General features: G+C 35.7%; 5 protein-coding genes across 6 annotated transcripts; 1 reads left to right on the top strand and 4 right to left on the bottom strand.

Annotated features, from left to right (window-relative positions):
- Window positions 1-16,099: 16,099 nt before the first annotated feature.
- On the bottom strand, window positions 16,100-17,332 carry LOC129259928 (gastrin-releasing peptide receptor-like). Its single transcript, XM_054898047.2, has one exon. The coding sequence runs from the start codon at window positions 17,330-17,332 to the stop codon at window positions 16,100-16,102; it is 1,233 nt and encodes a 410-aa protein (XP_054754022.2).
- Window positions 17,333-23,537: 6,205 nt separating this feature from the next.
- On the bottom strand, window positions 23,538-47,522 carry LOC129259927 (allatostatin-A receptor-like). 2 transcript variants are annotated; one of them, XM_064114445.1, is made up of 3 exons: window positions 47,296-47,522; window positions 46,276-46,375; window positions 23,538-27,742 (listed from the first exon to the last, which is right to left on the bottom strand). In XM_064114445.1, exon 3 carries the CDS (start codon window positions 27,377-27,379, stop codon window positions 26,141-26,143), a length of 1,239 nt encoding a protein of 412 aa, XP_063970515.1. In that variant the 5' UTR covers window positions 27,380-27,742; window positions 46,276-46,375; window positions 47,296-47,522; the 3' UTR covers window positions 23,538-26,140. The 2 variants fall into 2 exon arrangements, 1 of the variants encoding a protein (XP_063970515.1); XR_010296704.1 differs by lacking the exons at window positions 23,538-27,742; window positions 46,276-46,375 and adding an exon at window positions 42,473-42,549 and having other exon boundaries at window positions 47,296-47,494.
- Window positions 47,523-66,417: 18,895 nt separating this feature from the next.
- On the bottom strand, window positions 66,418-80,484 carry LOC129260800 (uncharacterized). The gene is made up of 6 exons (XM_054898770.2): window positions 79,875-80,484; window positions 77,879-78,081; window positions 77,400-77,540; window positions 76,053-76,145; window positions 75,408-75,566; window positions 66,418-69,769 (listed from the first exon to the last, which is right to left on the bottom strand). The coding sequence occupies exons 1-6, from the start codon at window positions 79,909-79,911 to the stop codon at window positions 69,623-69,625; spliced, it is 780 nt and encodes a 259-aa protein (XP_054754745.2). The 5' UTR covers window positions 79,912-80,484; the 3' UTR covers window positions 66,418-69,622.
- LOC129260798 (uncharacterized) lies at window positions 79,872-86,690 on the top strand. Its single transcript, XM_054898769.2, has 2 exons — window positions 79,872-80,421; window positions 83,794-86,690. Exons 1-2 carry the CDS (start codon window positions 80,243-80,245, stop codon window positions 85,508-85,510), a joined length of 1,896 nt encoding a protein of 631 aa, XP_054754744.2. The 5' UTR covers window positions 79,872-80,242; the 3' UTR covers window positions 85,511-86,690.
- A 1,855-nt stretch (window positions 86,691-88,545) lies between these two features.
- On the bottom strand, window positions 88,546-114,273 carry LOC129260797 (uncharacterized). The gene is made up of 15 exons (XM_054898768.2): window positions 114,097-114,273; window positions 107,017-107,085; window positions 105,220-105,362; window positions 104,540-104,631; window positions 104,148-104,284; window positions 103,341-103,411; window positions 101,527-101,613; window positions 101,011-101,112; window positions 100,296-100,376; window positions 99,264-99,407; window positions 97,969-98,154; window positions 95,309-95,579; window positions 93,941-94,774; window positions 93,317-93,456; window positions 88,546-92,648 (listed from the first exon to the last, which is right to left on the bottom strand). Exons 1-15 carry the CDS (start codon window positions 114,203-114,205, stop codon window positions 92,499-92,501), a joined length of 2,616 nt encoding a protein of 871 aa, XP_054754743.2. The 5' UTR covers window positions 114,206-114,273; the 3' UTR covers window positions 88,546-92,498.
- Between the last annotated feature and the right edge of the window lie 24,366 nt (window positions 114,274-138,639).

Genomic DNA, 138,639 nt, shown 5'->3' on the forward strand with positions numbered 1-138,639 from the left:
ATTTTGTTTAATTTTCTCCTTTTCATTTATTCAATTTTTATTCCTTCTTTTTTTAATTATTCCAGATTCGGTGTTGGGAGGGAAGAGCATTCAGGTTGAATGATGCCACGAGATCACTTCTCGAAAAATGACGCTTGGGTAGTCTCTGCGGACTTATATAGAATTATATTTTCATGCTTCTTAAAAATAAAACATTCCGCCGTTTCAAATATGACCATCATTACGGTAACATTGTGGAGCGTTGTGGCCCAGTGATAAGTCTTCTGACTTTGAAACAGAGGGTCGTGGGTTCGAATCCCAGCCATGGCGTAATTTCCTTCAGCAAGAAATTTATCCACGTTGTGCTGCACTCGACCCAGGTGAGGTGAATGTGTACCCGGCATGATTGATTCCTCGAATGCATGAGCGCTGAAAAGCAGCTCGAGCTAAAGCTATGGGTAATAATAATAACAACAACGCGCCTCGGAATAGAATATTTCTAGATAGATGGCGCTATAAAAATGTCTATTATAATCATTATTAACATCATAATTGATAATTCTGTCGGTCATTCTTTGTATTGATTTAATTGAAGACAATGATCAGCGCGACAATGCAGCCTGAAGAAGGAGTAGAAGACTGAGGAGTATGTGCAAGTAATCGTGATTTTGCTTTGCTTTGGTAAATGAAGGCCTATTCGAATATTTTAAAACTACATGAAATGTTCTTCATCCTTTTTTTCCAATTCGTGAAACATATTCAGTTCACTTAGGAAATTAACGGCTGGAAGGCAAAGTACACATCGACTTTTTACAGAAAAGAAGAGTGTTTTTTAATTGAAACCTGAAACTCATTATCGTCGCGACGATAATTGAATTTCAGGTTTCCATTAAAAAATGAAACACGAAAACATAAACTTCTGACCAAATGCTTTTAAGTATCGACCAAACTAAAATCTATCATGACTTACAATCACACATCTCCAGACAGACAACCGACCTATATTTATCGCTCATGATTCCAAAGAAGAATATTGATTTTCTAAAATACCATCTCTTTTTTTCTCACTCTCTCACTCTTTTTTAATTCCCCCTCTCTCTCTCGTCATTGCTTTCTTCCTCATTCTCTCTCTTATACCCTAATTTCGAATGTTTGCACGAATGTAATTGATTTATGTTACGCAAGAAAATCATTTAAACGTTATTGAACGGAGATAATATAGTGACATTCACTTCAACTCTATTTTGGCGCAACCAGACATCAATCATACCAATCTGTGTCCAATTATACTCGTGGGCTTCTTACAGAGATTAGCATACAAATATCATCAATTTATGATTTATTTTGACGGCTGTAGCAAAACAAATTTCAACATTAACATTAATGTATGTGGATTCAGCTCCCTAGTCTTTTTTTCTTGGAATCGGATTGAACTTTGTCCTGGTTTTCCCGCTAATATCTTGTTGTTGTTTTTTAATCAGTTCATCAAAAAGAAAAATGTCAAGTGCATGGACAGTGGAAAACTACTTCAAATCACGACTGAATATTGAAAATTAAACAACATGGGTATATTTCTTATGTTTATAACATGAAAGTGTTCACTTCCAAACATGAATTTATGAAAGATATCGCAAATGGTAACGAGTCATAAGCACTGTTAAATCTCAAGGGACTGATATCTAAACGAATGGTCAATGCTTTTTTTAGCATTGGATCTCCGGACAACTGCTGTCAAAAATCAGGCGAAAATGGTTCCATAACTATTTGCGCATACTCTTGCAAATATCATCACCTCGTTGCCACCCTTTCTTGTTATGATTTTGTATTTCTTCGGTTAAAACAATGAAAATATTCATTTATAGATTATAGGGCGGCTGTAGCACTTTAAACTATAGTGAAAGACAAATTAACATAGTAAAATGCCCTCAAAATATTTAAACCAATCACTTACCAACGTTGGGTGATATGCTGTCCACCAAACACCATGGAGCTATCACAAACTAAAATTATCAAACTGAATTCCTTGCACCTTTAAATAAATTTTGGTACCCTATAATGAGATTCTGGATGAAAGGTTAACATCTACTTTAGATTACTCGGACTGAACATGTAAACGAATATTTACACATACATTGTTCTTTCACTTAAAAGCCGTTGACTAATGAAATATGTTAGTCCCATAATCTTTTAAAGTGGATCACCAGGTTCCAGTATCCAATGGGTTATATTTGTTATCTACAAACGCAAAAAATATATTGTGCGAGAATTCAAGATCACCCAACCCTTAGGCCGAGCCTTGGTAATGTTGTGTGTCAAAACATTTAAATCAACAAGTGTGAATTTTCGGTATAGCGGAATCTTAACTAGGTTAATGTGAGATATAATCGAACAACACCAAGATTTCCTTTCCTTTTTTTAATCATTTCCAATTAGGAATTTAATACATCACGTAACATATTAAATACTTGAATAATGTTTATAATTCCTAGATTTTTCTAATTGAGTCTTTGAATGTCTTACTTTGGGTCATAATTGATGAATCAAAGATAACATCATGCTGGTAGACATTGAAAGTGTGTCCTGATGTAAACTGCTCTAAATGATCAGGCTTTGTATTTTGAAACAATTAAGGATATGAAGAAGAGACGCAGAGATAGTGTTAGTTAGTAAGGGATGTGGAGTTTATGAAGGGATTTTCCCTCTAGGAAATGAATTGTTGATATTTGGTCCTTAATGTTCTACCAAGAGACCTTTGCCCATTCTCTGTCAAAAATTTAAAAACTTGAGGGGTAGTTGAGGTACACAAGGGATACTAACTGTCCTGTGGTTGAAAGAAAATCAAGTTGTGGTGAAACCAAATCAGATGATTTTCTTTCCCACGAAGGGTTTGCCAGTAAAATCGTCAATTGAAGTATATATAAGAGAGGTAAAGTTATAGCTGTTATGTCAAATGAACATAGGGCGAGGGCGGAATGCATATCTTAGTCATCATTTTAGACCATCTCTTGAAGGTGTCGTGGGAAGACAATACTTATCTGCAGACACATTCCTCCTTTTTATATCAAAATCGTTTATTTAATTTTGTCACTATAGACGTTTTATGTAACTGAACTTGGTATCCAACTTTTATGAACTCCTTGTTTCTAATTTACAAGTATTTGGTTTGCTTCATTCGTTTAAGCGCGTATAGTTATGCTTTCGCCTTATAGTATACAAATGTGTGTTTTTTCCCCGGTCATTTAAAGCTTACGCAGTACTACTAGATGGGTTTTCCTAATAAGTGCGTCTTCGGAAACATGACACCAGATAACAGACTATAGACCATCGTGTTGACACAGTGTAAGATGGCAAAAACAACAGAACAGATTAATGTTACATCTCCGTTACATATATATAGCTTCTGCTGGCAAGCGTGTGTTTGTATAGCACCAGCATGAAACGGTATCCAGTGTTTGGTTTCTGGTTTCCTATGTAAAATATCGAGATACGATAAGTATTTACAATTGCATGTAACTTTTTATACATCGTTTTCCATAGATTTAGAGTTATGCTTTTTTTTTTGCTACAGGGCCCAGATGTCTCGGGTCAGGGCAAGCAACGTGGTATGCACCTTTGGATGTGGTCTGAAGGTTGCTTCACGCCCGCTTCGGTCTAGCAAGTGGACTCAGGCCGGCTTGACCACTGAACTAGAAATACCCAACCATATTTATGGCCTGGTCCCACTGCACTTACGGAAACAGAGAGGATATAAAACGGAAAATAAACTTGCCATCCGTTGGAATACTATATATCCTATCCGTTGTGTACTCTTTGCATATTACGTGTTTCATAATACTCTATATCCATCGAGCATCTGTCCACTGTTGTTGTGCTCGCCCATTTTGTCCATTATCTGGAGCGGATGAAAACATATGGAGCTACCCCGAAATTTTGCCTGTCCGCTGTATCCGTTATGAATACGTCTTGTGTCTGTTGGCCGGTGGGACAAGGCCTTTACGAACTGAATTATTGTTTATTGTTTATATGAAAAGTCAGGTGACTCGTGTCACGCAAATAGGAGACGTATTGCAGACACACGATTATTGCAGGCCTGTAGACCATTTGTATCAGGGGGTATCATGATCTCGAGGTGTGAATATGAAGATGGTTTCAAAGCCGGCGTTGGAGGCTGCTCAAAAACCCGATGCGTGTAGGAAGAGAGGTTGCAGCACTGGAGGATGGGGGGGGGGGGGGGCACATCCGGCCCATACCCCCCCCCCCCCCTTTGAGAGCCACAATCAAAATTATACCGCTTTTACCTTTGAACGTGAGGACCTTTTTTGGGGGGTGGCTTTTCAAATTTTCCGAGGACGAAATTACCTGCGTATTTAGGTGAAAACCTTTTTTTTGGCTTGTAATTTTTTTATCGGAAAAATGTGCCCCCATATTGGAAGATACTGGATCCGCCCCTGGGTTGCAGATAAAGGTTATCGTATCCTAAGAATGCTTCTATGGTCACATACGAGAAACAGGATGGTAAAAAGTATGAGAGGAATCTATATCCACCCGCTACTTATTGTGAAATGATATATGAATGTGTGATGAAAGGAGCACATTTTCACTTTTATCAATATGCACCTAGAAAGTGAGGGAGAAATGACTTGTTGCGCTTCAGCTAAAACATGTTGTGGAGAAAGAGCGTGATAGAAAAACGAAGGGAAATGTAAAAACAAAGGGGGAATAGGATAACTCGACTATTTTTAATATTTACAATGTAATTTACCATCATATCGTATCTATTCTGAAAGCGTTTGTAAAAGGCAGATTTTTACATAGGTAGGGCTTACGTGTTCAGGGGCAACTACAATGCTATTCAGAAGACGTTTCTTTGCGGTTACAAAGCCTAAGATTTTGTTGTGGTTGGAAATTGCTATCATATTAACCAAATATAAATATTACATGAGTTTATCCGCTAAATCCCCCTGTGAGTCTCCAAACATCATACATTTAAAACCCGCATCCCACGCATAAGGAGGATATAAATATCATGATAAATTATGCAAATCATAAATACTAATCAATTTTTTTAAGAGATATATATCCATATTGATATTCTAATTGGAATTGTTATAGGTAGCAATTAAACCCACATGTCTTAATAGACTATCAGACAATGACAGGTAATTACGTGTACGTCAGGAGATTAGGAGATTTAATATTCCTTCTTTTTTTATCAAGTTATTATGGTATCGATGTGTGTGTGTGTGGGGGGGGGGGTCAGCGGATTGTCTCGCTTGTCGATTTCGCTACTCCAGCCCTCTGTTGGTGGTCTCGCTTATCACGTGTCGACCATGTCGACGGCTCGCTCATTTTCTAAAAAAAGGTTCATTATGCCTTCTCTTGCTTATTTCCTAATATATGATTGCTTAATGCATGATTGCTCCTGTAACATTATTAACTAGAGACAAATTTGTATTTTTTGCATTTTCATGTATTTATTTATTCATTTCTTTCCTGACAATTGTGTGCAAATGTTACAATTTAAAACATTGATTTCCTAATAACACACATGCACATTTTCATGGTATCCAATTCCAACGTTGTAACGTTCCCAATTCTCCTACGTGATATGATTTTTATTACTTGAATTTCGTACAATTTTATGAAAAGTTGCTTTGGAAATCCCCTCATTTTGATATTGAAAATGTGATGAATATAAAATTTTAGAGGCATATAGTACATCATGATTCAAGTTAACAAATTTGAAATAAGATAATTACTTTAAAGTTTATAGGGGTTCTAGTCCGCATTCTCTTGATCGAGAGTATATGTTTCGGAGGGAAAATATTGAACGTTTTGTAAAAGTGATATTTAAGTTTTACCTTGACCGAAAATCATAAAAACAAGTATAAGACCCATGCCGATTGTGAGGGGGCATCTTGGAAGGTGCCCCTCCTCCTTTACTGCACACGTGTTGTCTTTCTTAATTAAACTTCAGTCAGTCTGACGAGCATGGGCTAGTGGTTTCTCGAGTAATATTAGAAGCATCATCGATAATTCCTACCCACCAGGGGACTATAGATCCATTACTGCCATCCTACATGAGATGATAGAGGCAAGATAAGTTTCACCAATTCTTGTATGCTTCAATAAATGCATTCCGATCATAAAATCCTTTCACCTATTTATTAAGACACGAAAAACAAACCACACATGAAACGGGGGAGTTAAGTGCAACTGAAATCGTGCAGATAATACGAAATAACAGAGGTTTCATAGATAATAATAAAGACATTAAAATGATTCGAGTAAGGTACGTTGGTTGCGTTTAAAAGTGTAGGATGGTGGAGGTGAATTTCATGCTCCACTTCTGTTTGAATAATGGTTGTATAAGGAATGACCGCTTGAGTGGAGTGTGATCAATTGTAAACCCTTCGAGTTTAATAAACGGAGATTGACAGTTTAAAATGATATACTTGAAGCCTCATATAATTATGTATTAGCATATGCATTGTCATTTCAATTAATGTGGAAGAGTATGTAGCTACTGTGTATAACATTTGGGGGGGGGGGGATACAGAGGTATGGATGTAATTAACGTGAAAACCTCAATTTCCTTTCCTAAACTATTATATCTATGATTTCTTCTGATTGGTGATATTTTTATGCCATGTATATTTTATATAAAAAAAGCGATGGGATCTAATATATGTTTCACTAATCTTTAATATTTCAATCTAAAAAGAAGGTAATTTCCTAGATGTTAAACAGTTGTATATTTTTTTTTATTGAATTAAGTAAATTCAATGCGAAAATCTAAAATGTTGGTTATATAGAACATAAGGCTATACGTGTTAATTAGCCAGGTTTTCGTGATTATAAAGATGTTATGAATAGGATGACACCAACATGGAAGTGTTATTTCCTGTATCATTCGGGGGAGTTGGCTGAATAGTAATTTATCTGTCAATTTTTAGCAGTGGTTATCGCAGGAGTTGAGAGACATAAAAAAAACTTTCGTCAGATCTTCTGGCTAACTCCGAATTCGAATTCGAAGATTTACTGTGTTTTTTCTTGTTTTTATCTTCTTCTACTACTTCTTCGTGATACCGGTGCTCAGGTTTGCCGACAGTTCATTTCGTCTCCTATGTGAATTGTATTCCAAGTAAAGGTACATTATGGAACATCGTCTTACTCTATAGCTCTAGGATTTCATACTTGTATATCAATCATTCAGGACATTCTCCCTCAATCATCTCCTTAAGAAGTTCAATATCTTGCTTTCAATCTAGAAGATATATAAGAATCTGGGGGTTTATGCAGATTTTTTTTATTATATGAAGTTTAGATGTAGTAATAAAGAAAAATAAAGTACATTAATTTGTCCAGAATTTTTTTTTTTTTACAAAATAAACTTTCAGAATGTAAAATGTAAAGACAATTTTCGAGTCGAAATGAAATATCATTTTATCACAATTGATATTTCATTAGCTTAGTCACGTATAATGTAAAAATGTAACTTTAAAGCATGTGCATTAAATCTATAATGTGAAATTTTGCGTCTAAGATTATTATTGTGAATAATATTTCTCTCCGTCACTCACAGAAAAAATATATCGGTTAACATCTGAACCTATGGTATTGGTTAAAAGAAAATTGCCTTGACAAACAAAAGGACTTTTTTCTTAACTAACAATTGGTAGGTTCATAAATTAACCAATCTGATTGGTTGGTTAAGACTTCTGAGAGTGTTTAAAATTAGTGTAAGCTTTAGATGTTCAATGTGCTAAAATGGAAGGAAAGGAATGTTTATTTGAGGCTTAAAACTTGAGGTGAATAAAGTAAGAAATCAGAAAATGAATAGATTTTCTTACAACCATTTGAATTATCTTCATAACTTCATACGAAAGGAATAGACTTCATACTATAATCTAAACGGTATGCTAAATCGAAAGAAAATAAAGTTTATTTGAATATTTAATCTTGGATATTACTAGACCCTACTATATATGTAGAAAAATGAATAGAGAATGTTTACAACCATTAAAATGTTCTTTTAATTCATTTAATTATTCAAACATAATATCTGTCTTTTTTGTTTTAGAATGAAACAGACTTCATGTTGATGTACATGTGTATACACTGTAAAAAATATTGACAAAATTTTAACCAGCACGAGGGTAATTATGTGTCCAACCAATTTTGGGCAGTACTTTACCCAATGACGGAAGGATATTATCCAGTAAGGTTAAAAAAAGCAGCAATTACTTTAGAATAGGCAAAATTTTCATCACACTTGATAAATAAAAATGTCCAAAAGAAATGCCCAATGTTGGTTGGACACATAATTACCCTCATGGAGCATTTTTACCCAATATTTTTTTTAATAGAGTGTATTTATATCAGCCATAATATTATACGTCTCTCTGCCACGATGAGAGTTGAAAAGAGGTCGAGTTTAAATAAACTTCTAAGGCTTTTAGCATGACGTAGAAAATAAAGATTTTCGCATGTAACATTGAAGTATAGTGAGTATTGCGATGCTCATTCGATCTAAAATCTATACAGACTAAAATGCAGCTTGTGACGGCTGGAAGAAGGCCCTGTTTATACTCGATTTGGATTTCTAGTTTTGCTATGGAGAGAAATTCTTTGTAATCAACATTAAGTAAAAATATTAATAATCTGAGCTTGTTGCCAGTTTAAGTTCATAAATACCTTGTTATCCTTAAACATTTGCGCATAAAACATGTATTTTGTAGCTTCGTGTTCTTTCTTGTTTCTGTTTAAAACCATGAAGTTCTTCTATCATGATCCATTTTGACAATTAAAAATGTAGATATTCCGATCAAAATAAATCGTTACATTAAATTAAATGTAAGTCTTCCATACACACAATGAAATTTATCAATAATGACGAATTTGAGGTGGTTATTTCAAGCCCAAACATACTATGCATATGTACCCTCAATAAGCCCCAAAATAAGAATATTAGTAATCTTTCAAAAATTTTATTTTTGTAAATAAATAAAGACGCACAATAAGTTGCAAGAGTCCCGATTACCAGTGTCTTAAAATAATATGCGTTAATTTTATTATATTACAATTTAATACACTCCAAATAAGGTGATTTAAATAAACATGACGAATGGAGAAAAATGAGATAAGACTGTAACTGAAGATTGTGATCAAAATCTGATAAAGTTAGAACAAGAGAAGTCAATGGAATTTTAAAGTTTCGTTTATATCTCGTCTAACTTTATAAATTGTATTCTTCCCACAATTATCTATGCAAAAATAGAGCTCTGCCTATTTTCTTTATTTTTTCCTCTTTTCTTTCTTCTTTTCGAATTTCAGATTCTTATACTTTAGGTCTAATAGAATGCTTGCATTCTGCATTTCACCTTTTTGTTACTTTTTAGTGTATCTTTTGTAAATATGTATATCTGTACTTTGGTTATTTACTCCAATTTTTTGTTTGCTTGTTCTATGATGTTTTAAAATGATTGCTAATGTAAGTTTTTTAACATTCTGGTGGCCTATGGCCCACAAGATAAGCTTCTTAGTAGGTCACCACGTTTCATTTCCATCTCTTCTCATGGGTGTTACTAATGTTCCATAAAAAGTAGTGCATGTATTATGTATATTATCCTGTAATTATCCTGTAATTATTTACTTTTGTTCTTTGCTATTTACTTGTATCCCAATAATTTACTGTTGTTATTATTGTTGTTTGATATCGGAATTGAAACGAAATAAAGATTCATTCATTCATTCAAAATGTACATCTAGGTCGATGTGCAAATGAACAATTAGATGATGCCATGCACTCTCTGTTTGTTATGTTTTGTTTTAATTGTGTGAAGCATTTGATGTTCCATTTTTTATAATTTTCATGATAATGTTTTCTGGTTTGGCATGGATTGGTTCTATTCATGATTAAAAATACATAAGATATACACAAAATATACAGTGCATGATCAAATGATTATGTAACAATATCTATAAACAAAACATTACAAAGAATGTAATACAAAATATAAAAAAACGTACATATTACAAACACCACACATACAACGGTACACACAAGCACTACACATTCATGAACAAACATACATGCAACTTTCCCTTCTCTCTCTCCCCACGCACCCTCACACACCCATATGCACACAAATATGCATCATTTTGTATTCTATACACATTTCTAACAGAAATTTCACTAAAATGAAATCATTACAAACACATTAATGTAGCTAAAAGCAAATGTTCCGAATCGATTGCAATCAAGGAGCAACACACCTTCTCCATGCAAAATCTCTTCCACTAACATCAATTATTCACATCATCTCCTCCTCTCTTTCTCTCTCTCTCTCTCTCACACACACACACACACCCTTACACACACACATTCTCCCTGAGATACCATAAGTATGTTCGGTTCTTTAATAAACCATTGTTATTTGATCTAATACAAAGTGAAATACGAAATTCGCATGGCTCTCAACGTAACGTCTAGCTAATTAATAAAGATATGCGATATTAATTAATGTATCAATAATGTTGTTTCTAACATGTATCACCGTCAAGGAAATTGGGGACACTTGAAATGAAAATGGATGGTGAAATTAATATTTTTTATTCTAGAATGCGTTGGCACATCAGATGTCAAGCTGAACATCCCTACTTGATAATAACATGTGTAATACAGTGTGAACACAACTGTCACCACATGAAATTGTTGCAGTAGAGTTCCCTTGTGAAATCTTCCACGTAATGAATGTGTGTTCACACTGCTCCACGCTGTGTTCTTTCCAGTAGAATATAGCCTAGTATGAACATGAAGCGAAGCATATATAGGAGAAGAACAAAATTGTTGAATGATATGTATTTGCAAGAAATCAGACTTTCAATCATGTAAATTGTACACATAAATTAATTATGATAACAATGTATACATGCATAAATTTAAATAATTTGATCTTATAAACAAACTCTATTTTATGACATCTCTATTATACACAGACAGCTTGCAGCTTAAATGATTCTTCAATCTTTTTAGTAAATTAAAAAGTAAATGCATTAATAATTTGATAATGATTATCCACCTCCGTGGTGTTGTCTTCAAAAGAATCCCAATAATATAATATTTCAAAATCTGGAACTTGTGGTTTAAAATCCGTAGACTAATCCACTGAGCCCCAGCACCTCTCTGATATTCACACTTTTCTTATTTCTTTGTGAAAACAAAAGACAGGAGGAATTATTAAAGTTCCGTAACCAGATAGGAAGATTTCTTTAGATCAATATAATTCAATAGAAATTCCATGTACTTATTATAAAACCATTGAGTTTTGACAATTTAAAGGTAAAAGAAAGTACTTGCAGCAAACAATTATTTCATGAGAAAGCTTTTAGAGTCAAGGTTAATTACCGTCATATTATCATAGATCTAGATTTGGTACATTGAAATCAACTCTATGTGAAATCATGACATCTGAGCTGAAAACCGATAATTCTGATGATAACTAACACAAAAGGGCATATCTGGGACAGTGTGTGAATATTGATTGGAAAAATACCCGACATTTTATGAAATTCCGTGCTTATTTTGTTCATTTCTGAGCAATTTTCCCCAGAGCTAATTGGCACATATTTTTATTCATACATACAAACACTTGGGTGACATTTCAATGGATTGTCCTCGAACTTATTTTGAGATCTAGTATTTATCTTTAAAGCTCGACCATAAGTTGAGGCTCTTGAATATGAATTCTATATATAGTTTAGAGAAGAAAAAAAGGCAGAGAGAAGTAAGGGGAGGAGGTGGGGGCTCTGTAGCCTCTTGACCATATTTAGGTTACCATGGCTACATATGCAAATGTTCTTGGTTGCGATGTTAGATATGAAACTGACTTAAAGGCAGTATTACATCTCCCGACTTTAATTCGATTTATCCGCATTCCACTTCACTAAATAAATACTAATACGTTGGGCATATCACTGAAAATGAAAATAATCATATCAAATCCATTTCATTAAAATGTCTCTCTATCTCTCTCTCCCTCTTTCTCTCTCTCTTATGTTATGCTTAAGAAATTTATACGATTTCATGATACAATGATACAAGATACAATACAATAATATGCATGCACACAAAAATACATTTTATTCCATCAAAGTAATTGTAATGATATTAAACACATATTGAAACTCGCGTGTAATCTGAATATCCAAATGTTACAATATACATGAATTGAAAACTGCGAATCTAAACACACTGGAATCTCTTTTTACATATCAATGTACAGCTCTAATATCAAGGATGCATATAATGAAATATCTAATATCTTCCAAGAGAAAATATACACGAATAAAATGGAGTGGGTGTTTTCTTTTTCTTTCAAAATTTGTAATTTCTTTAGTGAAAACAATATACTGGTTCTCAATATAGTACGCTTGTTTTCAAAATTCGTTTGCATTTTCGCTTTCTCATAATACTTGGTCTTTGTTATGTTTGCTGTGATGATAGTCGCTCTGAGAACTTTATCGATGTATAGATCTCAGGTAAGGATGGAATAAAATTTGTTTTAAGATAGGATCTTTTCACTTCATTGGAAATCTAGGAAAGGTTTCGCAAACCATCACTAGTCAAGCAGTTGAATACATCATCAATCTAAATTAAAATCATTAATCAAAATTAAATTGAATTTGTCTTAAAACATAGTCCAAAATGTTTATTTAATTCATTCCAGATGTATGAAATCAAACTGAATCAATATTAATCCTCAGGATATTTGTCTCTATTTTTTATAATTTCATTAGCTCTAAACATACCATACAAATGCATGTTAGTAAGACACCCTGCTTTCTGACTGCGTGTGAAACCAATTCTAGGACAGAGAAAAGCACCACAGAACATCATTATAGAAACCCAAACCCTTCAACTGTCTGATCATAATAATTCTTGCTAAATATAAAACAAACATTAATATTCATAAAAAGGAGAAAACCAGACTATATAATAAGGCTTTATTCACACCTGCAAAAGCGACTCCATATCAACAAAAGATATTACGTTATTACTAATGATATAGACCAATCAGTTGATTTGGGGTCGGTTCCATCGGTGTGACTGATCCTTATTTCGCCCTGCTTTAAAAGTATTGATGTTCCTTTCTCTTTCAATCAACTGCGTCTTATTGTAAACAGATTGTGTATCCAGACTGACAATTATTGGAAATACTAATAAACCTTTGAACAATATTTTATTAATAAATTGTCAATCTAGAATATTACTGAGTTAAAATCAATTTTACTTTGTTTATCGGCTTGACTGACCGGACTCGTCAGTTTTCCAGTGACCATGATTCGTCCCTGATCAATGATGAGATAGTGTGTTAACAATTATTCTTGATCCTTTTACACGACAGCGGTACACATGAGGTTACAGTCACTATCAACGTGGATTGTCATTAGGGTAAAAATACATTAAATTACAAGACGACTAATATACCAAACAATACAACACCATTTTAATGACTACTCAATAAAAATGACAATTAAAGCGACAATGTCAATTTTAGAAGCAATTAATGAACACAACGGGGCTGATTATGCTTCGTTTATTGATTTCCTAATGACCACGTAAATCAAATAAATTTTATCAATAACTTCACGTTCATTATACCAGTAAGAATCTAACTATCACGATTTTTTCCCCTCCTGCATATCTTTCCTTCAAACCCTTCAGTAAAACATCCTCCTTTGACTAAAAAGGGCTCTCCACCCTACGAGTAGAGAAAAGGGGGAAAATGTATTTAAGAAAATAAAACCATACCAAACGCTGCAAACACAAACGGAGGCTTCATTAAAAAAGAGGGTTCCATTACATCAGAGTTATCATGGTTACTACCATGGTAACTTTACCATCCGATGGTAATTACCATGATAACAGTGATCAATAGATAAATCAAGGATATCATTCAAGATACTATGGCCTTGTACAATATAACTCTACTGTATATAGGCCTACATGTATTACTTGTAAATGCATTATTCATACAACCATTATCATTATCTCTCTTTTTTTGTGATAAATTACGAAGAGTTTGTGCAAACATGGCCCATGTGCATGGTGACTTTAAAATAAATAAGGTAATACATATATTGTATCGATAATATAGATAAAATTAAAATTGATCCAAGATTCAATATGAAAAATCCTTTGTAAAAGTCAAGTGCTTAAAATGCAATTAAATTAATATTACTGCACTCATTTAATTAGGTTCCATCAATAGACACCCTTTTACAAAGGCAGTGAACTCATTAGTTTTTGGGTCGGAATTAAATTGTCTATTCATCATGAGCCTATTGGTGACTTTGGATGAAAGGAACCTTTGAATTTGTCTAGTTCATTCTTTCGTTTTGAAGACCCAGTAAGTTCATACGATCATATTTTGGGGTTTAATTGTGTCGATGAAAAGCGACCTTTTTGTAGCTTCTGTTGTTTTCACTGCTCATTTTGATTAGAGCGCTACTAAAATAGTATTCACATGTCGCATTCGCACATGTTCAAATTTTTAATAACAAATATACATGTAACAAGAACGAGCATGGGCGGAGATCCCAGGGGGACAAGGGGGGAGGCGTCCCCTTACCCAAAATAGTAGGGGGACACAGTAAATCAAATGTCCCCCTACTATTTTTAGTATTTTATGATGAAAAGAAATACATCATTCAAAATCGAAATAAAACATGTATTTTCGATGAGATGACTTATTTTTTGGGTGATTACCTTTTTTTTGCTTTTCAAATTTTCCAGCCCCCGGTCTCCCTACCTTTGGGGAGAGATTTCTTCCCTTGAAAACGAACGATTATTACCTTCTGCCGTTACGAATGACTATACACATTTCATTACGTTAGAAGGCGTAATGGAGGATATCAACAATTTGTTTTCAAATATTGCACTGATTTTACATGAAATTTTGTTTAACGATACAGACTCAAGATATATACATATTTACATCTTTTAATTTGATTTTATTCATCACCGCATAGTAAACATCCTTTCAATTAGTTTCACCCTACTGAAAAGAACATCAGGAACACACGATGTTTCCTCGTCATGTCTTCTTCTCATGAGCTGTCCATGGATATCTTGTCAATAATACTCTGAAAGTCACAAAGGTCACCTGGTAGGTTAGTCATCATTAAGAGATATATCACTCATCCGTTCTTCAACTTCTAAATAATTGAAGAATCAGATTTCCTCATTTTATCATTCCTTTTAGATTTGGAATACGTCAATCATAAATTGTTTATACCGAAATGTTACATTAAGGTTTTTCACGTTATGCGACTGGATTGGGAGAACCGAGACTTAATAAATTTAATTTCCTTTTCAGTTTTGCGAAAGAAGTTCTCATATCAATGTAATGATTGAATAACAAGCTTCAACATTATAACCTAAATAAATAAAACTATGTTCATTTGTTGTTTCCATACAGTGAGATGTAATACATGAATGCCTTTATGTCTTGTCGGTCTTACAAAATCATTTTCATCTGGGAACATGATTACAGAAATTCAGCTAAACTTAAAATATTTTGCCACGAATATTTAAAACTAGAATTCAATAAGTATAAGCTTAAATTAAAAAACAGCACACATATTATTCCATATCATACATCATGAAAGGTCTATATTACTTACACATTCCATTGGCAATACGTAGATGCTAGTTTGGTACATACAACTACTGTATTCTATTTTACTCTAACATTTATTTTACAAAATGTCAACCATTTTATATGCTATATTCCTATTTGGTCCCTGAACAGTTGCTAAAAATGATATCGCTTGACATTTATGCTTGGTCACATTGTTCTAGACAAAGTAGGGTAGATGGATTGTTGCTATTGGTGACGAATCTTTGAATTCTATTTGTTTTCAGCCAATCAAACTATACAATTTCCGTAGCTTTTAACGTACTTTTGAAAACAAGCTCGATGGAAAATTGCTCTCGGCTATTTCATAAAGGTTGGCAATTTGGCATCACTGACAAGGTGTCAGTTAATGGTAAACTTACAGAAAAACTGAGGATCTCTGTGACATTGACCGGGCCTAAGTCTATTTTACAGTCTTAAAGTTCTTCAGAGGATGCTGCTACCGGTGTCCCCTGATCGTAGCGGCATGATGAGGATCTCCTGTTAAAATGTGACCGGCTTCTGAAGGTACTGGCAGTAAAGAAGGATCCCTTCAATGAGCTAAATGTCTCTGATGGCTTCCAAGCAAATCTTCGATCCCCAAAGCAACAGAAGATATCATTGAACAACTGGTGTCTGAACCGCGTACTCAGAATGTAAAGCGCAACGGGGTTTAAGCAACTCAGCATGTAGATTGGGACATCTTTCCAGCGGAAAAATTCCAGCATGGCGTAGGTCTCGAATATCTCACTGTAATAGAATTGGAACCAGATGCTGAAGAGATAGAAGGGCAACCAAGCGATGAAGAACATCGCAGATAGAACTGTGATGACGATAGCTAGCTTTACTCGTGATCGTACGCGTGGGGTCTGGCGGTTGGTTGGTGAAACCTGTGGGTTTCCTCCGAAGACTGGCTCTCGGACACTCTTGATCAGGGCATAAGCAGTCAACGTATGGGCGCCGATTATCACAGCCAGAGGGATGAGGAAAGCAACCAAGAGACGAAATACTTTGTAAACCTGTGCGACCAGCTGACCATGGTTGATAAACATACACACGTTCACGTCATCGTAGTAGACATACACCTGTGCTGTGTACCAAATAGGAGCTCCCACGAGGAATGCTCCAACCCAAATCATCAGGACAATCTGCCAGGTCGGACCCAGGAAACAGTTTCGAGACATCTTGACGCATCGGCTACTGTCGCGGTTACGCCAAGGCCAGGCAATGGCCAGATATCGCTCAATGGCTAAGGCCATCAGCGAATACACAGTGATGCACCCACTGGCTACCATACTGCTGTGGGCAAACTTGCACATGAACTGACCAAACACCCAATTCCTCTCATATCGGAAATGGTAGTCAATGATGAGAGGCAGATTGACCACAAGACAGAGTAAGTCACCAACGGTGAGGTTGACCACGATGATGTTCGGTGTTGATCGCAAACGTTTATTCTTGAGGACAATGAAGATGATGGAGAGATTAGCTACCACTCCAAAGACCAATACGACAATCATTACAGTAAGCTGAGGCCATGGAACCTTCCTGAAGTGATCTGGAAGAGGAGCTAAGGTCCATTGCTCTGTCCCGTTTGAAGTATTAGTAACCCAGTATTCTTCTATCGAACCATCACTCATCACACTAGTCAGAGGAGTCTCTGAAGACATTCTTCAAAACTCGTATCAATGTGAGGCTAAGAATTGTAGTTTTCAGTCGAATTGTGGCTCTAATCTGGAATGCGTGTAAAAACGATGGTTTTCTCCATCACTGAAAATGTTCCCAAAAAAATTTCCCCGAGGATATCAGAGTTCTGAGTGGTATTTGCTATCTTCTGTAGATCCTCTGATGCAAAATTCAGATGTTGAACTTGTATGTCCAGACTTAACAAACAAATCTGGGTTAAACCACAGAACCAAACTGACAAAAATTACAAGTTCTGTCCCTTTTCATAGTTTGACCATTACCGTGGGCTTTATCAGGGGTGGAGTCTAATAAGTCTTTGTGACGACAACATATATTCAACCAATCACAGGGAACAATCTCACAAGACCATGCAGGCTCATGGGATTGTGTGTGCGAGAATGGCAATTTTATGGGCTCTGAACGCCAATTGATATCATTTAACCTAGATATTATCACACAGAGATATGTGGTCCAATTATTAAATCGTGTTTGGTAAAAGAAAAACTAATAATGATAATAGATCTAAGATATCATTTAGCCCAGATCTCTTCGATAAAGAGTGATTTGGTCCAATTATTAATCAAACCAAACTCATATATGCTTGCAAGAAATGATTTCCAATAATGAAGGAAAACAATGAATAAAAAATGGGTTGTCACCCAAATCAACATTGAAACAAGTATGATTTATGCGAGGAGAATAAACGTGATGTAATTTATATCAACGTAACCAATGCAAAATACGAGATCGTGACTCATTATCGTCTTTATCATGTAAGAAAACACTAATATTTCTATTTTCATTTTGAGAAAATCTTATGTATAAAACCGTTTTGACAGTGCTTTATTTATTATTTTTAGATTTGCTTCATGTCCTATATTGCAGCAATATTTCAGTTCAGTGAAATATAAAAATATGCTATACTCCCATAAGATAATTAGACATTTCAGATATATTCGGTCACCTAATTTGCAGAATATATTGCTTCCGAGACCCATTAATGTCCTCGTATAGGCCTACGTACTAGCAGGCCAAACGAAGGAAGGAAAAGTTAAAGGGATACATCATTATATAGCTCAGTCGGTAGAGCGGGGGTTCGGATTCCGTTGACCCGGGTTCGATTCCCACTTGGTGCGCTAATTCCCTTCGGGTGAGGCATTTATCCTCATAACCAGGTCCCTCGGAGAGGACCTTAAGTCGTCGGTCCTCTGTTTTCTTAGCAATCAGGTAAAACAAATCACTACCACTGTTTTTTCATAATAATGATATAGACATATACAGCGCGTCCCCCAAAAATGTCCCTCTGACAGAGGGCCTAATTAATTTCAAAATGTGGTAGTATTCTCAATTAAATGTACTAGGGTAGAAAGCTCATTTCATAATCTAACTTCTATGAAAAATGTCATTGGTCTCGCTTCAGCGGTTTTGAATATACACTTTGTTACGTAACAGTGGTGCATTTTAGCCCATTCCAAGTTTGCAGCATTATATCTTCATTGTCTATGGCATGTTAACCCCCAATTTTACATCCAGGATCTGAGCATGGACACTTACCTAATCCTGTCCAGACTCTTCAAATCATGCTTAATTGAAAAAATATTGCATTCCTGTTTTCATTACCCTTTTTCTTTACTTAATAAGCTACTGAGGTCAAGTTAAATCAATGTACCCTTTTAAATGAAAAGAGGTCGATTTTTTTCACTGGTAAATTTCGCGAAGTGTAACTTGTTGATTCCCCTTCATTGTTCACCTCATTTTACAGACAGAAAACAGACATGACCTGTTGTCTCCATCATTGTGCATCTCTCATTATCAAACATGAAATGAACTGTCAAATGCAGTTGTCCTTCTGAACATGCTCAATATTGTGATTTGATGAGCCTGTTTAGATCATGGAGATTTCCCTGGTCAGATCAGGGAATTCCCTCATCAGAATGATCAGTGGGAATTGATGATGCTCGAAAATGCAGAACATACAGAACATACAGCAGTGCTGCATGCATGTAAACTTGGAATGGGCTGAAAAGCACCACTGTTACATAATAGACTGTGTATTCAAAACCACTGAAGCGAGACCAAAGAAATGTTTATAGAAGTTAGAACATGAGATGAGCTTCCTATATCTACACATTTAATTGAGAATAATTTTCAAGTTTGGAAGTGATCCAGCCTCGTATCAGAGAGGGACATTTTTTAGGACGCGCTGTATGTAGAGGACATTGACATTATACCAAGGTTTACTTTGCCACCTAATTTCCTGTACTACGTTAGTACACACTTCGTTAGCTTTCCAAATATGTGGCCTCTCAAAATAAGCAATCATAGCTAGCGGAAAAGCTAGTAAACGATGTTAATTTCTGGTAGAAAATTTAAAAAAATGATTGATAAGCATATGATAGTTAAAAATAAAATAACAATCTCCTCATCTGCCGAAATGAAATGACTGTTCATGAGCGGAAATCCCAGGGAGGTCAGGGAGGACGCGTCCCCCTACCCAAAATAGTAGGGGGAGACGATATCAAATTGGAAGATAACCTTCTTATTTATTTATTTTTTTTGCTTGCCAAAATTCTTTTTGTCGAAATGACCTTATATTTGGAGTGATAACCTTTCTCCTTTTTTCTTTTTTTTTGGCTTGTTAAATTTTCCAGCGCCTGGTCCACCCTACCTTTGGGGAGAGTTTTCCGCCCTTGTGACTGTTCAACATTTTGTGACGGCCTTATACATTTCCGTTTCTTGGGCCAACGATGAAATAGAGTAGGACTTTCTCCTAAAAAGAACGCGAAATAGATTTTCTTTTAATTGTTGTTATATTTTATTATGCATTAGGGTTTCTTTATTGGTTTACATGCATCATCTTACGTTACGGTCACAAATAGGGGAAGGCGGGGTAAGTTGAGCATAGGGGCAAGTTCAGCCACCACCCCCAGTCCGATAATGATTGAGTCAGACATTGTGGTGGTGTCATGTATTGATGACCCATTGCATAACCCCTAACCCCACCACATTGTTTTCAACTTTGAAACAAAAAGTACTTTTTAGAGGGAAAATACAAATTTCAACCAAAAAAGTAAAAAAAGGGTGTGAAATAGATAAGTGCTTTTTAAATGCACACGTCTTTCAAATATATTAAAGACATAAGAACAACATTGTTAGTCCAGGTATGGATCTTCATTCTTGTCATAGCTTTTTACATGATGGATGCATAAGAAATGTGTGGATGCTAAATTATCGCATTAAGTAAGGACTGGGGTAAGTTGAGCCAACCAACATGGGGCAAGTTGAGCCATGGTAATTCTTATGGTAATGTATATAAAAAACAAACAAACCATGAAAAGCCATCGATATGCAGGCAGAAAGGAGCAAATTTACATGACTGTTCTTTTCCTTTTAGAGGATGTTGGTATTTATAGAGAATTAGTAAGTGAAAAGACTTTAAATAAAAAAAAATTACATGATGGTTCTTTCCCCATATATTTTGTACATAGTTTTTGTGGCTCAACTTACCCCAGAAGGTGGCTTAACGTACCCCACAGATGGGGCAATTTGAGCCATTTGACATATATTTTTTCAAAGGTGACAGTGACTTTCATTGTGAGGGTAGAAAGATATATATAGGTGAAAAATATTTCAGAAGAATTAAATTTTAAGGCAAGGTACTTATTTCTTCAAGATCATTAATCATATCAATTCTAACATGCAAAAAGCAAAAAGTGTTACAACTTAACCCGCCTTCCCTACCTATCCGATCGGTGTACGAAACGATTTTTATACATAGCAATAAATGTTATGAAATCGTTGGTACAGTGTTCGTAAAGGAATTTGTGATATTAGCATTACTTTGCCGAAGTAAATGATGTTTATGATAGCCAAACCTGGGGAAGTTGGAAATATCGTTCAAACACTTTCATCAGCAGCACTTTGCTGGAACAAGAGTGATCACTGATGGAAATCGTCGTGAATATAGATTTCAGCAACAATGTTCTCCTGACATATAACCATTGATAATAATTCAAATAGATACCGTGGTTTTATCCAGTCATTCAGAATTCAGATTATTGGCTATTACCTTTTACAGGCGCCGCGAAACGGTTTTCAAAGTGGGGGGGGGGGGGGATGACCATACAAAAAATCACAATCCTATGGTAATTTTTACGTTTTTGTACACGGTTTTGGAAAAAAAGTAGAGGGCTGAAGCCCCCCCCCCCATCGTCCCCTCGCTTCCGCGGCCCGTTTTAAACTGTCTTTTAAAAAAAATTTGAATAAGCACAGGTAATCTATATAGATTGCACGAAGCCTATAAATTGTTTAGAATACTTCATTTATTTATTTATTTATTCAAATATTACAAAATAAAGCACTTTTTTACAAGAAATTTGTAAATATAATATTGTATTCACTCATATTGTTTTCTGTGTCGTATGTTTGGTTTCTATCTCTGTCTTGTTTTTAATGCACCTTGAACATTTACTAATGAAGAAACGCAAAATTATTCACGTTATTATTTCATTCCATAGCTTTTAATGAAGTTATGAGACATCATGGACCAGGCATGTGACTCCCAACGCCCAACACTTAGATTCGAGAAGGGTAATGATACAGGTAACATGTGTTACGTAGGGCCCGATCGTAGAACAGTTTTCAAACTTAAGTGGCTACCCTGGATAAAAGAAGTTATTGTTATTGATGTTAGTGCTATTTAGAACTCGTATGGGATGTTAATCGATGGAGATGAGGAAAACATGCAAATAGATAAATAAATAAACCGACGAAGGTTGAATCTGTTTATAAATCATTTGTATTATGTACGTTCGCTGTATGCTTCCTCTCCTGATATTTTCTATGGCGATTTTTTTTTACGGGGGGGGGGGGGCTAGGCCGTGGGGTTTATAAACAATTTATTTCTTAAAGTAAGTGAGTGTTCTTTATTAGAGTGATACCAATATTATTTCGTACTATATAGTTGATTCCTTTTTTCTCTCTCCCCCTTTCTCCCTCTGAACCCTCTTCTCAATTTCTCTTTTCCTTTTCCAAATCCCCAAAATCTATGTCCGCACTTGTTGACGTTTTCCTCTATCAATATTTTATTCATTTCTATAACCCCTATCTATCTTTTCTTTTTAGCTCCCTCCCCAAACAGGAGAATCATTTATCTGGTTGGTTTGAATTTTGTCTTCATCTGCCCTTAAAAGAGAAAATGAATAATGACAAAAAGTTAATTTGAATAAAAAGAGAAAAATTAAAAAGTTTCATATTTAAAATTTCAAGAAAATTAGATGTAAAATAGGAGGTTATGACATTTAAATCATTCCTTTAATACTACATGCACATCAGTCCTGATCTTTAAACCAATGACGTTACACACTCACTGTTTCTTTCGTCTTTTCTTATAAGATTTTTTAAATATTATATTTGCCCCCATTATAACTTGAAAGAAAATTTGGTTCCACCCTGAACGTGTGCAATTAACATTGATGTACCTTATTGTGGATTAAATACAGAGTTTCCCTATTAAATGATATACTGTATAACTCATAAAATAAATTACACAAGAAATAGTGTGTGAGATCATCCTCTCTCTCATTTGCACATCACAGTGTAAAACTGTTCTGTGAAAAATAAGAGGAATTTAGGTTTGGGTGGACTTCTCCTTCAAACAACGTCTTCTCTGTGCAGATCCCACTCTCTCACTATCTCTCTCGACCTTTCTTTCATTTTCTTCATCTCCATTTTACTGTTTCGTTAACTATACTGCCTCTCTATCCGTTCTGTTGTTCTCTTTTCCCTCCTTTTCTCTTTGATCCTCTCCATGCTCTTTTACTTCTCATCGGTGGCAAAAATAGGGGGTCAGAAATGGGGTATGGGGTATTTCTAAAAAGTTCGAGCCAAAATTTTGACTTTCTTAACACAACATAAATCTGAATTTGTTATCATAGAAATAGATTTTGACAAAGTATTTAGAAAATAATATATTCCACCCTATTCCTCTTCCCGTTTCTATTTTTTTTCGATTTTGATCTTGATCTCGATCTTGATCGTTAAAACTTTGGGGGTCCATGGCCGCAGCCTCCCCCCCCCCTCCCATCTGCACACCAATGGTTCTCACTCCCATTTTTTTCCTTTCATACACTAGACAAAAATATCCAACAGTAACCCATGATTTATGTTTATTTGTTATTTATTCATTTAACACACAGCAGAATAGAGCGTCACACTCTAAGATGAAATACTCGAATCAAACACTGACAAAATATATTATCACCTACTAAATTCTTAAAAGTTCATAAAGCGAATTAAGATTTGTCATCATTGCGATCAAAAAGATGGCCATATTTATCATTGAAAAAAGATACGACTATTTTATACATGTACAGTATATATTATATTTTTATAAATCATCTTTCGTACATTGTGTACAATACCAACATTGTTTACAGAATCTGGTGCACGAGAATATTTACATGAAAAGGCATTAATACTACTCTCTTCTGTTTCACACTTTCAAAGACAATCGTAATCAAATATTTACATTATGATATATCTCATCTCTTAATGCTCAATGGTCAAGCAAAGTACTAGTTTCAAGGAATACACGTTCACAAAATATCATGAACATTGTTGAAAAACACATCTATTTCCGCTTTCTTTCACATCTACCTGTTACAATCATCGATGTGATGTAATACGTTCAATTAAATAATCTTCATTAAAACACAACTATAAAAAATATTTCTTAACCACCTTGACCAAGACGAAGACAATCATGTTACGATATGTTACATTCTACCTCCATTTTTGTGTTTTACTCCTCCCGCATAAATAAATTACACTAAAACACCGATATGGCTATGACAACAATCTTGCAGCTATGATTGTAAGTGGAAATGGCGCCAAAACCAATCCATAGCTCGGAAGAGTGATAATTAGAATTGTAGTATCAGGGACAGGACAATCAGCGATTGCGATTGGAAATCCCCCTTTTCCAAAGTAATTATAATTCGCCATTATATTTCCGTATCCCATTTATCAAACACAATCTCAAATCAAGTGATAACACACATACAAACATATGAGTGGCGAGAAAAGAAGTCTTGACAAACATATGAAAGCAAAGTTATAGTTATAAATTATGTGTGCAGATTAACACTTCATTGTACACAAGGTATATTTATACAATCATGGAAAGTAATTGAAAACTGAGTAAGAGAAAAAGGTTCATAAAGATAATTCTTCATGTACGTGATCAATACACGTTCATTATAAGGATTTTACACGAAAGAATTGAACTAGAAAATGTATTGACTATTCATACAAGTTGTTAAACATATTCTTTAGAAAAACTTTTTTTGTCATTGTTCACATGCAGCTAAAGATTTACAGTATATACGGGTTAACTTTTCGAGAAAAAGTATTTATACTGACCTTGAAATTTTCTTTCACGTTCTATCCAAGTTTGATCTCTCACGGCGTAAGACGAAAGTAAGATTTGATTCGGTACAAAAACCTTTTACCTGTTTACACTATTCAAACATTATTGCACTCAATAAGTATATTTGTGTAACATGCCACCTGTGTCCGTAATCTAATCTCGTCATCCACGGTATACAGTTGTGTTGTAACTATCTAGGCTCACCAAAGATTTCATGAATATGGACCTCAACCTTAATTTGGATCAACATAACAGTGATTCACTTTCACATTAATAAACTAAACATTATTCATATTTTCCTTTGGCAAAGCACATTGTCTCGATAGGAACTCCTATCATTGTCACATTCTAATTTCCACCATACCTACACATTAAAAACCATGTTTACATTTTTTATACATCGTTTTTTACCATATGAACCTTACAATAGTTGTTTAAACAATTTCTAGAAGTGTTTAAAATCTTAAACAACAAAGTTTAATTTATGATACTTAATTCTCAATTAATTAAACATGGTTGTTTAAACTATTAAACAACAAATGTAAGGTTCATATAGTAAACGGCGTTGTATAAAACTTTAAACACCGTTTTACTGTGACATGACACACTTTGGAATACATGTCTTTCCACCTCGGCCTAATAACAAGAATTGACAGATCAAAAATAACAACCTTAAACAGAATCATTTCGGTTCGGGCAGTATTTGGTTACTATATAATTTGGTTATTATCTCAGGCTTCTTGGGTTTAATTTTAAACTGGTAATCATGGTCATGATATTATTATATCATCCAAAGGTTGTTGTATGACACCTCAACACCAAAGTAATGATTTCAGTTTGCATGAAATTGGGAGATAAATTACTTAGAAACGCCCAAAGCTGCATCTCATTATCAAAATGTATTTCTTTAATTTTTTTTATTTATTTATTGTTTTTTTTTTTTTGGGGGGGGGGGGCTGATATAGAAATCATATGGCAGATTTACTTAAACCAAACTGACTTTTCAAGATTTTGACGTTCCTTCACTGACATTAGTAATGAATTCCAAACCTATTTTCTGAGAAAAGTGGCAATTACATTTTACATATACACTTTTGGTAGATATTGTTTGTAAACAGTGTAAATGGTATACTGACCGCAATAAAAAAGTAGAATATGAATATGAAAAATTTGACATTATTGCCACCAATCTGAAAGAGGACTGCATTCATGTACCAGGTTTGCTTTTATCGGTTGGGAAGGTAAGAATTATTGATGTTATTTTATAGATCTGTTTCGTGTTGTAACGGATTGCTGTGGATGAGTCTATACATTCCATTCCCAAAAGAACGTATCGACTTGCCTAACTCAATTATATATTATCTTAGAATTTTGTGAGTTCATTTGCATTAGCAAGCATTGGGTCGTGTTTGGATGGGGACGATCTTCTGGCTACGGTTGAACGACCCCGGAAGGTACTCGCCGTCAAGAATGAACTCTTCAAAGAACTAAAGGTTTCTGCTGGTCTCCAGTCAAAATTCTGTTTTGCGATGCAGCAAAATAAATCTTGATAGAGCTGCTCTCTGAACCGAGTACTCAGGACGTATAGCATGATAGGATTTAGACAGCTGAGGAGGTAAATTGGGATGTCTTTCCACGCAAGGAAATTATGCATCGCAATTCCCTCGAAAATATCCTGCGTATAATGGAACTCTACCCACATGCTATATACATAGAACGGGAGCCAAGCGATGAAGAACATCACAGAAAGTATGCTGATGACAATGGCCAACTTGACCCGAGAGCGAACACGAGGTGTGGAACGATTATTGGAACACACTTGTTCAGTTGCTCCTGTCACAGTACCCCGCACACTCTTGAGTAGAGCAAGTGCTGTGAGAGTATGAGCAATGATGATGACGGCGAGCGGGAAAAGGTATGCCACCAGTAAGCGAAATACATCGTAGCCCCGAGCAAAGTGGCCTCCAATATTCAATGGAATACATACACTGTAGTTAAGGAACTGATAGTACAGTACTTCGGCTGTAACCCAAATTGGTGCTCCGACAGTGAACGCTCCTAACCATATCAAGAATACAATTTGCCATGTGGGTCCGCAGAAACAACTTCGAGACATCCTTACGCATCTGCTGCTGTCACGGTTACGCCACGGCCAAGCGATGGCAAGATATCTCTCAATGGCTAATGCCATCAGAGAATACACCGTGATACATCCACTGGTCACCATACTACTATGGGCAAACTTGCACATGAAATCACCGAAGACCCAGTGTCGCTCTCGCCTGATGTGAAAGTCAATGATGAATGGTAGATTGACAATCAAACACAGGAGATCTCCAATTGTCAAGTTCACCACGATGATGTTTGGTGTTGAACGTAGGCGTTTGTTCTTCAGTACGATCCAAATGATGGAGAGATTGGCTACGACACCGAAGATTAATACCAGGATCATGATAGACACCTGAGGCCAGGGAATATTCTTTGATCCGAATGATATATCTGTTACATTGGTTTGGTTTACAGTGACCTCCTTTATGATGATGCTTATAGATGTCTCGCTGATGATCTCAGTCACGTATACAGGTGCTTGTGTTGTCTCCATGTTGTCATATATTTACGAATGCAGCCAATATTTGACATTAGTGATACATTTTACGAACAATGTCCATCTGTCGCCCTACACCAAATCAAACATTCGTCTGTCGTTCATTCCTCGTAGAAAATAATTAAAAAATAGTAATGATCTCTGATTAAGGAGTAAGTCCTTAACGCCGTCGTTCCTCGAACCTGGATGCCTAATCAGCTAATGCACTTTCATACCTGACCTCTTACAAAGCCCACTTCTAAATACCAGGAGATTAATACTTTGTCCTCAAAGTTTTCGAGCTGAATTGGCGATCCTTATGGCATCTAGCTAGCAGTTAGGTTTCAAGCATATCGTTTGGAGTACAGCTCCAACTGGATTCTGCATAGGAATGAAACAAGAAATTAGGAAATGCGTTAGAACTTAGCCAAGTAATTGTGTATACATAAGATAATCTGTTTATTTTTTACTCGAAGCTGCCGTCATTATCAAGCTCGACTCTGATGACAGCGTCCTCTTGCATTCGTTGTTTATTTATTTGTCATGTTGATTCATGTTTTTTTTTTAAATACTATTTTATGCAACAATGGATGGACTATCAATTCACGTTCAATATAAAAGTCGTGGGCAATTCTTATAGAAAGATGCATGTAAGGTTTTTCCTAGTGTAGTTGGGCTATTTTGATGGAATGCTTAATATTTATAATCGAATAAGGAAGCACACCTCTTGGCTTCCCTTCCATCGACCAATATGTGAGAAAAATGAAGATCCACTACTAACAAACACATCATACTGAAAGTGTAAAAACACCATAGTTTAATTTCTGCTTGTAAAGTAGAATTGTTAAGGGAACATAGCGATATGAAAACCAAAACAATTACAAGTGCAAATAATCAGGGAAACTGTTTATGACAGAACTGCATAAATTTGTATCTTCAGACTCTGAGAGGATCTGAGTGGTATAAGCACCGGTAAGTTAAGCCAAGTTGATGTCGGTTCGAATCTTACATTGTAATGTGTTCTATCGCGAAGAAATGAGATTTCATAGGATTCTAGATCCATTTCCGGATTTGAAATACATTTTGAAGTATAATCCATATGTTTTGCGAATAGGAATAATAAATTACCTGTCTTGATAAGCCATCATCTTGAAACCCCATTCATCATTGCATTTATTAGATATGTATTTTAATGTCGTTTCATGATTATGAATCCTTTATCCAGGTCGTGGGATGTGTTTCATAAAAGTAAATGAAACATGACGCAATCCAGGATTTTATTTAATTGCATGATTATCATGAATGTGAGTATCGCATTTCTTTCGCTGGGTCAGCACACAACGTGTAATTTCATCTGTTTTTATGAAGTATTAATTCTTCTACGAAGTTTCCTTATTATTCATAAAAGTTCCTATTTAAATCAATGGAAAAGCACCCTGATTGATAAAAAGATATAATGTTAAACATGTTTATAAAATACTAAGAAGACAGTATCAAATTTATATGTATTCAGATATTTTCTTATGATTTCACTAAATTTCCTCCATACACTTCTACAATTAATGACATGGTTTATTTCTTATACTTGTCACATGAAATCAATGTTGTTATTATTAAGTATCAAGACTAAGCAAGGGATATTGTACTCATCTATTACTAACAGAGAGCAGCTAAAAGGTAGTTCAGTAATGTCATTGCACAACCTAACACTGAAGTCACACCAATGATATCAAACCCAGACCGATAAAACCCATTACGGTATGTCGACTGGCATATCATCGATCGGTCTGTATCGATTTCATTGGTGTGACTCTATCAACACACACGGTCTCACCGATATACGATAATAAGCTATCCAAAATAAAGCAATAGTTAACATCTGTCTCGAATCGGTTTCCCTATTTGACTTTGGTGAGGTATGTTCAATGAATCATCTATGCTAATGTCACACCGACGAAACCAACTCCAAACAGAGGGATGGTTTGCCATTCGAAATAACGTAATATCTTTGATCGGTCGATCTGTGTTCGATTTGGTTGTGACTGTAACATGAACCATGTTTGATTTCCAAACACTCAAGCTCTTCAACAAACATTCACCCAAATTGGTATGGTATCCAGGTGATGCGTAGGGCCTCTAGGTAATACAGTTTTAAAAACCATTCTTTTTTCACCGTTCCTGATATCCTCGTTTCTTCCTTATTTTCAATTCTGGTTACTGAAACTGGAGCTGGCTTTGGGGGATGTTGAAAGGTGGAATTAACCACGGCATACTGCTATGTTTCCGGCACAAGTGTATTGTGTGGTTATTACATCATCATGTACCATGTATGTGGTTTGAAATGTGAAGAACCAAAGCATTGGTAATGGTCCTATTAAAATCTCACCTTTCACTTAATGTAAAGTGATTGTTAAATCTGATGTTCCCATCATGAATATTCCATTCATTCATTGCTCTTTGGTGAATAACATGATGTCTAAAAGTATCTGTTATTTTGTTTTTTTTTGTTATTGAAAAGGGTGTATCTTTTAATAATTCACCTTCTATTTTCTAAAGAAATCTAAGCAGTACTTGGTAAGAAAGATATCGCTCACATCCAGAACGATTTTTTATTTTTTTTACGACGGACCAATCTATGGCCTTTGTATGTATTAATTCATATAACTTCTGGCCAAATCATAAGCATTGGTTCTGTGAATTGCAAAATAATATTTGTCTCGATGGAATCTGCCATTTTTAAATAGGCCTATAGGGTGTTGCAAGACACATTTAATTTTGACGTCATATGCGAGCAGCTTTCCTTCATATCGAATGGTAAAAAATCAATGAAATGTCATTTTCTTAGAAATTTTAAAATGATTTTTATTGTACATTCATTATATCAAATGACAAATCATCTTACACCTGTTCGTAAAAAAAAAATAAGTCGTCACAAACCATTAAAAATTGAAATTTATGAAATTTATGTTACAAAACATATGAGGCAGCTGCTCGTTTATGACGTCACAAATCCAAAATTTAAAATTCGAATAGATTCCTTAATCTTTATTATTCCCCAAACCTTCACCAATATTTGTTATTATTATTATTATTTTTTTTTTACAAAAAAAAATTCCCTTTAAGCTGTTGACAACTGACTTCTGTAATTCCCGTATAGGCTTTGCGCAGGGATCACCTGGTTCCAGTAGGCAATGGGTTATCTGGTAAATTCCAGTGAATTCCAACTTCAAACAAATCTAAACCAATATCTTTAAGTAATAGCTTACGCAAAAATGACAAAATTTTGTATCGGTATTTATATGGCGGCTTATTTTAAGTGCATGTCGCGGATGTAGTAAGTGAGAAGTTCTTTACGTTTCCTCTCGGCAACATCATCACTCATCTGTCAAGAACATAGTCCCGCGTTCATGTAAACAATAATTAAAAAAGGGACGTCTCCATTTCCAAAATCGTAAAAGTGACGCCACCAGATATATCAAGTTGACTGATATGAATTGGTTCAATCTAATGGAACCGGAACAGATTCGTTATAGCAATTATTAGTAAAACTTTGCTATACATTTTCACGTTTGTCAAGCTGGATAAATGAATTGGTTTGTTCTAAAAGGGGGTGTTTGGGTGTATAAATGTTGGGTTTCGTTTGGATTCATCTTAGAAACAGTTTTCGTACAGGATTATAAGTATATAAATGAATTAATAAGACGAAAAGACAAACAAAACGAGTTATGCCGGAGAGACTCCAATCAACAAGGCAGATTATTGATTAAGTCCGTATCTCCATTTACACAGGTATCAGTACTTATCCATCAACTGACCAAGAATCAAATCTAATAATACAATAAACTTCCACAAAAGGGGGTGTTTCATCAGTTTTCTCTTTTAGAAGATCTTCCTTTTCTTTTCATATTTAGGGCCTTTGTTCTGCAGACTACAACAAAATATACATTCATTTTTTTTTATAAATATGTTTTTTTATGTCCAGGAGTATATATGGATCAGCAGTCGATAGCTCGTTAACTCGTCTTAACATAATTCACTTTTCATTAGCTCAGTTTAGGTTTTCCCCCTAACTTCTTTGTTTATGTATTATTATGATTAAAACAGAACAACTTAAACAAAAATATTTGACTTTATATTGATCTGTTTCTTTGATTTTATAAATCTGAAAATCAACCTCATTCTCAAAAATGAATGATTCACCATAAATTTTTTGATTTTTTTGAATTTGTATGTTTAAATCAATCGGGGCGTACAGCACTTTAAAACTTAGTCACAGGTCCATGATTCGAACACTCTAAAAAAATCCAATATTGTGTAAAATGGTAATATGTATGTTTGCTAGGTAAAATGATACCAAATACTTTGTAAATTTTGTGTTGAAAGTTACCCTTTAAACTTGCATTTTGCCCAATATTGGGGAAAACTTACACAGCAAACAGGCATGTTGCATTTATACCCAATATTGGGTAACTTTTACTCAATCTTTTTAGAGTGAACCCTGTGAGATGTTGATGGTGAAAGTCGGTCTCCAGACGTCAATAATCATTTGATCGCTACATTGTCTGTAAAACAAATCACGCACACATCCACACACCCTCAGACTAGCATCCTTTACGCACACACGCACACAATCATGCCCTCTCACAAACACCCACACTCTCTCACACCCACCCTCCCATATACTCTTGCACTAAAATGAACAATATTGTACTACCACTATTCCTGTACATTATCATGTACTTTATCTAAAAATATACAGCAATTAAAATTTACGTGTTAAATGACAAATATTTAGAAAGAATGTTCACAAATCAGTACGTGCAGAAACAAAGAGGACTGTTACCCGATACGTCCTTGAACTTTTTAAATATTAGCTTTAGATACTGGTATATGATGACAATGGCATAAAATGGTATAGAGTATTTTAATAAATGTCGGGTCTGTTTTGTCCTCAGAGATCAACTATATTTCGCCTAATTTCTTGCACTATCCTACATCTAAACTGTAAATAACAACTTGCAATGGCAGACGTAGAATGCGTGGAGTCACAACAACGAAACTGATTCCAACGATCAAATATTATTTCTTAAATGGTTTACCATCGGTCGGTTTGGGGTTGGTTTCATTGATGTAAATGTCGCATCAGCATGGTGGTGCTCAAATTGCATGATGGATAATTTACTTATATTTTAGTGAAAGGTTGATATTTTTTCCATGCAAAAGTCATCACAATAACTATTTTTTTTTCCTTTTTACATGTAGGCCTACTTATAGATAATTTCAGATGTCGGTACTATGGAGGGGTCCCGACTCACGATACTACAGTTTGGGTGATGAGAAGCATTGAAAACCCACGTGATCAGTCTATTATGCACCCATTCCAGATCAGGAAAATATTCTCTGTAAATAGAGTATACGTTTTCGCTAATACTCCAAAAAGCATTGCCTCGTCCTGTTTGGCCAGAAAAATATTTTTGTTTGAATTTTACAATAACGCCATGAAAACCAGAAGTTAATTGTGATTCCCGCATGTACAAAAGGAGTGTTCGTATGGATATAGTTCTGTGAACGACCGGTTTCTTGAGCGTAAAAACATTTCGCCTAAACTCGTGTGTTGAAAAGTAACTTTGAAAAAAAATCATAAAAAATAAGGATGAAATTGGAGGGTCGAATGTTTACTGGCAATGGATAGGATATATATCTAACGGAATCAGATTCACCAACTGAAACAGAAAAATAGCCCTAATTCTCCATGTTCGATGGTCAATCATATTCATACACTTTTTTCACTCAGCTATATCAAATTCAAAATTTTGAATTTTTATTTGAACCGTAAGACCCACATTGATACAGTTTCTCATTCACGGAAGTCTTATCATGCATGTTTACTTAAGTGAGGGAAATGAGACGTAGGTGAAATGGGGTAATTCGGACTAAGGTTACCAAAGTTGGCTAGAATTCAAACGAAAATTGAAATTGAGAACAAAAAAAAGAAAGAGATACGATGCCCTTCGAAATAGAAATGTCAGCGTTTACCATTAGCACTGCAAGAAACTATAGATTCACATATACCCTGATAAACACGATTAAAGCCTAGTTGACAAGCAACACGACACATCAATTGTAATTCGATTGTAGGTCAAAAGTGGTAAGAATCTACGAAATAGGGAAAATCTATTGGGTTTCGTTTCCGTCTAAAAATGTATACAAACTAAGGTTTACAGCAAGAAGTTATAGTTCTAGGTGTTTGGCTATAATGTAGGAGTAAATGTCATTAATGAGTGGGACAGATATCAATTTCTGATATGCAAATAAAGGGGGATTCTGACTCCTTTAATCAAAAAGAAAAACCAACAGAAAAGCCTCTTTGGTTTAACAAGCTCCCACGTCGACCTACCCCCACTGATCCACTGTAGGAGAATCATCTGTCTCACTTTCAATTACTAGAGTGTGAATGGTGCACTTAACTAAAAACCCCAAGACAGATTGGGCATGACTAAGTATTGACACGTCTTTCATTGAAGCGATTCATCTCAATGGAATATTTTATTGAATGGTGATGAAGTGAATTGCTATTTCAGGGCCCATCCGTTAATATGTCATTAAATTGCGTTTTAAGATTTTGAATGGAGTCTAAACCTTTTATTGTTCTATTATTAAATAGCAACTAGTGAAAGGTTCTAAAGAGCCTAAAAAACCAATCACATAATCTTTAAGTGAAGAGAAGTGAATTAACGCGGATTGTGTACATAACTGTTCCAACTAAACGTCGAAATTACATTTCATATTATGATGAATAAAATCAAGGCATGTTGATGATTATCATTGTTGGTAACAAAAGAATTAAAGACAAATTACAGTGGCAACATTGCTCAAAAGTCAATAAAATTCGACGGCCTAATAATTTTTTTTTCGTGTATAATGACATTTGAATTATGTAACATAATATTGAGGTCGATATTATAAAAACGTTAATTACCTCAAAAGAACGTTTGCTCTTGAATATGGGCTTGAGGTAGGGTAAAAAAAAAGTCAATAAGAAAAGGAAGTAAAACAAAATTTAAGAAGAAGAAAAAGAAGAATATCATGTAGAAGAAGAAAAAAAAGTAGTAGAAGAAGAAGAAGAAGAAGGAGAAGAAGAAATAGAAGAAGAAGAAGAAGGGGAAGTAAAAATGAATGGGAACAAGAGGAAAGAACTAGAATGCTTTAACAAAAACCATGCAGTGTCAGAATGGTCTAGAATCGGCAGTCTATCGAAATAATCACACTTAATTCCATCACGTTAAGACACACGATCATCATATCCCCAAACAAATTTTATTTACTTTCTAAAAACATTTAGTACCTCACCTACAGTTAACAATGCAATGTTCCGGACAAACATTACTTTTACATGTGTCATCCTAACAATTATCACGACTATGTTAATATTTTGTAAGCATATAGTGCGTATCAATAAAATGTTTACACTTTTAAAAAGTCCTGGGAATTGAAAAATATATAAGATGGGGCTAATTTTTTAACATAATTATATTCTTGGGTCTGGGTCTCATCTATCAAATAAAAGAAAAAATTGGCAGAATGTTACACTTGAGTCAGCACTGTCCATTTTGTAAATCTGTTTGCGCAGAAATGTTCATTTTCACGCTGTGTCAAGGAATAAAGGCGAAAACAAACTGACCGTGCGGTACATTTCTTTTGCATTTTTAGCCAATTGAAATAAAAACAGATACATTTAAACATTTTTTATTAACTTTGCCGCAAAAATTAACAGTTTAACCCTAAGTAAGCACCACCTTTACCTTTTTTGTGCCAGCTGGATCTGAAGACACAACTGAATGTAAACAAAAGTTTATATCAGACATCTCCAGCATTTTTTCACTAAGTTCTTATCATTTAAAGTGGGTTTACATTTCATTTTTCATTTAATCCTTGTTTCTCCACTCTTTTCTTTTTTCGGCCTCAATATAGATTTTTAATAATTTAAATAATGCAGGACCGCTTGTGGTTATGGCGGTCAAACATGCCTCGGAGGGGTGGGGAATTGGCTATAGACTAATCCTGTAATTGCGTTCAGGATAATGAATATAGAATTAAGTAGCCTGTTTGGCCAGTATATTTTGATCATGACCATGATCAAGGGCTATGTATTTAAAACAGATGTGGATAGACTGCCATTTAGGTTTAAAGGGTAATCCAGGCTTGGCGATCCCTACGTGAGACCGTTGTCCATTCCACGAATTGGCGCCCAAACTGGTCACGTAAGCATAGTAAGAGGAAAATTTCATTATGCTTCTGACCTCAAAGAATGCTTTCTTGGTATTAGGTTACATTATGAAATGGGAATAGATCTTAAATATTGATATACAGGAATGTAAATTACCAATAGTTAGTGGATCACAGATGCAATTGTATGAGTTTAAAGGGAAAAATTACGATTTTAAACATTCATATTTGCTAACTCTACAATTAAGGACATCAACCTTAGGATAACTCCCTCCAGAGTATCATATTAATTGCTAAAAAATATATCAAAGCAGTGACCAGCGACAACTCATCAAAATAATTAGACCGAGAATACTTTTCGATGCGAAGTCTTCAGCCAGCTGTAATTTCTATAAAGCTCTTTGACTCTGTTTAATAATGTTTGTTTTTCATCTTATATGCCTCATTTCCAACAGTGCATAATTATATCTAAACATCATCACACTTTTGAAATAGCGATGACCTATGTTAGATCAAACCATATTTACATTCCAGGGAACATAGTAACAACGCAGAAAAGTCATGCGGAGATTTGGAATAGTGTCGAAAACACAATAATAGTGGACACGATATGAAGCAGTCGTTGAACATGGCAGCGATTAACCAATGACAATGTATTATTATGCTTAGTGACAATGAATATATTTATATCTAACTTAGATCTTGGACACGTTGCATAAAGAGTTTTTATTAAACGCAACTTTAAGAATCAAACGCTTTTACCAAATGATCGTTTCTGATTTCTTTTAGATTCAAGTTGCGCTTTAATACCAATCTTTCTGCAACGTTGCGCAATAATAATTATGATTGGTGGATATCACTCGATCACGTGTTCAATTCGTTTTATCAGAGAGACTGAGCAAGCTTTGTTTGCATATCGAGTACTAAAGTGCAACGTCCTTTTCATTAATTGTTGCATCCCAACATTTTTGTGGTCATGTTTCTGTAGGGCGAGATGAAAACCTCGACACACAAAATTTGACATGGATCGCTGTGGCCCGGACTAATTAGCCGCATTGAAATAAGTGTCGATTGGTCTGGAATCGGTCCAATCTACACTGATTTCATTCCTTGGAATGATTTCCATCAAACCTGGGCTGTGGATATTTTTACATCATGCTCCACTCAGAAATACTATATAAAATTATTGAAATGCCCATATAAAACAGTTTGTGCAGTCATATAGACAAATATTGGACTGGTTTCTATCCATGGTATAGATTTTTAAATCGCATCCTGATTTTCTAGCATGCCGGTGCATAAATACTTTAGTATGTATTTATGTTTTAAAGGACCCCATGGAAGAACAGTGGTATTTTATTAATACCGCTGAAATGAGCCATCCTCCATATGATCTGTACGTTATGTTAAATTGAGCATGTATATATTTTGTTTTTTATATGGAAATAAATACAAACATACAAACAGTATGATTAATACAAATTTGTGGAATTCAGTATTTCCTAATATAATTTGTCTGTTTTAGCTATACCTACAAAACACTGTTCCATCGGGTGTATGATTCCGCTAACTTTTGGGATGAGATGACATTCCTTTTTTATCATTTCTGCCGAATGTACCGATAAAAAGAATAATTGTGCAAAGTTGAAGGGATTTCTTTCCTTCTAGATCTATTGGAACCTTGAGAAAAGGCAGTAACGATATCGGGGTCTTCTCTTTCTTTTAAATTTCAATCTTATTTGGGTATATTTTGAAGACAGAAATCAAGTTAAGGAATTAAACGCTCTAGGTTAGCATCGTCTGTCGATGTGATCAATCTAATGAAGCGTCATCAATGTAAATTTGCTGTCATTGATCACGACAATAACCCCGTGGTGCCGTCATCATTAATCACCTCCTTTGGGCGTGGTGATCACCGATCATGACAGCAGTTATAAAGAATACTTTCACTGCCGAACGCACATTAGATAGATCAGTTCCACCGGTTTCACTCTGATTGATATGGAACCAGAAGACGTCATGAGCAATAGACAATGACACTTTCTAACTGCCCCAGAGACGAGTTCAATACCTCACTAAAACACTAATGTTGTTTTAAGGTAAAGAAAATTGGGCCTCGGAGGTAACTTAGCATTTCGTGCACATACTATCGCTATTCCTTGACTGCAAAACAATGAAGCACAGGATTAAAAGCAGTCTCATCATGCTCGTTTATAGGTTCTCAGAACGTATCGCACTCCCTCAGGAAAACTTAATGTTTAAGAAATGAAACTGAAATGTTTTCATTCAAATGATAGTTTCAAGCAATATAATGTGCCCAATAATATGCTATGGTATAATTTTTCGTTTCTGATTTTCAGAAAGCATTTTCAAGACAAGCAGCACCATTCTTGCAAATCGATTGCACTGGAAGTAATATTGAGACTGATGCTGCACCTAGACGAGCAGCAACAAGGTTACAATTTCTGTTGTATGAATAATTTTGTTTGCTTCATTTAGCACCAATTGAAAAAACTAGATTCCATTCAATAATAATTAATCATCATTGATACAAAGCATTGTTGAATCTTTTATAAAGACTGGGAGAGTCCAATACTATCAAATTTGGAGTATAATTATAAAAAAATAGAATACCGTAATTACGCAAGGTTTACGCAGGAAATACGGCATATATTCAGATAATGCTTGATCTGATAAAAATCTAGAATAAGTCGATTCCAGCATTTAATGTGGGGAAGATCTGCAAATGTATAAACAAAAAATATTTAAAAATCGATGATAGATTGCTTGTGAAATTTGATTAGATAGATGACTTATTTGATTCCAAATATAGCTCCGTGGCAATTTACGTTTAAAACAAAATTATACGGCAATTTTTGAGTGCCATACAAAAATTACTTTGCGATCGATGGATTTCTCACTGATATATGCCTACATTAAAGGTAAAAGTACTCGATACTTTATGAAATAAACCAATCTCTCGCTATAAGATTCCATCGTATTCAGGACATTCAACTCACTTTAAAAAAATTACCATGCTTAATACAGTCACATCAACAAAACCTCTTCCAAACCGACCGATAGCGTGCCATTGGAAATAACGTAATATCTTTTGTAAGTCTAGGGCCGGTTTTTACGACTGTGACTGGGGAATTAGGGGTTTGATACTTACTTTGTAAAAAAAACTTTGTCAAATAATTGGCTTTATTATAAGATTGGAAATCCGCCCCGTCTTATAAAGAGTGCCGATATAACGTCTCGTAACACTATATAGACCAATCGCAGTTTGAGTTTGAATTGAATTGATCGCGAATCTTTTCCACACGTTGCCCTAACCAAATTTCCTGAACACTATTCCTTAGTTATTTATTGCTGCAACTTATTTCATCATAATGGAGACTACACATTTATAAATTGTCTATATTGTTGGCAAGATCTGTATTCTCGAAACTGTGAATTGATGAGCAGAATGATCATTGTGCGTATAGCTATAACTATATTTATTGTAGTGTCGAAATATAAAAAAAAAATCATTTTTGCGGGAGTATTGCAGTCACCTTTATCAGAATCATTCTTCTGCCAGCAGATAGTATGAGTGTAAAAGATTTTGTATACACTATAGCCTGAAGCCCTGAGCAATAATAAATTTGATGTTACGCTCACTCTATAGGATACAGCATGAATACTGTGCGGACTGTGCGAGTAGCACAATTAATTATATTTTTTCTTTAACAAAAAACAATATCAGTTATAATTTAGTCATGTTAGTAGTGAAACTTTCTACAGGCCGTGATTGAAGGAGTACAAACAACCGTTTAATTAGCTAGCCGTAAGAACTTTTACCTCTGAACACTCTAGAGAAGGCATTTGGATTAAAGCTTGGCCCAGATTTCAACCAGACAGCGTGTTTGCGTCATGTAAACGAAAAAACTTTGTTGGAAATTTCGGAGGTAAATAACAGGCGCCAACCTGCGTCATGTATGGGGGGGGGGGGGGGGCACGTCATTTTAAAATAAAGTCGACGGAAAATATACACAGTCAATACTAAATCATAGCAGTCTAGGGTGTAGGCTGGTTAGAGCATGCGGAGGTGCACATCCTGGGGAGGTGGAACTAAAATTTGGAAAATAATTATAATTTAATAGATTTAATCATATTTAATTATATTGATTATATTGATTTAAATTTGACATGCAAGTTAATTTATATTTGAATCACGCATTGAATATGTATATCATTTACTCAATGTTGAATTTCGTTCATGATTTTATTTAATTTGAATTAAGTTATTTTGTAATTATTTGTATTATGTTGAAGAATGAAAAATAAATTGAATTAAATTGAAAGTTTGGAAAATCAGCTGTTGAAAGCAGAAGGGTGCAAATTGCGTTTTGCTTGCAAGTGTCGGAACTCCTCTGCCTCAGCGGGAGGATACACCCCCCTCCCGGCCTACGCCCTTGGCAGTGGCGACAATAATGAAGGCTTGAAAAAAGGAAAATCGAAGTTAAGATACTTTTGTTAAAGTGCATCACCATGATCGCTGACAACCTAGCAATATACATACGGTCAATGTTTTCGCTGAATGTTTAGACGAACTATTTGTAGAGCGCGTCCCCTCAAAATATCCTTCTGACATACGGTTGAATGAATTATAAAATTTAATATTTATTCAATAAAATTTGCAGACCTCGACATCTCATTTTATTTTCTAACTTCTTCTTCGCTTCATTGGTTTTAAACACATTATGTCATGTAACAGTGATGAATTTTAGCACATTCCAAGTTTGCAGCATTATCACTGTAAAAAATATTGAGTCAAATTTTCACCAGCACGTTATTATAATATGTCCAACCAATTGGGGCAGTATTTTACCCAATGTGGGAAGCATATTGTCCAGTAAGGTTATAAAATAAGCAGAAATTACTTCAGAATGGGCAAAATTTTCATCACATTGGATAAAATAAATATGTTTAAAAAATGCCAAATGTTGGTTGAACATATAATTACCCACATGGAGCAATTTTAACCAATATCTTTTAAAGGATTTACATCGTACACGGCGGAAAGTTCATCCGTTCTAAAAGTTTTGTGCAGCTCAAAACTTTTTGCGCGGATGAAATCACTGTAGACGGATGCTCGATAGATAGACCGTATGTAACACGTGTGCAACGAGTACACAACGGATGCGTAGCTTTTTCCAACCGACGGCATGATTTTGTTTCGCTTTACACCCGCTTTGCATCCGTAAGTGCAGTGGGACCACGCCTTAAGGTGCAGGAGTACAATAAGCTGAACAATGCAGGACAAACAACAAGTGCATCGCACTTTGGGACAGTGAACATTACCAGTGGAAACGGACTTTTCTTATTAACCTCACCTTAGTAACTTAATAGCAAAATAATTGAAAATGGTAATGAATACAAGAATGAAGTTTCTGGAATACAAGTGAAACATTAAATCGGGCATGAAACAGGCATGACAAAACCAGAATGGAATTGTTGAAATATCAGGGAAACATTTAATCAGGCATGAAACAGGTACGACCTGTCTCCATCAGTGTGCATTTCCCATGTATAAACTTGGAATAGACTGTCGAGTGCTGGTTACATTTCTTGAACATGTTTAATGCTCTGATTTTAATTGATTCTGAATTAAAGTATTATCCTCGAATTAAATGTGAGTTATGACTAGAATTCTCTGGTCAGATCCTGGATAATCAAAATGGGTTGATAGGCTATAGACAGTGCAAAACATATATCAGTGCTGCATGCAAACTTGGAATGGGCTGAAAAGCACCACTACTAAATGTATTTCGTAATTAGATTGTGTATTCAAAACAGTTGAAGGGAGACCAATGATCTTTTTTTTTTAGATCGAAGTTAGGTCATAAAATGAGCTTTCTAGTTCTGCACATTCAATTCGAGGATAATACTTAATTTCAGAATCAATTCAACCATAATTATGTCAGAGGGATATTTTTACGCTCTACATTGCTTTCAAAAGTATTTTTGAAATGTTAAATGAAGTCCCAGTTTTTCGCGGCATGGATTATATGGATAAAATGAAATTTCAAGGAACTTCACAGAAAACATGATTTGTAGGGCAAAAAAACCCACAGATAACATAACAACAAAGTAACATTAAATCAAACAAATCAGTGCATGAGCAGAAGAAATAAATCATAAATGTTTGAAGTGTCATTTGCGACTGCATAAATTTCACGCCGTCTGCAAGATGAACAAGGAAAATTTACAATTTTACCTGTTTGTAATGGGTAAAAACGGATTTTTCTAAGCTATAATTTGGTATATGCTTTGTTTATGTTAACAAAGTAAAATGACTCTCATTATGAGAACAATGAAGAACTTGCAATTTTGTTTAACGGAAAACATTTGAATTTTCAATGATATAAGGATCTGGAACAACCTGATTGGTGTACAAGGAGAAGCCAAAAATGACACACAAGAATATCATGAAAGATAATGATGGATTACTCTTTGGATACCTGTCTTTGTCTCTTTCTCTATCTCTCTTTACATTTTATGTGCCTCATTTTCAACATAGGTTCCCTAGGTATATTCAATTGAATTCTCAGTGTGAAAAAATTGCATGATCTGATCAGCTAAGATTTTTGACCATGGGACCGTTTCATAAAGCTGTTCGTAAGTTAAGAGTGACTTTAAGAACGACTGGTATTCCTTCCTTACGCGCTAAACCATCGTCAATGAACATTTTAGTACACGACCCCCATTTACCACAAGAAAGGATCACCAGTCGTTCCTAAAGTCGCTCTTTACTTACGAACAGCTTTATGAAACACACACCAGGTGTGAATGCTATCAACATACCTGACAATGCTATCAATCTTCCTGACAGGATACTAACGCACACATCGACTGAACTCAAGTCATCTCAATTAATTTGTACTTGGAAATAGATTAGATGGGTGTATGACATCACACTGTGGTAGTTAATAAACCATTAAGAATTATAAATATACATGGGTGAGTAGTCTGCCAATACCAAAGTGAAGTTGAAGTGAGGGGATGAGATAAAGGGTTTCATAGGACACCTCTCGGCTACTAAGAATTCATGTGCCATCAAGATCAAGGTGGCCGAGAGTATGCCAATTACTACGACTTCATGTGCGGAGAATAATTGACACATTATAATTGGTTAATTCTGTGATCATCGCAAGATTTTGTTGACTGCAAAGGCGCCAACATTTGTATAATAATTAGCCTGCTCAATATGCCACGGATGTAATGAACCATAAATTCCTGGTATTACTGAGAAAGCAAATGAAATTGATAGAATCATAAGACATGTTCATATTCCAACGAAAAATGTATTAAAGACAGATTAGGATAAATCATCTCCATCCATGATATATTGACATTCTTATTTATTGGTGCAAAGGCGTGCAGATGGGAGGGGGTTGTGAGGGCGATCGCCCCCCCCCCCCCTTCCCCGAAAAAATTCCACGACCGTATTAAAATCTGTCCTAAAATTACAATTTCATTTTAAAAAGGTAATGTTTTCTTCGCTTGCGACTTTGTAGAAAATTGTTCCCTCATCCTTCATGTTTTGGCTCATTACGCCACATGGACTGATGTAAGAATCATTGTGAAATAGCCCTAAAACTACGACAGTGATGGTGATTAAAGAAATTATGGGAACAGGGCGAATATGCTGAATACTAGTACTTATTTATGAAACTTGTTGTTGGTCGAGGTGAATTGCATATTTTCAATTCGATCATTGAAATGATTACGGTTATCAATCATATTTATGATCACATTTTGATCGTAATGATCGTATGATGGAAGAGCAAGTATCATAGTGATACTGAAATATTATTGCATCATAGAAAAACTCATTTCCATTTTGTTATACATGCAAAGAGATGAACCATGACGAGATTGCTGCGAGTTAAACAGAGGCGGCACTAGGGTATTTTAATGAGGGAGAAGTAACTTGACTTAAAGACACCATTATTTTATCGCAAAATAATGAGAGAACAGACACATACCTCTCTTCGTGGCACTCTTCTTTCTCTCTCTTTCTTTGTTTTCCTCTCTTCTTCCTTTTCTCCTCGTTTTTCTTCACTTTTTACATTATTGAAAATAGGAGCGGTCGCCATCTGCCCCATGTGGTGTCACCCTTAGGTTTAAGTTATGACTATACCCGTGTATCTCACCCTAAGGGTCTACAATAGAACGATGCCACTCAACCTGAGCGAAATGAAAGAAGAGCTTTATCGTCATATAAATCATTTCAGACACAATGACAACGATTTCCATATTCTGTCATAAAAAAACACGCACAGACCGGACAAAGAATTTCCATGTATTCGTTATTCCTGTATATTCGTTCAGATTATTTTGATTGCATCTAACTATTTAGGTATACTCTGGCCCGATTTTCTTTTAGATCAGTTAAAAAAAACATGTATATTCAAAGAAGAGTGGAGAAATTGGTAAACATTCAAATTGTATTCTATTCCAACTGTATTCTGACTGCATTCTAGATATTCGGACTGAAACCTTAATCGAAATGGCAACCAATTTCAAAACGCAGTCAACTGCAACTTAAAGGTCAGCGCAGGTATCATTGAGTCGGCAGGGTCAGTACATAATTACTGTATTCGCTCTCGAATATCAACCGCACAATGAAGAAATCTTCATTTGGGTTTATTCTTCAGCACAACTAACTGCCAATAAGCTGAATATGAGCTGAAAATTATGAGCTTTCAACTTCCATAATGCCCCAATCACACAGTGCTCTGCGTCCATCGTTGCTTTTCCTGCGGATCCCCACGGATCCCGTCCCGTCACCATTTTTTTCTTCTTTTATATCAACGGAAGAAGATGCGGACGGTACGAATAGATCCGACTAGATGCGGATTCCTGCGTCCACTTCCGGATAATTGGGAACTTTCGCAAACCACACGGACGCTAATATTAGGGTCCTCTAACACAAAAGTTGACGTTTAATCATACACTTGATTTTTAAGATTGATTGTACATTATAGTCAATAGAATCAAACGTAGAAAACTGCTCTACAATCAATGCTAAGCTTTGTGTTACAGGGGGGTTACAGGCCCTACAGATCTGCTTTTCGTGTGCAAAATTCTTTCCCGCGACACCCGCACCATACATGCATGTACATTACGACTGATAGTCATCATCGTACAGATTTTAACGATTTTACTATGTATTCACCAAGAAACATTAACGATTTTTATCTCCGAAATATATGTCTACTTTTTAAAGAATTGTTATTAGATACGAAGGACCTGTCATCTGGAACGATTTGGACAACAAAATTTAAAACGTGTCCATCTATCGTGATGATAGAGACTAAATAAGCACCAGTTTATTATTATTATTATTATTGTTATTTTAAACATAAATAATTATGAATCATATCTTGTCATCTCTCCATCAACTGTTAATGCGCAGAAATCAAGGGGGTTCACCTCGATAGGTCTCTGGCCTTTGCCAATCACATACATCCACTGCATATTGGTTTTATCCTTTTTCTTAAGTCATTATATCATTTGTTTTCTTTTTATTGTTCATATATTGGATGAATTATTGTTAATTTTTCAATGGATCCTAGATGTGCCTAAAAATGAATTTGATCTTGAATTTGAAAATTGTCCCAAGAAGCAAGGTGGTAGGGCTAAGGAAGGCAGGGCGGGTGGCTGGGGGCTCCCTTCCGTAAAAGGACGCGATTGTCCGCAGCATCGGTACCTGTCCTAAAACGGACGTAAGTGTTTGGATACGAGTATTTGCGGGTAATTGCAAATACTTACGTTGGACGCAAATGGACGCGACATAACAATTTTTACGGATAACCTGCGTCCAAGCTACGGATATTTACGTATATTTACCTAAAGTTACGTTCAGTTACTGCGACTTGCTGAAGTCAGCATCCGTGCGACTCCCTGCGAAATTTTGAACATTTCAAAATTTCGCAAGCTTGGCGCCGTAAGTCTGCACTACGGATTTGTTACGTAGAGTTACTTGTATTAACGACACTGCGGATGGCCGCGTCCATTAATCCGCATCTACTCGCGTGGGACGTAACTCAACGTAAATGACTGTGTGACTGTAGCTTAAAGAGCATTAGAGTTACATTTTGTGTAACCCCGCGGTGATATTCAAACAGGTGTTTGGTCACATGGGTGAGTCAGTAAGAATCACATTCATAAGATATTATATTTCCCGGAACAAAATCAAGACCAAAATTATGGTAATTGAAAGTAAAAAGTGGAAGGGTCGTGCAAAAAAAGTTCGCAATGAAGCCATAAAATGAGAAACGTCTTGGAAGCTGGAATAGAATTATTCATCCCTATGAAAATCCAATTATATTCAATTTTCCTCCAATGATTCATAAATTCTAAATTTGAATGGTTATTCATTTTGTAATAACACATTTCCTCATCAATTTTCTACTCATCCATATCTGATAATCTAAGGAATTTGCTTCCTTTTTTGGGGGGGGGGGGCGAGCGAGTTAAATGTCACTTCAAGAGCATCTTTCTCTCTCAATACTTAAAACCAAGATCGAAATCCATAGGTTTAAAGGAGATATTAAATCATAGAACTGAAATTTTGTCTGTTGATCATGATATGGTAATGGAATATAACTACATGTATTGACATTGAATCTACTTACAAGTCTGAGTAAGGAGTTAGCAGCATTGACAATTATAGAGATGCATTACGTATCAAGCCTTATGCTCAGAACAAGATAGGAACAAAATAGGAATATATTCCTGTAATGATTAGAACAATAAACTCAAATTTCGTATTATCTCTCGAAGTGAGAGAAGTACAGGTCTGTAGATCATGTACTTCTAATTTGCTTAAACAAGGACTGTCTCTTACTATTTAGAAACCAAGAGAGCATTTCACAATGAAATTTATCGAAACGCATCGGGTTGATTGGGAATAGGGAGGCAATCTACTTAGGTAATTAGTTTGCATCTCCATTCAACACGCGTGAAGCACAAAATGGTATAGATTAGTGCTTACTCTTTTTTTTCACGGAGGTTGATTCCAAGTTCGAATGGGATGCAAAGTAATAAATGATGATTGGACTCGATAGCGTCTCATCAGAGTAACAATAACATGGAAAGGGGGAGTAATTGCCCCTCGTTAGACGACAATGATTATCATTGTATTTCTAATTACTGCGATTAGCATGTAAATCGCCCTCTTGTTGTAAAGATGAAATGAATTCAAGGTGAGGTATTCGAATTCAAATTGACAATTTATTGCATATGTACGAGTATAGTTCATTATGTTACCATTTAGAGTGTCTGTGGTTGAATTCAAAATCAATCTATTGAAAAATATTTGAATACTTAACACAAAAGATACCAGACAACATGTGACTTAATATATCAGTGGAAAGGAAAAAAAATATGTGCCCTTCAATCATCAATAAAAATCAAGCAAAATTATCAACCAGCTAAACTCATGACATGTCATGTGAATTAGAAAAAATAAACCATCAAACGATATCGATTAACAAAACATTTTAGGATCACCAACTGTTGCATTATTATTGCCTAACTCTGTCTAACAACATGGAAAAATCTGCTTCAAAATATCTGTTTAAGAAGTAAATGAATGATCATCTCTTGAGAAAAGTTAAGGTGTTTTGGGGTTAATACAAAAATGTTTGATTTACCTGTCAAGCTCTCTTGATTAAAATGATCAATGTCCATTCGTAGTACTGCATATCTTTCTACAAAAATCCATTCAATCAGATTTTCACTTCGACAGTGGCAAAAATTAGAATAATACACCTGAGAAGTAGAAGATGGACCAGGTAATGAATGACCTGTCTCTCTTTGATGAGAGCCGAGAAGTGTTCTGTCCATGACAGGAGACATACAAAGGGATATTGAGCGTTCCGCCGTCTGGTCGTGCTATCAGGTTTTTATGTACTCCACTCGATTCCACACGCACGCATGCTCGCTCGCACGCACTCTCATTCACCGCACACACCCACGCAGTCGAACGCACAATGCTCAATTTTACATTGTGTTTTGGTAAAGATTTCTCCATCGACAAAGATGAACTCGTTTTCCCATCGCATTGTAGCTTGATTATATTTTTTTCAGAAATTAAATAATATGATATTCAAAATATCTGTTCATCACTTTATATTTTTGTAATAACTATTTCTGGACTAGAGGGATATGAACAAATTGGATTTCCATTGCTCTATCTTTATACCATTTTGATATGACGAATTTTATAAGCTGGAAGAATAACTTGCAAAAATCGGGGTAAACGGTCATAAAATGGGCAATTCAATGAAACTATTTTAACTGACTAAAGTCTGAATCGTCATATAGCCTCTTTTTTCCCGGGGCAATATTAGTACAAAATTATAAAGATGTACTTTCCCCATTATCATCATGTATATGTTTCGTAGAAGTCAGATCATTGCATGTTCACATGCAAGTCCAGATATAAAAAATAAATTCAATTATCAAAATATGAAACTATTTGAAGTCTCTTTCGAGAATTTTCTCTCCCTCTACATCCCCCCGTCAGCTCCTTCTCACTCACTGTCTGGCCGTCTTTAATTAATTTATATCAACTTTAATTGTTTCCGATATTATCCTTCAAAATGTTAAAGAATTATATCTATACACTCTTTAAAAAATGCCAAAATTTTAAACAACCCTGGGCAACATACTTTCCACACAACTATTGTTTAAAATCTGCCCAAATTGGGAAGTAAAAACTAACAATTGGGTAATTAATTTGTTAAATTGGATAATAATTGCCTAGAAGATATGTATTTTTTTTACCAACATTCATTACCCAACACAGTGGACAGTAAGTTGCCCAACATTGTAAGAGTGTAGTATTCGGGGGTTTTATCTGATACCCTGTTAATTTAGATTTTTCATGTTACTATAAGTCATTATACATCAAATGGACCGGCTAACGTGTTAAACAGAACAGCAGTTAGAATTGTATTCTCAATGTGTTTGCATAATACAATAATTCGTACTTAACGTATCAATATGGCGACATAATCGAGCTTAGGTGTAAAAACCTATGGAATTATGATTCATTAAAATCGTTATTATGATTGCAATTCGTACATGACTATAAATGTATTTTTGTTCCCGTATAGATAATGTAAATAAATGCCATTGTCAATTTCTACTAGAAAATTATTTGAATATATAAAACATCTTTTATTGCCTTTAGCAAAATACACAATACCAGGAATCCCCTATTTGATAATCTTAACAGACCTATTCTCTGGCCTGTTGACCATCTGTGCGGTCGAGATCATTTCAAATCTTTAAGTTTAAAACCCTACTCCATTAACATTTCTACCCAACAAAACAAGTTGGGAATTATATTCTTGGTAAAGGCATGCTGATAGGGATGCTAAGTGTTGATACCCAGGTAATAATTAGGTGGCAGCGCGCGTAATTCTTTTAATTTATTGTTCGGGAGTAATGATCTGATATGTCACATTCAAACTACGCTACTATGCATGTACGATTATAAATGCTCTGATTGTAATCTTTTTTTTTTATAAATATATTTTTATTGTTGATTTCCACGATGTACAAAGTGCACTGACATTAATGTAAGCTTCATTTACATTGGTCCATTGGCACGATGCGTGTGGCACTGATGGTTTTAGAAACAAAACAGGCCTGATATTAAGGACAAAATGTTTTATGTCGGATCTCACAAGAGGTCTCTGTTTGCTTTTCATTAATTCTGAAATCATCTGAAAGCAATATCTTCCCATAATAGCACTGAAATGGCATGATTATATTGTAATTATTCAGAATTATGTAATGGCCGCCAATTTACAAATCTCTGCACTTATTTAGTCTAATGAAAGATTCAATTAAAAAGCGCTCGAGGAGAGGAGGCAGCCTTGTCAAACCACTACTTTTTCGCAATTTTTACATATATTAAATCAATAATTAACTTATCGAATAGTATTACAAATGCCGAATTAATCGCCAATTCTTATAAAGGGATCTAGCAGTCTTTAATCGGCACTGGATTTGTAATTGATTTGCCGCCCTTTCACACGGTAAAACAATCGTAATTTGAATGATGATTCCAATTAAAAATAAGGCTAATGACGAATCTTTTGCACGTGTGAAACCAAACTAGAATCGCGAAAGCTAATCACAATCATGAATTCAAATTCAACTCCGGAGGTGAATTCCACTTATTTTTCACTCAAATTACGGTACGAATTTTACGTGTGAAAGGCTTTAACTCCACAGCATCTTTTGGGGGCGGAGCTTACGTGTCCTTTCAAGCACTCATCGTATCGATGCAGTGCTTTGATTGACAAGTCACCAAAGACACGTTCGAATTCAAATCACAGTATTCGAGTGAGCGCCAAAAGGTCCGATGATTCTAAAGATGAATTGCAATCACCATTACAATGATGATTTAAGATTCATGTGTGAAAAGGCCCTTTGTTTATTTTCATGTCCATTATTGTGGTCTATAATTATATTCTGAAAATAATTGACAATTTATTGTTCGAACTACGAGTTGGAGGCTGGTTTAAAGCCTGGAGGTGGTTTTGTTCCTTCATGCCTTAATTAATTTGGCTAAATTAACACCGGCATTAACAATAATTGAAATGGATTGTATGTAGGCAGAATCGTCTCCTTAATCATTATTTACCACATTAGTTCAATAAATTGAATCCGACATTGGTTTGATTTGTGTCTGGCTATGCGACATATTATGTTTTGACCCGCTTTGTGTATCACATGTATTGTTCGTGTAGTTTGATTGCTTTCAAAATGTTCCTAACTGGATGATATTTAACCATACTCAAGAAATAATGCTGCAATCATGCAGGCCGTCTGGAACAACGCTGTACCTCAGAGGGAAACTTAGTATTTGACTATTAAAGGGAAACACCCAAGTTCGGGACAAATAGATCGCAAACAATTTATTACGTTTTTCGTATGATATTGTCAATAAAAAAAGAAGGCAAGTGCTCCCCCCTCCCCCCCAACAACAAAAAATCCCCTTTTTAAAAAAGTGCCTTTTTTTCAAAATGAAATACCCTTTTTAGGTTTTAGGTTAGAAAATCAACAAAAAAAATTGGCTCGCGCTTCGCGCTCGCATCAATTATTGTTTAGTATAAGGTATTCGTCCGGTTCGTGGTTACAAAAATGCATAGAATGTCTAGTTTTCTGGTTGGAATATCACACATTTTTCAAGTTTGCTCGGGTTTCGTGGTCGCATCAATTATTGTTTTAAGGTACTCATTCTGTTCCTGGTTACAAACAGTGCTTAGAATATCCAGTTTTCAGGTGAGAAAATCACAATTTTTTGGGCTCGCAAAAAAAATCATACAAAAATGCTTTGAATGTCCGGTTTTCAAGTTGGAATATCACACATTTTTGTCTCGTGTTTTGTGCTCGCACCAATTATTGTTTATTAAGGTTGTCATTCTGTTCCTGTTTAAATAAAATGCCTAGTGCTTAGCACTCGCATTATTCGATTGGTGAGATATGTAGCCTGTATCCTATTCACGAGTCACTAAATGCAGTCTTTGAAAAATTCCTTTTCTGGTTAGTATACTAAAATTTTCAGCACACGCTTCGCGCTCGCGTTAAGTCTTTAGTTAGATTCATATCCTTCATATAATTTTTTTTCATGATTACAAAATCTGCTCGGAATGTTTACTTTTCATGTCTTATTACATGAAAGTTTGAGCTCGTGATTCGCGCTCGCAACATCTCGCAATGATGCCCTTTTAACATTAATTTGGTCCATAATTTACCAAACAGCTAGTCTTACAACTTCAGATTTAGTTTTTTTTTCCAAACCGCTCGCTCGTGAAAAATTTAAACCTAAATATATCTTATCAATCAGAAATCACCTTAAAAAAACTTTGTTCAGCTTAATTACTACAATTACTACAAAACACACAACTTCTTCACACAGATGATAATCTCATGGTGAAAATATCCGTTTGCACCAAAATGCCTTTTTTGGCATATAGGTGCCCTTTTATGGCTTTGCAACCCCCCCCCCCCCTCCCCAACGGAAATACGTTCCGCCGCCCCTGATAGTAAGTAAAATTGAGGATATGAGAAGGGAGCTTTCGTTCAGCTCTTGACTTTTACTTGATACTCTATTCTTCCGTTCTGACTATATTGTTTATCAGACCATAGAACATTAATAATTTACATTTAGAGATTAGGAAGTACACAGGTATACATTCAATGAATAATTTACTACTGAAGTCCAAGGTAGCATCAATATAACAGATTACCCTTTCTATTGGCTCGTTTGAATTGTCAATTTCAGGCGTTTCATTTCCAGCGTCGTTTCAGAAGTAATGTTCCAAAACCAAAAAGTAGAAAGAGAACTAGTAATCAATCTTTAGTCAGTAACCTTCAATAAAGATGATAGTTTGCTCGTGCATTAGAATCCAGAGGTAATGTTCTTTTAATTGGGTGACGTGTTTTGAATTCTGGGGGAAGGTGAAAATTGATTTTACATAATTTTTGTTGTTGTAACAATTCGAATCGATGGTTTTGATATTTTTAATTTTCAACTGGAACAGTTGTCCAATCACTATACGATTCTTCTGTTTGTTTATCTCACACTATGAGTACCTTGAATTAATTATTGGCGATTCCAGGACTTTTGAAATATGGAGGGGGAAAGGTTTTAACGGGAATGGGATTGTCCCAATCATGCGCCACACTGCCATTATCAAACTGATTAAGTTATTTCGGAGAGAAAATGAAACAAAAAAGAGAGTAATAATCAAAAGTGATACGAAATGGTCGCTCATTGAACCTTTTCAAATTTGAGTTTACAAAAAAATAAAAATGAATATAAGGGAATGCAACTACGTCTTTGTTGTTACAGATAGTTGTTAGTTGGTGTTTTGTGCTCTCTCATCCTCTCTCGTGTAAATTTCACATCTGAGACTTTTCTTAAGAAATGGCTTGGAGGGGTAGAATTATTTCTGGAACTTGCGCTAAAGTCAGAAAGAGGACATACGTCTTGCCTGGTGGCGAAAATGAGGTTAAATCGTTGAGGGCATTGTAGCTCAAATAAAAGCCATAGAATCGGGTCAATCGATTGTACAGCATTGAAACCTTTTCAAATGGTCCTAAAATACGTGTGTAGTGACATTCAATATGACCACACAATTGTAGATGTCTACGAAGTTCTGGAGTTCAAATCATTACTTCACTTTATTAAAGGAAACCAGTTACCAACAAAATTCGACCCATTCAATTTTGACTCCAAGTCATTATTTCACCTGCATTGAAAATATCACCAATTGGTTAGTGAATGAACTTAAATATAGACTGTATATAATTCCTTTAAAAAAACTCTCAATCTGAGTGAGGTGTAGAAAATTATTACTTCTCAACTGTTGTACTTTTTGCACCCACCCCACACTTATCCGACTAATCGCCCCACCCCCGCAATTCATAAAATCACATCATTAAAAATAATGCTCATAAACTTTTACAATATAGATGAAATTAACAGTGCGATGCTCGCTCGTCTTGGGTAAACAAGTTAGCTATTGATGACATGAAATATGTCATGAATATATATCCATCAACACGGAAGAGCAGATCAAATATTTCGTAACAGGGGTGGCACAGAAAGTAAGTAAATCTTCCTTTTATCGCCATTTCCTGATTAACAAATAAAAAGATACCTAAAGAAATCAGACATTGCCCTTCTCATTAAAGGACAGGCATTATTTGGGCAAAAATGGAGGACAGTGCAGTACACCCTGTGTCCTAATTGGTCCCCCCCCCCCCCACCACCACCTGTCCATCAATAGCAGGGGAAATTCTCACCTCGAACAAAATGGAGAGTCCATAAATACACATTTTAATTTTGATTCCTAGAGGTTATAAAACTGCATAAGTGAAAGATAGATGACATCATGCATTTCCACTTAAATGGTATCCCCATAATCATCCTCTTGAAAAAGTTCACACTATCAGTGATGGGTTTAAACAGAGAATGAATTATAATCAGACTGGATATGTAGAGAGGTATGATGGTTTTTCAATAATTTTTGGAGTGACAACGGGAATGGTTCGGAGAAGAGAGTGAGTTGAATATCAATATAGAGTGAAATTTGAAATAAAAAATGTTTAAAAAATAATAAATCCGCATCGTTGATCGTATTACTTTGTTCTCAACTCTCTTCAATTTAAACTAACAGAAGACTGCACTGGTTGGTAATTAGCCCAAGGTTACCTTAGATTTTTTTAAAATACTTTTCCAAGAAAATAATTTTGCGTTCAAATGAGCGGGATGACGGATGAGTATGAAATTGATTCCAAAGATTTTTGTAGATAATTTTTACTTGCCATGAATATTGAATAAGCAAGATGGCATCTTAGCATTCCATGGAAGCGAAGAAAAATATATTTTAGTCTAGATTTAAATGTTGGTGAACTTATTGAAATAAACCTATTTAAATACCATTATTGCGTTGTCATGCAAATACGCTTTTTTGACCATAAGAAGAAAATAAACATTTATTCGTGCATGGTTTGATTGGAATTTTGTTTCTCGTGCTTTTCATTTTTTCCTCATTTTTCATATTACTCAACTTCATATCTCATTTTGTTTTATTGTCGAAGGTTTAACGACCTCACTTGTATGTAGAAAGAGTTTCCCATGATTCCCATGATGAATAAGCTATTGGGATATTAATATGGTGTAATGGAAAATTTCAACTTTTATTATTTGATTTCCACACCGTGAGAGGCGTGAAGGAAATCAGCTTGAAGGTGATATACATTAAAGTCTGTCTTAAGTTTTGGTAGCTGTAAGGGATATTCCTTTTCAACTTTAAAACTGGTGTCAGATTAATGAAATAGTATGATCCTCTACAAATTTTGTGTCAAATATTCTTTATAAAAACTGGACATTTATTGGGTAGAATTTACATTAGATAAGTCAGGATACATCTTTTTTTAAATAGCTTCCTGATATACAATTACTTAAGTATTCCATTTTTTTAGATTTGATTATGAAAATGGCATTTCAATAATTCACAAGAACTTTTTGCGAAGGTTTTTTTAGCTTTAACCTCCTTTGCACAAGTGAATACACAGGATAAACATAAAGTTCAGAAATATCTAATTGTTACTAGAGTTTGATTCTTATTCAGGTCACTTTGATGTGTATGCATTTTTAAATTGCATTTTTTTTGTTTCGTACATAATTTACTCACCCTCCACAACCTCCCAGCTAAATTGAAGTAAGTATTTTGGACGAACAACCTACCAACATCCTCCTTTCTTCTCTTTCTCTTGTAAGGTCCTCCGCTTTTTTTGTTAAGTTACTCTCTTTATTGTATGTAGGCCTACTCTACCCTAATTCAAATGTCCTGAGAATTTTACTTTTCTTTTTCTTCGTATCATCACAGCACGTTAATATTTAAATGTTTAGTAAAACAAGCAGGTGATATACCTGCTGTCATATGAATAAACAATAAATATTTGTCATGAAAGGTTCAAAGATGCCATATTAGATTTTTCTTATCGCAGAGGGCGTTGTGGCTATGAGGGAATCTGTGCCATATAAAAGAATGTGAGGACGTTTACCTGTTGTTTGTTGTTGTTTTGGGGTTCGTTATTCTTTTTTATTTTTGTTTTGGTGTGCTTCGTATCCTCTCGCATGAGAGTTTCCTCATAGACTAGTTATCTCACATCCACCATATCATTTTCATATGGCATAATAGAAATAGGAAGAAAGAAAACGGGAAAACTCATTTTCTTCAGTAACCCTAAATGATGGTACACGATACGACAGCGAAAGTATGTTAGAATAGTTTGGAAAATAAAGAATACCTTAAAATTATATTTTTGTGTTTTGGCAATTATCAATCACAGCTCCGATGATGCCATATGCACAGATAATGAATGAAAAGATAATAGGTAATACATGAATGTAAAGACATCGAAATTGGAAAAACGAGAGAGGGTAAATGGTGGTGTAAATGAAAATATCACATGTAAAGAGAGAAATATAAGACTACAGCAATATGACCAAAAGAAAAAAGTGTTAGATAAGGGATTTAAAGGCAAGCGTATCCCAAGGACAATGAATGTACATAGACATATTTCCCATTACTAAATGAATATTGAAAATTGGTGAGTGAAAAATTGGAAACAGATGATATCAAACTTTTATTTTAAGGATGACAAAAGACGCTGATATTGATAAGGAAATCTCCGAGATACCGAATCAATATTCTCTGTATTTGGAGCCATTTCACAATTTTCACTATCGCAATGATTATTAGTGACTGCATAGCTCTATGATCATGCAAATATGAAACGAGGCTGAATTTCGGTGTCCAATGCGTCAATGTCTCCCTATGACATAAAACCTGCATTAATATACTACATAAAACATAATGATCTGTTCTAAGACATGCATTTTTACCTCATTACACCGAAATGTGGTGATCTTCTGCAAAACAAATTGAAATGGGTAATCCCGTGTCTTACGGATAGATTAGTATGCTCTGTGAAGAACAGGTCGATGTCCTCAACAAACATTAACCACATAGCTTCCAACTTATTTCTTAAAATGGCTGCTGTATTCTCTGCAGAAAGGTTGATTTCGATTTCTAAGCGCCACCATGTATTTGGGTGCAAAAGTTTTCTTTTTATGCATGCAAAAAGAATTTCTGTAAAATCTCATAGTGAATGTATTCACCCAAAAATATTCTGAATACTTTTATTGCAAATAGCAAGCGTTTAATGTTTCGGGAGCACTTGGAACGGGAGGTCAAGAAGGTTTTTCTTTAAAATCTCAAGAACGAAATGATAACAGCTTTGTGTGGTTTTTCTCAACTTGTGCATTTTAACCATAGGTGAAATGCTCACATCAGGATTTTTTTTTAATCGGAAATCGGACATTTCCGATTTATAAAATAGAAGTCAGTATCTCAGGTGCATGAGTGCGCCAAACGTAGTTAGTTTGAAAATACCTGACATTTTTCAGGGGTGAAGTTTCTTGTTAAATGTCAAATTGTAGATTATCAGAGTTGACGGTCTGTGGTCATTAAGGAAGGATTACCGGACATCGATTATCAATATTTAATGTCACAGGCAATGTCTAGCATTGTTGCTTTCAGAGTTCAAGCACGGTGTTGGCCGGATCTATGAATAATCTTGACTTATATGACATTTCAACGTGAGATATCCAATGTACAAAAGAAGAATCATGATCGTTAATAATGAATGAGTAATCGGATGAAAACTGACTAAATAATCGTCAAAAATATTCTCAGACATCTTAAAAGCCGTTATACAAGGTAGATTATCAAAAGCAAGCATTATAGTCATTGCGCCTATCCTGATTAATCAAACATAATTACAATAACGATTTTCTTCTATTCTATGGAAACGCCATCTCCTCTAGAGAATAGAGGATATCTGCCACGCCTATAGAAAATATAATAAATACATCAAACTTAGATCATCATAAGTAGAACAGAGGAAGACCTTTTATCAGGGTTTTTTCTTCATGGATCTTAAATAGGGAATATTTTTTTTTCAAATCCTAGCATATAACAGAGGTTTCAAAGAGACAATCGGGTGTCACCATTGTCTACTTTAAACAGTGTATAATTCTTCGAGAGTGACACAAAACTATTATTTTTCAGTGAGCATATAATAAAGAGTAGAAAATCGTGTTGATGTGTGGGGGCGACTCGGAAATACATTGGTAGAAAAGTGATGAAGTCAGTTTAACAAATGAGTTCATTGCACCGTAATTGCTATCATAAAGAGCTTTAAAAGAGATGAGCTATTTGAAGAAAATAGATCTTTCAACTGGAAGTATATTTCAAAATGATTTTATTCAACAAAAAAATTATCACATCTCTATCCTCCTTGTGAAAGGTCATGATAGCGATTTCCATTAATATGATAAAATGGGTGGGTCCATTTGCATAATACTTACCGATAATTATGGTCTATAAAAATCAAAACTATTGCGAAACATGTAGTTCGAATTTGCTGTTAATGTGATAGTCACAAAATTTAGATAATAATAGGTTTACAATAATAAAGTTCATGATAATGGGGCCCTAATAAAATTCTCTCGGCTAGAAATAATTTTCGTCAAAAGAATTGTTATTTCTTATATCATTATTATAATCAACACCATCATCATCATCACCATCGTCATCATCATCATCATCATCTTTCTCTTCTTCTTCTTCTATGCCATCAACATCATCACTGCAGCTACTGTTGTTATTATCACATCCATTTTCATCTGTTTTAATACCATACGTCGTAGCATGCTCGTTTCTTCTACGGTCAAAAACTTATGTGTTTCAATATAACTTGAAATCAATCTTCAATACTACATGATTTTTACAGCTGTATTGTATATATCCTCAATACCATCTCGTTGCTCAAACAGAGGGTTACAATAAAACAAGACTCTCAACCACAAGCTATTTTCGACCAATCAAATCGCGCATTGTGTAATTGCACTTTAATATTTTTCGGCATGCGTTTAACGCTATTCTTTCGATATGGGGTTCCTAATATGATGATATTATATTATAATAATTTATAGATAAAAACCTACATCATTGCGAGACTAATGACATTGAGTTCAGAAGCTTAATTCTAAATCCTGAGGATTCATCAGACCGGCATAACACGGCCTTATTTGCTTTCAGGCATTAAGGACGCTCCACAGTTATGTTTGTGCGCATTATGATCTGCGCATATTTAACACTCCGCGCGCTGACGTCACAATGGATGAACAGGTGATTAATTAGCTGTGGGTATGAGCTGATTTTTCTCATCATCTGCATCCTAACTGCATATCCGATGCGTTATTTTATGAAGCTAAAAAAATGGAATTATTCCATGGACCATTTAAAAAAATATCTCTACAATTTCAAAATACTTTACTTTGCAGTACTGCCAAGAATCACGAATATGACCCCGAGTTTGAATAAATGGTAGAGTGGTTTTGATTTTTCTTCACATAGATACAAAGCATTTGGCGCATTTTTGGTGTTTTAAAAAGCACGTTTGCTCATATAAAAATGCTAATAGTTTGAAAACAAGCACATGAACCCCTATTTTTTAATGTTTGTACCTCTTAAGTATAGATTCCTCTACAACTTTGCAAATGTAGGTGAAAATGACATGGATTTTGAATAAAGTGCAGCATTTATTGTACTTTTGTAGTCTGTTATTGAAATTTCACATTTTTGAGATTGGGTTTTTGTTATCTTTTACGCCATTTTTAAGAACTGACTGTGCTGTTAGACTTAAAGTTGCAAACGAATAGCACAATAATTAGATTCTCTATTCTAACGATACAATTAATAACTCTCTTGCGAAATTTGAAGACTTTTTCATGTATTTTGACTGAGTAATAGAGGTTTAAACTCATTGTAGTATTCTTGCGAGGTCTAAAAATGCAAAATTATTTTGAATGCGCAATTCTTAAGAACATCAATTTGGGTGAACTTTGAAGCTCTATAGCAAAAAATCAAGCACATGGACCTATGTTAATTTTTGCATATTTCGAATATTAAGGTTCTAAAGTATCTATGTGCAAAGTTTGGTGAAAATGACATGGATTTCACTTTAACTGTGGAACGTCCTTAACACCATGAATCACTGTCTGCTTAATCACGTAATTGTGTTTTTATACCTGCATACGTCAATCAAAACACATTCCTCAGTTTCTTTGCCATGTTTGCCCTGCTTTACCTTGGCTATCAGACGCGTACAGATGGGGCTCTGCTGTCCCGTCCCAAAAAAAATAAGGCACCACCACCGAAATAAAAAAAATAAGAAGAAATATAAAATTATTCAATGATTTACTGGATATTATGTTAGAATCTGTCACAAAATGGGATTTCCATAATAAACAGGTCAAATAATACTACCCACTTGCTTCGCTCTCTCGCAACTATTCAGAAAATTGCCCCCTTATGCCACGTCCTGTCCCCTGAAAAATGTTTGAGGCTGTCAGACGTAGGTTCAATATTTCAACACTGATAGTGTGACACCTGGGTGAAGGCTCGGACTAATTTGTAAACTCAAATCTAATTTCATTCATTCTAAATGAAGCCCCAAATTTGTCATCACAAGCAATTGCCACATGTAATTCGATGTTAAACTTTCTTCATTCAGTATATTAGGTATTCAGATTCCAATTTCAAAGCCATTTTAACCTCTTTTTTGCTAAGCTTGTTTAACCTTTATGAAAAACAACTTCATGTAAAAAAGGACGAGACTCTCCATTAAGATATTAAATAGCTTTATATTCTGATACCCTTAACAAAATTTGTAGAATCATGTCATACTGAAACTAATATTTTGTTAGGTTGAAATGGGAAGTATAGCATGCAAGACAAGACAATGTTTCAATCAACTAAGGAAAATTTATTTTTCGTGATTAAACAATTTATATTTTTTGTGTATCATTTTAATAATGTTAGATAAATAACTTATTCACAATAGGTTTCTCATGTTGAAAACAATACAAGAAATTAAATAAATCGAGAAGAAAAGACTTGAATATATTCTAGTCATTATTTCCTATACCAAACTCATTTATTCTCTTGTTAAATGTATTTCTATTTTTGTATCTTAATTTGTATATAGTGTATTCTTTGATTTGTATGTTGTATGTTTTTTAATGAGAATTTGGAATAAATAAATGAAATGAAATGAAATAGTTAGTACATAACAACGGGCAAACTACTAAATTAAAAAGTACGTGACTCAATTCATTGATTTTATATCAAGTTTGGTATAGGAGATAAGATATATGCTTGTTTCAGGGTTAAATAGTGAGCTTTATGCAATTATCTAGTCATGTAAGGATAATAAGGGCGTAGTTCTTATATCTTTTAAACTTTGAAGAAGATGTTACAATGCTAAGCACCTTAGAATATTAATTTCTTTAATACCCGAGAGCTGTCATTTTCTCAATAAATATCTAATAAGAGTTATAGGCATATTCAAGTTTGGATGTCATTCACTTATCTGACTACACACCCTCTCAACTCTGATTATTCTTCCAGTACAAGTGATACTTGAGAAATAATATAAAGGCTAACAATGAGATTTACTCTCAATGAATTTCGTAACAAACAATACTCCAAAATTATTGTGAGTGCACAGATAAGAACTTGAGTGGCTTTTTTTAGAATTGAATATGAAAGTAAGGACAGTTGTATTTATGAGTTTCACAATGGTACTCAAAATAACAGTAGTTAACATCATAGTTATCACTTAAATTAGAATATCCAATTTCCTATTATTTAAATTCTTATGTAAAACCTTCTTAATCCCAACTAAAACTTCTTAACACTTGATTATATCATTTCTTTTTGCAATCGATTTCTAGTCAAGCATTTCTAAGAATTTTTGCAAAAACACTCTCAAGTTTATACAGGTAAACAAAAGGGTCTCAACTTCGTCAATCAAACTTCAAAAGATTGATATAGTTGAAGTTCATCAGTTTCGATAGTAACCCCGGGCATTTTAAACATATTTAACAGAATTAGATTCTGTACATCATTAGGGTCTGTCACAGTTAGTAGTGACGCACATCCGGTACTCTCCAAAGATTCCTATCGAAAAACTAAATTAATTTTTTTTTTTTCAATTGAAATTGTGGCATTACACTCTTGATCTCAATTCAAGAAAATGTAAAGATAGTGATTGTAATCTTTTGTCGTTATATAATGAAGCCGATCAATTTGTCGAATATTAACCTTATATCCTGAAAAAAAAGTTCGTTGAAAATAACCAGATGGAAATTTCAGTTTGTTCTGAATATCATATTAATATATTATTATTAATAAAAATGGTCCATTTCAAAAGGAAGGAGAAATAACAGAATTTTTTATTCATCAAAAGTGGCATTTATAAAGGAATAAATCATAAATGAAAATTGTTTAATACTTTCACAAAGTAAAACAAATGAATCAACGACAAGTAGAGAACGATGGATCGGAAAATTACAGAAAGATCAATTTTTTTTTTTTTTTTTGGGGGGGGGCTGCCAAGATCCGATGATAGGGATACCATTCATTACCTTTATGCCCTTGAGCCTTTTCAATTATTTCGTGGGGATGGGATAAATAAGAATGTCAATCATATTTCCATGTCGATGGAGATTTGCAAACGATTTTCTTTTACAGCTCACCTGCTCGTGGCGTTTTTTTCTGCTTTGGCTACTTAACAGCATTTTCATAGGATTGTTATTACCTGTGTTCCAAAGAAGTATTTAGAGACCCTTGTCAGTTTGAGTAATGGAGAATCATTGTAAAATGACCACGTCAGTATCTCAAATTATAGATGTACAGGTATTGTCCAATACTCTCATAAAACACGTCAGCTGTCATCATATTTTCGTGTTGTTGATGATAATACGCGCAATCAAACATCAAAAGGAATGAATTAATTCTTCTCAATTCCCGTTTTTATTCCTTTTCTTTCTATTTTTTTTCTCTCTCTCTCTATCTTTCTTTCTTTGTTCCTTTATTTCTTCTTTTCTTTCTTTCTTCCTTCATTTCCTTTTTTCTTATTTCTTCTCCTTATTCGTCTTCCTCTTTTTCTTCTTCATGGTGTTTCTTCTTATACCTCTCTCTGAACGCCAGACTTTCATACTCTTGTTTTTGCCCCCCCCCCCTTCCCCCTCTCTCTCTTTATTGATCCTGCTTGTTATGGTCTCTCCTGAGAAATGTAGAATAGCTCTCCTGGGTTCCATTTTGAACTATGTCTCTTATATACCACACCCACTTAATCAGAAGCGATTACCCGTCTTCAAAATGCATTACTCCAGTCAGTTCGTCAAGCAGAAAGTGTAGTCGTACCCCACGCGTAAAGTACATTCACTCCCTCCTATGGCTACCTCTTATAACATAGTGATCGATGTGATTAAACTCCAATCGCAACACCGTCGACAATGTACTCGTTTATCGCATCTGATTTCAAAGTGTAGGAGGATTTAATCATCCAGCACAAATAAGATGCATGCCAATGGTTCGTAGAGATATTGAAATGAAGCCCCTCCGGGGTATGTCCGGAAGAGCTTTATACAGCTCACCTGACATGAATGAAGATGAATTAAAATCATTCTTAATATCGGCTGCTCCGTCCCTACATCGCAAACGAAATCCCTGCCCACTTTACTCAAATGCTTTCTCCCTGAACAGTGATGCCACTTTACTTTACAGATGGATTTAAATTAACTCTTTCGACCCAAACCTTCTCTCTTCCATTCAACAAAGATGATTCAAGAGAGAGACTTGGGGGAAAGATTGACCCATTCAATGGCCTCACTAATCGATCTTCAACAGTTCAAAGGATTAAGAAAAGGTTGAAATCAAGCCTGCCAAGCATGGGTGATCAATTTCAATCGACGAATGTGCCTTTTCTTTCAACACGTATGACCGTTCATTCAACCTTTTTATCTCCAGTATAGGCTACTGCTCGCCTCTGCAATGCCTACCCCTTTTCACTTTCTATTACATTAGCTCAACTTCACATTAATTTTTTTATTCCGTATGCAGCCAAAACCAAAATATCGAGACTAGAAACAATTCTCCTCAAAATTCCCTCCGGTTCCAGTATCAACTATCCCTATCTTGATCTCCCCTTACCTCCTCCCATTCTTTTTTTTTCGTCTGCTTCTCCAAGTCATAAAAGTGCAATAATGAAGAAAAGAAGACATTGACTTATCCTTTCAAATCAGGGTCATGTAGTATAAAAGTAACTGCTGACCACGATATCGTTGCCATTAAATTGTAACTTCTATCGACTGTTTAATTTTCATTAAATTTCGATCATTTTTACCACCTTTGGATGCCTGAACTTCTTATGTAAAAAATATGTCAAATACCAAAATGACATCTTTTAACATGACACCCTCAAAACACCCCCGGCGAATTTGACCTATTTCAAATATAATTTATTTCGTAGGTTTTTAAAAATCTTCTGGCTTACGAGAACTATCACAAATAGGTATAAAAAAGGACTTTGTTGAATGGTAGAGAGATAAAAAAAGCAACAAAACATAAGTCTGTTCACATCTACCGTAGATGGCGGTAGACGCGTGAGCTTTAGTTCTACAGCCAAGTACTTATACCGAGGTTTTTTACCTGACTGCTAAAAAGCACGAATGCCTGTGAGCAAGCAACCAGGGACCAACGGCTTAAGGTCCTCTCCGAGGGACCTGGTAATGAGGATAATAATAATAATAATAATATAGGTATATTTACCCAGGGTATCCACTTCAGTTCCGAAAACTGTTCTCCCAGCGGGCCCTGCTATTATTATTATGCCTTATAAATGCCTTACCAAAGGGCACTAGCGCACCACTTGGGAATCGAACCCGGGTCATCGGAATCCGAAACCCCCGCTCTACCGACTGAGCTATCGCGCCTCCTCTGAACTAGTAAAAGACTTCATTTCCTCACGAATGGAATATAATAATGTACATTGAACACACTCGAATCTATTTTTTACCATCTATGTAATTAAAACTTGAATGTTTCTTTAGTCAGGGTTAATATATAATATAAAACGTTACAGAGAAAACAGACATCTATTATACAATGGAGCTGAGTGAAAACTGGTGTTAAAGTGTAATATCGCAATTTATATGACAAGAGTGAAACAAAAATAAACAACCGGCCTATTACATTTGGAATGATATTAAACGCTATTTCAAAATCAATATCCGATCTGTTTTTCTACGAATTAAATCTTGGTATTTTTCACTCTTTGAATCCACCCCTCTTTTATTCTCTCTCCGTTCAGTTCTTCCTCAAACTTTGTTCTTTCCACAATGTATGTCTATGTGGCTCTATAACCCTTTGTTTTCTTTTTTTTTGTATTGATAATGTCCTATGCAGGCGCATATGAGACTACTTTTAATTCGCCTAAATGATATTTGAAGTCGATATGATCTCGATGTGATACGTGCAAATAATAAAAAGAAACTCAGAATAAATTTACATGATTAATTGCATTACCACAAAACATAGGAATCTGTTTTTTCCCAGAATGCTCTAACACGTGATTCATCGACGCATCATTTCAATTGGCCTACTGCTATAGGGCCTTTTACCGTTCTCTTAAATATTTTTTTTCGGTTGCCATTTCGAAACATAATTTCCCGAAACATTGCCCATCCAGATTTCGTCAGTAATTTGTTTCTCAGTGTATTACATCCAATATAATGAAGAAAGACTAAGAGAGAGTTCTAATAATTACTGAGTGTTTCAATAAACAAACCGAAATGAATGAAAAAGGATGATTGTGAATATATCATACTAATTAAAGTATAGTATACATGTCTTATTACAAAAGATTCGAACCACAGAATTTAAAGTTTCGGTGCTTTGATCTCTTCGAGATTGAATAAAACAAATAATTCAGTCCGGCCTTAGGAACTCTTACTTTCTTTTGACGTTAATCTGTTTTCGTATAATTGAAAAAATGTTGACAGCTTTAAGCTGACAGAGTATCTAGCTTAGTTCATAATCTTACATTATGTTTCCATTAGCGGGATTAGTTTAATGATCTATATGTATATTCTTCTTATGAAAAAAAAAATTATTTCACATTCTAGGCGTATCAGAAAGTCGTCACTAACGAATAATTAATTTTCCCCAACCGAATCAAAGATTGTGATACGTGGTGTATTCTAACGTGGTAATCTATTTTTCTTTTTAATTACCTTTTCATTTTATATTCAAATCATATGAAAATTATATGAAAATTTTCATCCTGATTTGTACCACTTTTTTATGACTGCTGCAACCATATTGGAAATAACATACCAGACTTCCTCCGTTAGTTTACAAAGTCAACTACATCCCCTCCCTTTCATCTCTCATGTTGGTCAATTGGCAAAAAAATGAAAGTTTTCCATTTCAGCAAACCACGTAATTGAATAACGTTAAGAGTTCACGCGTCATGAATTTTACATATCTTGGGCATCAATCATGTTTTCAGGATATGGCTCTTGCCCCATATCAAAATACTTGAAAATGAAAATAGAATTCATCGTATGAATATAAAACCGACAAAGATTTCTGAGATCATCTTATCTTACGTCTTGTAATGATTGTCATGAAATACCTTAGGGTGTTCGACTACACTTCGAGCATTTCTTTTTCAAACCCATGTTTTGGAGGTGATTATTAATAAATGCATTCTGTAATACATATATATTCCATTTCTAGTATTTTGTAGACTTCAAAATTTCATTGGAATGTGTCTGTCTTTGACACTTGGCAAAACTGTCGATGGCGTTCTACTCTTCATTGCACAATAATTAGTAATGGTATTATTATGGTGATGATTATGATAATAATAAGAAAACATGTAGAATCTAATCTGCCAAACAGTAAGGGTAATGTAATATTATAAAGGGAGATTTGAGAGCAAATACTATGGATCGAAGAAATTAGGCCATCTGAAAAATAATAAGACTGACTCAAGTTTATGAAGATAGAAATATACAAAAGAGGCCTACTCCATGAATGATTATTCCATTCCGCTCCTTTCGTTCTGCAAATCTTTCTTTCTTCCTTTCTTTCTTTCCCTCTCTCTCTCCCCCTTTCTCCTCCTCCTCCATCTTCTCATTTTATGACTATTTTTTTCCTTTAATATCTTCTCTATATTCATTTTCTGAATCTTCATTTTATTATAAAGGCTATTTATCAACACCATCTTTAGAAAAAATCATGCAAACATGGCCCACATTCTACAATCCAATATAACTTTATTAGATATTTGAAACTAATAAAGACAATACATTTGAGGAAGACAATCACATCACAAATCACAATAATTTTATGAGGAATAAAATAAAAAATAAAGGCACATTTGATGTTGACTTATTAAAACGAAAATGTATGTACATTCATAAAAAGATCATGCAAATCTAATCAAGTATTGCAACTGACCCCCCCCCCCCCCCGGCAGTCTGGACATACATGGTCAATATACTCTATGTTCCAAATCTGTCTTGGACTGTTACCTTTTTGTCTTGCTCTGTATATATTTCTATAAATTGAAATGTTGAAAGTAATAGTTCACATAATATTGCTGATTATGATAATAACATTGATCAACCAACTAAGCTTCCCTACGTAATGAGGGCTGAAATACTGCAATGCAAAATGATGAATGGGATCAAGAACTACCCTGCTATGCTAGGAAATATTTGAGATACCTCTGAATGAAAAGATAACAAATAATAATAATACCTTGTCTCTTTTATAATGTATTTGTGTTTATTTTCATAATGCAATACCTTGTCTGTTTTTATACATTAAATGAGCCTTGAACCCTGTTCTTCACATTGTATATTTTGCTATTAAAAATAGAAAGAAAAAAAAAGTATCATTACTTACCAAAGACTATAAAATCTGTCCATGTTCCAAACAAAATGTTACAACACAGGATTTGAAAACAAGTATTTGCAGCATGAATAACTATGATAATATGCATAAGTTGAAATGATATAATACCAATGAAGAAACCCTGCTAAAAAGGCTAATCATACAATAAAAAGGTATACTACAGTACTACTTACCAAAGACTATAAAATCTGTCCATGTTCCAAACAAAATGTTACAACACAGGATTTGAAAACAAGTATTTGCAGCATGAATAACTATGATAATATGCATAAGTTGAAATGATATAATACCAATGAAGAAACCCTGCTAAAAAGGCTAATCATACAATAAAAAGGTATACTACAGTACAGGTAATACATAAATGCATGGAGGTAGAAAGAACCTCCATGATAAATATAATGACCAAAGATCAGTTTGACTCGAGAACTTTGACTAAGAAATGGTAGAACCCAAATTTTGCATAGTCTGGTCTAAAAATATCGCTTTGACTTTGACAATTTGACAAAATAAAAAAGGTAAAATTATGCAAGTTTACATGTATTAGAAATGCACTTTGCACTGAATACCGAAACTGTGATCTTATTAATCACTCTTTTGTACCATATTGAAGCTTTAACCCTAAATCTCCCAGGTATTTTTATTCTTGTCATTCCGGGGGGGGGGGGGGGGGGGGGGGCCATTATCTCAGCCGCGGATTGCGCGATCACAACAAAAATTTGCATGATGGTAGAGAATGACGTAATCTACTCAGTTGCATTGGTAAATTTCACTGAATTCATATATTTTTATTTTATATGAATTAATTATGCTAATTTATTCATGAAATCATACTTTTTGGCTTTGCTCTGATTCACTAAATAAAGCTCCTAGAATGCTATTTTTTGGTGAAAATATTCTTTACAGCATTCCTAACAATTGTGAATGAAAAAAGTTCTTGTACCAAGACCGATTTCTTATGTATTTTATTGTTTTTTTAATTTCTTATGTATTTCTTTGTTTTTTTACTTTTTGCTTTTTTATTGTTTTTTCGATGGAAATCGTTCCAGACTTAATTCTGATCATAAACAAGGCAAAATTAATTAAGTTTAATCAGTAAAAGTAGAAATAATGATACATTTATGAATTTTGGCTAATACACAATCTGCATTGGATTTGTACATGAAATCACGTTTATGAGCAATTTGGGGTCTGACATGCACTTACATAATGTTGCGTAATGTCGTAACCGCGTACCCGGGCGTCACAAATTTGGTCTCAAAATTTGTGCGAGACTTGTAAGTAAAAAGTCAGTGAGCGGCGAGGTCAAAAAAATTTGCGCAGCAGATATATCGCGAAAATTGTCGAGGGGGGGGCCATTATGGCCCCTCCCAGGAGAATTAGGGTTAAGCTAAAATGAAAATGTGAGAATGGAATGCCAATGGAATAATAATATATCGTACAATTAGTACATGTTTAAATATATCAAAAATTTTCCACTTCAGTCTAGTGTTTGATTATATTAATAATAACAATAATATATAAACTTATAGAGCGCAGAAACTATTCCATAGCGTATATGTTCTACTGCATTTTATAGGACTCCTAAAATGCTTATTAATTACCTGATAAAATTTCAAGCCTGGTTCTGCCATCCTTCTTCATCCATTAGGCAGGCAATTCTTTGAAATGCATGTAAAGGCTAGCTCAACTACTTTGGAAGTGCATACAGACGTTACATGTTAATGGGGGTACCGGTATGTGCAACACACATGCAGCATATTATCATTATGAACATTAGGATTGAAATGCGATTTCAGTTCCCAAATGTTCATAATTCATAAAAATTTATTGCACATACATGTCTCGTAACAATATTGAATGATTACTTTCCCATTCACCCTATAGAGCTTATACCAAACTGTATTTTGCAAAAAATTAACAATTGTTAACTTTCGAAGAGAATTGGATAAAATCAATAATTTCAAAATCATGTACTGAGCTAATAATATTCATGGTTACAGCTGAAACTAAAGGAAGTTCTTCTAATGTTCAAACAGTGCTGGGCTTGACTACAACACTTCCCCTTAACAAAGAGGAAATTATCAAAATACTGATAAAAGTATAGGGAGTACTCCCCTACAAGATCCCCATGATTTTAATGTTTTACAATAATAGTAGAGGTAGAGACTTTTGGATGGACATTGTGGATCACACACCACACCAGGGATTTTCTATAACAAAGTTAGTCATACTATACTCAACCATACTGATTGGACCATTGGGTTGGTATGTTTGCACTCACAAAGCAATCACCCGAGTGGAATACATGTAGGGGCATATCCCCAATAACATTAAGCCTGTGGAATATCATGTACAATTAGATATTAAACCTGCTCCATTACATTTTAAAGAGTTAAGGCATGATACATAAGTGTAATTCCATTGTCTGTCATATATTACTTAGGTCGAGGCTTCTATTTCTTACCAACTTCATTCACTATAAAATTTTAGCTTTGATCAAGTTTGGCAGTGAAGTGGACTTCAAAATGTAATATAGAATAACCTATACATAAGGTAACTGAGTTGGTTCTATCAAGATTTCATTTACACCTACACATTGTGGTTGACTGACTGCATAGACTATGGCTCTACCTATATCTTCTGGCTTCATGCATTTCTTCTCATCTAAAACACCATATGCCTCCAGTGCCTAAAATCAAGACAGGAAGAAGAAAAGAAGTTAAGATTCTGCCAATAAAGTGCTCACATTTTCTATTTCACTGGGGGAGACGGCCACTGTTATTATAAGGTGGACAACACATTTGTAAAAGGTATCAAATTGTCATAATCAGAAAAAAGGGTGTAACGGTTATATTATATATTTATATAGATATATATATATATATATGCCTACATCCTACGTAAGGGCGAAGTCTATGAATGGGTTTATTCCGTCATAATACACATATAGACGTAAAGACGAAGGTAGAGGGCATTAAGGCGCATTATGAACATTGAAAGAAGACAAAGAAATTTGCCTTAAACACAGATGTAGAGAAATATATATATATATATATATATATATATCACCCTATCATGAATATTTGGGGCATAAATTACGGTGGAGAAAACATGAAAAACACTTGTTTACGGTATCCTGAGATTGGGACTGAGATGTACAGACGATACTTTTTTAGGGTCAATTTTGAAAATCCATGTACAAACATGATATCCACCTTGTAATAACAGTGTCCCCCCCCCCCCATCCATTTCCCAAAATACTTTCTTTGAATAAGTGCAATACACATAATGACCTAATAAGATTGAAGTCAAAACTTTTCATTAAAAAAAATAAAAGGTGAAAAAGGATATCTTGTTATTTCATTTAGCCTACTCGATATTAACCACTAGCAAGACATAAGTTACATGATTTGCCAGCAAAACCTACAACAGAAAATTAGATTCTAAAATACAGATAAGAAAATAATAAAAGTACATCTCAGATTAAAAGCCAGAAACAGAGTGAACATGAAAACTAATCAGGCTTAATTGTTTCTATAGCCCTATATTTCATGAACTACATGTATCTGACAAAGAACTGGGATTAATTCCATATCAAACTTTAACCCTTTGCGTGCGGACCCGCGAATCCCGATACCTCTCCCTGCGGCGGAGCCGTTTTGGTACATTGCTGGTATTTGGATCTGTGGCGGTGTTTTCCCAATCAATTGCTAATTGCGCCAAACTGATGTATTTTCAGGATTTTTAGTAAATGTAAAGATGAAAGATCAGACATTTTTCTTTCTAGAAATACAGATTTCGCTTCTCAAATCAACAGAATAGTTAAGAAATTTATGAGGAAAAAGTCGTGTTATTTTGTAAAATCTTCGCTTTTCCCCAAGTCAATAGGCACTGTGTACAAAAATGCGTAAGGGCAATCAGCACGCGCGGACAGGTCGGGTTCGATCAATACCGCTTTGTTGTCTGCTCTAGTGCTTTTTTTCATTGCCTATTGTCCCGCTACTCATGAATGGTCTCTTTACCTCCTGTAGAGAGATCATTTGCAAAGTGTATAATTACAACGATAATCCGTTTTGGGTGAAATCACAGCATACCAAATACCTTTATTTTCCAGAAAGAATAAGAAAGCGCGAATTTTCCCTCGCAAGTGCGATGATGATGATTTAACACCGCGCAACGAAAATCCGAAACTATTTTGTGATTTTGTGGGGCTTCAAGACGGTGACCTCAACGTTTCACTAAAATCGTCTTTGGTATCTTCTTTTCATAAATTATGGTTTGTAATAAAAAAAAAATTGTTCCTGAAGATTACATACCCGTATTCGATATGTTTTCCGTTGCAATTTCAAAGAGTGAAGGGTGTAAATAAGACTCAAATTATATAGTGGATCTGAAATCATACCCCCAACGCTCTCCTCCTCTCGTTCTACGTTTCATTTTTCTTTATCTTCTTTTTCCCTTCAAAATAACCATGCTACCGACGACTGTTCGTCACAATGAGAGAGAGTAAATTATTTTCATCTAATGAAATTGTAACATCTAAATTAAAAGTGTTTTATTCTATTCCTCCATTTTATTCATTTTTTAACCGTTCTGTGATTTTTCACAACCGAAAACAAAATTAATAAATAAATCATGAAAGATGTGTATCCCGTTTTGTCTCTATCTTTTTAATCGTTCAATTAAAACAGTACAGATGTGTTGGAGTCGGTAGGAGACGACAGTCCACCCCCCCCCCTTCAGGAAACGTATACAAAAACGCGAAGTATTTTTGTTTTGATAAAGTGCTGTCATGCTCAAGAAGAAAACGTTCTTGCAATTTCTTAAGCGCCTGCATGTTTTGTCAATAAATGAGTAGACATTTACATTGTTTAAATGTTACTATCGTAATATAGAAAGCAGTATTCCTAAAAGCTTTTTTCTACTGCTAAATACGAAAAGCAGTAGGTCATCCTTTTTGGAAGGGCAGAGGATAAACGGTGTTCTAAATTGCTTTATTTTCTTTTTATTTCCTTTGAATAAACATATAAAATAATAGCAATACGATGAGAGAATGAAAGAACGCGGGGGAGGGTTCAAAGTGCACCAGGGGCCCGTTTTATAGAAAAATTTGTTTACAAATTTTCAATAACACTGGAAAGCTACTGAAATCATTCTATGTGACTGGCGGATGGTATTTTTTTAATTGCGCATTTGTCAATATAAAGTGTAAGCTACATGTATTTAAAAATGGTACCAGGGGATTTTTTTTTTTTTTTTCCTTTCCCTGGTTTCTAACCTGTAACTGAATGTATTATCTACCGCTTTCATTCTCTTTCCTATATCTATAGTATTTTTATATCCCCTCCCTTCTACACCTTTTTTCCTCTTAGTTCTTCTCATTTAAATAATATCTGTATCGTCTTCCTTCTCCCCGATTTGGATTACGAGGTATATACCCGTCCCATCCCCTCTATCCATTCTCTCTGATGTTTTTCTTCTCAGTACCTGTCATTTTACATTACATCTAACTCCCCCCCCCCCCTCTCTCTCTCTTCATCGGAAATCGTTCCGAGAGTATGCCTCGATTTTGCCAACTTGTATTGATCGGAGATTGTTGCATTTGTGAGCCTCTTATCCTATTGCATCGTGGCCATCATGTCGAAAATTTAGGGGGGGGGTTCTCCCAGATTCTCAAATAAAGTCCCGAAAAACTTTTTAAAAGTACTGTTGTAACTGTCATTTCACAATAAATTTTATATCATCTTCCATTTTCAATAATAATGGGTAGATATCTATCGCAAAAGAAAATATGATGATAATGATCATCGTATAATAATGCACGATTAAACTATTTTTTTGTGAACTTGGGGCTTAGGGTTATGGCAAGACAAAGGCCTCAATCTTTCACTAAAATAGTAAGATAATCTGAAATCACACCTCCCGACTCTCTCCTTGTCACTTTCTACGTTTCTTTTTTATCTCACTTTTCTCTCAAAAAGAGTCATGCTAGCAACTACTAAAAGTAAGAGAAATTATTTTATTATTATTGTTATATTATAATATGACATCCGCAATTAAAAGTGTTTTTTTATTTGTTCTTTCGTTTTGTTCTAGTGTTGATTTGTATCCTTAATTTCACAACCAAAAACACATGTAGTAATCATGGTAATAAATAAATCATTAAAACAAATCATAATAGTTAGAATTCATTTTTGCCTCTATCGTTTTAATCGTTCAATCTAATAGTACAGAGGCGGCGGAGTTGGTAGGAAGTTTCAGTCCTCACCCCTTCAGCAAACATGTACAAAAAATCCGAAGTCTATATAAATTTGTAATTTTTCTTCTGGCCGATCCACTCCCTCCAACTATCAGCTCAACCCCTCCATTATCAAAAACGCTCAGCGGCCCGTTTTTTATGTAAGAAATCAGATATTTTGGTTTTGATGCTAACCAGGGTAAGCGACCCAAATGTTTGTTTGCAGTAACGGGAACAGAAACGGGTGGGTCGGATTTTTATTCTAAATGAATCTTTTCTACCACGCTATTTGCCGGTAAAAAAAAAAAAAAATTGCGAAAAAAAAGAAGAAAATCGGAGAGAGTGCAAGTCAGAACATTTCTATCTGGAGGGGGGGGGGGGGGTAGGTCAAACAATAATAATAATAAAAAGTCATCAGTTTGACAAGGGTCCGAGGACCGAGTTGCGACAAACAAACGTTGTGGGATTATTTTAGTAATCTATAACCCAAAAATAAAGTCATGTTGTTATTCGTTTAAGTGGATATTGATGGAATTTTAGCAAAAGTGCACTTGTCTATTAGCCATTTTATCTCTGTCTCTCATTCTCTCTCGTTCTGAACATTTTTTTAAAAATAATTTCCCTAAATGATTCTTCTTTCATCCTTATATGCATCATCACCAAGGGGAGGCGCTTTTATGCAATTAATATGAATCACTGACGGATGTCATAAGCACCTACGTGTTGTTGGTAAATGAGACAAAGTTTGTTGCTTTTAGTTCCGGTATGTTGGTCGAAATAAAAAAAAAGTATTCATAAAAGCTTTTTGTATTGCTAAGTACGAAAAGCATTCAATAAGTCATCCTCTCGATAAACACTAATCTCCCTTTTGCTCGGGTCGTTGACCATTTGTATCCTGCTCTTTTCGGAAGGAATTTGTTTGAGTGGCCGCCCTGACATTCTTTTGTTCGGGTAGTGCGGATATCATGAAATACATGGACGTTTCCCTTTTGAAAAGAGCATAAGATGAATGGTGCGCTAAACTGTTTTCTTTTCTCTTTTTTTTACAGAATAGTAGACAAAAATAATGAGAAGAGAGATGATTATATTATGGGGAGGGAAAAAGTTCAAAAGTGCACCGAGATCAGCTCAAAGTACTAATACGTTACTCTCGTACAAGCTTTTTTGTTTATCTGAAAATACAATCGATCGATGAAACCGAGGAGATATCATTCTAGAGTGAAATCTCCTTGATGAAAAAAATAATAATACGAAAATGGGGGATAAACGCGTAGCTTATTACGTGACGATCTTGCAGAAAAGATGTTAGTGTACGATATGGATCAAATCACGTGATCAGAACAAATCACGTGATCAGGCCTTTTGCGCACGCGTACGTGCTCGTCACCAAATTTATTCTTCCCCGTCTGACTCCAACGAAAAAATCGGGTAAAGTTAAAATGATTTCCTATTTTCAGAATTTTTCCCCACGTAGCTGTATATTTTTTTCATTCTGTTATCGAAATAGGTTTATAAAGGAAGTAGTGGCAGAGGTTTTAGTAAATAACAATTACGAAAAAGCTGCAAAACTTCATCGAATTAAACCAAAAAAATCTCGGCTTCTGTAGAAGCCCGTCGTAGCTAAGTGAACGACTCGCTGGGCTTCTGTGGAAGCCCGTCGCACGCAAAGGGTTAAGATACACAATCATTCTCAATTTGAGATTACTTAGCATTAATCTCTATATTTCTTTTAAGGCAGTTGTAAGATTTGATTATATTATAAAGCAAATAATCACCTTTTGGTTTTAGGAGACAAGACATGGAGCTAAAATTAATATCAGGCTCCCTTTCCTCGCATTAGATTGGGAAAAAAACTACATCTTATCTGCTCTTTTCTCAGATGATTAGGGTGTTTCACAAAAGTTCAATGCGACTTCATGTCATTATTCAGCTCACTGCCACACTGAAGAACACATAATAATGCACTACCCCTCAGTATGATCTGGCTAATGTGGTGATATGCCTCATGCAACTAGAAATTTAAGTACAGTATTCTAGTTAGAATGAAATCTTTGTCAATCACCACCATGTTATCATACATATAACTAACCTCTTTATCAAAGAACACACCTCCAAAGTCTGATATCACATCTCCCGCCTGGATGCATGTGACCTTGATGCCCTGATCTTTGACCTCCATACGTAATGACCTTGACACACCCTCAACAAAGAATTTACTTCCTGTGTATACTGCTAGTAATGGGAACGCCTAGTGTAAAGAATGAAACAATCTATAGATGAACATGGTTAGTTAACAGAAAGGCCTAGAATAAACAGCAGAATGAAAGGAAAATGTGAACTACAGGGAGAAAGGCAACATTACATGAAATGTGTGTTTAATTTTCTTAACATGCCACTAACTTTGCATGACAAATCTTCATTTGTTTTCTCAAGCATGTAACTTGATTGTACATTTAGAGAATACTTAACAGCAATAGAAAATGAAATATCACATTGGAGATATAATCAAACAAAGAAAGGCCCTTAACAGTAAGAAAATATACATTGCGTATCAATTATCAAAATGATGAAATATTGTTAAAAAATAATTCATTACGATTAGCAAGACAAAACTGATTATGACAAATACTAGGTAAAAGTTGAATTGATAAAACAAATGTTGCTGATTTCCATTAAAAGGGGAATTACAAAGATACAGGCAGACTGTTACAAAGTTAATATGAGTTATACTCACCACTCTGCCTGCATTAGATGATATATTAACAATATGTCCACTCTGTCTTTCAATCATTCCTGGAAGAACTGCTCCTATCCCATTCAATACTCCCTATTACATGAAAAGATATTATTCAGAATATGTCAAACTTTGAGTAATTAACCTGAAATGCAATAAAGTAAATTAGATAGTATTAATAAACATACTTATGAATAATCATCCCATCTTCAACCATCTAATAAACTATCAGAGCCTATGAGGTTAAACATTTGGTCCATCCCCCCATATAAAGTTTCAGGCACTTTTAAGTTCATTAAAATACTCCATTGCATGAATGACCCAAACTCTTATGGTATGGATGGTACATGTATGAAAAATGAAAAAAAATATATGTTTCAGTGAATGTGATGATGATCTTGCATAAAATCTATTTCAGTCAGTTAACCTTTGAAAGAATTAGGGGACCATCCAATTTTGGAATGAAATATATTGTTACATATATGTGGTAGTTTTATTTTGGACATTCGATATAGGCATTGGCGGCGGAAGCCAACACATTTAGGGGGGGTCCACTTGAAATTTTGGGATGGGCAAAGTTTAAAAATTTGACAAGCAAAAAAAAAAGGGGGGACCATCTCCCAACCTCAAATTTAGGGGGGAGGTCCCCCCCCCCCGCCTATGCATATGGGTATTGTAGTCGGTGAGGGGAACATTAATAGTTACATAGGCTATACTTTTTGTTGGACAAATAGAGATTAATTGCTCTAATTTAAGTATTTTATTCAGAAATAACATAAATAACAAAAGTAAAACAGCAAAGAATACATGGTTGGAACTTGACTTCTATGACTATTTGTAAAAGACCAATGGAATGTAAAGGGGAAGTTCACCTTTACGAGAAGTTTCTTTTGATAAACACAGAATTTATTTTTGAAGGTTTGATTAAAATCTGTCAACGAACAACAGAGATCATCACTGACGAGCAGTTCCTCTATGTCATGTGATAATAAATTTCCCAAAATACCATTCTCTGAATTTATTTTACAGGATATTGGGAAGCTGTTCGCAGATGATGTAAAAAATTTAAATTTTGAAATTTCATAACTCTTATTCTTTAATGGATTTTCATCAAACCAATATTTTTCTCATTTTTTTTTCTTTTACTAACACCAAATCATTATCAGGGGGAACTTCCCTTTAAAATTATACATTATCTTTGTTGATCATCCCATTTAAACCCTTTCTTGGAATCCTTGATTTTGAATGTTACCATTGTTAAATGGAAAAATTACAATTAATGAAACTTTTTTTATGGAACAGGGTCATTGTCTACATTCTGCATGGAATTATGATACACTCACTTACTTTGCAGTTAATATCAACCATTTTATCCCATGCATCTTCGTGTAGATTCTTCATGTATGTGATATATCCTACTCCAGCATTGTTGACCAGGATATCTACAGCACCAAATTCTTCTTCTGTCTTCTTGACTAAATCTTTAACCTGATGGGGAAAAACGACATAACAGTATATATAGCATATTTCTATCACAGGCGTCATTATCTTCTATGGCAAGGCTGAAAATTTTATAAAAACAGCCTATATTGATAACCAATATGATTTAATTCATATAGGAAACAATTAAACAATGATATACATTTGAAAAGAAAGCTGGTGGGTTGTGTAATGACTTGAATTCACCATCAGCAAAACAAAAATAGTTCCTGCATTGAAATTGAACTTGTTCAAATCACAGTCAGATAACTCATTAAACATGATTGATATTAGTAATAAATATCATTAAACAGTCACTAGGGTAAGGAGTTTAAACAAAACTGTACCTGTTGTCTTACTGTGACATCAGTTTTCACATACATGGATTTCCCTCCAACTTCTTCAATCTGATTTTTCACACTTTGTAATTTTTCTTCTCGTCTGGCTGCCAGGCACACTGATACTCCAGCTTTGGCTAGCTCCAAAGCAATGCCGACACCAATACCATTGGAGGCTCCTGTTACTATGGCAACCTTTCCTTGAAGGAGCTCTGTAATTCAGAAACAAACAATATATTTGAATAACAGATGAAAAAAAAGTGCTGCTAATATCTAAAGCTTAGCCACCATGAGTAGACCTGTATTTAATCATCCTCCCATCGTTCCCAATGAGGTAGGCCTTAATGCTAGACGAAGTATAATTATTTTCCTATTTACACCAATTTATACATCATCGTTGACCATCAAGACCTGATCATCACCGTCACTATCAACATCAACATTTTATCATGATCATCATTCATCATCGGAAAGTTCCTTTTGCGACAGCCATCCTCACCCCCGGGGGGGGGGGCACTCAGTATATAATGCATAGTGGGTATGTGCCGCGGAGGGGACCCCCATTTTTACACTCAAATTTCCGTTCCAAGGCATAGCATTTTTGTCTTATTGAGAAAAAGAACAAAGAAAGCCGCTCCAAGGCATAGCATTTCCTTCTTATCGAGAAAAAAGAAGAAAGAAATCCGCTCCAAAGCTTCGCATATTTTTCGTTACGCCGTTCCGGTCGCATTGATCTGCTACAATTTTGGTGAAAAGCGGCCGTAGAGCGCTTTTCGACCATCGCCTAAGCGCGAGCGCACCCGGCGGAGGCCGCGCTAGCTGCGCCATGCACGATTGCCCGTTCCATAGGGATGCATACGCACTCACAGAGATACGGAGATCCGTTCCGAGGACCCCCGTTTTCACAAACATTTGTAGTTCCGAAGCCCGTTCCGAGGACCCTCCTTTTTACAATAAGCCCGCTCCAAGGCCCCCGTTTTTTGCCTCGCCCGCGGCACACCCCTACCACTTTTTTGGTCGAGTGCCCCCCCCCCCCCCCGGGTCCTCACCTGATCACCCTACCCTAAATAATTTTTTTTTCTCTCTTTGGCCTGGGTAGCTGTCGCAAAAGGAACTCTTCCCTCATCATCACCATCATTCATTATCATTAACTGTCACCACCATTTCATTGCCACCACTGTACAGGACTCAGGATGGAGTCTTGAAATATCAAAAGCATGCTATATTCTTGACCAAAAGCTTCAGTCTTGTTATGTTGGTTGTTCCGCTGAACTACGTTGGCTCCACTCACCAAATACATAGACCGAAGATCTAGCGCGATCTGTACAGGGGACTCAATGGCCATATGTTTATGTACTTAAGCTCGGATAAAACGGGGAAGTGAAGTTGCGCGACAGCCGAAGTAAGTCACTGTTTTTCCCCTTTTAAGTTTATTTTTCCCCGATTTGGTGCATTTCAGGCCAAAAGGGAATAATAATCTCTATTTTGGTTCAATTCTTTTTCAATATTTTTATGAAATAAAGACAAAAATCGATGTGCCCCGTCGGGGGGATTTTGCATTGTTCACCCCCTATAATGGTGGCTGCACGATAACGAGCCGTCTGTGTACGAGGAAAAAAAAAATTAAAAATGTTGAAAAACTCCTCGAAACAGACGGCTGCCAGCTGTCTAGCTATATTCATAAAATCATAGGCCTAACAGTACACTTAACAGCTTAGCTCAAAAAGTAAACCACTTTAACTTAAGTTTAAGCTCTCTGATTAGAAAAGTGCATTGTGGACAAAAACATTATCTTTATCAAGTTCAACATCAACATCATCAACATTAATGACTGAACCTTATGAATATCCATCAATGATCAATTGTCCAGTTCCGACAACTAAAGTTATAGGAACAAGACTCAAGAGAAATTTGATTTTGGAATTGGATTATACAATTGAATTACAAACAAGCCAATGGTAAATCGATCTTCAGTTCTACATGTTCTGTTTTGGGGTCTAAATACCTTTTGAACCCTGTATCACCGATGATGAAGTCGCCATCTCACAAGCTTGTGAAATTTTCAATTATCTATTGCCAGTTTCAGAAAAGAAATGAGCTGAATGAGCTTGTGACTAGTCTTCAGCTTCATCTACATCGGTGCAGTGGAACTGTACGGTGGACTGTACTGTTTCCAGAACTTCAGAAGAAGAAGAACTTGTATCTGTACTTGCATGCTGTGTGCAATTTGTTAGCTGGAGAAGTCACGTGATTTATCACCTGATCTGGGATCCTAACGAACTCCGATCCGACGACGCGCCCGCATGCCTTGCGCCTTGGCTGTACTATATACTGCGCCTTTACTGCGGACCGACTGCACTGAGAAGCAACAACATGGCGGGTGGATCTGAAGACGTTTCTGCGTATGTCGAGCAATTTCGGCTGATCAATGAGCCCACAAACCATTGGGATGCCAGGAAAAAGTTCTTGTTGAATAACTGGGATGATTACCCTGAAATGCAGTTAGTTTCATTGTCTATGGTGTGGGCTAATATGCAGTTTGATGGCTGCAAGTAAGTTTACTTTTCTTTTTTTTATTTACGTCACGAATACGACTCGCTTTCGCATCTCTCGACAATTTACGTTAACCAGCACGCGTGGCTGGCGTTGGGTTGGGCGGGCTGATTGCGTGGATGAGTGCTTTTTGTCGGTCGATGATGCGAAAGCGCACAAGTGCCTAATCGAGAGGCTCTAACGTTAGAGACTATCTATGGTCGCTTTTCATAAGTTGGGTTAGACTGTCTTAGACAGCTGGCAGCCGTCTGTTTATTTTAACAATGACATTTAAAGAATTTTTATTTCTCCTCGTACAGACGGCTCGTGATTGATTACAGATTAGGCCATAAGTTAGGGAGTTAACAATGCAAAATCCCCCCGACGCAGCTCATCAAATTTTGTCTTTACTTTATTAGTTGATTTCATTAAAATAAAGATCTATTACTGTACAACTGCAAGCTGTTATTTTCACGTACAAAATTTTTCGTGAATTGCAGGGGTCCCAACATTTTCGCGGGTTGTTAAATTGAATTCGCGATCGGAAAATGTACGAAACACTTCCACAGCATTTCAAAAGAAGCAAAACATGTGCAAAGACAAGTTAGATCTATACTCCTCAAAGTCCCTAACCCAGGGAGCTTGGTCTGCGAAGCGGGCCGGAGCCCAGGACTCGTCCGTGTAATATTTGGCAGAGGGTACTCTCCAAAATGGGGTAGAATGGGGTCGCAATAGTCGCAATAGCACCCCAGGCCATATAAAAGGCGAAAAACTAAATTATGCACTTACCTCGATTGTACGGATGAAGGTCTATCGTGACACAGGACCCTAAAAAAAGGACAAGTTCTGTCTCATTCATTCTCCTCCTTTTAAAATTGAAAACAAAATGGCCGATCGATACAGCGCGAAGAACACGGCATGGGGGTCTAACTTTTCCTTTTTTGAGGGTCCAGTTGGTGCCTCGATGTCAGGATTCTGTGTCACGATAGGCCCTCATCCATATAATCGAGGTAAATTCATGATTTATTTTTCCCCGTTTTTTTTTAGTGCTATTGCGGCCCCATTCTACCCCATTTTGGATACCCATGTCTGCCTAGTATTACACTGACGAGCAGTGTTTCCACAGATCCAAAAAGGCAAAACAAATTTCCCGAAAATGAATTCCAAATTTCCCGAAATTCATAGACATTTCCTGCAATTTTAACAAAAATCGGGCAATAATACAGTGAGCCTTAATTTGATCAAAGTGACTGAAATTAAAGAATTTAACATTTATTCTTCACGCCCTCTTTAAAAATATAAACAGAATTACGAAATGCGAGCGTGGAGCGCAAGCAGAATATTTTGGGCTATGTCCGGAGGTAAATAATTCTTAAAATATAACTTGAATATTAAAAGTTGCTACGTTTAATTGTTGTTTAATTGTAATTTTCGGAGTTCCCTGAATTTTCCTGGTATTTTTTAATTTCTCGATTCTATCCTGGAAAAAGTCTAAATTTCCTGAAATTTCCCTAATTTCGGGAAGAGTGGAACTACTGCTGACAAGTCCTGAGCTCTCTGGGTTACAAAGTTCCATGCTGATGTGTGTTTTGTACATAAATATGTCCTGGTAAAAACAGTTACAAAGTGTGGAAAAGAGTGGCTTAAATTTCACTTTTTTGTACCTTTAGATCTGAAGATTCTGCTAGGATCGAAAGCTTAGGCCCCCTTTTTGACTTTGAAAATTTATCATGTCACAGTTTGACCTGTAAGAGTAATCTTTTGAAGTTGTGTTTTGTTAGATTCATTTTTTAAAAGTTGGTTTCAGTGCAAAAATGTTGAATTTTGTGATCAGAATCTTACACCTCCAAAAGCTTTGGTCATGTGACTTAGAATAGTAATGAGTATGCAAATAGCTGCCAATACGTGTGTGTGTATATAGTCAATCAGATGACAATAAAATCAAAATATTTTATGGAAAATACATTATACATATTGCAGTGAATATCGATAGAAATATGTTTGGAAAATAGTTTAGGCTCTGATTTTCTTTGAGAAAAAATAAGAAAGTGAAATTCCAGCTAACTTTTTGAGATCACTAACTGTACTTTGATTACTTTCTAAACCTTATTTTTGTACATATAGAGGTGCATATCTCAATTGTTTTATTACACAAGACATTTTCAATAGCGAAGCTTTGCTGTTGGGGGATATTGGCAGTTTTGGCACTAACTATGAAATATGTCAATAGTTTTGCGTGTTGTTAAATACGCGGCCGATCGGTAATTCACGAAATCCGCAAAAATAACAGCTTATACAGTACAGAACTGGACCAAAATCAAGATAATTATTATATTTTGGCCTGAAGTGCACCAAAACGGGAAAAAAAAAACTAAAAAGAAAAAAACAGTTACTTACTTCGGAAGCTTCGGCTGTCGCGCAACTCCAACTTCCCTGGTTTATCCAAACTTAATTCAATACATAAACATATGGCCATTGAGTCCCTGTACAGATCGAGTTAGAACTTCAGTCTCTGTAATTGGTGAGTGGAGCCAACAGAGTTCAGCTGAACAACCAATATAACAGAGTCTGAAGCTTTTGGTCTACTCTAAAGTTGGGTATGCAAAAAGGGTGGCGGATTAACAATTTTCCACATGGTGCCATTGATAAATTGTTGCTACATCACAGCATCTTGTCCAAATTTATTGAGAAAGATCTCATTTTCAAGCTAGAACTATAGGCTACATTTACTATAAATTAGATAAATACAATATCAGGAACAAAAACTATCTGCATGTATAGCACATTAAGTTTGAAGTAACAGGACCTACATTGTACCAGTAATCAGATGTTGTCTAGTATTCAATGACGTGAGGTGTCTTTGCTCTTTCGCTTGTTGACATTATAGGACAGTCACTCACTGTAGGTGATAGCATTACAAGACAAATTGCCTTTTATTAAGAATATTTTGTTTCAACATTATTTGAAATAGTATGTAATTCAGAAACCAGTAATAACTATGATTTTAAATTCCCCTTTGTTTCAATCCATAGGTATAATCCTGACCTTATGGATAGGGTTCGAGAGCTTTCTGCAGGAATTGAAGTGACTGCTTCACATTGATGTCATTAGGCCTGGACGGTGCATGCTAGGAGTGTACCGACATAAACATGACAAATTCCATCAGTCACAGACTTGAAAGAAAAATGCCAATTACCGGAATGTACAGGAAGTTGTATCAAAATCACGTAATCATGTGAAATTTGGAACACCTTAATGCTTAAAATTTGGATTTGTCATGCGATGTCGACTTAAAAAATAGTTGATGATCTCCCTTGATATTTCATTAATCATGGTATTAACGACTCGACACAGGACTGATGCAATGGTTTGTCTTGTCTCATTTCTCAAAGATACTCCCCTGAACTCATGGACAGGGTGCGGGACATGGCGGCAGGCATCTCTGATCGACCTACAACCGCATCTAGGAGGTCATCGTCCAACGTAAGACCTCAAGGGCCTTCACTCTTAATAGGATCATCATGTCCAATGCAAGATCCAAATGAGAAACACTCGCCCAACAGTGCTGCGAGCCAACATCCTTTTTCACTATCTGGTAATGAAGGTGGTAGTAGCACTTCTGAGACAGGATTACAGAAGCTTGCAAAAGGCAAGGATATCAGCGGAAATGATATCACCATCAGCAAAGACACACCTCTCATTCCAATCTGTCCAAGTGGTGATCAACAATTCCACCAGTTGATTAGAATATGTAACAGACTTAAAGAGATAGATTTAAAAGGTAGAACAGATAAGCAGGTTAGAGCAGCGCTCTTAAATTTCCTTTGTAAACCAGAGCATAATAGCAGATATGAATTTTGTCAAGTTGTTGGAAAACAGAAAGAGAAGGGATGGAGGGCCTTTTTCATTTTAGGTGAGGTACTTTGTTCGACTGGTGTTGATAGTTCAAAGAAAGCAGGCAAGGAAAAGGCATTGACATTGTTTGAAACATTAGTGAAATATCACCAATTTATAGCACTTCAAAAAAGTTGCAGGAAGGAAGCTAATGAGCATGGAATTGTGTATGAATTGGTTTTTATGGATGAACGGCCATTACAAATGTGTACAACAAGCATAGCCCAAGATCTCAATCAAGAACAGAGTGTGGATTCAACTTCTTCTACCGTTGAAGATATTGAGAAAGACGATCGGAAGGTCATATCTGTAGAATCCATCCTAGAATCTCTGCCACATCAATTTGCAAACCATAGTCTGAATTCCTTCATCAACCCAGCTCCCAAGATACCTGGTTTTGTCTTGTACGAGTCAAGAGAAGATGAAGACAAGCATGGTGATCATACTAGTAATCCTGTTTGTAAAGTTGTCAACTCATGCTCTATGTGTAAAGTACCTTGTGAGTTTATGTCAAGAAGGTGTGAGATTAGTCGAGGCATTGAGGGAATTGTTTGTACAGTGTTCATCTGTCATGAGAATATTGCCACAGGCCTTGCCTTTGCGGTACGGCATGCTAAGCATCTTGCTGCTCACAATGCTATCAAGGCTCTGAAGATGACCAACCCTGTCCTGGTGAAGACATCTACAGGAGATGGTACATCCATTGAGAGGGACGAGTTAGCAGGAGGGGGTGGTGCATCTGCATCCAAAGGAGAAAAGCTTCCAGAAACCAATGTTGGTCACAAGCTCTTGAAGATGATGGGTTGGAAGGGGGACGGCGCTGGTTTGGGGAAAAGAGAAGATGGGAGGGCAAATCCTGTTGAAGCTACTGGTTCTGGCTCGAGATCCAAGAAAGGGCTGGGTTGTGACACAGACTCCTTGCGAAACCCACAGACAAACAACCTGGATGACCGCAAGGTTTTCAGATTCCTGCAAGATTTTGCCCATTCAGAGCGGGAAGATGAACTGGTCTTTAGCTCTGAGCTAAGTAAAGATGACAGAAAAAAGTTACATAGCATAGCTTTAAAGCTTGGATTAAAGAGCAAGTCAAGGGGTAAGAATGAATCAAGATATCTGATCATAGGTAGAAAGTGGAATGTTGGTAACTTGGTGCAAGCGGTTGAAGAGAAAGGTGGTAGTATGGGTGGCTATCAGTTACATGGTCCACCAATGTAAGCTTTAGTAGAGGATTTGCTGTTCCAAATTAATAGTCTTGTAATTTTCAGTCCATGTAAACACGTATGTAATGTTTCAAGATATTTATAGTTATGCCTTTTAATTCTGTAAAGTAAACAACAATCACAAGATTCTTTATTGATTGTTAGGTGGGTCTATTTCAGAAATGTCTGTACTGGTACTTTGATTAAATTGGTGGGTTAACAGAAATCAATAAACTGCTTTTACTTTTAACATTGTTTGATTTATAACTCTAAAGGATTTACCAACATTTCTATTTTGGACTATCCAATGCTTTTGGTTCTGAGTTTCAAACCAAAGAATTTCTTAATATTAACTTGATTTTTTTTCATCAAATAGTCTGATACAAATGTATGTTATTTTCATGAAGTAGGAAATGGGGACGGGGTCATTTTTTGTTTAGCCAGGGTTGAAACCATCTTATTACACTACCTGTAACTTCAGTGTAGATAGATGTACAATAAATCGGTGAAACAAAAATATGAAAATATGTACATGTACATGCACATTAATGAACATTTCTACTTGCTTAGTTGCTATTGTTATTTATTCAAATGATCCATGTGGCCTAATCTTTACTTGTAATTGAATCCAAGTCAATATGTGTTTGCTATTACTTTCAAATGTATTTTCAAGAATCAAAATTATGTAAGGAATTTAGAATTAGGTCAGTATCAGCATTGGATTTTTTCTCATGAAATAATCATTTTGTGATAGCACAGTGTCTTAAAAGTTCCATGTGTATTGTTGAATAAATTTGTAGTTTAATAATGTTGACATTTTCCGCATTTTGTTCTGATGAATCCTATGTATGAAATAAAAGCTCTTCTAAGGTTTACCGCAATTGCAGTTTAGGACCCGGTTTAAAAAAAACAAAACAATTATGTTAACTTTCCGCAGTTCGCAAAGAATTTTGCTTTTATGGTAACTGCCATGGTAACGGGGCAAAACAGACAGTCACAATCAGAGTTCCCATTGTAGTGAATTACCATAACAGCACAATTCTTCATGAACTAGGCCTTGATTTGTTGCTAGTTATTTCGTTCTTTCTTTAAAAAATAACATTTTTAGTTTGCTGTATTCAGTCTTTACATTTGTATCTTTCTTTTGGAATGTGTACAGTATGTTATGTTTTTTGCATAAAATGTTGCAAATTGAATTATCCTTGTTCTATGTTTCCTTTGTCTGTAATACACATGCGCATGTACATTATAGTGATGTGACTTTCAGAGAACATGATAGGATAGGCAGGATAAAATAATTCATTTTAATTGTATGGCAGATCTGAAGTTGGAGAGAGATGTAAGAGAAAAAGAAGCAGAGAGAGAGGGGGGGGGGGCGATGAAGGGGCCTGAGGAGCTTAGATGGGAAAAACATTTTAGGAAATACCAAACTCTATATCAAACCTGTAAAGAATGAAGAGAGCTTGACAGAGTGCAGCAGGGTTAGCTAGAATAACTATAAAATAAATTCCTTCTATAAAAAAATGCAAAAAAATAATGCTGAAGGTTGAGAAACTAGTATCAGGATTCTGAGGATAATGCTCTACATATGAAGATTGGACAAAGTATAGAAATCCAGAGTAGATATTTCAAGACTAACTGCTGAATATGTCATCTGCTATGTAAAAGCTAGTACTATGACATTTTCTTGGAATCTAGGATGGTACTGCCATTCTGACTTCAATTTTTTATCGAAGAAGAAGAGTTCATTTTCTATGTAACATCACTCCCATCCTAGATACATGTACAAAGCAAGCACAAGATTTTAGTCTGACTAAAACTAGCCACACTTTAATTCCTAGTTGTGTGTGGCAAATAACGCATCATCGAATTGATCAAACTATACACATGAGACACACTTGTCAATGAGATTGTATGGTAGATGCATGTATGTGTACATAAAACTTGACCGTGAGTACATATAACCTGGGGCGGTATTCTGAACATTGTCTTTTCTCCATATTTCATCTTTTCTCAGAGATATGAAAAAATCGGTATTCTGGTGGATGTCATAACTTATGTCACAAAAAATTGTCATAAATTTTGTCTCGTCTCTTTAGCGCGCACCAAAAATATGCGGCTTTAAATGCGCGTAATCCTTTTATACAAGCAAAAGACAGACAAAAGTTATGATGGGGGTAGCAGTCACAAATTTTTCATATCTTTTAGTACCAAATATCCTGATACCCTGCCGACTAAATGTCAAACAAATAATGATATTATTTAGATTAGATTGTGGTATTAGTTTCACCCATCTTCCATGACAATTTTCGATATATTTTCATGCTACAAATCCTCTTTTTTTGTTTTCCTTCTTTTTCTACTTCTCTAAAACCCTTCAAAGCTCCGTCTCTCTTTGTAATTAAGCGCATCAATAAACGCATAGTTGCGCGATGCCAGCAACTGTATTGGGGATACGCCCTGCCTGCCACGGGGCCTTCCTATTGGCTAGAAGGGCTCCCACTGGGAACTAACAATGATTTTGATTGGTTTGCTTCCAAAAAGATGGGCGGGAACTTTGAGAGATATGACGGGGGAAAAGACAATGTTCAGAATACCGATTTGTGACAATCATAGCAGTGTCACATCTCGGAGAGAAATGACAAAAGTTATGACAGTGCTCCAGAATACCACCCCTGATTATTATCTTGAATTGCTTTGAAAGTGGGCTAGTTTTGTAGTGTATTCAACATTGATTTTTAAATATTTGGCCATGAATGATTTCATTAACCAAATAATATAGGATGAAGGAAATGGTTGGTCTGAAGGAGGAGGTTCCTAAAGAGAATAGGGAGTGTCATCATGGCATGAGAATTGAAACATGCAACCTTTTGTGAGAGGGAAAATGCTGACTGAAGTGAATGATGACAATGTTCTAATGAAATGTCAGTTACATGTCGTTTGATCAAGCTCTACACATCAACTTTTCATTCACATATTGCCTATTTGAAAATGAAAGGGCTTGTTAGGTAAAAAAACAAAGTGTAAATAAAAGTCATTGGAAACCAGATATTTGAAAAAAAAACTTCAATAGAAAAAGGATTTATTTACAAAAAAAGGAAGGTTCATATAAATTTGTCAAAGAAATGCAGACGTCAGTAGTATTTTTTATTTTTCATGCAGACTTCAAACACAGTTGATACTACCTCAAAAAAAATCATCTAGACTTGCAACAAGTAAAAAGGTTTCTGTCGTCCCAAGAGATTTGATGGTCAAGTTACTTGAATATGATTGATATAAATGACTGTAATACTGAAATACAGACATGCATTCTATGTTGTACCATATTCCTGGGGTATTTTGAGTCTTGTCATTCCCAGAGAGGTGGGCCATTACAGCCCCAAATTACCAGTCATTTGATCCTGGCTTACCCGCACTCAAATTTATGCACTTTCTACACTCCCTGGGGAGTGTGCCAACAAAATATGCAGTGAAACTTATAAACGATAGCCCTGAAAGTCACATAATTTCACAATTATTTCATAGACATGTACCAACACATTTCGTAGGCTATCTCTTTATAATTCAGCATAACCCATGCAATCTCTTTCTGTTCTTAGTGATGCCCAAAATATGTCAAAAACTATTTTTCTAATGATATTTCTAAAGCATTTACATGTAGTACATTTACTGAACATATTCAAAGAAAAATATAATCTTGATAAAGCAAAATACAGGACAGGATCTTTAAAGGTATAAATCCTGGATACTGATTTAGTGGATTGTAGTCTTAATAGTTCTCCAATATAACTTTGGCAAAAAGTTGTCACCTGTCTATACCAACCCAGAGTACATAGGTCATGATAGATCTGTTCTTGAATTAAATCTGTTTCTTCTGCTTTGTTCACAACTCTTATTTAAGCACACATACAAAAAAATTGCCTCTGCTGACTATCCCATATTGTATCTTTTATATTGATATGCCATTTTTTGTATACATTGACTGTATTTGAATGTGTTTTTAAAAGAATTGAAGATTGGAAATAAATACAAATAAATGAAATCGGAATCAGAAATAATATACAACATGAAATGAAAAGTAAAAAAAATATATCCATATCTGCAACACAAACAGGAAAAGTAAACTAATTTTCATAATATAATGGCAGGGTCACAAAATTATTAGGTCTCAGGGCTAATCACATGACATGGTGCGACTAACATTCATCACTCGGGCATCAACTCTAAATGGTCACATTTGGTCTACGGCGGCCGTACGGCAAGTCAAAAACAGCCGTTTTAACAATTTTTGCACCAGCTACATATAGGTGGTTTTAAAAAAATGAATAAAACGGCTGTTTTCGACTCGCCGTAGAGCAAATGTGACCGAGGTATACGTATAAGAAGTTTTGTCCAAAATCACAAAGACATTATTTGCATTATATAGCTTTGACCTAATGTAAATGGTCCAAAACTTCTAGCCGCATGGAGCAAAGAGAAATGTCTCTTGCTTTGACAGTAGATATTTTTTTTTGGGGGGGGGTTTTAGTACATATATGACCAGCCACCCCCAAACCAACAATAGGTTGCCCAAAATGAATTTTTAGCTTTTCTTTGGGCTTGAAAAGACACATCCAAAGCACTATAATAATATATAACTTATCAAATTGGTCAACAATAACCCACACAAATACTTGATTGAAAGCAGAATTTCCGCAAGAGCTTCAAAAAATAAGGAAAAAAACAAGGTGTGAAGTTTGGAGATCATGCAAACATGAAATGTGCACACTGAGCAATCTCTTGAAAACTTTCGAGCATTCTGCAAATATTGGTGTCAAAGAAACTCCTGTATCTTGTTTTTTTTATTCAACTTTACATCTGCAGATTTAGACAGAGTGAAGAATTACTCTTTCAGATATTAAAGCTAATTTTTGTGTTTTGAAGACAGACCAGATTACTACTTTGGCTATTCAAAGATAACCTTTACTGGCGACTTATTTGGGTGGCTGGAAACTAATAGTATATATTGCACAATGTCTGCACAAGCCTTTAGTATATGTTTTTGTGGTGACCCAGACAATAAATAAATCTTAACTATTTACAGGGATAATTGTTAAACAAAAGCTACCATAAAGTATCATAGACCTTCTTGCATGGCATTGAATAATAATTAATAATAATAATAGCTCTGTGGTTATTGATGTAATAACAAAATGGAAACAATATGCATGTAACCTTAAAATGTGCTGCTACCTCATTAATGAGAGTTGAGCTCTTGGAAATGAGCAGTTGAAATTTTTCCTTAAAATTTGTAATTTCCAAGATACTAAGAAAACATTTGTAAGGTTTTAAATCTCTTGTCAGGTCTAAATTTCCCCTTTACCTGAAACAAGGCACTTTACAAGTCAGAAAATTGTTTAAACACTCAAACAGTATAGTGATGCTTATAACAAACAAATGAAACAACTTTTATCAATGCAGACAGTTGTTTAAACACTAAATCTGATACATGACACTTGTTTAAACACTCAAACTGAATCATGACACTTATAATGTAGTTCTTTAACAACTCAAACTGAGACATGACGCTTTCAAACTCAAACTGAAATATAACGCTTATAACATAGACAGGTGTTATAACATTCAATATGAAACATGACACTTTTATATAATGTAGAGAGTCAATTAAAAAATTTCACTAAAACTTTGACGATAGACAATTGTTCAGACACCCAAACAGAAAGTAGGAACGTCATGGTCTGTCTCTAGTTTTTAATCAGAGGGTCATGGGTTCGAATCCCAGCCATTGCATGTTTTCCTTCAGCAAGAAATTTATCCACATTGTGCTGCACTCAACCCAGGTGAGGTGAATGGCTAATTAATCAATTATTCAACTTTTGTTGATGTACGCGTCTGCGAGTCTTTCATCCTTCAACTACTGAATTCAGTGATTCATTTGTATTGTACAAGGGCCATCTGGTTCTAGTAGGAAATGGATAGTTGGGGACCATCTCATGCAAATTGTCAGCAATGAAAAGGTATCCTTATCAAACAGTTTACAACGTAACAGTCCGTGCTTCTCATCCAATCGAAACTACAGGAAATTGTGAGATCTGACAACTTGTTAGACAAACGGTGTTGATGAAACACGATGAACCAGGTTTTGTACAAGGATCATCTGGTTCTAGAAGGTAACAAATCAACCTGTTGACTTCTGATTTCTGTAATTCCCATAGGTTTTGAACAGTGGGCACCTAGTTTTAGTAGACAATGGGTTGAACTGTTGATTACAGAATTCTGTAATCTACATAGGCTTTGGATGGGACCATTAAGTTCCAGTAGGCAATGGGTTAACCTCTTGACTGCTGAATTCTGTAATTCCCATAGGTTCTGTACATCTACCTTTTGTAATAAATGGGATGGGTTACCTGATTTTAGTAGGTAGTGGGTTAAACTGTTCACTTCTGAATTCTGTGAGTCCCATAGAATCTGTTACAGTGACTGTCAATCGTAGTAGACAAATAACTGACAGTGTATAACAACAAGCAGTGGCATAATGAGAGGCAAGTGCCCCATTCTGATGAACAGCCAGAGAGCTACCAGTGTGAGAAGTTTGAAGGGTCCTGATCCCAATGCCTGCCTGGGCATCAGGGTCCAGGAACACAACAGTAAGCCACTGATCGCAAATTTGAAAGAACAATTCTGATTGGCTCCTCGTCAGTCTACCGAGTAAAATGCGCATGCAACACTGATCTTGATAGACCAATTCATTTAGTGATTAATCGCTAATCTTTGTGTTACAGGCCTCAGATGTTGGAACACGGTATGATGTTAATATTCACTGGAACCAGATCTTTGAAGGGGACCTTATTGCAGTGCTTGGCCCAGGCTCAAATTTTCCAAGATAGGCCACTAAACCATAAATGTCCGTGTTAAAATAGATCAAATCATTGATCATAGTCAACTGTACAATTGATTGTAGCAATTTTTGAAACAGGGTAAAGGAGGAACAGGTATTTAAGGATCTATATTGCCCTTTGTGATAAGAAGGTACTTCCAACAGGTACAGGTACACTATCTGGAGCAGACTCCATATCTTCAGCAGTAGGGAAATCAACTTGAAACGAGCGACCTTGACCTCTCATTCCTAGACCTCCTGGAGTTCTGCTCTGGTGCTGTTGAAAAAAATTAGATGAATTGGGATCAGAAATCAAAGCGGATAAAAAACAGAGAGGAAACAGAATTTGCAAAATAGTACATCTTTGGTTATGTCACATGGGGTTTGGTTCACTTGGTGCAAGATAAACAAACATGAGCTCTTGCCTAATGGGTGTGTCTTCCAACACTTCATTAAAAAAAAGCATATTATTTCCTAAGATAAATACAAAATGAATATGTGTGTGAGTGACATTGACCATTCACTCATTTGTGTATGTTTTTTTAGTGAAAATATGCAATACTTAATGTTACAACCTTGTACCTAACATCCAATTTTGATTCAATTTCGATGCTATGCTTGATACTTCCTATTATTTTTCTTATTTTTTCAATTTTTATTTCATTTCATTTTTTGCTGTTGCTGTGGGCTTGGCCTTTTAAAGAAAGTACCTATCATTGATGGGACGTTAAAGCCTTTCCCTCAAAAGTTATAAGTTTTACGGGCATTTCAGAAAAGCTGTATTTTGAAAATATGGCAACCTCATATTGTCTGAAAATAGTCTCCCTATTCCTGTAGAGAACTCTTTCTCAGCAAAAAAATGCTACTTATGTCAGAACTTTAAACTCTTGCTTTTTATCTGATCTGCCTTCATTTCCTAAACACAAAAGACAAAGCATATCTGACCTGTGACTGTCTTGCATTCAAGACTTGTGTTTGATGGTTAGCAAGAGATGCTCTGCCTCTCCCTGTTGATGGGGGTGAACACTGATCTAAAATGCCTTTGCTAGGTACATGCTTGTTCCTACTGCTGTATCCAGAGTAGCCTGAAAACATGTTTACAAACAAAATCCAAAACATTTCACAATGTATATGTACAAACTACAATTCATTCATTTGTCTGTTATCTTCTACAATATCTACACAAAAGTCATTTGTTTTCCATTTTCTAAAGTTCAAAGTCTGTGTTCTTTCGTGAATTGCACAAAACATATGAAAAAAAATCGTAAATTGAGAAAATCTTAAAGAAACCTAAGTTTCAAATACAAATGCACTGCAATATGCAGACTCACAAACACATGCTGAACACTATAAAAAGGTTTGACAGGCAGATTTTTCACTGATGCCCAGTCTTGTTTTATTAGATATTGCTTTGATTTTTTGTGGTTTTCACTACCTTTTCATATTCCAAGTTGTTTTCTTAATTGTTTTTGTGAAATTCAGAGATTTAGGGTAAGGGTTTTTTTCTGGATAGGAGAAAAGGGGAACTTTAATCTACATATACAGGTACTGCAGACATGAAACATTTACCTTGCTCATAGGAAGAGTGTCCACTGTATCCATTGTGAGGATCAACATCATTATCTTTATCCTTACTATCATCAGTATCATCACTGAAGATCTCTCCTGCTGCCAAAGCTTTTCCAATAGCCTTCAATGTCCTCTTAGCTTTCATTTTCAGCTCTTCGTCCTTCTTCTTCCCTGCTAAGGCATCGGCATAAGACACCTGTCCACTGATTGTTCCTGTCTTACTACTAGGCTTCCTCTGAATGACATCTCCAGGTTGCCTGTTGGATGACGTCTTTGGCCCTTCTGAACCTTGTTTCTGAGATGCATCACTTTGCCGAAGATCTGTTAGCTTTAGAGATGCTGTAGAACCTGGATGTTGTGAATATGAATGATCACTCAAATCAGCAGTTCTTGAACCGCCAATGGTTGATCTTAACTTGTCTTCTGATGATGACTTTAGATTTGTCTCACCAGTCCCACTGGCATCACTTGCGATAGAAACACTTGTGTTGTTATGATCTGTTCTGGAAGGCACTGTTGAAGTAGCAGAACTGTTCTTTGGTTGCTGATGTCCAGGACTCTGATGATCATTGGTGGACTGTGTTTCATCATGATATCCTGGAACCATGTCCTCATGTTTTTCTTTGGCAGACAAAGCTTCTCTCAGAGTCACAGGTTTAACATTCTTTGAATATCTCTGTTGCCACAGCTCCTTCTCGTTACAGTCTGCGAAAGCATCATCAGAGTCTTCAGAACTCACGCTCGACACTTCTTCTATGTCCTCTTTGTCTTCTTCCGTCTCTGACATTCCCATCATTAAAGGTGGTCTTGGAGGTTCATGTCCCAGAGGTTTGGCTGGTTCAGAGAGGAAAAGTTACATCAATAAAACCATGAATGCAGATCTATTTAGCAACGAATTTTACAAATTAAGTAGCAGAATCCCTAGTCTTCATACAAGAGCATTGGTGTATTTTTATCATATAATAATCAATATTGCTCTTACTTACAAAAAAAAAAAATTCCGTTACAATAATTTTACAAGTCATCTTCAAATGGAACCACATAATATACAAACATTCTATAGAGATTTATCTGGCATATTAAGAATTAATATACCAACAGTTCTATAATTATACTGATAATGCTTCATGGTGTACCACTTAACAAAGAATAATGAAGGTGTAAAATTGATGGAACTTCATTTTAATTCCATTATCATGAAGTTGTAATCATACTGGTTGCTACTACGGATGAGCCTTTCATGAAGTCTTCCAGTATTTTTTTCGAATAATTTTTTTTGCTAATAAGATTGTCCTCAGCCAATCAGATGCAAGGATTTCAGTAACCTATAACACCTGACTGTGAAAACAACTCAATGTGATGCATTACCTGCTGTCCTTCCTGGTGATGTCTTCTGGTATCCCCTGTAAGTATCTTGACCTCCCTTATCCAGATACACACCTCTACCTGATGGTCCCTTAGGAGGAGAATGGACCTTGGGAGGAGAATGGATCGTGTCTTGACTGGTGGATGAACGAGGACGATGAGGGAAAGACGGTTCTTTGGGTTTGACCCTCTTGTTTATCATTCCTACCTGAGCGACCCTTCGATGAAGATCATTGATCAACTCCCTCGGGACATAGGGAGCATTGGAAGATGTCTGCAAAGTTAAGACAAGGAGATGATTACAAATTCGAACCATGCTTTTAATTTTACATGCTACTTTGTCTTCTAATTGGCTTTTTAATCTTTATGAATTAATCTTTATTCTATGTAATTTTTTTCTATAAACTTCATGACTAATTCATATACTGTATTGTGGTTTCTATCATTTCATTTTCAAGATTGGAAGCCTACATGTATAAGGCAGGCCTCTACAAAAAAAAAATCATCACTTGCCCTGTCTAAAATAGATAAAAAGGTTTCTGTCATTCTTTGAATTGAATATAGAAAGAAAAAAAAAAGAAAAGGGAAGATGACTAAACGTGTGAAAGTCAAAATAAAGAGAAAGACAAAAAGAAAGTAAGAAAAAAGGAGGAGGAAAGAAAGAATGAAGGAAAGCAAATGTTTCCTTCATTCTTGGAAAGAAAGAAACAAAGAAAGAAAACAGGAAGGAAGAAAGGAAGAGTGAAGGAATGAAGGAAGAAAGGGAAAGAAAGTATAAGGGAAAAGAATTGAAGGACAAAATGAAATAAATAATGAAAGAAAGAAAGGAGGAAAGAGAGGAAGGAAAGAATGAAGGGAGGCCAGAATGAAAAAAAAGAGAAAATAATGGAAGGAGAGAAAGAACGAAAATAAAAATGAGTGGAAGGGAGAAGGATCAAATGAAGGAAATAAAAAAGGAAATGTAATAAAGAAGGCAAGTAAGATAAAGAAGGAAAGAAAGAAAATGAACAGAGAGAGAAGGGATCAGGAAATAAAAATAGATATGTAACAAAAAAGGGCAAGAAGGATAGAAAAGAAAGAAAGAGGAAAAAGTTCAAACTTCAAGCAAATAAAAACAATCCAATCATATAACAAAAATCCTAATGATATTTGGTGTTTTTTTATATATATTAAAATAAATAAAAAAAACTAAAATGTTTTAGATATGAATAAAATACGGGACGTCTGTCACCCTGGTCCTGGCCGAGTCAGTCCGAAGCTTGCATGCATCCAGCGCGATCTAGCTCGAGAGTCGACTGGCTCGCGATCGCTCTTGTACGTCCGTACATGTACTGTAGCGCCGATGTATTAGAGCATGCGCTCAGAGGGCGAGAGAGGGGTTTCCCCAGCTAGCTCCTTCGTCGATTAGTAGCGTATGCGCACAGTATAGTTTAGAAAGTAAGATGGCAGCCCCCATCGAACGGGACCGCTGGCGATAAAATGTCGGTAAATTGGCGCTGATTTGACATGTTTCCACTGTTTTTTGACTGGTATGACATTGTATGAGAGATAATTGGCCGATAATTGCAATTTATCAAAAAAATATTAAACTTTACTATCAATTTATCTTTTTCATTTTCAAAACAAGCACTTGCCTGATCGGGCAATTGACTTTGAAAAATGCTTGCCTGCACATCAATTTCACTTGCCTTGGGCAAGCGGGTTTGTCGCGCCCTGATAAGGGTTAAATATGATAATGTGAGGAAAATCTCACAATGACATACCCCATAATCACTACTTTTCCTAAATTAGCATTACTCTTGCCCAAAATACCAAGAATAAAAGATACATAGATCAAATACATACTAATACTTCTGTTTCATTTCAGGTCTCTATTTCAGGGTTGTATGGTCTTGTGGTTAGAGTATTGGGCTCATGATTGTGAGTTTGAATCCCTGTTTGGCCATAACCAAAAAAAAGCTAGAGAGTAATTTCTGTCATCTATAAGGTTGGCCACAATGACTAATTCACTTAGACCTAAATGTTTCCTATGTAATTGGTAATACATCAGCTTGACATTGACGCAGCGAAATGTTGCTTAATATGTAGTCAACGGTCTCCCATTCTTCTTGTAATTTCTATTTATAGACTCATTCTAAGATTCTAAGATATAACAATACATTCTAAGACATCTTAGATAATGAATACCAGAAACATAAACATAAAACCTGCATATATCAAGAGGAGAAGAGTTGTGTAACACAAGTTCCCATATACCCGGGGGGGGGGGGGGGGGGGCAGTAAAATATATTGCTGTACACACGCGTGACCAAAAACGTGTTTAAAGGGGTGTTTTGTCAGTTTTGTACGCGGACCGCACATGCACTCGTTAAGGGTATAAAAAAACATTGATTTTCGAAAAAAGGGGTAGTTTTGAAAGACTGGTCAATGGTCAATTGCAGGGTCAAACGTATTTAGGGTATGTTTTTTCCCCCAAGCTTTTTCCCCGGGGTCATATTGGCAACTACTTGTTTAGGGGCCAAAATGTGTAAATAAAGCCTGCGAAAAACTTGTTTAGGGGGTTATTTTGCACACAATGAAAAACTTGTTTAGGGGGTGTTTGGAAATAATTTGGCCAAGCGTGTGTACAGCAATACATTTGAATGCCCCCCCGGGCCATATACCTTCTTTGGATCAACTTCAAGCCTGTCACGTTCCACTGTCAGGTAGATATCTATAGCACACGTGACTTCAGCCATCAGCTGTTCTGTGATGGCCTCCCGGAGACGCAACAAGTATACAGTATCCAGAAGAGCACATCGAATGTTTCCTTTAGAAAGAGGGCGCTCAAACCATGATGATTCATTTTCCTGAAGAAAAAAAATCCATGCTATCAAAGTTTCGGACCTCAACAAACATCATAAATCTTAGAGTAACATTTGAGGAAAATTAATTTATGTGTAGATATCATTGATATATTTAGATTTTAAACCATATTCATGCAAGGCTCCACATTAACTTTCTCTGGTGGTGGCCCATTTGGGCCACCCAAACCATCATATTTTATTTTTGATGGCCCAACATTGAAATTTGGCCCCAAAAAGTATTAAAAAAACATTGAAATTATAAGAAACCTTAATCTGTACCATCAAGAACACTAAGTTTGTTTAAGATTTCTTTGATCTACACACAAACACAAATAGTCTGATCTATACATTTACGCTCATTAGCAAACCATAACATTTCTGGCCATGAGCCCGCTATCATCAGTGTTAAACATTACTTTTTTTCTGCCATTAAAATAAAATTACCAGGGCCATTTTATAAAAAATTTGAGAATACCAGGGCCATTTAGGTTGCACATGTCTTGATTACCATACTGTCTTGACTGTATGCAAACTGAGAGTTTGTGTTTTGTGTGTAAATCAAAGAAAAGGTCACATGATGAATTGTAGCTGCCTGGCTTTCAATTTGAGCTGCAGAAACTTGATAAAATGTGTGCAAAATTGGGAGAAAAATGCGATACTTTGAAAATTATTGGTGGCCCAAAACTTAGCATTTCTCAATAATGGTTGCAGAGGTAAATTTTTGGTGACCCCAGGCCACCGCTAATGTCGAGCCTTGTTCATGTATGGATGAATAATCTGAAAATAAGTGGAAGCATATTAATGGCATGAATGCCAATCAGGGTGTGGAAGGATAGCAACAGCCCTCAATATGATTTATTAAGAGAGGAAAAAAGAAAAGTGGGGAAGGAGAAATAACCAAAAAAAGAAACAATGAAAAGAAAGAAAAGCCATGGAGAACAAGGATTTGGTCTGGGACTTGTAACTTTAAAAATCCCAATTTTTATTTCAACCATAAACCTGGCCTCTACCCCCTGTGTAAAATTTGGAAGTAATTCAGAGAAATTTAGTGTTGCAATTCATTTGATTATATCATGTCTTTAAGACCACTTAACCAAAAACTTGTAACTCACTGCAATACGCTGTGTCTGTTCTAGGTGCATAGCGATATCATGGATACTAATCTCAAGGTACTCTAGGATGCACTGGGTTGTTCCGCTAACATGGCGAGGAAAGTCTCCCATATACTGTCTTTTCTTGATCAGTATATCTCCTACCTGTGAGTAGACATAATAAGAAAATAAGATATTTGACAAGTGACCTTTGAACCCATCAGCATTGAAGGAACACACAATCTTTTGGTCAAAAGCTGAGATCGGAAGGGGGGGGGGGGGAGGGGGGAGGGGTGAATCACCCCCTCGCCATAGGTATCAAAATGGTATAAGTCCCCATGGTCTAATCAAACTCTGTCAACAACCAGTCCCTCTACTAATCATTTGGTCTAATTGCCATTACACCATTAATTCTTTGCCGGCTTTTTTCGACTAGAGTAACATATAGCTGAGTGCCAACGTTGACCCAAGTAACATTCATTCTCAATACATTTGGAGTGCATTAGGTTTATTGTACATACACACATACAAAATAGTGATGCATGCATCGACATGTATATTGTACATACATGTATAAATCTTTTCTTTACAATTAACCCATCAAAATATATTGTTAGTTGATTATCATAGTCCATGGAAACCCCTCTTAGGATTAAACCCTAACATTAATGTTGCACAGGAGGGATTATGTCCATGGCCGGCAAATAATTAACAAGATTGTCTCAATTTACAGTTAAGCTAACCCATTTCATCTAATATCCACTTTACACCACTTAGTCAATACAATTGATAAACTATTCATAAAACCAAATTTCATTTTACAAAGAAAAATGAATAATTGGATGAGGTGGAAGTTAGACCAACCAGGCATTAGACTAAGTGAGAATGGGTATTAGACCAAATGAAGAGTAGGCCGTTTCCATTTTAAAATCAAAATGGCGATCCAATCGTAAACAAACATGGCATAAATTTCATGATAAAACTATTTAGTAACTTTCTCCTCTAAATTTTCATAAATTCAAACATTGACCCCTCCATGAGTTTTACTCCTACCTGTGTATCAAAGACACTGTTTAGTTGTATTCCATAGTGATGATACAGGAGATCCGATACATATCTACAGTCATGAATCACCTGAAATTAATCATAAAAAAAACAGTAGATAAGATGAGCTCAATATCATTGCATACTACATCTACTTTTAATGATAATTTAGTTTCTGATTTCTGATTATTCAAGTAGGTACCTTTCTTTGAACAAAGGTTTATCCTTCATTTTAAAAGCAACTATTAGAAAGTGCACTTCCATAGATGCCTGTACAAGATATGATAAATACACTATAGTATGGAGCAAGAAAGATAACTTTCGTACTACCAAGCTCTCAAGATATTCTCTGAATGAGTATCATGTTTTAAGCGAGTATACTCTTCTATCTGATGAGTGATTCTCAGTTTCTAAAATCTGAACTTTACTTTGTTTTGCAACTAAATTTTAAAGAACGACAAAGAGTTACTTGATACTCTATTATCTTCAATTAATGTTGAAATAATCTCCTGGGAGAGGGGAATATTTATGCATTATAAAAGCCATTATTTGATGGCTCGAGGCATGATATATCTATGGTAGAGATACCTTGCTGATGTATTAAGCACTGTATGATACCAGAATATTAATCCCCACACTTGTTTCTTGATGTTAACACTGTACAGGGAAATCAATAAGTTTGATCGAGCTTGTTTGTTATGCCAAAGGTGGCAGATCTCCTCACCTTGGTGATGTCATATGATTGCAGTATGTCAATGAACTTTCTTGTGAATAGGGATGGAATTGCCAATACATCGAACATGTATACCTGCTCGTCACATAATACCTGAAATGGGAGGGGGGGAGGGTAATGAGAAGAATTGAAAAGAAAAAATATGATAATCACTAGAAACAAACTAAAAGGTCATTGGAAATATCAGAGGTAGCAAAGAATAATCGCAGTGAAAATGAAAATATGAGAAAAGGGTCTCTATAATACAAGAATATACTATATAACTGTGTGATTCAAAGTTTGTAGTGGAAGAATGTATTATATTTTTAAAAATGCAAAACATTTTTTTTTATGATTAACAAATCAGATTGCTTAAAAACCCATACCAAGTTGATCATACTAATAGGCCTGAGTAGTAAAGAGGCTAAAAAGTTGATCATATAGAGTATGGCACATTAAATTTGCACATTTACAATACTTTTTTATAGATAAATTAATTAATCCATAGAGAGGCATAATCTAGCTTACCAGAACAAGAGAGAGCTTTCCCTTTCTTCCTAGTCTGGATCCTTTGAGTACTAACCCTATAGCACTCTGCTCCTCCATATCTGTAATCTAATGGGTGCAAGTTAAAAGGAAAATGAAAAAAATAAAGGCATGTTCTCTAATATGATATGACAAAGCTCAATAACACAGGGCTTAAATTAATCCAACATCATTGAAAGCTAATCCATGGATATCTTTTTGAGTGGCATTGATCCCTTCTCATTAGCCTTTGAGATTTATATAGTCTTATAGTCTTATTCTATTTTTCCCATTCATGCTGAAGTATTAAACAAGTGGAATGCCTCTGGCCGTCTCACCTGCATCACGCGATTCAATATAGCAGCAGTGCTGATTTTGAAAACTACTATAACTCGCACAAGATGTTCAGTGATACTTGGTTACTCTTATTTCCACGTTTTATGAACTAGACCAATACACTTATAGAGATATGATGGCAATTCAACAAATACCCCCAACGTGGCCAAAGTTCTTTGACCTTACATGACCTTTGACCTTGATCATGTGACCTGAAACTCGCACAGGATGTTCAGTAATACTTGATTACTATTATGTCCAAGTTTTATGAACTAGACCAACACACTTTCAAATTTATGGCTGTAATTCAACAAATACCCCAATTTGGCCAAAGTTCATTGACCCTAAATGACCTTTGACCTTGATCATGTGACCTGAAACTTGCACAGGATGTTCAGTAATACTTGATTACAATTATGTCCAAGTTTCATGAATCAGATCCATAAACTTTCAAAGTTATGATGGTAATTCAACAGATACCCCCAATTCGGCCAAAGTTCATTGACCCTAAATGACCTTTGACCTTGGTCATGTGATGTGAAACTCATGCAGGATATTCAGTGATACTTGATTAACCTTATGTATAAGTTTCATGAACTAGGTCCATATATTTTCTAAGTTATGATGACATTTCAAAAACTTAACCTTAGGTTAAGATTTTGATGTTGATTCCCCCAACATGGTCTAAGTTCATTGACCCTAAATGACCTTTGACCTTGGTCATGTGACATGAAACTCAGGCAGGATGTTCAGTAATACTTGATTAACCTTATGGCCAAGTTTCATGAACTAGGTCCATATACTTTCTAAGTTATGCTGTCATTTCAAAAACTTAACCTCAGGTTAAGATTTGGTGTTGACGCCGCCGCCGCCGTCGCCGCCGCCGCCGCCGTCGCCGTCGGAAAAGCGGCGCCTATAGTCTCACTCTGCTATGCAGGTGAGACAAAAACCTGTCATATTGAAATGTGGCCTTGCCCAAAAACCGAAGGCCTTGAAACAGTTTAGTGTAAAAAAATAAATGGGATATGCTTTATCTAAAAAGTGGTGCAGAGGTAAGTGGCTTTGACTATGTTGCAGGACAGCAAAAAAAAAATAAAAATTTTGTGCTGCATGGATAAATCACATCATTATAAGAATGCACATGATATCTATTATCCTATGACTGTCTCGAGATTAATCATGCAATTATCATATTATATCTTCCCTCTTTATGAACACAAGGTGCAAGTAAAACAGAGATCAAGGGTCAGTCAGTCAAGTGTCATCTGCTGACAATATCTTCTTCTGGGCCATTCCCTAGTTTTATTTTTTTTTTGGGGGGGGGGGGAAAGAAGATTTTTTTAAATTAAGGTCAGACAATACATTTATTTTAGGGGGTGGTCAAATTCTAATAAAAAAGAACAATATACAGGTTTTACTAGGGTTGGTCGGTGTATGGCAAAGAAAATTAACATTCATTCAATAAGAAAATATATACTCACAGCTTGGTCAAAGACATCACCAGGTTTATTGATGAGAATATAATTTTTCTGGTTACTTTCTGCTGCCACTTCTGATGAGAAAACAAGACAAGGTGAAGACCATACACATGAGTTAATGTTGGGTAGCTTTCCCTGTATTTCCATCATTACCTTTGAGAAATTTTCTTGCTTTTGTAGACCACAAGCTTTGGACATAGATTATGTTTCAGTCAGCATTCTTATTTTCATTTTGTGAAGGCATGTGTTTTTATCTAAACTGGGGGTGTTTCACAAACAATGCAGGAGACTTCAAATTGTATCAAATTCCTAGGTACAGACTGTCCAATGTATACTGCACATCATCTGATCATGGGCAGGGGTTTTGAGCTGTTCCATTGTCCTCCAAGTCCTACTTAACTCATAAATGCTTGTTATGACAAGACATGACAAGCTCAGAAACATTTTCATGTACAAAGTTAAGATATGAGGCATACAAAATAGAGAGAAAAACTCATTTTATTGTTACAAGACAAGAAAACCAGTGAACCAAAATCAAAAATGAAAATATATAAGCTGTCCAGAGTATTAATGAAAGAGTAATGACATCATGTTCCATGAGTCATGACATCATAATGAAATCATTATCATATCATGATTTTTTCTGCACAACTTTGGACCCTTTCTTATACTTGTTGAGTATATTGCACATAATTCATTAACATAAGTATTATGATTTATCTAATCATATCTGTACACAGAGTTTCACTGAGCTACAATTTCTTAAGGAGCTAGATATGTAAAGCAGTCATGTGTATCAAATGTACTTACCTGGATGTCTAGCTGGAGTATGGGATTGTGCAGTTTCATGCCGAGGCTGCTGGGAAGGACTGATCTTGTTCAGATTCAGATCACTTATTCCTTCACATACAGCTTGGTGTGACTGATCCTGAGAATAGTCATCTAGCCTAAGGCAGAAACAGAGAATAAAAAAGAAGCAATAATAAAATGAAGTACAGTGGTTCCTAAACAGCAATTCTCAAAAGAATACTGTTCTGTAATAAGCAGTTTATGTGATAATGTATAAAATGTCAACAAGGGCATTTGTACTCATAATATCAGCTTCACAATAATAGACTACATAAAGTCATGTGTGGATGAAAAGTAATGATCATCGTCCCGGCAGAGGTAAAACCCCTTCTTGGTGATGACATCATACATACCTACTATCTTCTGGTTCTTGAGGAAGAGTAACTTCTTTGCTGTATGGAGGACCAGGATCATAACCCCAATCTCCTGTTTCATAGGAGTTTATCTACATTGGAAAGATCAAAGGGAACAAATTGGAAGAAATTCTCAGTATTATATAAAATCCTGTCTTGAATTATAAGCCATCACAAGGTTGCAAGTATGCCAAACTATCAACTCTCCCAGCCCATCTACCCTGCTCCCTTCCATACAAGCATCCATGAATATTGGCTTTATGACAGATCTTCCAGATTCTAAAATATATTCATGAGGATTGAATTAATAGTTTCATAAATAAACTTCATGCTAATAATTTGGGATACATTGGAATAATAAAGACTGCATAACTTTAAATCATGAGTCCAGGCTTTGAAAACTTTGTTTCATAAATTATATACAATATTTGAAAGACAAAATATGACAGGTTTTTGTGTTGAATACATATTCTTTCTTCCTCAGCCTACTAAGGTTTAACTAAAAAAGAAATATACATTGGCTGTCTTGAAAGAATTGGATAGAGGAAAATGATAAATTAAACAAAAATATTTAGAAAAATATAGACCATCATCCTCCCACTCTTGCTTTAAAATCTAGCCTAAACACAGAGGATGAGCATTGAGGTGAATTAACAATTAAAGTGTAGATTAATCATCACCTGTTGACTTCCTTGTTGATAATCATCAAATATCTCTGGGATATCTGGATCATCATAGCTCCTGGCTTGTGGTATCTCAATGTCTTTCTGTTCATGACTGCTCTCCACAACTTGTGGGGTTTCATTCTCCTCCAAAACCAATACTGTAAAAAAAAAAAACCTTCATTGATAAAATCAATTCACAACCAAAAGAATATCATTATCGTAAAACTGTAAAATGTGAATAATAGGGTTGCATGATATTGCATACTTAGGGTGTTCAACTATCACTAACTGAAATACCATTATACAGTGCGTATCAAAAAAGTTTACACTTTGAAAAAGCCCTGGGTATTAAAAAATATACAACATGTGGGTAATTTTTTCACATATAATCTTGGGTTTGGGTCTCATCTATCCAATGACAGTAAAAGTTTTGACAGAATGTTACACTTGAGTGAGCACTGTCCATTTTTGTAAAGATCGCAGAAATCTGTTTGCGCAGAAATGCTTGTTTTCACGCTGTGTCAAGGGGAAAGGGCGAAATCAAACTTACCCTGCGAAACATTTCTCATACACTTCCCTTGCACTTTTAGTCAATTGAAATAAAACGGATACATTCAAGCATTTTGTAACAATTTTGCCACCCAAATTGAAATTTCAACACTTAGTAAGCACAACCTTTACCCTTTTTGTGCCAGCTGGATCTGAAGACATAACTGAATCTGAACGAAAGTTTATGTCAGACATCTCAAGCATTTTTTTCACTAAGTTTTTATCATTTAAAGTGGGTGTACATTTCATTTTTCATTTAATACTTGTTTCTCCACACTTTTCCCAAGCTTGACAATGATTAACAAAATGGAAGCAAGCCTAAGCCATTTCATGTAAATCACAGCTCAGTGTAAAGCAAATATCGTCACGATGGCCTGGGTTTGTATGGGAGAGGGGTGGGGCGCAATGCACTCTTCGAAGTGTTTTGGGCAAGGAAACAAGTTAAAAAAGGTAAAAGATATCTTCAAATCAATTTTACTAGCTAAATTCCACGTGTTCTTCATGATTAAGGTCTACTTTTATTCGCATAACTATTTCAAAGTTCTGCACAAATCCTTTTTCATAACTTTTCAAAAGTGGAGTTCACTCGAGCGGAAATATTTTTTCGACAGTTATATCGTCATTTGCTTAAATAGATCTGTACCAATGTTAACATGTGGAAAAATCTTCAGGATATTACAAATATATAATTTTACAGGATTTTTTCTGAGTGTAAACCTTTTTTTGATACGCACTGTATATCAACCAACATTAAAAACTGTCCATGTCAAGCAATGCTCACATACCAGATTTTGTCAGCTATGACTATAAAACCAATGAGAAGATCTGACAGGTTAATATTGGTTAGGGGCAACATTTTTATGGCCATTGGTGATTCAGACTTGTTTGAATTTGGACTGGGGGATACTGGCTAGTTTTCATAGCATTTCATAGGATTTCAAGACCATTTTTTGGTCTGGAACATTAAAATCTTGATTATTGAAAAGTTCTTAAGAGTCAATATACCATGGACCAACTTGTGTAGCCCTGGTGATGAATGATTAAATCTCAGGTTTGAACTTTACTCTCTTTTCATTTTCTGTATATTCTAGGTTCCAATACATGCATGTACAGAATTAAAAACATCCAGAATTTTTTTTTTTTTAATGCCAAGTTCAAAGTTTAACCCATACTCTGTCAGCCTATCAGCCAGAAAACATTTTGCAAATAGCCTCCAACATTGGTAGAGCACTGGGTGGAGGCATAAAATACTAGTGAACTTACATTCAATAATTTCCTGTCCATAGAAGTTGAGAAGACCTAAGTACTTTTGACCAGACGGCACTGCAGTGGCTAAAGAAAAGCAGGAATAAACAACAAAGTAACTCTTAATGATATATCTTAATTCACATTTTACTGTATTTCTATTTTGCCATTAATTCTGAGTCTTTATCAATAAACTGAATTTAACCAAATAAGGTCAGATTGTATGTTTCAACTCATGGTTTGTGAATCCAAACAAAGAGCAATTCTTCTTCTTCCGTTGGGTACAGTCCTCTTTGTAGACTATAGTTGTATTTGAATGAGGCCACAATCACAAGAACACATGACATTTGGTGCCGTTGAACAAAACTGAACTATAGTGCAAGTAAAAATGCATCTTGACTGGAGAGCTAACAGAGGGTGAGTGGTCCCATGTGGCTCCTGAAAGACTCAGTTGACGGAGCTAAAACCACTAATGCAGGCAGGACGTTCCACAAGCAGATGGTACTTGTGTTGGTAAAGAGGATTCTACAATGCTGTTATTTGAATTGTAGGGGATGTCCTCTGGTTGGTTCAGACGAGGCATACAGGAAAGGTGGTGCAGCTGGGATGCGATTAGACCGTTGACGATGTTATACATCATGACGACTTTGTTGTGAGCTCGTCGTTCATGAAGAGACTGCCACCGTAGTACTTTCATCATCTGTGTGACACTGCTCTGTCCGTTGTAATCACCTTTCTCAAATCTAGCAGCATGCTGCTGACAAATTTTTATCTTAAAGATGAGCTCTTTGGTATGAGGGTCCCAAACAAAAGAAGAGTACTCAACAATTGGACGAACATAGGTCTAATAAGCTCGCTCCTTTATGCTACCTGGGCATTTCCTCAGGTTGCCTTGAAGTAAGCTAAGAGTGCTGTTACTTCTCTTGCAGATGGAGTTGATATGGGGTTTCCAGCTGAGGTTTCTTTGAAGAGTAACTCCAAGATACTTTGCTTCGTCATGGATGGAGTAAGTACCCTACACGTATTAATTCTCCGCCAAATCCAAAACGGTGAACGCAAAATTCGCACGCGACCCGTAGACATTTGCGATCGCCATTTTGGATTCGGCGGTGAATTAATACGTGTAGGGTACTGCGAACCGACTTCAAATCACAGATTTTGAGACCTTTACAAGAAAGAGCAAGGAGTGAGTCTGTGTCCGATAGGAAGTTTAGTCACTGTAGAGTAAGCTGAATGTATGTTTTGGTCATGATATGTTGCCTTTGTTACCGTAAAGTGCCACAATTTGTCACTGGTTTTTGAGAGCGAGTAAAAAGGAGTAATTTTCCCCCGATGGTTCGGATAGGTGGAGCGGAGAGTAGCGGTAGTGAAGTGTAGTGGAGCTTATACAAACCATCGCCCGAGGTAGCCTATAGTAGGCACTTCAGGTGAAAATTAGGAAAGGCTATTGTTTTATATGCTCACAATGAGGCTCAATATCTACAATTCACAAAACTGTTTGAATTTTCAAATTCCGACATCCAGAAATCGAGTTATTGTCATCTTTGTGATACAAAAACAGGGCTTTTTGTGGACAAAAGACAATTGCGTAATCTTATTATTCTCTTTGTTTTGGGCATGGCACACTTATAATACATAGCTTATGGAAAATGTAGTATGCTTTTCATTTAATCTTTTAAAAGCTTTTTGTGCAATGATTTCGACATATTAATGGTCGACCTAGTCATTGTTCATCATAGTTATACTTGTCTACAGACTCTTAATATTCATAAATACTAATTAATTATTAATTAAGATAAAAAGACATAATTAAGAAATGGCCTTTTAATGTACTTTTTCGAATTTAATGGGAGAATTAAAATAAAACGGGGGGCCTAAAAGTACTCAGATTTATTTGGCATATTGGCATATGATTTCTTTGGTTCAAGGGCAACTACCCCTGGATGATTACTCTCCCCCCCCCCCCCCCCCCCCGGACAATTACCCCATGACTTGATATGGATTTCTTTTGCTTGAACATTTGAAATTAAATTTTCAATGAATATAATTCGAAATCAAAGAAAGAGAATTAAATAATAATCTTAGGATTTTTAGACCCCCCCCAAAAATGATTTTGATTGTCTATTATGATTATCTCATTATTGTTGTCCCAATTATTATTATAATTATAATGTAATCATTATGATCATAAGTATCATAATTATAATTATCATTACTATAATTATTGTTATCATAATAATTATTGTCTCATTATTATTATCTCAATTATTACAAAATTGTATAATTATTATATTTGTACAACTGTAGTTATCATAATTATAATTATTTTTATAATGATAATTATTTTAACATTTATTATAATTATTTTTATAATTATCATAATAATAATAATCATTATTGTCTCAATTAATGTTATAATTATTGTCTCATTATTACCATTGGCTTATTATCATTATTGCCTCATTATTTCAAAATATACACAACAAAAAAAGTAAGTCCCCCCTTAAACAAACATCAATAATTTCCGAACCAATGCGAGTTTTTAATATATTTTTACATGAGCGTGTAGGTAATTTTCTAAGCTACCCCGTGAGTAAATGTTATGGACGTATTTTTCGTCATGCTTCAGTGAGCACCGTCAGAAGACAAAAATGTCAATTTTCAAAAGTCACAAGCCAAATATCACGACTTTGATTCCATTTTATTGGAACTAATTCCACATTCTTATCATGAAAAATAGTCAGAAGGCTTGTAAAAGGTACTTTCTAAAAGACGATACAACATTTTTGGCTAAATTTCACGGTTGAATAAACACAAGTCCAAATTTGCTATAATTGGATTTTTACACATTTCTATCCATAAAAATGAAAGAATATGATGACAGTTATTTTTGGGAAGAGTTTCTTCAACAATATTCATCATTTCACGGTTCAATGAACATTTATTGAAAACAAAGAATACGATTTTCAAATATCATAGGCAAGTATTGTTTCATTTTGGTAACTGAAAATGATCTTTTCTCAGCTTTTTCGTTATGTTTATGACCAATTAACATGCTTCAATGATTCAAAGGCGTTTATGTAAACATTCACGCTTGAATGAACATGTGGAATGTGATTAGCTCTTTTTTACGTTATTTGAAAAAATGCAATTCTTAACTATGGATATCTGTCACAAACCTCCTTGCATAGTTCATTTCATTTGATTTTTATGAAAATCCCGATGTTTAATGCATCAGTGAGCACACAATATTAGAAAATTATGCAAAGTAGAGGAAAGTTCAAAGCCTTGGCCCCACATTGTGCCGTATCGAATGGTTATTTTGGTGTGCGCTCCTTTTGGATAATGTTACTCTGAAGCCATGTGCGAAGTTTCATGAAATAACTGTTGGCAGAAGTAACAAAAACCGTCCATGAAACAAACCCTCATTTCATATTTGTTAAAATTTTGACTTCCTCTCTCATAGACTTGTGTACATTATGGGTGCATATGTTTAGGAATAAGTAACCTTTTATTCAATATGGTGGAACTTTTTTTCAAGGCTGTCTTTAGCAATGTCATTTGGCAGTTATGTTTATCAACCTATGGGCAGAATTCTGAGCAAAAATGAAATCGATTTGTTAATTTATGGATGAGTGAGCACGCATCAAAGTGGGAAAATTGGTATTGTCAATGTCACAGACTCATTTTAAAGGGTAATTGGGGGCAAAATCGGTTTCAAATGTGCCTTTAATTGCTGTTGTTTTTATCATCCATCATTTCTATCACTACACACTTTCCGAACTTTAAACATTTTCATGGTTGAGCGAGCACATTCGAAAACTTAGAAATGAATACTCTTTATACTGCATAAATGTATTCTTTTCCTTACAATTTCTTATGATCAGTCTAATTTATGGACAAATCAGTGGTGGATCCAGAATTTTAATATGGGGAGTGGCCTATAATGGGGGGAGCCACCAACATTTTCAAATGTTAACATGATCTAACAAGTTGTAGAAGATACTTCCATAAGCCCCTATGATGATACGTCACAATACAGGGGCCGCGGAACGGTTTTCAAAGAGGGGGGGGGGGGGGCTGAGCCAAAAGTGTGTGGTGGGCTGACCATGCAAAAAAATCATAAACGCATGGTAATTTTTACATTTTAGTACATGCTTTTGGAAAAAAGTGGGGGGCTGAAGCCTCCCCCCGCTTCAGCGGCCCGGGCCCCTGCAATACATTGTGCTCACTCAACCATGAACATACGATATCAAAATTGTGTGTGGAGTGGCTAAATGATGGATAGTAAAACAGCATAACACCAAAAAATTCACCTAAAAACAACTTTTGCCCAACTTTGTATTTGCACAATCTGAAAAACGACTCTTGTGACTTTTAAAAATGGTCATTTTTAATTCAATCTTTAATTACTCATGCATGGCTCAACCGATCAATCTCATTTTTCTCCATGAGTTGCTTAATGAGTGTAAAAAACCACCTACGAAAAATCATATCTCAAAATAATTCTGTTCAAAAGTTACAGCAATATGATTTAGGGGGGACTTACTTTTTTTGTTGTGTATATCTTTAAAATAATAACACCATAACAAAGGTCCATAATCAGATATCAAATTCATGAAACATATCTCAAACATGTAGACCTATATCTAAATCAAATTCATGAAAAGGGCTTTCTGTGCCATTCAAGAATACGACTTCCATTAATACCATATTCTAGACATTCAGACGCATTCTAACAAAAAATCACTGATCAAACAAAATTCTTGAATTTTACTTGCAGTTTTGCTCTTAAAACTATTTCGCACAAATTCTACAAAATTATTTTCAAAAAAACAATTAAAATTTCATAATTAACAGAGCTCAAATCGCAATTTTAAAATATATAAAACGATTGAAACGAAATGTGTCTGAATATCCAGACTAATCTCGATGCCCTTTGCAGAGCGCAGCGGGGATAATGTCCCTCACACCTTCTCGTACGGTCAAAACAACCCTACTAGATCGATGAGTCAGACTCGCAAACACCTCACAACACTCAAAATTGAAGTTCATAACCGCTGGCTCTTTACGAAACAAATTCGATAAAACTTTCACAAAATGTTCTCAAATATACCATTTCATTACTCAACAAGCTTTACTAAGATCCGATGATTACGAGAAGGCGATTTCAAGCAAAGAAAAACCTTAATATTAGGTCTTTCCATCGCATGAAGGTAAGTGAAACTCCATGTTGTATATTTCCGATGTTTACCGAAGATGTACGAACCACAAGAATTTTTTACCAATCAAAATCAGCGGAATAAAAAATAAAGGAAGAAACTGACTCTGTTTTTCAAGCTTTTTCAAATGCCACTCCAGCACTCAGCCGAAGTGACGAGCGGAGCGAACGTGTGTGTTAATACGCTCAACATTCACTGCAATGCAAAAATCTACGTCCAGCTCACTCAAGGGTTCATTACATGCCGCCGCGCACAGAAAAATCAAGCAATAGAAGCCGTGTGTTGTGGACACCAGAAGGAAGTGGGGTCACAGCACGCGCGACCCACTAACTTTTTAGTTGGACTTAGAAATGCACTGCCAAACGTGGTTCATGGTGCGAGGTTAGTATACTATTACTGTCCTCGCATAAGAATAAAGACAAGTAAAGAGTCGCAATTCGTGTGAGTGCGTCCAGTTGATCTTCCCGCATGATCGCTGGTGACTATAGATATAGATAAATTCCATAGCTCTCCTTCCTTTTCCTGTGCCTCTTCTTGCCACTGCTGGGCCGGGGGTAGCCAGGAGGCTTCTAGAGAGTAAAAATCATTTTACTAACGTAAGGTTACTCTCATACGAAGCCAGGTCTTCCTTCCTATACTTTTGTGTATACAACCCAAAAACCTGAAACTTTCGCCCCCGAGATTTCTACTTTCTTTCTAAAAGATCTAGCCCTAAATCATGTGATGTACATGGGATACAACTTCATTTCCGACATTTCTACGCTCTCGTTGTTATTTTTAAAACAAGAATTCATCAAAAAAATGAAAAAATATTGTGAAAAGACGGAAGAGACTTGCCCGATGTTTACGCCGCCATCTTGTTTCTTATTGTACTTCCCCAACGTTATGCGACGCTCGCGTCCGTAACGTTGGGGAAGTACAATAAGAAACAAGATGGCGGCGTAAACATCGGGCAAGTCTCTTCCGTCTTTTCACAATATTTTTTCATTTTTTTTATGAATTCTTGTTTTAAAAATAACAACGAGAGCGTAGAAATGTCGGAAATGAAGTTGTATCCCATGTAGGCCTAGGACATCATTTGATTTAGGGCTAGATCTTTTAGAAAGAAAGTAGAAATCTCGGGGGCGAAAGTTTCAGGTTTTTTGGTTGTATACACAAAGGTATAGGAAGGAAGACCTGGCTTCGTATGAGAGTAACCTTACGTTAGTAAAATGATTTTTACTCTCTAGAAGCCTCCTGGCTAGCCGGGGGGCCTTGACTGCTTACTTTCTAGACCAAAAGCTTCGATCTCTGTTATGTTGGTTGTTCAGCTGAACTCCGTTGGCTTCACTCACCAAATACAGAGACCGAAGTTCTAGCGCGATCTGTACAGGGGACTCAATGGCCATATGTTTATGTACTTAAGATCGGATAAAACGGGGAAGTGAATTTGCGCGACAGCCGAGGTAAGTCACTGTTTTTGTTCCTTTTAACTTGATTTTCCTCCGTTTTTTGGCAATTGATGCCAAGAGGGAATATTAATTTGCATTTTGGTCGCGTGAATTTTCAAAATTTTTACTCATTAAAGACAAAAATTGAAGAGCCCCGACGGGGGGATTTTGCATTGCAAGTCCCCTAATGGTGGCTGCACGCTAGCGAGCCGTCTGTGTATGAGGAGAAATTAAAAAAAAAAAAATGTTAAAAAACTCCTCGAAACAGACGGCTGCCAGCTGTCTACTTACTTTCTTGCATGGAGTACGATAGTTTCCTCTCTTCTTCACCTTATAACTAGTTTACAGACACAAATCTTAATGGCGTGGGACCACAATCATTCAACAAAACCAAGCCAAGCAAGGCAATCAACCTGCTGGTTGAAATTCGTATATTGCTTACTTACCTTGTTTAAGGGAAATCAGTTTTGTTACAGGGTCGATAGATTGAAGTATACCTTCATATTTTCCTTCCCTCGTTTCAATTTGAATTCGAGCACCAACGTAACTTGACATTTCTTCTGGAGTTTTCCCGGTAAATTCGCATGGATCTAGATTAAAATTGTATTTCGTAGATATTATAAGGTGTTTCTAAGTTACAAAATTAAAAAGAAAAAAAAATATTTGCATAATTTAATTTGAGGCAAATTGTGATTTAGGGATTTAATACATTTATTGTAAATTAGTAGGGTCTATTGTCAGTCGGGTTGTCAGTGTCACCAAGATAGTGACGATTGATTTCTCTAAGTCTTGTGTTTCCAGATGTCAACATACAAAACCTGTCGAGATGGGTTTCAAAATACATATTCATCAGCGGGAATTTTAGGCCTATAGACATAAAGATCCATGAATTTTTTTCTTCTAAGTCTTCCCCTCATCTTATTTTGCTCACTCGCCTTCTTCCTCTTCTTTTTACTCCTCTCTTTTCTCTTCTTTTTCTTTTTTTATTTTTCTTCCCCCTCCCCTTTTTTTTTTGTTGTTGCTCCGGCCGTTAGGCCATCCCCCTGGATCCGCCTATATGCAGTCCACGGGGCAGTCCACCAACCCGGTCCACCAACTTTCGACAAAAAAAAGCCTCTCAGCAGCTCTCCAATGTGATTTTATTGCATTCTCAAAGGAATCGATGCGTTGTAGTGTAGTTTCTCCAGAGCAAATGCGAAAATCCCTATTATCGCTAGGCGACGGGTCCGGACGTAAGCACACATTAATTATGAAACTCAGAAAAAGGTGCACCGGCGCTGGCCGGGAGGAATTAATGGGGACGGCATATCTCGAAAGGCCTTTATTGAATGAATAGTGCAAATTAATGAAATTAATTTGTGATTTGTACTGATAAATTTCTGTACAGGTCCTCACAAAAAAAAACTGTTCAGAAAATGTAACTGATATTTTTTTCATTTTGTGTTTTATAGTGGCTTTACAGTCCGATCGACATATTCACAAATCATTGGTCACAGTGAGAAATAGTAGGAAAAAAAATACCATATAAAAACAACTGACAAGAAGATAGGCCTAATGATATAATAAATAATAATAATTACTCATTTCCTATAAAGCGCTTTTTCAAAGCTCATTTTCTAAGTAAAAAGGTATCCAACCACCACAGATTATTTTTTGGCCGGTTGAGAAGCTGGGGCCTGTTGCATGAAAGGGTCTTTTGGAGAACCGTTCTACGTAAGAACGAGATACAAAGAATGGTCCTTGGAAAGACACCTCCAGGGGCCTGTTGCATGAAAGGGTCTTTCGTAGAACCATTCTACGTAAGAACGAGATATCGCCCAACTGTTTCACAAAGCCTATTTGGGCGATACAAATTAAGAATGGTCCTTGGAAAGACACCTCTAGACATGTCCTACGTAAGCATGATCTTCTTTGCACACCGCCCGCCACCGTCGGCACTGACAGAAAATGCGTTTACGGCAAGTCACACTGACATATCACCTTTAAACATTATTGGGGGTCATTCGATTGCACTCTGATGCATTTTATCAGGAATGGCGCCAAGTTAATTTTTATATTGGGACTGTCATCAATTTCACGGCAAAACGGATGTAAATTTAACTTCTCCGGGGTTTATAGGCCCATATAATTTGTTTAAAAATATGTTTTCTTAATTTTTTTTTTCAATTTCTCCCTCTTTTCCCCACCCTTTTCCAGCTGTTTTTTTCTACCAAACTTGAAATATCGAAATGGGCGGCAATCTGTCTGACCCCTCATTGCTTTATCATTAGATAAACAACATGAAAACAAAATTTTCAAAATAAAATTATGTATGCAAGAACTATCCTCAACGCTGTCTATACATTGTTTACACAAAATATTAAGGGCAACGTTTCTCATACATTCCTTATAATCCACACTTTCAGTATTGACAATATTTGTAGTAATCAAATGAGCCCCCAAAAAATTAGGAGGCCAGACATGGCGCATTGAGCAAATTTTAAAAAAGATGCGAGAGAGCAAAGCGTGCAAGCATAAACTTGTAAACTGTTTTGATAAAAAAATATTATTTGATACAAACATATATTCATTCATTCATTCATTCATTCCTCTCCTCCTCCTTCTTATTCTTCCCCATAAGATCATGGATTACAAATATCAATAAAATGTCATTTTCTCAAAAAATAAAGATGATTGGTTTTTCTTACACCTTCCGCATAAAACAGACAATAATTTTACACTCGTTCATGAAAGAGTCATTTTAATGAACTGTTGAAATATATGGGACAGCCATAGGCGGATCCAGGGGGGCCCGAGGGGCCCGGCCCCCCCCCCCCCCAATTGGCGGAGCAAAAAAAAGAAGAAAAAAAGGAAAGAAAGAAAGAAAGAGAAAAAGAAGGGAAAAGAGAGGAGAAAAAAAGAAATGGAAACATTAGAGGAGGAAGACGAGGGAATAAGATAAGATAAGGGGAAGGCTTGGAAAATAATTTTAAAAAAATCTTTCATGCCGGGATATAAAATTTTCGCTCGCGCTTCGCGCTCGCATCGCCTTTTAGGTGATTTGCATATCTTGCCCAATATGGAGCTTAAAATATCAACTCTTGAAGTCAATATACAAAACATATTTCAGCTCGACTCATGCATCTTATTCATAAGCACAAAAATGCTTTAAATGTCCAGTTTTCAGGCCATAATATTAAGAGATTTCGCGCTCTCATGCTTAGGAAGAGAAATAGGAAGATAGTCATCATTTTCATGTGATGACATAATGTCCCGGTCCTATGCCAAAACTCAAAGTAATAGTAATAAAACTTATCAGCTCTTTGTAAATGTGATCCATATATATCCACCTCACAATTTACCAACAAAGTGCTTGAAAAACAGAGCTTAAATTGACCCTTTTCAGATCGGAATATCATATATTTTTAGCTCGCGCTTTGCGCTCACTTTATTGATTTTCATGATAAGAAAGGTATTTAAATTACCCTAATTCTACATGTTATAGATAGAAATCTGAAACACGCGTTTATTTAAATACGCAGCTTGTTCTCTATTTAAATCATTATCCAGTTTCAGATCACTATATAAAAAATTGTCTGCTCGCGCTTTGTGCTCGTATTATTAATGTAGGAAAATTTTCAATTACTCATCATTTTCATGATTTACAAATCATGAATAGAGTGTCCAAAAATTGCTTAGAATTTCCATTCTTGAGGTAGAAATTTCAAAATTTTCAGCTCGCGCTTCGCGCTCGCATTATTTGATAGTTGAAATATGTAACGTCTTCATGGCTAACAAGCTGCCATTAACAGATCTTTTTTTTTATCAGATGAAATGTATATTCAAAATTTCTGCTCGCGCTTTGCGCTCGCAGCAATTATTTAGTTGGATACACATCTCGTTTAGGATCATAAACAATAAACATTGCCCAAAATGTTTGAATTTAAAAAAAAAATACATAAAATAAACAAAAAGCTCGCACTTTTTAAATAAGGCTTATGATATTATATATATATATATATATATGACTACCCCTTCAAAGAAACAAGCAAAAATTAACTTCGAGCGGCCAATCGGGGAAAATGTGGCTGAAAAAAAAATTCTGGGCCCCACCTATTGGCGAAGGCTGGATCCGCCCCTGGACAGCTGCTCGTATAAGACTTCACAAATCAGAAACTTAAAATTCTAATAACTTTCTTAATCCTTGACTCAGGGGCGGATCCAGGATTTTCCAAAGGGGGGGGGCAAATTTTCAGTGACGAAAATTTTGACAAGCCCCCCCCCAAAAGGTTTTAAACGACAAATTAAAGGTCAAGTCCACCCAAGAAAAATGTTGATTTGAATAAATACAAAAAAATCAAACAATCATTATGCTGAAAATTTCATCAAAATCGGATGTAAAATAAGAAAGTTATGACATTTTAAAGATTCGCTTATTTTTCACAAAACAGTGATATGCACAACTCAGTGACATGCAAATGAGACAGCCGCTGATGTCCATCACTCACTATTTCTTTTGTTTTTTACTGTTTGAATTATACAATATTTCATTTGAAATTTGAATTTGAATATTTCATGTAATAAAATACAAAAGAAATAGTGAGTGAGTGATGTCATCAGTCTCCTCATTTGCATACCGACAAAGATGCTATGTGAATATAACTGTTTTGTGAAATTAAGCGAAACTTTAAAATGTCATAACTTTCTTATTTTACATCCGATTTTGATGAAATTTTCAGTGTTATGCTTGGTGGATTTTTCTCTTTTTATTCAAATCAACTTTTTGTAGGGGTGGACTTGTCCTTTAAGGATATTTCGTACCCGAAAAAAATTGACCAGCCCCCCAAAAAAAAGAAAAAAAAGGCCTTCAATTTCAAAAGAGGGGGCACACCTCGGTTTCAATGACAATTTTACATAACAAATTTTAATTTTTCTTCTCAAAAGGGGGGGGGGGGGCACGTGCCCCCTGTGCCCCCCCCCCCTGGATCCGCGCCAGTCCTTGATGGATTAAGAAACTTTCATTAACACCTTTTTCCTGGTAGGGCCTATTTTACAACAATTAAACGTAATTTTCCTCAAACCGTCACCAATATTTTTTTTAAATCATTTTCTTATTGGGTGGGGTTAGAACAAACTTTTCGTCAGAGTGAATACATGTCGGATCCAAACGTAAAAATATAAATACTAGATTTGATAAATCTAATATTCTAGTCTAACTCCTTCAGACTCTGTAATGAAAACCAAGAGGTCTGTGCCTGCCATGCCTGCAGACTTGTAATTGTGGGGGCGGTCGGATTATTTGCGATCGAACGATATTTGCTATCGCATATTTGAATGTGTGATTAGGAAGAAATGGCGACTGCACGGGAAAAACGTCCCGTTAAAGACAGCACGTTAGCCATTCTCTGATTGGTCGGTTAAGGACGTATATCCTGTGCATGTGACACTGATGGGCCACCGTTATTTGCAAGATAGTAATTGAAACGATCTTCACAGGTTCGCTATCACCGTATTCAGGTGGTTTTCCTAATTTTAATATCACACAACTGCAAATGAAAGATTCTCCAAGGAATTCTGAATTGGACAACAGGACGAATGGACGATTATCTAGCGAAGAAAAACAACTTTTTGACCCATACTGTGACGCGCGCGCTCACGCTCAATCAATGGTCAGACTATAGACTTCGGTACCAGTCGTAATAAAAGAACATATTTCATGCACGTCGCCGAAGATACAATTTTTTGTGTATCAGACTCGTGGCTCGTTGCACTAGAGCTAACCGATTTTGTTTTCTACGTTAGTGGATGATATTTACAATATAACAACAGTCTTCTTATTCGAGTGGTGTTTTTTTTTTTTGCATTAAGAAGTTTTTATTTGTCAACAACTTCAATTCATACATGTCATATACAAAATAAAATACATACATCAAATACAATATATCTTTACAAATCATGAATACATTGTAAACTCATATAATTAACACTTTACATTTTCTCTTTTTTCCTTTAGTGTTACAATAAAACCTAATAAAACTCAACGTACTCAATTTTTTTTCTAGTGTCAAAATATTCACAACATAACAGATTTTCCAAATACACAAAACCAATCATTAATACAACCTAGTCGAATTGAAGCCATTAACAAGGATTTTCCATACCCCCCTCCCCACACCTTGGCCTCATTCCTCAAATATTTCATATCCTATAACAACATCAGCCTCAGGCTCGAACCCCACCTACCACCCCCTCCCGACCCTTTGTTGTTTATATAAAGGAGTTTGAAAATAGCCAAGAAGCAAGAAAAATAAAAAATAAAGAAAAAAAAAACACGGAAGCAAAACAAAACAATACAAACCCCCTCCCAACCCCAGGCATGTGTCCCCCCTACCCCCTACCCTCTAGGCCTCTACCCCTCCCCATAACCCCCCCTCCCATGCCCTTCGTCCAGCGGCGTAACAGGGGTCGGTGGCCAGGGGGGGCAAGATCCAAAAATTTCCCGGTCATATCATGGTATGAACAGGCGTAATGGTGTAATGAGGCGACTATTTTGAGAAGGCCAGATATTGCGTATCGGGTAGAATTTATCTTTAAAAACAGTTGCGAGCGAGCGAAGCGAGCGAGCAAAAATTTTGACCTTTTTTATACAAAAATCAAATTTTGTGATAGATTTTGACATGATATCCAGAAAATAATATATTTCACTCTTTTCTCTTTAGATTCCTTTTTTGTGGTCTGTACGCCACTGTGAACAGGATTCTTTGTGGAAGTAGCATGAAGAGTAAAAAAAACCAGGGGAGCAGTATAGCACATGTGCTAAAAAGCTACTTTATATAAGTCTCGAGCGAGCGAAGCGAGCGAGAAAAAAAATCACCTTTTCATGAGAATCTAACTTTGAGCTATTTTTTTACATTATATTCTGTAATAAAATCATATCCTACACTTTTCCTTTGCTTTTCTTTCCTCTTTTTTTATTATTCTTGTTTGTAGAACTTTTGGGGGCCATGGCCCAACCCTTCCATACGCAGTGCTGTGCGGTTGGGGTCCGGGCGGAGCTCCCGGAACATCTTGATATCAAAGCCATTTAAACCTCGCAGATTGCCGCTATTTTAATCAAATCGCGGTCATATACAGAATATAGCTTTAACACAACACATTTATTCATTCCGGTTGCATAATGAACCAAATATTTTTAAGGGGCAAAACATAGCAATGTGGTAAAATTTGAAAAAAAAGTCGCCAGCATGCAAAGCGAGCTGGAAAAAAAATTGCCAATTGAATTTAAATTCTAATTATGTGATAGCTTTTTCCATTATATATAGCAAATAACGCATTTCATTGTTTCCATTCATTTCATTATACGTTGTCTCCTACAATTTCTTTTATTTTCTCTTGGGTGTGGAACCAAGATCCCCCCGCGCCTGTATGCCAGTGATTGATTGTGATTGAAGGGGGGGGGGGGCGTTATAGAGCCATTTGAAGGTTATAAATGGAGAGCCCCTACAGCGTGGGGTCTGGGGCAAAGCCCCGGTAGCTTATTTGCATAAAATTTAGCAAGCTTATAGCACAATGTTGTATGCAGTCCATCTTTTTTCCCGCTCTTTAATTTCAATCATCGGCAGCCCGGTCGTGTTATTATTTTTTTCCTTGTCCCTTTTCTTTTCCAATTTAGCTTTTGACTAACCCTCTCTACCTTCGTTTCCCACTATTGGTTGCCATTTTGTCATCTTTTAATTCATTTCCCACCTTGCTATTGCATTACATAGGCCTATTTCGGAATGATTTGTTCTTTCTCAAATGTTCTTCTTTCGTACATTTTCCCGCTTTCCTTCCTTTTCCATTAAAAAAAATGTTTTTTCTTCGTTTTCTTTTCCCTTTCCTTTTCCTCCTTTCCTTTTCCCCTTTCCTTCCCCTTTCCCTTTCTTTCTCCCTCCTTTTTTTCTTTTTCCCGTTTTTCTTTTATTTTCCCGGTGAAATCTGCCAGGGGGGGCAACTTGCCCCCCCTGCCCCCCCCGCCTGTTACGCCACTGCCTTCGTCGTCACAACCTTCCCGTTCTACTCGTGTGGGGGTGGAAAGAACGTTTTCCTTCCTTCTCTGAATGGTAAGAATGAAAAGAATATATGTATATATGTACATATATATATTAATGAAAAATACTCTCATATACCTATAAGCATTCATTGAAAAAAAATACTTTATTCATTATCGTTATTATACACACATGTTATTTATTTCATTTATTCTTATTTTATTTTTCACTTATTTATCATTTATTTATTTTATATTTTTAATTTATTTATTTTCATTTTGTTTTTGTTTTTTGCACATCTAGCTCTCCCTTCCCAACATTCCTATTTTCTTAAGTGAAGAGGGTATTTTCTCTATTTAATGCCAATTTTCTTTCTTCAAATTCATCTTCTATTTCTGAATTGTTTTCTCTACCACTGAAAACCAAATACTTCACAAGAATTATAAAGTGATTAACCAATTTTTTTTTCCCTTGATCTGCTTATTTTATCCCCCAAAATATGTCTTCCCAAGTAAGATTGGTGAAAGAAACAAAGTCAAAAATATTCTCGCAGTCTCTCCATATTAATTTTGCTTTTTCGCATTGAAAAAATAAATGACGATAAGTCTCTTTTTCTTTTTTACAGTAGCTACACAGATTAGAATCAACTTTCCCAAATAAATGCAAATGCTGATTTGTATAAATGATTCCGTGTATTAATTTAAATTGGAACTCTCTATATAAGTCGGCTGTTTAATGTACATTGCCTTGGTCTTTTAAAAATATTTTATCTGAAAGACGGTATATATTATAGTTACACTTTAGTCTTGTGAATACTCCAGGTGTTATTGCTTTCTGGTAAAGAAATGTTGTATACATTTTTTTGATGCAATATCATTTATTGCTACAACATTTTACCTAATAAAAAAACTATGTCAGGATCATCAGGAATTGTGTCTCTATCTGTTCTCATATTTCTCTTCCAGCTGACCGGAAGTGTACCATAGATCTTGCCAATCAATTCAATGTCATTGGATTGTAATCCTCGTCGTTGAAAGTATCCATGAGATCTTAAATTTCCGTCATTATCCATTATGTGGTTCAATCTATATATTTTTTTGTCAAAAAGCTTTCTGTCAAATACACACTTTCCGTTAATTCGTATGAATTTATTATTAAACATTATTTCATTTCATATGTAAGGTTCATATTTCTGCTGGAAATTCCTCGTTTCTATCCACACTTCCAGAAGATCTGTATAGAACTTTGGTCATGTTAAATTCAAAAGGTCAAGTAAATAGTCACAAGAAAAAATGAAACTTCCGCCTACATGTTGTGTAGCGTGATTAAAAATATAACTTCCATTTCATTTCGTTAGTTTCCATAAGTTTTTTGACCCACATAACTCTCTGTGCTTTTATTAACAGTTCAAAATTCATCATTTTCAGACCTCCCAAATGGTAATCCAGATACATCGTATTTCTTTTAATTTTATTTCTTCCACCCCACAGGAACTCAAAAGTTATCTTTTCTAAATCCTCATAAACCCATTTTGGAACTGGCATGAGGGATGCTGTGTATATGAATTTTGAATATATAAATAACTTTAGTAACTATATTTTACCCATCAACGTCAAATCCCTCTGTTTCCACCAACCTAAAAGTTTTTTTGTTTTACTTGATATTTCTTTGTAATTCAAATTTTCTTTTACTTCATTGTTCGAAGAAAAAAACACCCCTAATATCTTAACAAAATCCACTCTCTGGCCGAAAGGTATTTCATTAGATTTTCCTTGTAAAGCCCCAATCAAAAGAACTTTTGTTTTATCCTTATTAACACCAAATCCTGAAATATTTCCAAATTCTCTAATAAACCTAATTTCACTTTTCTAATTGAATCTTCATCTTGAACAAAACGGGTCATATCATCTGCATACATGATTTGTTTTATTTCCTCCTTTCCAAACAAAATACCTTTAACCTCCCTATTGTATCTTATATTATGTGTCAGTATTTTTAAACATAAAATAAAATATTACGTCGTATATTATTCTGATTGCTTCTCCAATAGTTCCCCCGTTCATAAAACATATTTGATCTACTGAACTAATGTCTTCTAAAACATCTTTTAATCTTGTTGCCAAGACTTAAGACAGAATTTTATAATCAATATTTAATAATGATATTGGCCTGTAATTCTGAAGTAAATGAGGGTCCTTCCCATCTTTGGCAATCAGAATGACCACAGCTTGTTTTTGTGATGCAGTTAGTTCTCCTGTTTTAAAAGCCTCGTTAAAGGCCCCTAGTAATATATCTTTTATTTCTGTCCAGAATGTAGTAAAAAAAAACTCTACGGTCAGTCCGTCATTCCCTGGTGATTTATTTTGTTTCATTCCTTTAAGGACTGTAAAACATTCTCCTTCATAAACTTTCCCTTCACAATTTGTTTTGCTTTCATATGACAATGACGGTAAGTTAAAAAAAAAATCTATATCAGATACACTATCTTCTAAAACCTTGATGGTAATTCGCGATATTGATAAAATATGAGAATCTAATAAATAACACACCTATATAAAAAGTACCGCATATCAAATAGAGATCGAAATGCATGGAGAAGATAAACCCAGCTAGCACAAAAACATTATAAGAATATTATAACATTAATATATTATATATTATAGGTAAATGCTATGAAAACATTTTAAAATGTCAAAATGTATGGTTATATCTATGTATGGTTATAGGGAAACTTTCTTTTATATAACGTTTAGCAATAATAGTTTTAAAATGTTATTTTTTTATTTATTTTTTTTGCTTTTTGGGAAACGTTATAACGATGTTTCAAAAACACTATTTTCTTTTAACATAAACAATTTTTTGTCAAAACATTATTCAAATATTAAGCGTATGATTAAAATGTTTTATTAATGTTATAAAAACGTTATTACAAAACATTATTTGGAAAACATAAATGAGACCTTTTTGAAATGTTATTAAAACATGTGCTATGGGAAATTGGACCGTTTTATAGTGATATAGACTTAAATATGCTACTTATAAGGTAAACATATAGTGCATAAACTGAAGATTATATTATAATATATGACTCCTAACTATGAAAATGGCAACACGGCTGTCTCTAAATGTCTATATGTCATGAAAATGGCAACACTGCTGACAAAATGATAAGTGCATTAATTTATCAATTGCTGGAACTTATTTTCATCAAATGGAGACGCATCATTTACACATGGATGAAAAATTATAGAAGCAATTATGATTTCAAGTAATAAGAAAACGAAAAGTGGGGATGTGACATCATATCCGCGGCCCACATAATAAATAGGCCTATTTATGACGAAGTGTATATCACTATATTGCTAAATTTTAAAATTCAATAACTTCATTATTTGTTATCCGATTCTGATGAAAAAGCATTTTGCTCTAGGCTGTGAATTTTACTCTACTTATTTAGATATATCTTCAGTCGGGAGCGTCCTTTCATGTTATATTGACTATTATAACTGCCATGCAAATTGAAACGCGGTTATGATACTAATGAACTAGTATCTTCAACTGTAATTATTATATAGGCAGTCTCTTCACGGTAATTCTATACTTTGCAAACCCAAAGTCATTACAATGAGTATTTCTAGTATCAAAAGAGGGATTACTTTTAGCAGAAAACCAATTAGCACTTCAAGGACTATAGTACATTCAGCTTTATATCCTGCTTTGGGGTAGGAATTAACAATAGATAATCCTGCATGGTTGAAAGCCATCAATTGACTACTTAAAGGACAAGTCCACTTCGAAAAATAGTGTATAAAGCATTTAGAGACAGCTGTGTTGCCATTTTCATGACATATAGTTTATATGGAGACAGCCGTGTTGCCATTTTCTTGACATATAGTGTATATGACAATTAGAGACAGCCGTGTTGCCATTTTCTTGACATATAGTGTATATGACAATTAGAGACAGCCGTGTTGCCATGTTCTTGACATATAGTTTATATGACAATTAGAGACAGCCGTGTTGCCATTTTCATGACATATAGTTTATATGACAATTAGAGACAGCCGTGTTGCCATTTTCTTTACATATAGTTTATATGACAATTAGAGACAGCCGTGTTGCCATTTTCATGACATATAGTGTATATAACAATTAGAGACAGCCGTGTTGCCATTTTCTTGACATATAGTTTATATGACAATTAGAGACAGCCGTGTTGCCATTTTCTTGACATATAGTGTATATGACAATTAGAGACAGCCGTGTTGCCATTTTCTTGACATATAGTGTATATGACAATTAGAGACAGCCGTGTTGCCATTTTCTTGTCATATAGTTTATATGACAATTAGAGACAGCCGTGTTGCCATTTTCATGACATATAGTTTATATGACAATTAGAGACAGCCGTGTTGCCATTTTCATGACATATAGTTTATATGACAATTAGAGACAGCCGTGTTGCCATTTTTTGACATATAGTTTATATGACAATTAGAGACAGCCGTGTTGCCATTTTCTTGACATATAGTTTATATGACAATTAGAGACAGCCGTGTTGCCATTTTCTTGACATATAGTGTATATGACAATTAGAGACAGCCGTGTTGCCATTTTCATGACATATAGTTTCTATGACAATTAGAGACAGCCGTGTTGCCATTTATGCAAACTTCTGTAGATGTCTAAATGTGAATAAAAAGAAAATCATGTTTTGCAATGGCTTTATGAAATTTATCAAATGTATTTTTATTTTTGTATTTGAAATTCTATTACAATATTTAGGGCCTTCTATAACACTTTTTGCCTTGTATATTAAAGATTATCATGATGAAAATATTTTTACAAAATTAAATAATCCTTTCTACCCTACCCTGAAATTAAAAGGTTTCGTTTTTCTAACTCTTAGTGCATTGAATCTTCCACCAAGTAAACAAATAATTGTAAATTGTAATTTCATGAAATCATATTAAATTAGACTTATAGATGCTTTTGTAATGGGGAAATAAAATCTACGAGTTGATGTTGTTGATATGTTTTCAAATTTCAACTCCACGTATGGTATGCTGCAGAACTCGCGCTCGCGTCCCTTGAATTTATGATTGAATTTGGTACTCTAATTGTGGTAATTGCACTGTTCCATTTTCGAAAAACGACTGATCTCGCATCTAACTTCGTACGCGCGCACACATACCTATCTAACGAGTATTGCTAGCTCTGTAATAATGAGTGCATAATTTATTGATTCTCTGTTGTTCACGATATCGTCAACATTAAATAGATCTACATGTGTTTTAACCCATAAATCAACTGAAATTAATTCGCACGAATCTATATTACTCATTAGTCGTAAACGAACGATAGCGAGCGTACGGCCACGTAGCCCACTCGAGCCCACTACATAGACTGCACGTAACACACACACACTATCGGACTTCCTTAATTGACCAATCAGAGAATGGCTAACGTGCTGTCTTTAACGGGACGTCGGGAAAAAAACGGTCGGGAAAACCAGTGAAACGAATGGAATATGGAGACAAAGGGTGAGTGGATGGTAGTGTTATTAAGGTGTGTACATATTGTGATTGTTTGTATGAATTCTTCTTATCTTTTGAAGGAAGATTCCCAGTAAGTAAGTTAAAATTTTGAAAGCGTTGTGCGTATCCATGGTTATCCTGCAGTCATAACGGTCCCACATGCTGGATATTTTGTCCCCATTGTAAAATGTATTGTAATAATGTATGATGGGGGGACCCACTCTCTGGGGCTACACCGCTATTCCAACGCGTGTTGGAAAAGTCGACGCCAGACGGGTACGTTTTGGCCTTGAATTTCCAGCAAATTAATCAAAATTACGGCCTGAATTTAGGTCTATGTTATCAATTATATGTCTAATTTCATAATTATAATGTACTAAAACGGGTACTCACGGGTTCTTTTCTTTCCAAATTTTGTGTTTTCATCGCCTCTTCTGGCCAACTCTTGCGATGGCTGTTGTCGCCATAGGATCCTGTACGTGCAAATCCAGGGCGAGTTGTCACATGACGCTCGCGAGTCTCTAGGGGTAATGGCCTTTAATCAAGGCGTTCTTTTTGCTATAATTAGGGAGACCGGACCTAATTTTTATCTTTGGATAGGGTTTGACTTACGTGCTATGACTGTAATCATTTTATAGGGAAAATTTCACTCATACCAACTGCCGAATTTTTTGAAGTAATTCCATTTTACTGCAAAGTTACAAGCGAAGAGAAATTTACATTTTTCCGCCAATAATAGCTCAAAAACCTCCCAAAATATGGTCATCCACGATACGCGTTCACGTCCAATTCAGGAAATGAAGGCCTCCCTCGTAAGGAGGAGTCTCCGCGAATGTTGCTAATGATGTCAGCGCACCATGATTTTTACGCTGCACGGTCATGAATATGTATTACTTTGACCCCGACTGTCTTCAAAAGTTCGAGTTACGCACCCGTACGGGTGCGTTTAGGTCAAGCCATGTCACGAGCGAATGCAATGCATAGAAAGAGAGAGGGAGAGAGAGGGGGAAAGAGACGCGATCGTAACGTCCAGAACCAATGCTTGAGAGGTTATGAGAGAGACAAAAGCTTGTGATGAAATGTGTCTGGGATTATTTGTGTGCATCAAAAGTGTGTCCATTCAATGTACCTTCCCACGTGGCTCACGACACGGCGTGGAAATTTCCTTTGTTTATATTTATGTCTGACATGGTCTGAGAGAGTCTGACATTTGTCTGTGATTTGCATGTGATGTGGCAGTGCATTATCGAGTGTGTATCTGCTAAGACAGAGAAAGTTTAATCATCACTTCATGAAAAAGGTATTCCCCAAAATGCGAGACGCGGGGGGGGGGGGGCGAGGCAAAGAATGAGAAGAATCAGCATGTAGTTTTCAGCATGGGATTGATTTTATTATGGTGTGATTCTCTTTTTTATTAATTTTATTGATTCTTCTTGAAAATTGTTTTAAATGCTTTTAATCAGGCGCTGGTGGGAGGGGGGGGGGCAAGTTCCCACCCACTCCATTTTGATTTCTTTTTGCTTGATTGTCAGAAATTTATCCAGTTGTCAACTTGACAGTGGCGGCCAACTTCTTTTTGTCCAAAAAGCGTAACCCCCACCCCCCCCCCCCCCGTTCTGATAATTGGATTCACCCCTTCAAATAATTAACCCCCTTCTTGATTTTGCACTTTGGTTGTTACCGATTCCAACACAGTCATTATTATATTTGTTGTAGATAGCGAGTTGTAATTGATAAATTTCCTATGATTTGTGAAGGCTTTGATAACTGGGATCCAAAGAACATATATGATTATAGTTACTCTGTCATGGCAACTACCGTGGGAACGGGGCTCGACCACAATCGTTTCCATGTTCAGAACATGGACCCCTGGGAATGACCCGGCATTTGACCTCCATTCTCAGTCTCCAGATATTTGTAAACAATGATCTTATCTTGGCCGCTGGTCACCATGGTAACGGACATTCCAACGTATGTTCAGTTCATGGACCGAGAGGTCCATGCACAGTTGAATCACGATCAGAGTTGAAACATGGAGAGGGACCTCCATGGTTGAAAAAAAAGACACTCTCGATCTGGAATAAGTGGAATCGGTTCATATAGGATTATATAAGAGCATTTCTACTGTAAGCATTAAGATGAAGAAAAATAATGACTGAAATGAGTCCGGGAAATGGGCAAAATATTTGGACTTGGAGACGGCTTTTTTTTTAAATCATCCTTCGAAGTTCGAGGGATATATACGAAGACGGCCAGCAAAATTATTGTTCTGTGAATTTAATTCTGCATGTAATTGATTTTTTTTAATATGTGATTCTCTTTCTTATTCGTGATCCCGTTGATTCTTCTTGAAAATTGTTTTTAAATGCTTTTAATCAGTGCTGGTGGGGGGGGGGGGGCGACAAGTTTCCATCCACTCCATTTTGATTTCTTTTTGCTTGATTGTCAGAAAATTATCAAGTTGTCAACTTCACAGTGGCAGCCAACTTCTTTTCGTCCAAACAGCGTACCCCCCCCCCCCCGTTTTGGTAATTCCTGGATTCACCCCTTCAAATATAATTAACCCCTCTTTTTTATTTAGCATTTTGGTTGTAACTGATTCCAACACAGTCATTATTATATTTGCGAGTTGTAATTGATAAATTTCCTATGATTTGTGAAGGCTTTGAAAACTGGGATCCAAAGAACTTATAAGATTATAGTTACTCTGTCATGGCAACTACCGTGGGAACGGGGCTCGACCACAATCGTTTCCATGTTCAGAACATGGACCCCTGGGAATGACGCGGCATTTAACCTCCATTCTCAGTCTCCAGATATTTGTAAACAATGACCACCTGCATGTTATCTTGGCCGCCGGTCACCATGGTAACGGATATTCCAACGAAAGGTCCATGCACAGCTGAATCACGATCAGAGTTGAATCATGGAGAGGTATACAAGTACCTCCAACACCATGGTTGAAAAAAGGACACTCTCCATATGGAATAAGTGGAATCATTTTATATAGGATTATAAGAGCCTTTCTACTGTAAGTATGAATTGTATACAAAGTGAAAATTAAAGATTAAGATGAAGAAAAATAATGACTGAAATGAGTCCGGGAAATGGGCAAAATATTTGGACTTGGAGACGGCTTTTGTTATCATCCTTTGAAGTTCGAGGGATATATACGAAGACGAACAGCAAAATTATTATTCTATCAATTAAATTCTTGTGCCGATGAAGGTACAGGTTGGTGGAGGGGGGGGGGTAGATTGTACCTGCCTTCTGACTTTTCAGAAATGCCATTTCATTGCCATATCAAATGAAGTAATATTGACATCATCCAGGACTATATAATTTAGCATGGTCAACGTTCAATTTTTTTTTTGCTTGATCTCTTTTGTTCAATTACATAACGTGAACTTGTCTCTACCCCGAGGTCTCTACCCAATTTACATAAATTCTCATCACACTGCTACTCCGACCTCTCCCCTTACATCTAACTTATCTCTTTTTCTGCTCCCTCTCTTCTCTTCTCAACCCCCCCCCCCTCTCTCTCTCTCTGGGTGCATCATCTTTGGTCAATATATCAAAGTCTGGCCGGCTCGAAAATTCATTTTAAAAAAATATTTAAAAATGTCGAGGTCTCGGTAGCACACCGGCCTTGATGCATCTTGATGAAATATTATTTGGACTGTCTTCTTCCACTTACATTGTTGTTTTGGTTGAATATGATTGCTGCCGCGAGACTTTGATATATCGACCAAAGATAATTCAAAGATTGATGTAAAACAGGGGATGATAAATGGACAGATCAAAATACATGCACGGTTGAATGATTACACCAGTGATGAGTCACTAAGTTTACATGTGCAAATGCAAATCATCCACGTGCATGTGTGTAAGCGATACACTCACGATCATTCACAAAGTACATGTAGACAAAATTGCATTGAAACTCCATAGCATTGCGCACAGCGACACCCGCGATGAACTTTGAATTCTCGCGCCGGTTGGGCACGTGACCACAGGCGCGGGACCGCTTGACGTCATTAAGAAAGCGCGTATTTAATCTGGCGTCATCGGGTTTACCACGCCCCTTTTTCGCTGTTCAAAAACTCGCATGGTAAGGGTATTTTGAATTGCAATCCGACACATGATCCTCAGGGATATGCGAAAAAATGATGTCATAATCGGATTCAGCATCGTCGAAAGTGCAAACTGGACTCGGTTTACGTACAGAGACTTTAATCGTACTCTCGCTATCGCAGAAGGAATGTTACTTCTCATTATATCTTTTTTTGGCGAAAGCGAGTGAATTGTAAACCGATATGAGTATACAGAGCAAATTATTTCCTTTCTTTTGATATATAGATCATGATCATATGATGTGAGGATCAAGTGTCGAAAATGCTTCAAAGTGGAATTTTGCTCCAAAATCTCTGACCATTTCGAGGGGAAATGCGACCTATGCGAATTTGCGTGTGTTAGCGCTCGCGCTGACGAACCGTTGTTCAAACCGGTGAGTGAAGGGTCATTTCCGTTGCTTCAAAAGCATGATAAAACACCACAATCTCTTTTATTTCGACATTGATGAGCTTGAGAATATACTTGATGATGATGTTGTTGGCTTATTTTGATATATATTGACTATTTTGTTTTGTGATGGCAAAATAATGAGAGACATGTCGTATTTTTGTGAGCTGCTCGTTGAAGGTCCGTGCGGCGTGTAACAAAAGGCGGAATGCAATTGACGTCCGCGCGGTCTCCCTACTATAATTTTATAATGACGCTTAAATATCGAAATCAATGTAGACGAGTCTGTGCAGGGGCATAACAGGGGTATAAAAGAGGGGGCATAGACCATAGTACATGTCGCATGTGGAAGATAAAAGTTACGTAATGTAAGTCCCGAGCACTAGCGTACCTAGGGGGGGGGGGGCAGTCTGCCCCCCCCCCCCCCCGATGAGTCACAAACCCATGCAAATTACATATCTCTGCCCCCCGGCCCCCCTGACGAGCTTGAAAACCTATTTTGCCCCCCCCCCCCGACGAGCTTGAATACCTATTTTGCCCCCCCTGGCGAGCTTGAAGACCTTTTTTTTGCTTGTCAAATTTTTTCTGGTACGATTGAAGACCTTTTTCATTGAAGAGCCTTTTTTTCCTTTTTTTTTGCTTGTCAAATTTTTTGGCGGCCGATTTTGCCCCCCTGTGGAAAATCCTAGGTACGCCATGCACTGCCCGCGCTACATGTATGTTGGTAGCCCTGGGACCTCTGGATATTAACTAATCCAATTTAATTACAGATGGCAGATTTTTTTATTATCTGAGTAGCCCCCCCCCCCCGGATTATTTGTTCTCACATTACTTTCTTTTTAAAATTTCCTTTCGTTCTTTCTTTCATTTTTCTTTCTTTCTTCCTTCCGTTGCTCCTATGTTTTTTTTTTCAGGTGAAATCCACTCGGGGGATGGCCAGCCATGCCCCCATCTGTTTATGCCTCTGAGATGTAGGCTATACTCATGATCTTAATCTTCGATTTTCCAAAGTAGGGGGGTGCAATTTCTCAAGTAAAATTTGACAACCCCCCCCCAAAAAGGTTATCACAGAAAAATTGTCATTTTGTCTCGCGTAAGATTTGACAAGTAAAAAGAAAAGATGGTTACTAAAAATAAAAGACTCATTTTGTCCGTGTAATATTTGGCAAGCCTCCCCCCCCCCCAAGTTTAACATATCGGAGGCGCGATGGCTCAGTCGGTAGAGCGGGGGTTTCGGATTCCGGTGACCCGGGTTCGATTCCCAAGTGGTGCGCTAGTGCCCTTAAGGCATTTATCCTCATTACCAGGTCCTAGCTCGGAGAGGACCTTAAGCCGTTGGTCCCCTGGTTGCTTGCTCACAGGCATTCGTGCTTTTTTAGCAGTCAGGTAAAAAATCTCGATATAACATAACATTAAAAAAAAGTGAAGGTCATTTTGTCCTGCGTGAAATTTTAAAAGTAATAAAAAGATGGTCACTAAAATTGAAATTCATTTTGTTTGTGAAATATTTGGCAAGCCCCCCTCCCAAAAAAAGGTTTTAACTAAAAATGATTGAAGGCCATTTTGTTCCTCTTAAAATTTGTCAAGTATAAAAAAAAAAATCACTAAAAAATGAAGGTCATTTGTCCCACGTAAAATTTGACAAGCCCCCCCCCCTAAAAAAAAATGAAAGGTAGCTGATAATGATTGAAGATCATTTTTTCTTGCATAACATTTTACAAAAAAAAGTGTGTCACTATTTGGCGAGCCCCCTACCCCCCCAAAAAAAGGTTTAATTAATAATGATCGAAGGTCATTTTGTCTCTCGTAAAATTTGACAAATAAAAAAAAAGTTGTCACTAAAAAAAGAAGGTCATCTTGTCGCGCGTTATATTTGGCAAGCCCCCACCCCCCTAAAAAAGTTTGTCATTAAATATAGAAAGTCATATGTTCAAAGTAAACTAAATTTGGGAAGCAAAAAAGAAAAGGACATAAAAGAGCAAAGAATATGAACAAAATATCCTCATTACAAATATTGCTGTGATTCTCATAAGGAGGTGGGGGGGGGGGGGGGACTTAACTTTGTACGAACGACATTTTTTTTTTACATCCAAAATATTGACTATGAATCTCAAAAGGTGGAACGGGCCAGAAATGCTCAACCACCCCCCCCCCCCCCCCCGATCTGCTATTGATTCCAATCGATAATGACTTTTCCCTGCAATACTGATGCTTGAAATCAAGATACTGAAGATTGATATATTGTAATATAAATTATGAACGTCTGACAAAAAGATAACCAACCGATCACCTGACCGATCAGCTGACCAGTACGTGAATCACATCGTAGTTGATCAGTCCCCACAGCGTTTGGAATGCTCACCAAGAATTCAAGAAAAAAGACTGAAAATGTAAGTTTAACCTCAATCCATTAAATTTCAAATGTCGTAGAAGTTTCCTTATCATGTTTAAAACTAATTAATACCTAAATTGTTACCATCCACTATGTATTAAGGCGTACATTTGCCAAAGTTCTTGGGTGCAAATAGAAACGGCAATGTCTAACTGGTTTTATCACTGATGTCGCCTATGAGGTCCATACATGTAATGTTTGGACCTCATTGGTACTAGGAGTGGGGGGACCTAAAGCTACGCACTTTGTTTACAAACGATAAAAACTATGCCGATTTTTATATTCTAACAAACCATCTTTCACAAATTTGTGTTAAATATTGTAAAGATTCATAACCAAAAAGAAAATATCACAAAACTCACTAATACGAAAATCCCGCCGTGTTTTCCGAACACCTCTTGATTTCGCCGCCCGATGTAGAATAGAAGGGGTCCTAAAGCTACGCACTCAATTTATCATGCAAAGAAAAAGTATTTCCTGTGCCTAAACTTCTAAATAATGTTCATATTCTTATAGGAAAATATGAAATCAAACTGAATGTAACTCCAAAATTCCAAACAGTTGCTGGTTTTCTCTGTATTTAGCAATTTATTGCAGCCTCTGTAGAAAAAAATGAATAGGAATCGTTCGTCACACTGCAGTCACTAGCTCCACACAGAGTGCGCATTTTGCAATTGAAATTGCATGAGCATTGGAGTGGTGCATAGCTTTAGGACCCGCACACTCACACAACATGCGAGGTTAGTATACTAACCTCGCACAACGCATGTGATTTCATAGTGCATTTTGACGTTTTCATTCATCACACGAATGTGAGGGACTAAACTACGCCAAACCTTTCAATATTTGTCCACTATGTTAATCTTGATCGTATGATTTAAGTTTATTTGAAAAAGGAATTATAAATTATTTATTAAAGTGTTTTTATCGCTTACCTCCAAATCTCAACCAGGATACTTCGTTCGATCCGTCCTTAGTCATCCTCATACTGCGGTGGAAATTACGCAAACAACAATCGAAATGCGAAATTTTCCTATCGAACATTCTCGATTCAAGTCGTCGCATAATAGGAAATTGTACCAAACAAGAGGGTCCTATTTGGTCAAAGTCGTGATAATTGAAATATTGTATAATTCGAACAATAAAAGAGAAATAGTGAGTGACATTATTGACTCTCTCAATGAATTGTGCATCAACTGTTTTGTGATAAATAAGCAAAACTTTAATATGTCATAACTTTCTTATTTTACATCCGATTTTGATGAAGTTTTCAGCGTAAGTCTTGTTTCATAGTTCTCTATTTATTCAAACAATTTTTTCTGGGGTGCACTTGACCTTTAAGAGATTTTCCAATGAAAATATTACATGGAACTTGGAAATACAAATCATAATTTGGTTGAACAAAATGTTTTCTGTTAAAGTATAAAACAGAAGAGGAACATATCCTTCACATATTTTTATATCCAAAATATGTTGCCTTAGTATGGAATAATCACAATGACATAAAATGAAAATGGGTAAAGTACCTTCCTAATGATCATTGAGATTTCGCCTATGGAATCATTGTTTAATAATTTTCAAAGCTTTAAATAGATGAAAATGTTCATTGAGAAAATATACATATATATATATATGAACAAAATGATAATGTCCCGATTGTTTCGCATTACGTTTGTTAGATTGCGGGCGTTTGTGTGTGTGTGTAGGAAGCAAGATGTTCGTGTTAATGTTTGCACAAAAAAGGAGAGGGAAAGGGAAAGGAAAAGGGGAGGGGGAAAGGTAGAGGAGAGAGCGGGAAAAGGACACCATAAAATAGAAAGAAAACAAAGGAAAGGAAGAGGGGAAGGGAGAGGGAAAGAAAAATGGAAAGAGCGAGAAAAGAGTAGGGGAGGGAGAAAGGAAAGAAAAGAAGAGAAAGGAAAAAGCGAGAAAGGGAAGGGAAAGGGAGAGAAGAAAAGAAGGGAGAACAAAAATGGGGAAAGGGAGAAGGAGAGGGAATGATGAAGGGGATAGGAAAATGTCAAGTTTGAAGATCTGAATATTAACACTAAAACAAAATTAGACTCCCATGTTTTATTTATAAAAATACCATCTTTTTCATGATTATAAAGGTTCAACGTCCCTGTTCTAGGTCTAAACTTCAACATAAATCTACTGGCGCTTCGCGCTTGAATTCTGGAGGTCATTCCTCTTTTAAAAGTATAGGTAATCTGTCGGACTTTTCAAATCCCAAATTTAAATCTTAAGCGCAAATGCCCTCGCATTATTTTTCATTTAGATACAGTCCTGTCATCAATATAAAAAACTCTAAGCGCGAGCTTCGTGCTGGCATCATTTTTGTAAGTGACATTTATGATGTTGTTCATATTTTAAAAATGTCCATTTGTTGAGGTTTAAATGTCCAAAAGTTCAGCGCTCGCATAATTTGTAAGGTAAATAGGCCTACCCTTTTAATTGTTATACAAAGGCGCTTATACAACGTCCAGAATGCAGTTCGGAATATTGAAAATAACTATTGGTCCCGCTATTTCTGCCCGTGCGACAAGCATTTATCATTTTGAATCATGAGATTCACCTTTAAAATATGATGAAAAAGTATCGTTAAGACTGAATTAAGAAAAAAAGAAGCTCACGTTTCACGCTCGCATTTTGATCCGTTAGCTTGTGATAATAATGGTGACTTCGTTAATATATCTTAGCGGACATGTCCACCTTTTGGTGCTTCAAGAAAAATAAACACAACACACAAATAATAATAGAAAACGAACAAGAATAGAATAGATAGTTACCTATCCCACTCATGAATTCTTATTTAACAGTCCCCAAAACGTCTTTTTTTCGTGTTAGCTTATTTCATATACATATATATATATATATATATGTGTGAAGTTATACATGTACTACAGCTTTGGCAACTCTTTTATATTTAAATATTGTGTGAAAGAAATGGATGAAGAGAACAATGGTAGGCGTAGCTTAAATCAAGGTTCCCCAGAGCTATCTACCCTTTTTGGAAAAATTGGTGATGCCGAAAAAATGTCTCTGCCGGGAATCGAACCCGGGCCCCCAGCTTTGAACGCCGGTGCCTTAACCACTAGACCACAGAGACGGGTTAGTGGCTAGGGCGACCCCGATCCAATTGACCGTCAGATAGACAGATTTTCGACACCATACCAATTATAATTTCCTTTGTCGGGTGAAGGTGGGTTTTGAACAATGACAAGCCGCCATGCCTCAGCTGGATCAAAGCTATTGCTTTGATACAGTACACGTATGGGAGAAAGTATACAAATGTGTGAAGTTATACATGTACTACAGCTTTGGCAACTCTTTTATATTTAAATATTGTGTGAAAGAAATGGATGAAGAGAACAATGGTAGGCGTAGCTTAAATCAAGGTTCCCCAGAGCTATCTACCCTTTTTGGAAAAATTGGTGATGCCGAAAAAATGTCTCTGCCGGGAATCGAACCCGGGCCCCCAGCTTTGAACGCCGGTGCCTTAACCACTAGACCACAGAGACGGGTTAGTGGCTAGGGCGACCCCGATCCACTAACCCGTCTCTGTGGTCTAGTGGTTAAGGCACCGGCGTTCAAAGCTGGGGGCCCGGGTTCGATTCCCGGCAGAGACATTTTTTCGGCATCACCAATTTTTCCAAAAAGGGTAGATAGCTCTGGGGAACCTTGATTTAAGCTACGCCTACCATTGTTCTCTTCATCCATTTCTTTCACACTATATATATATATATCAGGGTTGGCGCGTTTTAAACGGTGTGTTTTAAAACATGTTTTAAAACGCGTTTTAAAACACCAGTTTTTTTTACAAAAAAAAACCTGTTTTAAAACACCGCATAGACTTGTGTGTTATAAATTTGCATGGATGTGTTTTTAGATGAATGTTTTTTTTTTTATACTGTTATTTCTTAAGTGGTGTATTATTTTCTTCTAACTAAATAAAACTCTTTTTCAATGCCACTCCTTTTCTCTTCTTTCTCTTTCTCCCTTTATTCTTTCTTTCTCCATTGCTTTGTTATGTTCCTCTTCTCCCTGTTCAATTGTGCACATCAATCCATATTAAGAATATTCTCATTTTAACAAACATATCTGAGTGTTGTGCTCACTTTTTGGACAGGGAAGGAAACATGAGCTCAAATACATGTACATGTAATAAAAGTACTTGAATGAAATGGAAGTGTTGCACAAGCACAATAATATTTTACAAATAGACTGTAAACCTGACATCATACTCTTGAGGTACACACAAAAGCAGGTATAAAACTTTGTGCTTCATAAAGATGAAGAAAAGTACTTTCTTTAAACAGTATAAGATAATCAGCTAGCAAACCTTAACCCTAACAATTCAAGGGGACCTTTATAATGTCCCCCTAAAAATGTATATGATAAATCCATAAACATGACAGGGCCACGGCATATCGTTCAAGACTATTTTGGGGATGCATGCTTGGGTATGCAGTTATGATATACACCACAAGTGCATAATCAGATCCCGAATTGCTCAAAAATGTGATTTCA

Source organism: Lytechinus pictus, unplaced genomic scaffold (assembly GCF_037042905.1).
Source record: "Lytechinus pictus isolate F3 Inbred unplaced genomic scaffold, Lp3.0 scaffold_19, whole genome shotgun sequence".
NCBI lineage: Eukaryota > Metazoa > Echinodermata > Echinoidea > Temnopleuroida > Toxopneustidae > Lytechinus > Lytechinus pictus.

Excerpts from the sequence above, each read along its gene's own strand:
- LOC129260797 (XM_054898768.2), bottom strand. The coding sequence starts at position 114,205 with ATGTCAAGTTACGTTGGTGCTCGAATTCAAATTGAAACGAGGGAAGGA. Across the intron at positions 101,113-101,526 it reads GAAAGCTCTCTCTTGTTCTG|GTATTATGTGACGAGCAGGT; the intron begins GTAAGCTAGATT and ends CTCCCATTTCAG. Across the intron at positions 95,580-97,968 it reads TTGAAGTTGATCCAAAGAAG|ACATCTTCCAATGCTCCCTA; the intron begins GTATATGGCCCG and ends TTAACTTTGCAG.
- LOC129260798 (XM_054898769.2), top strand. The coding sequence starts at position 80,243 with ATGGCGGGTGGATCTGAAGACGTTTCTGCGTATGTCGAGCAATTTCGG. Across the intron at positions 80,422-83,793 it reads ATGCAGTTTGATGGCTGCAA|ATACTCCCCTGAACTCATGG; the intron begins GTAAGTTTACTT and ends CATTTCTCAAAG.
- LOC129259928 (XM_054898047.2), bottom strand. The coding sequence starts at position 17,332 with ATGTCTTCAGAGACTCCTCTGACTAGTGTGATGAGTGATGGTTCGATA.
- LOC129260800 (XM_054898770.2), bottom strand. The coding sequence starts at position 79,911 with ATGGCGACTTCATCATCGGTGATACAGGGTTCAAAAG. Across the intron at positions 77,541-77,878 it reads ATGTCACAGTAAGACAACAG|GTTAAAGATTTAGTCAAGAA; the intron begins GTACAGTTTTGT and ends TTTCCCCATCAG. Across the intron at positions 75,567-76,052 it reads CATCTAATGCAGGCAGAGTG|GCGTTCCCATTACTAGCAGT; the intron begins GTGAGTATAACT and ends TCTTTACACTAG.
- LOC129259927 (XM_064114445.1), bottom strand. The coding sequence starts at position 27,379 with ATGGAGACAACACAAGCACCTGTATACGTGACTGAGATCATCAGCGAG.